Source organism: Maniola hyperantus, chromosome 7 (genome assembly GCF_902806685.2).
Source record: "Maniola hyperantus chromosome 7, iAphHyp1.2, whole genome shotgun sequence".
Lineage (NCBI taxonomy): Eukaryota > Metazoa > Arthropoda > Insecta > Lepidoptera > Nymphalidae > Maniola > Maniola hyperantus.
The window spans coordinates 9536272-9676589 of NC_048542.1; the positions used below are offsets into that span (position 1 = coordinate 9536272).

At 36.1% G+C, this 140318-nt stretch overlaps 4 protein-coding genes across 10 annotated transcripts; 1 reads left to right on the forward strand and 3 right to left on the reverse strand.

The window, feature by feature from the left end:
* The first annotated feature begins 61851 nt into the window (after nt 1-61851).
* LOC117983789 (chymotrypsin-C-like) lies at nt 61852-89583 on the forward strand. 7 transcript variants are annotated; one of them, XM_069499675.1, is made up of 10 exons: nt 65961-67235; nt 68005-68184; nt 68670-68898; nt 69683-69792; nt 70509-70676; nt 71402-71558; nt 72192-73932; nt 75452-75809; nt 86728-87258; nt 88777-89583. In XM_069499675.1, exons 1-7 carry the CDS (start codon nt 66981-66983, stop codon nt 72419-72421), a joined length of 1329 nt encoding a protein of 442 aa, XP_069355776.1. In that variant the 5' UTR covers nt 65961-66980; the 3' UTR covers nt 72422-73932; nt 75452-75809; nt 86728-87258; nt 88777-89583. The 7 variants fall into 7 exon arrangements, with proteins under 7 accessions (XP_034826299.1, XP_069355777.1, XP_069355776.1 ...); XM_069499672.1 differs by having other exon boundaries at nt 72192-72493; nt 73478-73932; nt 86728-89583; XM_069499674.1 differs by having other exon boundaries at nt 72192-72493; nt 73621-73932; nt 86728-89583.
* LOC117983534 (ovochymase-2-like) lies at nt 86173-93567 on the reverse strand. Its single transcript, XM_034970106.2, has 15 exons — nt 93286-93567; nt 92643-92816; nt 92276-92507; nt 91538-91647; nt 91179-91346; nt 90899-91058; nt 90545-90768; nt 89811-89870; nt 88718-89014; nt 88247-88420; nt 87879-88110; nt 87680-87789; nt 87386-87553; nt 86919-87108; nt 86173-86591 (listed from the first exon to the last, which is right to left on the reverse strand). The coding sequence occupies exons 1-15, from the start codon at nt 93532-93534 to the stop codon at nt 86368-86370; spliced, it is 2772 nt and encodes a 923-aa protein (XP_034825997.2). The 5' UTR covers nt 93535-93567; the 3' UTR covers nt 86173-86367.
* A 7356-nt stretch (nt 93568-100923) lies between these two features.
* LOC117984014 (chymotrypsin-C-like) lies at nt 100924-107482 on the reverse strand. The gene is made up of 8 exons (XM_069499678.1): nt 107323-107482; nt 106628-106938; nt 106035-106211; nt 105505-105736; nt 105320-105429; nt 103727-103897; nt 102274-102433; nt 100924-101225 (listed from the first exon to the last, which is right to left on the reverse strand). The coding sequence occupies exons 2-8, from the start codon at nt 106871-106873 to the stop codon at nt 100999-101001; spliced, it is 1323 nt and encodes a 440-aa protein (XP_069355779.1). The 5' UTR covers nt 106874-106938; nt 107323-107482; the 3' UTR covers nt 100924-100998.
* Nucleotides 107483-108575: 1093 nt separating this feature from the next.
* On the reverse strand, nt 108576-114889 carry LOC117983778 (chymotrypsin-like elastase family member 2A). Its single transcript, XM_069499677.1, has 7 exons — nt 114608-114889; nt 113466-113644; nt 111692-111905; nt 111242-111351; nt 110689-110856; nt 109308-109464; nt 108576-108921 (listed from the first exon to the last, which is right to left on the reverse strand). Exons 1-7 carry the CDS (start codon nt 114873-114875, stop codon nt 108689-108691), a joined length of 1329 nt encoding a protein of 442 aa, XP_069355778.1. The 5' UTR covers nt 114876-114889; the 3' UTR covers nt 108576-108688.
* Between the last annotated feature and the right edge of the window lie 25429 nt (nt 114890-140318).

A 140318-nucleotide genomic window follows, 5' to 3' on the forward strand; every position in this document is an offset into this window, starting at 1 on the left:
GATTTAGGCGATAAATTTTGGCAAAATTGTTCTGAGCCTTTATAAGTTATGGTAACTAGACTTGCAATAAATTATATCTGCCTTTTCTTTAATTGAGATCATGGCGGATTCCGATTTTGTCAGTTTAAATAAAATAAAACCATTTTGCTTCTGATGTAGGTAGATCAGCGACTAACTAATCAGTATGTTTAAATCAATTGTTTTATGGCACATTATTTTTGGATTAGACACGTGTTGGATCATGAGTTTAAAAATCAGGAAAATTTTCATAGATTTGTAGGAAATTTTCAGCTTCACTAATTACCGTCTGATTAGCATTGCAAGCACCATCCTACTGAGTCATCATCATTATCATCATCTCAATCCATCGTCGGCCCACTACTGAAAACGGGTCTCTTCTCAGAATGAGAAGGCCCCTAACTGTAATTGTTCTACATCACAATGCCTCAAGTAAAACGGTAGCTATAAGAAGGCATATAATATAGGCCTTTGTTGTCAACCTAGATTACGGCAAAATGTATATAAGCCACGATCAAGGGCTGCCATTTTGGGAATTCCTTAAAGTGGCCCATTTGAGAGCTTAGGCGAGGTTAAGATGTTATTCAATAACATGTTACAACTTTAAGCCCCTTGTTTCCCAGCATTACAGGGTTTATTTCCTGACATTACCCTCTTCTGGTTTAAGACATTTATTGTTCCATAAAGAAATTTCCACTTACATGGAACTTACAGGCTATTAAAAAGTGGGTTACAAAATTTCATCTTAAAGCGCACAGTGAATACATAGTAGGTACCGAATTAAAATAGGTTAAGTAGGTAATCATAGGTTATATACATTTCTAATTTCTAGTAGGTACATGTTAAGTATGATATTATTTAATAATAATTAGTATAATAATTATACTAGTAGGTAGTTTTAAAATTTTAAAGCACCATCATAACAAAATTATACCGACGCATCGCGGGTCGATCGACGGACGACGCGAGTCACGGCTGATTCACTGCAAAGATTACATAGATTCATTCAAAACTAGTTACTAGATGTGGCAACAAAAAATATTGTTTCTACTTGATAAGTTAACAATTAATTTCATAAGATTATTTATGTTTAAGTTTTACTGCTAAAATGGGCTTTGAGTAGTTTTTTAAAAATGTTTACACTTTTGCAATCTTTAATATTTTTAGGAAGTTTATAATACAATTGAGCACTTTCAAAAGTAATATTTCGTTTACCATAATTTGTCCTTGGTGGGCGTAAGATTATATTGTTGGCACTTCTTAATCGTTGTAATTGAGGATATTTATTTTTAATTGTGAAGGTTATATTTGAATGTATTTCTTTTGATAGTAGTTTTCGGATTAAGATACAAGTGTAATATTTGTAAGTATTAGTTATATTCATTAACTTAGTTTCTTTATATTATTCTCTTAAACTTTGGTTTCGTTTATTTATTAAGTATGAGTAAAATATCTTAGTAAATAGTTTAAATCCAGTTTCTTGAGGCTATATTATGTAATAGAATACTTACATTTTTATTTCAAAACAAAAATTTACATAATAAATTGATTTCTTGATACGCGTAAGCGCTTGACGGCTTGTCCGAGCATTACAAACCATAAACCCTTATTATAAATACGAAAGTGTGTTTGTTTGGTGTTTTATTGGTTTGTTGATTTGTCCTTCAATCACGTCGCAACGCTGCAACGGATTGGCGTGATTTTTTGCATGGGTATAGATAAAGACCTTTTTTTTAATCCGGAAAATTAAAGAGTTCCTAAGGGATTGTCAAAAACCTAAATCGACGTGGATGAAGTCGCGGGCATCGGCTATTGATAAATAATTAAAAAACAATTTCAAACTAAACTAAAATCTGCATTCATGATATAAAGGAGCTTATATAGAACTAACGGAACGGAATCACTGCAGAATTCACAAGTGCTTCGTCCCACGTACAAGTTCCCTCACTAACGACTTCCCAAACTTCAGACTTCAACAGATCAACGCGCTAATCGATGCACTTCAACTAACAGTGGGTGTTCGTGAATTCTGTGGATCTGAAACCGAGCATAGAACGTATGAATAGAAATTAATATACCTACTTTCTTATTAAAATCAAAATATCTGCCAGAGGTAAAAACAGCGTTTTTCCTAATTGACTACATAACTACCAATATTTCGACTAGCTGATTAGCCCGTCTTATTCGGGTGGAATTTCTGAAAAATTATTTTCTTAGTGGGAGTCTACGTTGTAACAGAGAAAACCTAATAACCTCTTTCTAGAATCAATATTTGCTGTGTGATAACTTCTAGATTATATTTTACTAATTATTATTAGTGTTATTAGTGGGAGGTCCCGGGTGCGATTCCCGGCGGGGGTTTGGAATCTTATAATTTCTAATTTACTAACCTGGTCTGGTGGGAGGTTTCAGCTGTGGCTAGTTACCACTAGTAGTGGTAAAGCCATGCGGCCAAGCGATTTAGCGTTCCGGGACGATGCCGTGTAGAAACCAAATAGGTTTAATATAAACTGCCATACTCCTTCCTGGTTAGCCCGCTTCCATGTTAGATTGCATCATCACTTACCACCAGGTGAGATTGCAATCAAGGGCTAACTTGAATCTGAATTAAAAAAAAAAGGTTAACATTATAGTAGTGGACTGACCCATCAACATGACGAAGGTTCCTGAAAATTTATTTCCTTCAGCCTTGGTTAACCCTGCCCTTACACATAGATACTAATCCAAGCTCGATCCCACCGTAAATGTTGCCCTAAGCCGAAATCCGGCTTCACTGAAGGCACCCTTGAGAATGTGTGCTTTGTTTTCAAGTTCTAAAGTTAGGTATCCTTGGTTTAAAGTCCTCGCTTAGTTAACTTGGCTTACAAAAACATGAAAGCCAACAACGACAGAAAACATCTAAAATCAGCTTGAGTTATTTTCATTTACGAATCAAAGCAGAAAAACTAATTTCATTAACACATCTACTACTACTACTATCTATATTTGTTTCTTCAAAAAAATCAGCAATAAATTTTTAATGGAATATCATAACTAAGAACTCGAAGTTTATAATAAATTAACTTCAGACCTTAACAATTCTGTGCACGTCAGGAAAATGTCCTTTGAAGACATAGGCTGCGGTACGGGTGTCGCATGTCAAACAGTACGAGAGTCGAGAGTCGAGACAAATAGCGCTCCCACAGGACTTAGGGAGAAGTAATAAATATACAAAAGAACACACGTGGCGGCGGCGAAAGATTTGTCGGGTTAAACAGCTTCCCGGATTGAATAAAACATAAATGGGTAGTGGTCGTTTAGTACAATGATAATTGTAAATATTTAATTACACCTTTGCCTTTTTGAACTTAAATTTGAGCAATCATCATCATCATGGCCGGCTCACTACGGAGCACAGGTCTCCCCTCATTATGAGAGGTAATGTTTAGTATTTGTTGTAATAGCGGCAATAGAAATATACATTCTGTGAACATTTTAGGTCTCTACTCTCTACCTATTATGGTTCACGAGATACAGCCTGCTGACAGACAGATGGATGGACGGATGGAAGGTGGACAGCGGAGTCTTAGTAACAGGATTCTGTTGGCACCCTTCGTATACGGTACCCTAAAAACGAAACCCTCGTACGTGCACATTTCTAGTAAACGCTTATTAAGATTTATGATGCATAAAAAATGTACTACATGAAACACTTTCTATAAGTGAAAACATTAATAAAATCTGTTTACCTCTTTTTGAGATCAGCGCTTTGAAATAGACGAATTATTTGAGGAAAGAATTTGAAACCCACGTGGAATTGTAAGTCAAATAGATACGGGCGGATATTCTTTCAACCGTCTAATATGAATAAAGGTAATCGCACTGTTTACCTGAAGGGATCTCGATTACTTAAGGCGAATTTATACGGGTAAGCTGCCTTTTTTATCATGCAAATTTGCATACCGTTTCTATCTTCATATTTCTTGGAGTTGCCTTCTTGGAATGTTGCTTTTATCAGCGGTTTTGTATTGTTGTAAAGAATCTTGAATTTATTGCTTCCTAGCTAATCTTCACCGACGCGCGACGTCACTTAGATATGGTTGCCCACAACCATATCTAAGTGACGTCGCGCGTCCCAAGTAACCAACTTCGTCCGGGTGGACTGCACAAAATATTTCGAACCCCTATTTTAACTCATTAGGGGTTGAATTTTTAAAAACGTGCATATGCTTTGCGGATGCCAAATTTCAGCTCGATCTGTCCAGTGGTTTGAGCTGTGCGTTGATAGATCAATCACTCAGTCAGTCAGCTTTTCCTTTTATATAAGTATATAGATCAGTCCTTTACAGTTTAAAAATCACTACATTACAAATTCAAATCCAGAGTGGCGCTGAGTTCGTGTTTGTTCAGGCTAATATCAGAAACTACTGCAGGTACGGATTTTCATACAGTTTTCACCAATACAAAGAGAGTTTATCTAAAAAGGTTAAAAGATATTACTTATATAAACATATTGCTAAAATAAGTTACCAGTATGATGATGAATGTAGTCGGAAAAAACCTAGGCCAGTGCGAGTCAGGCTCGCGCACCGAGGGTTCCATACTACAGTCGTATTTTTTCAACATTTTGCAAGATAATTCAATAATGCATAAAAATAAATAAAAATTTGTTGTAAAATGCACATGTAAAACCCTTTCATATGATACCCCACTTAATATAGTTATCTTACTTCGAAAATTTAAAATACTAATTATTACTTCATGACCACAATTTAATTTTTTTTGTGATGTACTAACCCTAAATTCACGGTTTTCAGATATTTTTTCCCCTTATGTCTGCTATAAGACCTACCTACCTGCCAAATTTCATGATTCTAAGTTAACGGGAAGTACCCTGTAGGTTTCTTGACAGACCGGCAGACAGACAAACAGACAGACAACAAAGTGATCCTATAAGGGTTCCATTTTTCCTTTTGAGTTACGGAACTCTAAAAATCGTCACACGTGCGAAGCCGGGGCGGGTCTATCTCTTATAGTAAACATTGAAATGAAACTCAAAAGTAATGCGTATCCAAAAATATAATCCCAACCTCTTTTTCAACTGTCTTATATGAATAAGGTAACGCTGTTTGCCTGGGGTCTTCATTATTTAAGTAGAGTGATATATTCGAGTCTTCAAGAGTCCTTTTACGTAGATACCTACTGTTCCTTATTTCCTTTTAGCAAACTGAAACCTTTTTGTCTTGGTTTACATCAAATCTATAAATATAAAAGGAAAAGCTGACTAACAGACTTACTGACTGACTGACTGATCTATCAACACACAGCTCAAACTACTGAACCGATCGGGCTGAAAGGCATATGGACAGCCATTATGACGTACGAGTAGACATCCGCTAAGTAAGGATTTTTGAAAATACAATCCCTATGGAGGTAAAACAGGGGTTCGAAATGTGTGTAGTCCACGCGATTGAAGTCGCGGGAATAAGCTTGTTGAGATCTATTTCATTTCTTCACTAGATAGCGAAGCATTTCAGAGTAGGTATCGTTTAAAGTGGTATAGTAATATGACCTAGTTGCGATGACGTATTTAAGTTGGTTGTGTAAGTTGAGCAACGCTAATCAAAGGCTTCTGGATGTGGGAACGAAAGAACTTTGAAGTTCTTTGGCATTTGAGCCTCAATAGCTCAACCGGTAAAGGAGTGGACTGAAAACCGAAAGGTCGACGGTTCAAACTCCGCCCGTTGCACTATTGTCGTACCTACTCCTAGCACAAGCCTGACGCTTAGTTGGAGAGGAAAGGGGAATATTAGTCATTAAACATGGCTAATATTCTTTTTTTTTTTAAATTACCTTATTTCCGTACCTCAGAGAGCATGTAAGGCCTTTGGTCCCGATTATGATCCCTAATATAATATAGGTATGATAGCTAGTTGATGCCCCAGACTTTATAAGCATGGATTTATGTTTTTAAAACACCCATAGAATTCTTTGATTTTTCCGGGATAAAAAGTACCTAAGTAACCTATGTTACTCTCTAGATCTTTAACTATATCCATGCCACAAATTTACGTCGATATTTTGCTCCGTTGCGGCGTGATGAAGGACAAACCAACAAAAACATAAGAGTTGAAATTATACTCTTACTAGTCCAGTGGATGATGTAGGATGCCAATAAAATTAGTACCAAGTTAGTTAGAACCAAGTAAGTTAATAGCTGCAATGATTCTTGCATTAATCTAAATAATATAAAAGGAAAATGTGACTGACTGACTGACTGATCTATCAACGCACAGCTCAAACTACTGGACGGATCGAGATGAAATTTGGCATGCAGATAGCTATTATGACGTAGGCATCCGCTAAGAAAGGATTTTTGGAAGTTCAACCCCTAAGGGGGTGAAAAAGGGGCTTGAAACGTGTGTAGTCCACGCGGATGAAGTCGCGAGCATAAGCTAGTCCATACTAATATTGTAAATGCGAAAGTGTGTCTGTCTGTCTGCTAGCTTTTCACGGCCTAAAAGTTTAACCGATTTTGATGAAATAATTTGATATAGAGTTAGCCTATATCCCGGGGAAGGACATAGGCTAATTTTTATCCCGGGAAATTAAAGAGTTCCCACGGGATTTTTAAAAAACCTAAATCCACGCGGACGAAGTCGCGGGCATCATCTAGTTACATATAACATAACGATAATAAAGTAACGATCTTCAGCAAAGAAGAATAGGATTCAGAGAGAGAAGGAGAATATTATAGGTAGGTATAATTCATTTCAATTATAATAGAAACAAGCTATTCAAAGTTGCCTAACTAATCCTAATCATCTCGTTTCAACCATGCCCATAAAACTAAGGCACGTAATAATATTACTGTCACAGATTTTTTATAATCGAAATACCTAAGTACCCGTCTAGACAGGTTTTTATGAGTGCAATTATTATATGAATTTCCCACATTTTCCCGATGCCAACATCATAAAAACACATATATTTTCCACATTGTGATTCGCGGTTTTCCACTGACCAACATTTGCAACTTTTTGCATAAAAGTGTTTTCGGTATTTTTGTTCACCTACATAATTTATTGTGTTTACGCCGCATTCGCGGTACTGCAACGATTACAGATACGGAACTCGCTGAATACGACAAACTCGTTGAAAACCACAGAATTCCTATTCTACACATCATACAAAGTTTTATCGGAAATTCATTGTAAGCTGCCCGCAAGCCTTGTTAAGGAAACGGGCTCAGATTTTCCACTGTAATGGAAAAGTGGAACATTTTTTCCTTAAAATTACCCTCGCGAACATTGAGGGAGGCCTGAGTAATGGTAGAGGTATATCACTCCACACTTTACTTTGTTTACACTCCAAACCGAAATGCCTGATCTTTTTCTCGAAAAAATAAAACATGAAAATCGTGTTATTGAATAATGTCATTCTCACCGCTCACTGCGATGATGTCATAATCCTGTTAAGACATTTTTTCCTTGTTGTTTTATGATAAACATTTACCTACTCTAATATTTTCAAAACCAATTTAAGTATTTTGATATTTTTAAACCAGAAACCCCCCTGATATTTGTATTTCTTGTACTTAAGTGTAAATTTATTTTGGGTTCATCTTTAAGATTCATTCCGATTACATTGATACTTATTTACCTTAAAAAATTTACATAACTGTATTCTAACAAAATAAGGGATTTATGATTTAAGATCGTAATTCTAATTAGGTTATATTTTTCAGTAGGTATTTGAAGTGAAGACTTCTTTAGGCGCGTTGGGCGATTTTAAAATGACTTTCAGTTCGCGTCACTGACATGCTCATTGATTCGAGTGCCGATGAATGTAAAAACTAAACTAAGTAATGGTTTTAATTTACAAATTATGAAATTTTAATTTTTGAAACTACAATTTGAAAATCCAAGAAAAACCACTGTTATTTTATAGTTTTGGGTTTTCACTCCTGTCGGCAGTTCTCACGGACTGTTATTTTTTAGTTCGAGAAAATAAATAATATCTTTTCTGTGCAAAGTCTAAATTAAATAACGAAATCAATTATTAATGACTTTGCAACCACAATGTTCCATTGGTGATTAACGATTTACAGGATCTCAATTCAAACGTATTATAACGCCTTACCAAAATGGATTGTTGATACTTACCCTGTTTCGTGAACAAAACTAATACGCCCTTACCAACTTCATTAATAAAGTTTTCCCAATATACCGCTAAATTATACAGTTTGCTTTATGTACACGACCAATTTATTATGTTCAGGTTTCACCCAGAGGATTAATTGGGGCTTTAAACAGAAAATGCGATGGTGTTTAAATGCTCAAAATTATCTTACATTTGGTGAAAATGCAGCTCAATTTAACGGATTAAAGTTAAAGCCTGCGTCCAATTAAGTATACTTTGTACTTAATTTACGAAAAGGGGATAAACTATAATGAGATGTCTGATAAAGATCATGTACCCTCATTTATATCTAGGTTTATTTTAATATAATATGTATATTCAATCTAATCTATATTTATTAGAGTAATATAAAGTTGTTAATACTATGCTTGCCATTATACATATAGCTCCTACAATATTATTTTTGAAAGAAATTCTTCACCAACAGGAATGCAAAATTATAATATTATGTAGTTCGAAGTGTTCGAAATCTATCTATCTGTAATCTTTTGATAAGTCACTTAGCAACGTTGCTATTTGTCAAAAAATACTGTAGTCCGTACAAAATGACTCATTACGTGCCATTTTCGCGCGTCAACTGTCATGTCAAAAGTACGGTTCACCTTTGAAATAAGGACTAACTGCCGCACTCAGATACGCTTAATCGTTACTTAGGTTTAGTTAAAACGGGACAGAGCTATAGGTATATCTCATATAAATCAGTCTCGTTTTAACTCAATCTTAAGTAAAGATTAGCGACTCTGAGTACGGCTGTAAGTACTTTTGACATGAAATTTGACTCAAAAAGTTAAAAGGCGCGTGAGTAGTTAAATTTTACCCGTTAACGATTTTTGATAAATGTTCCTATGTTTTCGACAGATTAAAGGTGGATTGATAGTAATTTTCGGCTGAGAAAAAAAGTTACGTTCTGTTAACCTGCACAGCTTTTACAACTATAAATATCGAAACAAAAGGCTGAACAATACTTAAGTCAAACAATCGCCGAGCTATAAGCATTAATCTCGAATCTCAAACAATGCAAGTCAGCCTCAAAGCAAGATTGAGAGCGGTAGGTAAATACCTAACTCAGTTTTATTAACTCCGTCAAATCAAACTTTCCTACAAGCATTATTTTCATAGGATCGAAGACGAACAATTATTGAAACGAAACATTGTATAAAACAAGACAGTACAAATTAATTCCAGTTTGTTTATTTGGATAAATTGACGATTTGATTGCTTTTCAGAAGATAAAAGCTGAGATAAAACTTCCGCCCGGATCCGATGATATACGAAGTTAGACGGCGTCTGCGCGTTTTACTCCACACACATATACGTGCACACCACATTTGCAGTACAATATCACGATCGAAGTCACCTCTGATTGGTTGACGCTCGCTCACTATTGGCTACAATACATTGTTGCAACAAGAATCGCACAAATTCAGCCAATCACAGAGATTGTAATAATGATTGATGCAGGTTTTACGAAATTGACCTGTATGCAACAATCGCTAAATCGTGCAGTATGCAACAATCGCTAAATCGTGCAATGTCCAAGCTGTGGTCGATCAACTGTCAAAGATATACCAGATATGCAACTAGCGTGGCCCCCTCAATCCCTCTCGCTCAAGCAGAGGAGCTTACCTACTTGTGAAATGTTATTCCGTCTATTTTACGTTCGCTTGCCGAAGCAAAATAGCCGTATTGTAGCCTATAGTATACTGAAACCCACCATTGCACAATAACTTCAAAAACAGAAAACAACAAAACAAATTAATTATTTCTTTAAAACTTGAGTGAACATAACCTTTGTTTGTCAAGATCTCACGTACAAATACTTCTCGACAAACAAAAAAGTGGCCACGGTGATAAGTACAAAACATAATCATTTTGTCACGTTGTAATAAGAGCTTAAATGTATTTAGCTATCTGGCTTTAACAGTAAAAGTCACGATAGGGCTACTTCTAAAGGTATTTATTCTGAGACTGTCATAGTCTCTAAAACGCGATGGGACATTGATGTTGCCTTGTGCTTTGATCATTTAATACATCACCATCGTCATTATCATGATCAATCCATAGTTAGCCCACTATTGTCTACGGGTTTTCATCTCAGCATGAAAGCAGCTCGTGCGTATTGGCAGACTTCACACTCTTTTGAGAACATTATGATGAACTGTCAGGTATGTAGATTTCGACGACTGAACGAACTCTTAAGATCTTCCGAGACGGTCAAGTGGTTTGGCGTCAAGCATGTAATTTTGTTTTGCTTGATCAAGCAAACGGCACTTTTCTCATATCTCGAACACTGTCCGAACGTCGCGTCAAGCAAAAATAGAAAATCGCATCAATTACCGTCAAGCACGTATAGTACGCGGCCAAAAGTAATGTACATCGACCTTTATGACATTTCGGCTTTGTAGAGCGTTGTCTCTGTCACTCATACCTATATAGCGTTTTGTCGGTCTCAACGACAGTGACAGCGCTCTACAAATCTGCTACCTCCTTCTAAAGGTCGATGTACGTTTACTTTCGGCCGCGTACTGTAAATGACTCAGGCATGAAGCAGAAAACTTAAAACGGTATAGTAGAATTCTACAGATACCTTATAACACAACTGTTTCAATGAAGTATCGAATAAGTAGAAAGGGGGAATCTTATCTGCATACGTTCCCGACGTGTAACAAATGAGCCTGCTACGCCGTTGAGGTTAGACTAGTGTTGTACCTACATATTGAAAAAAAAGTCGATAATTTTTTACGTTTTTATCAGTAAATCCAAGAAATATGATTCGAAATTCAGTGATATAAAAACCTAATAACAATAGTATATTCATCATCTTCAACCCGTCGCTAGCCCACTATAGAGCACCTTTTTTTAAAAATTCCATTACAAGTTAGCGCTTGTCTGCGATCTTATTACGTGATAAGTGATGATGAAGTCTAAAACGGAAGCGGGCTAACTTGGAAGATGTGTGGCAGTTTTTTTATTAAAACTATACGCCTTATCGAACAGAATGAGAGGGGTTTATGTTATAGTCCACCACGCTTGCCAAGTGCGGATTAGTAGACTTCACACATCTTCGAGAACATTATGGAGACAGTAAATTCAGTAGTATTTAATAAAATTTATTAAGACGAAAACGACAAATATTCGTATTTGATAATGATTACATAAAACAATTTACTATCGGGCGTGCTTAATCTTGACCTTGTATTTTTCTGCGTATCAAATATTATGGCAGTTGGCAGTTTTCCAATAGGGTAAAAATGAATAAATTTCCATGGGTAATTCCCAGTGGCCTTCAATATGGGAATCTGTTCCGTTTATTTAGGATAAAAGTTATTGTCATCGAGCCTTTTTGTGAAAAACTTTTGGTAAGAACATGGCAGGGCAGTCGTAGTTTTTGTATTGTATTTGTATTGTATCTTATTTTCGTAATATTTTATCGAGCACTGCCAAACACTACGAGCGTGTACCGACCCACCTGTCACACGTGCTAACACAGTTTAACAGCTTCTTTGTTTCACCGCAAAAAAGGATTAATCTTGAAGATACTGATAATAGGATATATTTCAGCATTTCGCTCTCGGGTTAAACGAAAAATATGGTAGCATAAAAGAGCTTTGCGAAGATTTATTTCGAGATTTTTATAACTCCTCACACTTGTTTCAGAATGTTTACATGCATTGTGTGAAATGTTAGAAATGTTTATAATTAAGCCTTAGGATGCCGTTCCACTGAAGATAGGTCGAGCGGAGTGGATTATTGACAAATACAAATTATACAAGGACAGATTGTTCAAGGTACCTACTGCGAACCAAGACAGAGCTGATGTTGATTTGGGTCCAAAATGATTTGATAGGTACCTAGATAGAAGGACATACACAATTACAAAGTTGACATTACAATTGAGCATTGTGAAGTCTACATCTCCTGAGGATGCTCCAATGTCAGACTGAAACGTCAGTTGAGTGTCTTCTTGAAGATCTGTGTGGTGTTGTGTGTTGGTGGTGTGTATTGCTTGCTTTTCCTGCTTCTTTAGTAGCGGGAGGCCGTGCCATAAACATCGCATACCTATTCTACTTTGTACCATACAGATTTCTCTGTTTTGGCGGATTGTAGCGAATTAAGTTTGTAGTTCATTGTATATCATGGAATTCAGCAAAGTAACTGCCGCCTGCTTGTATCCAACAGATACGATAAAATTATTAATGCGTCATCGTTCAATTATCTAACTGAATACGTTTTCGCAACTCTCCGCTAGTCTTCGCTTCAGTGGAAAAACATACTAAGTACTCAAACGCGTTGTACCTACAAAATAGTATTAGACGTTTAAATTAGTATTAAACTTTGCAACCCGTATTTTTAAAACACATCTTAGAAATGCATACCTTTCCCGACCCAAGCTCATTAAGAAATGAGCAAAGAATTTCTTGTGGAACCCGCTTTATACGGGTCGCTGGTATGTCAATGACGTCAGGATGGTCTTCATAACGTGATAACTAGATCGGTTCCAGAGGGTTTAATCAAAATAATAAGGGTGGATTTCTATTACATCGGGATTGTGCTCGGACGGTAGAAGCCCAAATCTAAATATATAATAGGAAAAGGTGACTGACTGACTGACTGATCTATCAACGCACAGTTCAAACTACTGGACAGATCAAGCTGATATTTGGCATGCACATAGCTATTATGACGTAGGCATCCGCTAAGAAAAGGTTTTTGAAAATTCAACCACTAAGGGGGGTGAAATAGGTGTTTGAAATTTGTGTAGTCAACGCGGATGAAATCGCGGGCATAAGCTAGTTGTAGTATGATATTGTATGACAGCGTGTGATGTGAGAAAATACAGTTATTATTAGCTCTCTTGACCACATCATAGCAAGTCCCAAGTCTGAAACAGGAGAGTTCAACATTGTCCTAACCACTCGACATGCCTAAAAAGTCTACCTACTTAACTACTGGTTATGAATTCTGACACAATAATTTGTACCTGAATAAAAAAAAAAGTATCATTTAGTAATGTCTCATGTAGTATACATAAAATATATCGCTTTTTTCCCATTTCCCTTCATAATAAAATATGTTTTTAGGGTTCCGTACCTCAAAAGGAAAAACGGAACCCTTATAGGATCACTTTGTTGTCTGTCTGTCTGTCAAGAAACCTACAGGGTACTTCCCGTTGACCTAGAATCATGAAATTTGGCAGGTAGGTAGATCTTATAGCTGACATTTGGGGAAAAATCTGAAAACCATGAATTTAGGGTTAGATCACTAAAAAAAAATTAAATTGTGGTCATGAAGTAATAATTAGTATTTTCAATTTTCTAAGTAAGATAACAATATCAAGTGGGGTATCATATTATGAAAGGTCTTCACCTGTGCATTCTAAAACAGATTTTTATTTATTTTTATGTAGGTATCATAGTTTTTGAATTATTCCGCAAAATACGACTGTAGTACGGAACCCTCATTGCGCGAGCCTGACTCGCACTTGGCCGGTTTTTCTAAAAATAACAATGCTCTCAGACTCGTCATACCACTTACGTCAATTTTTAAATCAAAGGAAATAACGTGTGTCCCGTTTCCTCGAAATCACTTCCATGTCTCGACGACATAATGATGTTTGAAAATATTAAATTTTATTTCAATAACTAGCTGATTCCCGCGACTTTATTCGCATGCATATAGGTATATAGATCGCGTGGGAACTCTTTGATTTAAAGTAGGATTTCAAGAGTTTTATTTTTTGCGCAGTAACCTATTTTTTCTAAAATAAAAGCAACCTAAGTTACTCCTTATAACATAAGCTATCTGCCAGTAAACATCTCGTCAAAATCGATCCAGCCGTTTCAGAGATAAACTGGAACAAACGGACAGAAATTCCGTTCCAGCATCCCGCATAAATTTAATATTTTTGTAATGTAAATCCTCAGTGCGAATTAAATGAATCTATTAACAATAAAATAACAAAAACTGAAATCACCCATGTTATGAGAAATATTATACTAAAATATGGATTAGAGAGGAGACGTAGCTTTAGTTTTAAATTTGCGTAATAATTATCACCACTATATCTTAGAAATCCAACATCTGACCATCAAAAAGAGTTATTTATTACCTATTTTGATTAAATCATTTGACTTTGACTTTGACTTTGACTTTACCTTGTAACCAATTTTCAATTAAACTAGCTAATTTCGAATAAAGAAAACTGCATTAAAATTGGTTCATCCGATTCAAAGCTAAGATGTCACAGACAAACAAACAGACGCACCTCTCTCTCTCCCCCTCTCTTTACTCCGCCCGAGAGCTAAACATAAAATAGCAAACATATTACCTAGAATAATTATGTGTGAATTTACTCCGCTCTCTTTTAACTTCTAACACGCTTCATTACCCAAACCCGCGTGAACATTAACAACAAGCAGGAAAAGTTGTAAACTGCGAAATTAACTTTTTGAGTTCTATAACGTGTTATAGAAAGTATGAGATCAGGGTATAGGTACTGGCTGTGAATGTAGAAGCCATTAAAACTACACTTTTGAGACATTAAGTAGTTATTAATTACGAGTTACGGCGAAGCATAGGATGAGACGGTCTATGTACTATGTACCAATACTGTACGTGGTGTGTACCTATAGTGATGGTCAACTGTAAAGCAATCTCTTTGGGTAGATTATGGGAAACACACAAACATACTTCACAGATCTTTGAACGCTCTTTCACGGTTTAATGTGAATCCATCTGAAGAAATAAATCCATATCCATACTAAGGGCCTGTTTCAATATCTCCATATAAACAGTAATGACAGTTTTGGTGTTGGGAATCTGTCAAAATGTCAAATTTATCCGTTAGATAAAATTTATCTGGCGATTGTGAAACAGGCCCTAATATTACCTAGGTACTTATAGATGCGAAAATGTGTCTATCTTTGATTCACCGCCCATCCATCTAATTTTGACAAAAGGTATAGGGTTAGATACATCCCAAGGACAGACATAGGCTACTTTTTGTACTGTAAAACGAAAAAAAGGGATTTCAAAACACACGTGGATAAAGTCGCGGGCAATCCGTTTATCTGATTTTAACGAAATTTGGTACAGAGATAGCTTGCATCCCAAGGATGGACATATCATTAGGCTACTTTTTATCCCGAAAAATCAAACAGTTCCCACAGGATTTTCAGAAACCTAATTTCACGTGTACGGGCATCATCTATTTGGTACAGAGATAGCATGTGCCATGTATCCCGAAAAATCGAGAGAGAAGAAGAAAAACCTATGTCCCCCGCGGACGAAGTCGCGGGCATCATATTATAGTAGCTTATAAGTAAAAAGAAACTTTTCATTCCAAAATCTTGTATAAAGAAAAATCTTAAGTTAGAATTGATATATTTTATTGTTTCAAAAGTACAACTTTTGAAAACATCTTACAAAGTTTAAGATTTATGAATGAAGAAGATATATGGAAGACATTTGAATAAGCGTCAGCTTGGATTACAAAATCTCAAAATCTGTACCTTTGACACCTATAGGGCATAGCCAATGTTATTAATATCTAGGTTAGACGATACATTGATTAAAATGTTACTTGTATTATAAAAGTATTCACAGCCATAAACCACAAGTTCTAAAAGCTTTAGATTTTTCATGTTTTATCTCTCTATTACGTAGACCCACTATCTAATCGAAACTAAATTAGCCTGCACTGTCCCACGACTGGGCAGAGACCTCCATCAGATTTTTCACCACTCCCTATTCTGTACCTCTTCGGGTTATCTAACTGTAGAATCTAATTCATCACGTCATCTTCGCCTTAGCCTGCCACGCCGGCGTCGACCCATTAAACCAATAAAATAAAGAATTTTCACAAACTATCCGAATGAATGAGTCAGCAAGTAGGTATTCGTATAAACAATCGATGTCCCGCTGACTATGTGGATACCTGTTAAGTGATTTATAAAGTGTAGTTTTACTGAAGAATGCTACAGATACCACAGGACAACGATACTGAAACAGCATAGGACTATTTTCATAAGATTTTTGGATATTTTGGCCATGTCATTGCTAGAACAAAGCGAGCCAATCTTACAATGTGGAAGGAAAAAGCGCTCAAGAATGTATGTGACGTACAGTACGGATTTGATCAAAACCCTTATTTACGTATCTTGATCAAATCCGTACTGCTCCAATACCATCCTCCATGATATTATTATTATGGAAAGCCCTCAATATTAAGAAAAAAGGTCATTACCCTCAGATAGTACAGAAAGCGAGTATTTGTAAAAAACTTTGCAGTTACATCATCTACAAGATATAAGGATCAATAGAAGAGTTTTACAACCCTGTAAAATTGCACCGACAATAAACTTTGTTTTCCTTTACTATAAAGTAGAACAAGCATGAATTATTCCTGCACATGCTATTTGAAATGGTTCCGTGGATTTAGAAAGTTGTTCTCACATCGTACAAGAAAACGCTTCGAATTTCTTTATGTTAAAGTTAGACTTATCTCCTTAGAGATTTGTTTTTGTTTTTTTAGAGTTCAATAGAGGAAAAGCGATGCCAGCAATCTTTAAACTAATATGCTTAAGTATTACGTAGGTATTTCGTAGTTCGATATAAGAATAGCTTAAAAAGCTAGTATAATAATATTATGGTGGAATTAAAAAAAAACCTTTGAATAAAAGGATTAAAATATGATCCTATGCCCAACAAGGTAGCTTGATAACACCGTAGGAATTGGCCCTTTAATAACTCTGTATCCCAATTTTAAAGGTACTCCTTTGACGCGGGTTCTACAACAATTATGGTAGGTAGATGCAGGTAACGATTCAAAAACACTTACTAGAAGTTTAATTGAATAAAAATATTTATTATTTTTATAAAAAAATAGCTTATTCCCGCGACATCGTTCGCGTGGACTACACAAATTTCAAACCCCAATAATTCTACCCCTTCAGGGTTAAATTTTGGAAAATCCTTTCTTAGCGGATGCCTATTGCCTACGCCATAATAGCTATTTGCATGCCAAATTTCAGACCGATCCGTCCAGTAGTTTGAGCTGTGCCCCGATAGATCAGTCAGTCAGTCAGTCACCTTTTCCTTTTATATATTTAAACTGACGTCACGTTTTTAAAATACTTCTGAAAGATACTTTACAAAGAGGGCATCTCCGGTAAACCAGTTGCAGTTGAAATATAAAGGCTATTTGTAAATGCTTCTATTGTTCCGTACCTTTGAAATTTTTCATTGCAATGCACTTCTGTATGGAAGATTTATGCTATTCGTTTAATCTTGCTCAGTTGACCGTAATAATATTATGAACTTTACGTACTTAATATATTTATTTCTATAACATTTACATCTCGACTTGTCGCGTACTACAGGTCTGTACGTCTAGATTTCTCCACAATAAAAAGTGCTTTTATCAAGTATTCAAGGAAAATATCGGTCGGATTTTTCTTTTTGTTAAGTAGATACTAAGTATGCTGAGCTTTGAAATTTTATCATCCTATATCTAAACGTGCTTCGAATCGTTGGCGATTCCCGGAGACCACGAATCTATGCTCCGTTTCGGTTGGGGGAACTACGGTTTGTTTCACTTGGAACCAATCGTTAACTACTTATCTTTTATTTTAGGAACATTTCTTTTCATTATAATCTGGTTATAAGTTAGAGTTTCTCAGCTCTCCGGATTAATCAAATCAGGAATGAGGAGACATGGGGTTATTCAAGGGGCGGACCAACAAATTCCTAAAAGGCCGGCAACGCATCGGCGGCTCCTCTGGTGCTGCAAATGTTCATGGGCGGCGGTAATCACTTAACATCAGGTGACCCGCCTGCTCGTTTGCTCGCTATATCTATAAAAAAAAAACCCGTAGGAGAACCAGAGTAACCGACATAGCTAAACCGTTGCGAAGCTAAAATGGCAATGACCAGGCCACATAATTATTATTACGTTGGGGGTCCTTAGGTGCTAGAATGGCGACCACACGCCGGAAAGAGCAGCGTTCACCAGACAGACGACATCAAACGAGTCACAGGGAGCCACTGGATTCAGATGGCGCAAGATCGTGGCGTGTGTAAATGCAGGAGACTTATGTTGTTACGATGTCATCTGATGGTAAGTGACGATGCAGGCTAAGATGGAAGCGAGCTAACATGGAGGAGCGAGGAGCACAATATCCATACTATCCATACTTAATATTATAAATGCCAAAGTGTGTCTGTCTGTCTGTCTGCTAGCTTTTCACGGCCCAACCGTTCAACCGATTTGGATGAAATTTGGTACAGAGTTAGCTCATATCACAGGGAAGGACATAGGCTACTTTTTACCCCGGAAATTTGAAGAGTTCCCACGGGATTTTAAAAAACCTAAATCCACGCGGACGAAGTCGCGGGCATCATCTAGTATTCTATATATGGTAGTTTAATTGAACCCATATGCTTATATCGGTTGTAGTTAATGTCAGTTAAATACAGAATATTAAACCCACATTTATTCTACAACATAAATGCGATGATAAAGTAAACACAACCTTTCCATTTAAAAAAGTCAAAAGCTGTAAAATCCAGCCAGCCTTTTCATAGCGTCACTTAAACATGTCAATGGGAAAATTCCATGATTTTACTCATGATATTTTATTATGAAAAGGTAAAGCACTTTTAACTCCACTCACTTGCATCCAAGTAGTGCTCACAATTACTGTCCCGCTTTTGTTAGAACTTCGTGCGGATCGAGCTAATTGCAGGTAATCCTGTAAAATAAGGAAACCAGCGTGCGAGTAGGTCTCGCATAACGAGGGTTCCGTACCTTGGAAGGATATAATATGTAGATAGGTAGATAATTATTTTATTAGTTATTTCCAACTGAAAATGTAAGTATGTAATCGTTTTTTTTAAATTAACAATTTTCGAACTGTTTCCATTAATTGTGCTCTTAGACCTTGGTTTCTTGCCAAATTTCACGCGGGCTGTAAAAAGCTAGCACACAGACAGATCTACTTTTGCATTTATAAAATTATTATAACTAATGAATAACTTTACATCCCAAGACACAAGTGAAACGAACCATCTACCAGATAACTACTAATATTTACTGAGAACGAACCGCCATATTTATTAGTGAACCACTTCCGTTTCCGTTCGCTGCGTGATTTAAAAGCGCTTTCCGCTGCATCACTTGACTGCCTTCCGTTTTACGTTTATAACGTTAATATATTGCTATGGAGCCATTTTTATCTAAAAAAAGAGGAAACGGAGCGAATAATTCTTTGTTTTTCCAGTACCACTCGAGAGAATATAGATGCTGTGAAAATATTTTGTGCTCAACTTATTATATGAAGCTTTTGAAAAAACTGGAAGTTCAATAAGTATTATTTTTATTTCGATAACCAGTGCATCCCTGACTGCAATTTAGTACTAAGTGGCAATGTAATTATTGACTTTCATCATGATCAACCCACCTATAGTACGCGACAGGTCGAGATAGCAATCGGGGTGGGGACACCCCGCACATCCGTACGCTCCCTTGCTAACCCGGTCTGGGATAACGCGGGTGACATGCGAGGGTGCGGGCGTCTCCTACCCCGATTGCCATGTCGCGTACTTTACTTACTTGACACTGCAATGCTTTGCAATACAGTACTATGAGTGTATAGTTCTTCTTCTTCTTGATGTTTGGCGGCTGTGCAGGGCTATCCAGACCCTGTATCACGTTGGCCGTTGCCGATCTATTGTGATCGCCCCCATTTTACAGTTCTTGTCCAATACTGTTTGCCGCCAAGAACAGAAGCCGGGTGCAATATGTGTTTCCCTAGGTGAAGACTACGTTTATGCATTAGCACCTGACATTGCCAGGTAATATCTGGTTTTTTTTTAAATTCATTATAGGCAAACGCTTGACTGCAATCGCACCTGATGGTTAGTCTTTCCCCGCAGCCCGCTAAATATGTTTTGTGAACGATACCCTTAACGGTAGGTAATGTTCGATGTTTTTATCAAACCATGGGCTATAGAGAGATAAGACCTACAATACTTAGGTGAACGCTAACGGCCGCAGATCGTCATAACCTGCAGGAGAGAGAACAAGAGCTTTAAGAGTTGCTTGGCTTATTTCAAACAATCATGCACTGGGTTGCACGGGCGGTATAGTAACCTGGTGGCTTGGTTATACGCTCCATCAGTTGCCCTGCGGCATTTGTCGAGTCAGTTATTTTTTTACACCAATAGATTCCGTTTTGTGCCACCGCGACCGCCACAGCCGCCGGACTAACTTGTCAATACTAATCCGCCCGGCTGTGCTTTTTTGTCTAAACCTTTTCACCTATATTTTATCTTGTTTTGTGCCTTTCACGGCTTTAGCGGATTTTGCAGCTTTTGCGCCTCCAAGGAGTCTGGCAAATCGTCTCGTATACCTAAGTCAATCATAAATTAAACTCTTAATATTCTTTTGTTAATGGTAATGTAGTAGTTTTGTGAAATCTCTATATATAAAAATGAATCGCTAAATGTGTTGCTCATCGCAAATCTCGAGAACCGCTGAACTGATCTCGCTAATTCTTTTTTTATAATATTCCTTGAAGTACGAGGATGGTTCTTACGGAGAGAAAAATTTAAAAAATTTAAATCGACTATTAGGCGGTACGAAGTTCGCCGGGGCAGCTAGTTTTTTTTTAAATTGTAGTGGTATTGTAAGTATAGTGGCAAACTAAATTTACAGTAGGAAATTAGGTTTACTTTATTTCTTAAGCTGGCATAGTAGTATTATATTTTTCAAGAAGATGGCAATAAATAAAAGTAATGGGATATATATAGCGATCCCTATGTGGAAAGTTATGGCACGGCTATAAAATAGCTTTATCATGTCTGCCTTGTGTTGTTGAAAGTAGCCGGCACTTGTATACTAGTAACGGTGCTACAGTATTGAGCAATAGAAGCAAAATATTGCGCATGATGAATATTTGTAAAATCCTTTTTTCCTTAGTTTCTTTAAAAGATAAACTAATTGCAGAAATCTTCTCGGAGAAACGCGTAACCGACGCAATTTTCACGGCGGTAGTACGTTTTCATTGTCAGTTACCGCGAGGTAACAACTCGAGAAACTACTTGTTTACCTCATAACTAAACTAAAGTTTAATATTCATCATGCGACATATTAATGTTATCGGACTATTTAAATTTACTTCTGGTATGTTTATATTAAGTACCTACCTTTATAAAATAAGGCTAAAAATTAATATTACTGTCTCGAATAAAATATCTAATAACAATAAAGATGTCAGATATCACAAAAAGTATTCAAATTATACGTTTTCATTACATTAGAATTGAACTGTCGCGTACTATATTATGTAGTACCTATTGTAAATGAGAATTTTATATATCCTGCAGCTGTTGTAACTGTGCGTCTTAAAAATGTTTTTTAAATGCGCCCGATGATTCTGACTCTTGACACTTCACGCGCGTTTTTAATGTCTCTTTGCAACTTTTGTGGTTCATTAGTATTATATGGATCACTCAGCTTGGTCGAATAGGTTAGACTGATTCAGCCGCTAATAGCTAGTTGGTCATTATCCGTGAATAAACGCGTAATTACAGATTACACTAAATGACTGTAAACGCTGGTTTATAGTCCTACCTACCTAATGGTATAATAAGTATATTAATCTGTACAATACCTAATAGTGGCTCAGGAAGGTTGACTTGGCTAAGCTCTGGAGACAATACAACTGTAGTTTCAATATAGAAACTGAAGGGGATTGACTGTCAAAGCTTGTTTGTGAAGTCAAGAACAGGCAATGTGTGCTGTGACTGTGACTGTTCGAGCAGTCTCGTCTCGTGTGTGACAATGAAAGGAAGATTTTAGTTCGTTGTGTGGTCGCACAGCATAAAGTGGTCAGTCAAAACCGTTTCATACTACCCGTGCACTGCCGCTCCAGTGTAGTCCACTCCCAACTAAGACTGCATCGTTACGTAAGTACAACCGTAACAACGCAAACAAAGGCTAACTTAAAACGGCCAAAAAGGGTTACGCTTACCTCAGAACTCCACTTTTGCAAGGATGTCTTTAGGAGGCACTTGTCCAAATTGTAGCAACGAAAGTTAGATGTCGTCACTATACAGTTATTCAATTGCCCGTTCTTCTTTTAAAACAGGCCAAACTCGACAATGAGTGGAAGTTTACCAGAGAGAGGCGAGCTGCTGCAAGGTATAGTTTGCGACAGGTCGACATGGCTATTGGGGCAGGGACGCCCCGCACACCGCACAGCGCTCCACGTTAGCCCGGTGCGAGATAGGTCCCCCCCTCCACGACTCACCTCATACCCCGATTGCCATACCAACCTGTCGCGTACTATACTTAAGTCATCTAGTGGTGTATACGAGGTTATTGAAAGAAAAGGAGAATATTTTATATTCATGTTAATTAACTGTAAATTCTAAAAAACTCTAGCTACACTTAACTGTTCAATAACGTTTAGAAATACCCATAACTTATTTTTAACTGACAAAAAGTTTGAAAAATGTAGAGAAGAATGAAACTTCACAGTTCTCACAAACTAAGAATTAAAGCAAATAATTTTGCACTAAGCGTTAGAAAAGTCCAGCCATGAAATATTTTAGAACGAACTTGCAAGTGTAGGAAAGGAACTTGAGTAAAAAGGTCCGTGTGGTCATAGTGACAGCGATAGGAAACTGTATTGAAATAAAATGGAATGTTTATTTTTCATGTCGAACCACACGTGCCATTTATGATAATATGTCAAGACTCTACCACCAATCGGTTCGAAAAGCAAATTTTTCTAAGAAGAGGTGGCAGGAAACTTAGCAGTTACTCTTTTTTAAAAACAACATTTTTATGATTTTTACAGTATTTAGTGATATACACTGCAAGCAATTTACCTAACTATTACCACAGATTAATATGTAATAGTACCTACTAACGTTATTACACTATTTCCATGCAGCTTTATCATTAAGAAATTGATCATAGTGTTTTGTAAAATAGAATGGATCTTTTGGAACTAATACAATAAAGAAATAAGAACATTTGAAATAGAAGTTGTATACATGTTCCATGATTATCGTTATATTTATTGTTATGTAGAATGAATTGTTAGCATGTGATTTGGTTTGAATTTGAATGGATTTTTAAGGCTGTAATATAAAAAAATTATAAATAAAAGGATAAATCGACTGAATGGTATATCAACGCGCAGCTCAAATGAACAGATCGCGTTGAAATTTGGCATGAAGATAGCTATTATGACGTAAACATCCGCTAAGAAAGGGTTTTCGAAAATTCAATCCCTAAGTGGGTAAAATAGAGGATTGAAATTTGTGTAGGCTACGCGGACGAAGTTGCGGGATAAACTAGTTTATACTATAAAACAAGTGGGATTTGGACAACTTTTTACCATAAACGCTAAGAATAAAGCCGCACAGCATCACAAAGGAAATTCGGTGTCGCGTTAGTCAGAAGTGGGACAGTCACCTGATTACGCGCTTCGGTGGCTTTGTGTCCACTAGTGATGTAAGTATAGTTGAAATAGTCGATAAAAAGAAATATTACCTACCCCTCTGGCACAGTGGTGAGTAGGTACTGTAGTCAAGGGTGGAAGTACCTGGGTTCCATTCTCGGCTGTGATATAAAAAGCTATATATGTATGTCTAAATTAGCTTAGGAATAGTCTGGCGGGTGGATTTAAATTCATTTCAAATATTCTATCTGAATTCAAGCAAAGCAAAACCAACAATATCAAAACACCGCTCACAAACTACAAGGTCTGATAAACTAAAAGATTCCAATTTGTGCCAATTCTACAACACAGGGAAAATGGTCGCCAATAAAAACCTCGCTAGGACCTTATTTTTCAGCAATGAAGAAATGTTATCACACAATCGAAACTTTTAAAGTCCACTAACCACACCACACACCACACCAGGCACCGGTAAGTTTTCTTAAAATACAAAAAAACCGTAGTAAGTATCGACATTTTAGGTACGCGCATCCCTTTTTAAATTTGGCTGCTTTTAGTCAGGTCCAGTGCCTACACTTACATCTTCAATATGAGAACTAAAGTCCACGGTACTGGAAAAGGTATTTTTAACTGCCTTTTACTAAACTACGAACTTGAATCCTTTTATAGGAGCAGAAAAGGGTCATTGACAGAAAAAGTTCTACGGACTGCAACTGCGATTAACTTCAGGGTCTTAACCAAAGAACGTTGTTTCTTTTAGTCTTTTTGTAAGTATTCATACATGGATTCTATTGCAAAGTCTGCTTTGAGAGCTCTTCTCGTATAGCCTCAAAACCTGCTTAAAACTAGCAACGTTCTTTTGAAAAAGTGCACGGTTTATTTTCGTCGGAAATTATTGCACACCCAAATTTTTATTGAGTGCAACTGTACGCTCGAAATTGTATATTAACATACTTACAGCATTCCTGTAATGGTTAAATTACAAACACTAAGTACATTAATAAATTTTGCACGCCATGTTTGGCAGGATATGTGATCTAATTCTTAAGACCCCATGTAAATAATATACATGTACCATATTCGAGCAAAATAAATGATTATGATTATCATTATGATGGTTATATTGTACCTATAGTGAGAAATGTAAGGGTATGAAATTAATAATGCCTAGTATCGGAATACGTATTTCGTTACCCTTGCTGCCAAGCAAGCCCTTTTTAACCGACTTCAAAAAAAGGAGGAGGTTCTCAATTCGTCGGAATCTTTTTTTTTTTTTTTATGTATGTTCCCCGATTACTCGAAAACGCCTGGACCGATTTTGAAAATTCTTTTTTTGTTTGAAAGGGTATACTTCAAAGTTGGTCCCATTTCAATTTGGTGAAGATCTGATGAACATCTTCGAAGATAGATACTGGAACTCCTCAACGGATAAGAGTAAATTGCTCGCGATCAGTGTAATAGCTTAGTAAACAGTAGATTTTTAACCAGTCATAGCATAATTCCATGGGGCCACTAAAAATTGTGAAATAAAACATTTTTACAAAAAAAAAAAAAAACCGACTTCGTTACACAAACACTAAAAATTGAAAAATAATTTAATTTATTACCGATTATATTATGTATACAAGAGTTAATATAGTTCCATAACATTATTTTTTGGGGTCGGTGCCAATGAGGTGCCATTGTGGAGTCCCATAAAAATATGAAGTCTAGACGATTCGCGCAGCTAAAGCTAATTGGCACCGGCACCAAAAAGTATTATTATGGAACTATATTAACTCTTGTATACATAATATAATCGGTAATAAATTAAATTATTCTTCAATTTTTAGTGTTTGTGTAACGAAGTCGGTTTTTATTTTTTTGTAAAAATTTTTTATGGAAAAATCTAATTTGACCCACCCGAATATTGGACCCGGAAATTCTTGTCATATTATTTGAGGCACAGAAGGAGAGCAATAGTTTCGGGACCCAAAGATGCAAAATACTTCAAGTTTCGACCCTTTGCGGCGTACCAGAGAAATAGTTGAGAGATTTAACTATAAAGGTACGGCACGTAATTCTGGATTCTTCAGCCCTTGGCCTTAACCCTTAAGAAATGTGACGAATTTAATGGATAAGTGAGTTTTGAAGTGAAAACCTCTTTATGCACATTGGGCGATTTTGAGACGGGTAACTTCAAGGTCGCGTCACCGACATGCTGGAGTGCCGAGTGTATTCTGCTCTTATTGACGAGTATTATACGATTTATACGAGTAATTCAATTGAGTTACTCCTACTCTATTCCATCACAGTACTCGTTTCCTGCACGGCGTATTCCTAATTACTAAAGGCTGTGACCCCTTTCCATTAATCACATAATGGTAGGAGTTTTTATAGAATAGAATAGAATAGAATAGAATGTTTTTTTATTCATGTAAACTTTTTAAAAGTGCTTATGAATAGTCAGGTTTAATTTACCACTGGTTACTGGTTACTTATAGTAACTAGCTTATGGTCGCGACTTCGTCCGCGTGGACTACACAAATTTCAAACCCCTATTTCACCCCCTTAGAGGTTGAATTATCAAAAATCCTTTCTTAGCGGATGCCTACGTCATAATAGCTATCTGCATGTCAAATTTCAGCCGGATCCGTCCAGTAGTTTGATCTGTGCGTTGATAGATCAGTCAGTCATTCAGACAGTCAGTCAGTCAGTCAGTCAGTCAGTCAGTCAGTCACCTTTTCCTTTTATATATTTAGATGTGGTAAGTTCCCCAGATCTTTTCGCATACAACTCGAAGAAAGATTTCGATCCTCGATCAGATGTCACTGATAATAACCGGTACCAACGGCTTAACATGCTCTCTTAAGCACGGAGGAAACGAAAATGCCAAATTCAGGGGGCCTGCCAAATTTCATACAAAACTTGTATGAAAATGTCTAAACAATATTGAAACATTATAACTTTAAACGGTAGTAGTAGGGCCCCAGATCTTCAAAGTCGATCACCCATCCAATTACCTACCGACTTGGATCAACATTGCTTTACAATCTTAATCAATTGAAATGTTTTGGCATAACTAGGTCACGCGTCCCTAAAACCAGAAAACTAAAATATAATCGTAAACAAATCACGGAACTTAACAGTAACACTATATACAGTACGCGGCAGAAAATATTGGCGTTGAGACCAGCAAAACGTCACATAGGTATAAGTGACAGAGACAACGCTCTACAAAGCCGAAATCTACTACTACTATACTACTACATAACTTCTCTGTATTGCGTGTAGGCAAGTACTATCTAAAACACCTAGTTTCTCCTTTCACCAAAGGTTGCTTGGTAGAGATCGATCTGAGCAATAAGGCCGCCTTTGCGTACAATTGTTTTTTAGTTTTTAGTTTCTTTGTTTTTGTCATGTTTATCGAATATTTCGTATGCAATAAAGTATTTCTATCTATCTCAATCTAAAGGTCGATGTACAACATGTCTTGCCGGCTACTGTACGATATATTATAAGTTATAACAGAAACGTCGTAAGTATGACTTTCGCAGACACCGTAGTACAAATATGATAATATAATAGTATCTACGCTACATGAAACTTTCTGACGCATTCAATACCGTACTTACGAAGGTTCACATTTTAGTTCTGCTGAGTCAGAACCAGGGTCGTTGCCATGACGACCGTCGCAAAGGAGTAAATTTATAAATTGCTTCATCATTTTTAACGCTTGATCGATCTTACTTTCCTGAAACTTGCTTCGAACATGATATTGTATTGACATTTATCAAAATGAAAAACTAAAGTACCCGCAAAACCGTATTAAATCCAATTAATGTGAAAATATCAGTCCATAGATGATGCCCGCGACTTCGTCCGCGTGGATTTAGGTTTTAAAAAATCCCACGGGCAATCTTTAATTTTCCGTTATAAAACGTAGCCTATGTCCTTCCCCGGGATGTAAGCTAACTCTACACCAAATTTTATCAAAATCGGTTAACCTGTTGGGCCGTGAAAAGCTAGCAGACATACAGACAGACGGACACTTTCGCAATTTATAATATTAGTATAGTGTTTTTATTAATTGTGTGTGCGTTCATTGTAGTTTCGCGTCTCATGAAAGCGTTTATTGTAAGGCCACGGTTACACTAGTGAGGTTTACTAACGTAACTAGCTTACATGATTAACTTACGACGTAGCTTTACATTAGTAAATGTTGTGAAATAATAGGCTAGTTGACACTTTTTTTAAGTAGGTCTTAAATGGTTAATATTTGTCCTATTAGATCAAAAAAATTAACACTATATTTTTTTGCGCCCTAAAAACCGTAAAACATATATAATTTAAAAATATATTTTTCTTAGACAGGTGAAAACACTGTCGGCCATGTTTAGCCGATAGATTATCTGTGCTCTGACGTCATGCATTTGTAAACAACAGCATAACCTCCCAAAGTTTAATAAACATGACTTCTATACTAGTTTACTTGAAAAATATAGTAATTATCATTATTGTATCATCCGAGAATGTAAAAACGCATCGACAAAGACCACAGGAAAGTTGTGGATTAGAGTGCCCAGTGAAATAAATATACGTAACACGCGAAGACTTGCTTAAACGGATCCTATATGACTAACGACTTCAACCCAAATTTATTTTTGCAAAGATCACTTTGTTGTAAGTCTTACTTAATAACTTATTCAATTTATAAAGAGAAAACGATAATTTTTTACGTTTACTATGAGTTTTTAGAAATATATAAAAAACTAGCTTATGCTCGTGACTTCGCCCGCGTGGACTTCATAAATTTCAAACCCCCATTTAACCCACTCAGGGGTGGAATTTCAAAAAATGCTTTCCTAGTGGATACCTTCTCTTTACATACAAAGAACACACCCACCAAATTTCATGTATCTAGGACCAGCTGTTTAGATGTTTGATATATAAGTTAGTCAGGACTTGAAATTTTATATATATGGATACTACGTTAGCCAATAGGGATGACATTTCTTTGTTTACATATTTAATGACGTCATATCATGGCTGACAGCGTTTTCTGAGTTTCAAATAAAAATAAAAACTGTATTTTTTAAATTGGATTTATATATCCATCCTGCGTTTTTAATAATTGTTATTGATATATTTCGTTGTCTTAAGCAAAATACTATAATAAATAATCATTTATTGGACGAAATTAGATATGAGTCAAGTAGCCTATTACGTAAGCAAAAATTACAGGGGTAATCGCGGCCTTAGGTTTCCAAAATTATTAAAGGAATTTTTTAGGAAACTAACTGGTCTTCCGTGGTAATAGTTATTTTAAGTAGGTAGGTACCATACTTTTTTGGAGGAGAAGAAATTACTTACACACATAATAGATTATACACATAGTAGGTATGTAGATTGTAGGCAGACAAATTACTTTCATTATATAATGAATGTTGAATACCTACCTGTCTTCACTTTGAGCCATCATTTCATTACACGCGGTAAACCAGAGTTCAATATGCTCGTACAAACCACTATTATTGACCACTCACTATGCTACTGTCATTACGAAGATATTTTAATACTTTCGATAACATATGTAACCATTGCCTGTTACGCTAGAGACTTTCAGAACCTACGCTATATAAATCAGGAATGAATACAGTTTTTTCTAATAGTTACCTATTTGCTAAAACTATAATATAACCAGAAGATGCCCACAATTTCGCCAGATTGCAATTGATCGTCTGAAATACAACTAGAGCCTCTCGTTTCATAATTATTATTATTTTCAACCACATTAGTCTACTCATCTTCGTTATTGAACAAGGGCTAATAATATTAATAATAAAATTATTACTTAGAATATCTGACGGACCAAAGAATACTGATCACTTGGATACAGGGAGCAAAATTTGAGCACTCTTATAGACTTTGAAGAATTAAAAGAAAAGGATTTATAGAAAGAAAGAAATTTTAACTAAGTATTGAATTTTATTGAGAAAATTAAGTTTTCATAATTGCTTTTACTCATATTTTTAGGGTTCCGTACCTCAAAAGGAAAAACGGAACACTTTGTTGAATAGGATCACTTTGTTGTCTGTCTGTTTGTCTGTCGGTCTGTCAAGAAACCTACAGGGTACTTTCCGCTAACCTAGAATCATGAAATTTGGCAGGTAGGTAGGTCTTATAGCAGACATTCGGAGAAAAATCTGAAAACCGTGAATTTGTGGTTAAATCACACAAAAAAAAATTAAATTGTGGTCATGACTTAATAATTAGTATTTCCAATTTTCGAAGTAAGATAACTATAATATTAAGTTGGATATCATATGAGAAGTCTTCACCTGTGCATTCTAAAACAGATTTTTAATAATTTTTATGCATCATAGTTTTTGAATTATCGTGCAAAATGTCGAAAAAATACGACTGTAGTACGGAACCCTCGTTGCGCAAGCCTGACTCGCACTTGGCCAATTTTTTCACTTGAACTAAGTATTACCTATTTTTTATTTTTTTGAAGGCAAGGCAGCCATCTATTTGTAGTATGCCCCATGACTGTCCCATGGTGTTGCTCAGGTATAAAATACCTTAGTCTGGGCGTGTATTAGCTACTGTAGCCAGAGAAAAGCATCTTTCAAGTTAAAAATAAAATCAGTAATTGAAGAGGCTAGCTTTCAGCAGAGCAGCCGGCTTTGATCGAGACGTCTTAGCCTAGTATCACCTAGGAAGCCTTCTTTTAAAGATACTCAACAAATTCCTAAAAGGCCGGCAACGCATCGGCAGATCCTTTGCTGCAAATGTTCATGGGCGGCGGTAAGCAGTTAAAATCAGGTAAACTGCCTGCTTGTTTGCTCGCTAACTCTATTTTTTAAAAAAAACTATGACGTAGAAAACGTAGACAGTAAGCTAAAACAGCCATGAGCTAAATACTACTTCAAAGGGGGCTATAAATTTTTACCTCTTGGATAACACCATGAAAATATCATGATATAAATTGGATACGCCCCGTAGCGTTATATTGCCTCGGAAGCTATATTATGGGTTTCATACCCCACACTTTATTAACCGGTCTTTGATGTATGTGCAACATTTTTTTGCCATATTTTTCTTATTGATAACATTTTAAATGACTAAAAGAGGAGGTGTACATAATATGCATAGCTTTTTATTCGAAACGCGGCAGAAAATAATGTACGTCGAACATACGAAAAAGTAAGCGATTTTGAAAAGCATTGTTTCGTTGAGACCGACAAAACGTCACATAGGTATGAGTGACAGAGACAACGCTTTATAAAGTTGAAATCTCATACATTATTTATACATAATATACATTATTTTCTGCCGCGTCCTGTAGTTTCTTACGCCTTGGAAGTGGTTCCTTAATTTGGTAAAGACCTAATGAAGATCTTCAAATATGCAAGACGGTACTCCTTGACAGACAACAGCTACCTACTATACTCGTTATTAGAGTTACATCATTCGTAATAATATACCTACAGTTAAAACACATAAAAGTATTTTGTCAGCCTGGCTGTCCAGCGCCGAAATGCAGCCACTATTCATGGCACCATTCCACGCGGGCATGATATTTTGTACAGTAATTATATAAGGCTAGCTTTAAGTTTCACTGTAACATTTTAACAGAAAAAAAAACTATTTATTAATCTTATTTTATAGTTTATAAACTATACTTGGTAACAATTTTAAAAAATAATTTTGAGTGTCTGCTCAAAATAATGCTTTTTGAGGCTTCCAAAGAGATTCTAAGAATCAAATAAATACCTAATATACTAAAGGGTGGTTTTAATTACTTTATGCTTAGTTAGAAACTGTTTGTATTAATTAATGAAAGTTGTCTGTAGAGCTTTGGTAAAGCAAACAAGAGTGAAATTAAAATCACTTAAAAGTAAAACCCAAAAAGGAATATTTTGTAACGACGCGATACAAGAAGTGTGGAAGATGTTTGTTTAGTCTAGACAAGATAAATGGCGTCACTCATCGTCAAAGTATCTTTTTGGAGAATATCAGCACGCCACAGAGTCATTCATGTTCATCAATAGAGAGTTAATATTATTATTTGCTTAAAATATTATTTGCGTCGTTAATTTATACTAATGACTAGTTGATCCGCCCCCGCTTCAGTTGGGTGATTAAGTACCTATATAATATCACATTAAGATATCCATGGATTGTCCACCTGGGTGAAACCGGCGGGGTGATTACGTAAAACGTTGCAGTAGCGACAGCAACGCGACAGCAACGCGACAGCAGTAACAATCCGATAGTTCATTTGCTGTCTCTCTTCTTCTTCTTATTTTGCATTGTGGCTATTGCTGTATCTTTCTGGCCGGACGTTTGACAGCAATGATCGCGAGATTTACGCCTGTCGCAAGCCTGTCGCGAGATACGTAATCACCCCGCCGCGGGTCGGCTCAAGTACTAATGCATATTTGAAATGTGTTTACAACAAATAATTACTTTTAAAGTAAGATTGATATACCAAGTGGGGTGTTATAATAAGAAAGGGCTTTACATGTAGTGTAGGTACATTCCAAAACAGATTTTTATTTGTTTTTGTGCATAATAGTTTTTGATGTATCGTCCAAAATGTCAAAAAATACGACTGTAGAACGAAACCCTCGGTGCGCGAGTCTGACTCGCACTTGGCCGGTTTCTTATTATTATTAAACTTATATAAAGTACCTACACATTATTTTTCTACCTTCAGGTGCACAAAAAATTGTATAAAATGAATAAAGTAGGTACGTTTGTTGATGATGACTGCGGTAGTAGGTTGGCTAATTGAATAAGCCCTATTTTCGCTAAATCCGCAATAAATCCGCCGCGGAATACCGAGTGCGGATTAGTGCGCCACACGGATTAACGCTCTGAGTATCACACCGAAATATTGTTTTTGTAAAAAAAAAAGGATTTTAGTACCAAAACAAGATATTAGTCTGCAAAAGCAATAATTTGGGGATTTGTCCGCAATACTGTCGTCGTTTTTATTATCAACGAAGGTACATGCTTGTTTTTACCCGCGACTTTGTATACGTAAAATTAGGTTATTTTAAAATGGTGTAGACAAACAAAAAAGTATATTTATAATAAGACATTTTTCAGATAGACTTCACGCTTTGTGCAAATTTTGTTAAAATTGAGGTGTCAGGAAGTAACATGCAAACAAACAAAGACATCGACTTTAACTACCTAATATTTAAATGTTAATGTTTAGGATGCATACAATACTTCCACTATTGATGTTATGAATTATATTGTAATTATTTTGCAGTGCGTACCTAATGATATTTTTTTAAATGATATTACAATTTCTTAGAAAACAATCCTTGTTTCGCTTTGGTGTAAATGGCGGCCAATATTAGCGTTAAACACCGCTTTAAGTAAATTACGTTATAGTTTAGCGACGAATATAATTAGCATACATTACATAAACTTGATAAAACCTTAATTATTCTTTAAGAGGATTATGTACTTACAATTTTTACTACGAAAAGGGTAAAAGTTATCAAGGGTACAGATTTTATCGTAGATGTAGCGTAGTAGCTATGAATATTTTATAAAGTTGTTCTAACGAAGTTAATCGAATTCTGAATTTTGCCGCATGGTCTGTGTTTGAACGAGTATGTACACACGGTTACAAAATCCAACATTCCCTGAAACTAATATTGGATTCAAACTTCCGAACAGGTTTTATAGGTATCCACCAAAATATTGCAGTAGGCAGTACTTATTATGTCAATAGACACTTTGAGCTTAGATGTCGTACCGGAATGCTAAATAGCTTAGAGGCGCGTCTAAGTGGTAAAATTAGCGACGTTCAATGCTAGACCAGAGCAGTTATAATTTAGAAATGAAAAAATCCCAAATTGCCCATCCCAATTCATTGCCAAAGTGATGAGAGGATCAGGGCCGCAAGGCATGTGATAGTGATTGTCTGCCCCAGAAAGAGGAGATAGATACAAGGGAAAGGACAGAGAGAAAGAATTTGTAGAGACTAGAGAGTCAAGAATGCGCCTCTGGGAAACATGCCAAGAGCAAGCACATTTCCACGATTTGGGCTTTACTAGCCAGCCCATATAACCGAGAGGTTGATAGGGCCATGGTAAGTGTTAGGTTGCCCCTGTTAGGAATCCAACCTAGGACCTCCCATTAAAAAAAACACAACACAAAGAACACAGTGCTTTCCACTGTGCTAGGTTGGGCTTCAAAATCATCAGTTTCACTTGCATTTATTTGGTTCCTTACATAGTTACAGAACAGTCTTTTCATTCAAACAAATGGCCAAAGTCCAACTTAGCGAGTGGAATGGTGAGTGAACAAATGGGCTATTCATCTAGGATGTATGAGGACTCGTTCGTTCATCCCGCTCGTTTCCGGTTCCGTTTTAATTAATTACGACGTGCAACGCTTTGCGGTGGAAGGTTTTAACTTAGTCTGTTTTTGGTGAAGATATAAGAATGTTTAAATAGGGGATTATGCGGAAGAGTCTGGGAGCCCACCGCATTATTAACTCAACAAAACCTACCTTTGATTAATGTTAAAATTTAACAATTGTATATACTTACTTAATTTAAATTAAAACTGTTTATATTTTTTAATATAATACGTTTAATAGGTAATCCGTATTAAAAGGCCACTTTGAGCACTATTAAAATTAGCATGTTGGTGACCCGACCTAGAAGTTTTTACCCATCTCAAAATCGTCTAACCCACTTCATTTCATTTAAATATTTACTTATATCCCAAATAGCTATATATAATAGAAAACCACTATAAAGTCCCATATTTCATATGTATATCTTTTGAAATCTCAGTTCAAGTTAATTATGATTTTATTATCTTCTCATTCTGAGAGAAGTCCCGTGCTCTGTAGTGAGCTGGCTATGGGTTGATCATGCTGATTATTTTATTTTAAGCTAAGTACTACTTTCATCGCCATGTCTAGTACTATTCTCAGTTCACGTAGCATTAAATAACACGGGACGGGCGTATCCGGATCGAGTTCGGAGGCATAATTTTGGAGTCCATGACTTTGTAACAGAGTGTTTCAGCGCTAAAATTAGGTCCTTTGTACACTATACGATGCAATTATTAACACCGTGTGAAAATAGTTAGCCACCTTTAAGCTACTCGTGTTATTTCATGTTACAAACACTTACCTACTACTTAGCCTCTTGAATGTAGATCAAATCTATACTAATATTATAAAGAGGTAAAGTGTGTAAGTTTGTTTGTAGGAAGTAATCTCTGAAACTATTGAAACGATTTTGAAAATTCTTTCAACAGTGGAAAGCTACGTTATTCCTAAGTGAAATAGACTATATTTTATTTTTAAAAAATAGAGATCCCTATGAAAATTGTAATAAGCTACCCGTGCAAAGCCTGGGCGGTTCGCTAGTAGTAAAGAAGTAGTAGTATAATTTTAGTTAGGTACCATCATTATAATCAACCCATCGCCAGCTCACTATTGAGAACGGGTCTCCTCTCAGAAAGTTCAAAAGTAGAAGGAGTTGGTCCACCACCACGCTGGCAAACTGTAGATTGGCAAATTTCACACACGTTTGAAAACATTATCAAGAACTCTCAGGCATGCAGCTCTCTTCACAATGTTTTCCTTAACCGCTAAAGCAAATAATATATGCACACAACACGGAAAAGTTGAAAGTAAGTCCTCGAGATCGAAGTTATCATAGTTTATATAATTAGATTATAATATAACAAAGGCTTGCTATATTTAGGATACCTAAATCTCAATAAAATATATATTTTTAGCTACAAATATGATGCGTCTTATCTACTTACTTTTTATCCCGGAAAACAAACAGTTTTCACGGGATTTACACAAAACATAAATCCAAGTGGAAAGCGAGTGTCTCGATTTTTCCTTAATTGGGAACATAATGTGACTCTACCTTTAGAATCCAAAAGCTAGCAACTATGTCCAAGTATGTATCGTTTAATTGCTAGTAAGTTCTAACCCGCGGTACGACGAAGTTTGTCTTCAAAACTGCAGCATGAGCTAGTGTTAGCACTTCGATGGATAGTTTACAGTGTCACTTACGTAGCTCAGACGACTTCCGGAAATTAGGAACGACGTCTTCTACTTGAAGTAACTTGATTTGCGATGTTATGTAAAAACAAAAATGAGTATTACAAAGTTACATTTATTTTCTTAAAACATGGAAAATATCAATTGATTGTGATTGTTAAGCAACGTTGATCCAAGCCGGTAACTGGAGTCCCACTAGTTCAACGGTTGAACCAATCAGTTGAACTAGCGGGAACGAGCGAACTTTTTTCCATTCCTCATGATTACTATAAAGAGTAGAAATCTTGTTCTTTTTAATAAATGTATGCGTAAAGATATGGGGAGGTCGCATTATTATCCGAAGAAATCTCCTACCATCATACCTATTGAATAATCGAAAAAGGCCATGACATTCAGCAAGACAAGCTGCAGCTGTATCGCTCATTCATAATATGGGCAAGAGTTACGCACCGCCCACTCCATTAATTTCACTGTTTTCGAGTCAGGTTTTGCTCCAAATATTACGCTAAATAAATGTGGTACACCAAAACTACGCACCGGAAGCGCCCTGTAGACCACACTTCTCAAAACTTAATTTCATAATCAAGCTCCAACTGTTGCTTAATTTTTCACGCCTAGAACTTTGAAAAACAGCTTCTATGTAAGTTGCAATAATTATTTTATCACAAACTGAGCCACCCTGGCTTCGCTCGAGTGGGAATTTTTGTAATTCAGCGAAAGCACGAATTTCCATTGACTTACTTAAATTGAAAAATGGCGGGCTTTTTTACAAACTTTCATCCCCTATTGTGGTAGAATACCAATACCTCTTGGCCTTGGGGGTAGAATTTCTCGAAATCCTGAAACAAGATTTATTTATTTTTAACCAAACGGCCCAAATAGCAAAATTTATATTTTACTTGAAATACGACGGACTTTGGCGGACTCTTTTGTACACAGATGGTTTGTATCCCGGACTCGGATATAGGCTACTATTTTATCCCGAAAATCAAAGAATTTCCCACGAGATTTAAAAAACCTAAATTCACGCGTACGAAATCGCGGACATCATCTAGAACTTTTTTTTCTAAAAGCAATTATATAATTTTAGATATACTAAGAAATATTTTTTATATCTAAATTAAAAGCAACAAAACACTTCAAAAACCTATAGGTACGCATAAAAAGTTTTACATGCTAGCTGAAGATTTATTCAACATTCCTATAAGTATTAATTAAAGCATTAGGGACGCCCCTAATAAGGGAATGAATTTATTGACAAAAGTTTAACGAAATCCTCTTCGGAATACTAAGTAGAGCCTGGTTAAAATTCCGGTGAAGATACTAGGATAAAGAAAGTATAAACTATGCCAAAGTGTCGCTTAATAGTACAGAACTTGAAAGCCAAAGTTTATCCCGAACTGGTGGAAGTTAGACATCAGAAAGCTTACTTGCATTCTGATAGCGTTAAATTTCAAGTATACTGAACTGCGGTGCTTGAATTACAGTTTGCTACGAGTTATTGTTTTTTTTATTCTAAGTTCATTCACTTGATTGTGTTTTACTAACTCATTGGTGTAGTAGTTTTTATTCAGCAAATCATGAGGTCCCGGGTTAAAACCCCGGGTCGGTTCCAAAAAAAGTCGATGGGTTTTTCTGTTATAAAAAAGTGCCTATAGGAAAGTAGACCTGCGCTGCGCATGATCTCTCACCGGTCTTGTCAGATTGCCGACTCGGATTATGAGTGGGCCGGAGTAGACAATGAAACTGTACTTGCGCACACACTTGTGTATTATAATAGTCACATACGTAACTCAACAGGTGAGATGGCAGTCGGGGAGGGAACATCCCGCACAGCCGCACAGCTCCCGGTGCGGGTGAGCATGGGTGAGCGGGTGTGCGGGACGTCCCTCCACCTCATACCCCGATTGCCATCTCGACCTGTCGCGGACTATACCTAGTCAGCTCTCAGAGAAAGAATCAAGATGGACTGGACATCAAAATATGTCATACCTAACACCTACCTTGTTAGAACAAGCTAAGTGTATGGAAAAGCTCTGGAAGAGTGATAAAGACAAAAACACATTTTTTGTCTGTGTCATAGTTTAGCTTTTTTAATATCTATTAATTTATTAAATAAAAAAATAAACACACCAATTTAATAATGCGGTAGATATTACAATAAAGAGACGAGAAGTTACAAAGTTATTTAGCATTCAGACATTCCATCTTAAGAAGAATCCCCTCATTTGTCGTTTCCTTATTTTTCCTTAAAGCGTTGTAGGGAATGTAGGGTACTATTAAATAAATGTCTACAATGTCTGCATTTATATTAAGACGTTATGCAGACGGGATGAAAGACTGTCTGAAGATAATTCTTTTGTCCACTGGCCGACGGTATTTTTAATTTCATTGTTTGTCTTAACCTATGTCTTCAATGTTCCAAATTGTTGTTTTTTTATAAATAAAAATCAGTTCAGTAAAATTAATTAATCAAAAATAATAATTGTAAACAAAAGCAATATATCATAGTATTTTCTTGAAATTATATACTAATTATATATGTACAACTTAATTGGTAAAATTCTGAAATGTAACGCATACTTAGTTTTTCTTTATAAACTCCAAAAAATAAAACGATTATGGTCGCAAAAAGTAGTTACTATATTGAGTACCGAGCTTAGTTAAGGTTTTTTTCGGCAGGAGGGGCGGGGTACTCCGAACATTTCTTGGTTCATTTCAGCATTCGACTACAAAAGTTAATTTTAGAAAAAATGTCTTTGCTTATTCTAAATTGGCTGACCTGCGCGTCGTCGTGATAAGTGGAATAAAGCCATCATCATAATTATTATTTTGTTCCATATTTTCACATCATACTTTTATAAACCCTGTCTAACGTATGCGCTGTCACTAGTCGACCCACATTTTTCAGTTTCAAATGGCGGGGCAGGAAGCAATTAAGTTAATAGATGTTGCTTGTACTTTATTTGCCAACTTTACACTCTTTACAGAGCCATGTCAGGTGGGCACAATGAGCTACGAAAACACTTGATCTATGTTGTCTGGCATGGGATTAACATTTAATTAATATCGCGTGATATCTTTTTGCATGAAATTCGACTCTATTTGTATTTTTAGTGATAAAATAAAGGAATAATTTAATAATTTTTATTTGTTAAAAAACTTGTTGATTTAAAAGAGAACGCCCATTCGTCAAAGGGTTTTTGGCCAAAGTACATCCATCAATGAAATTAACGAAAGGCATTAATTAGGACTGCGATCACAGATCAAGAAACAAGCACTATTTCGGACATAGAACTCGGAGGAACTCTTATAAACCTTTTTGCTTATTTGTTTTCTCAGTAAGAATTATTGCAATACCTACATTGCCAAGATTGTCATAACAAGCGGAATTAGTCGAGTGTCTTTTAATTACACCGCAGTGTTAGGTACGCACAAACCATTACGAGCAATATTTCAGTTATTAAATAAGTTTTTTTTTGTATTCCTAACATTGATGGATGAATTTTGGCCAAGACTAGGTGTTTCCTTTTACGTCAGACCCATAAGTCTGACTCGTTTTAACTCTGAGCAAAGTCAAAGTATACACGCTGTATCTCAGCCTTAAGGCCGTTTCACAATACCTACTTGCGGTGCGATGTCGCATCATAAAATTTTACGACAAAGCGTAACGCACCGTTGGAATTAACATGGAAATCACATCGAGGTGCAATTTCGTTCTTGCGATGTGACGTCAAATCGCAAATGAAAGAGCCCTTTGACAGAGTGAACTATACCTTTGGCGTATCGAAGTATAGGTCTTACAAAGTTAAAGTTAAATTATTTTAAAAATTAAGTCGCAAGCGTAAATTCATGTCTGTCAGCGCCATCCTCCTGTCCCTTTTATTGTTCACAACTTGTTGTTTATTCGGAGTTTTACGGGGCTTTTATAAATTAGAGGCTCATTTAAAAGTTTATTATGAATGAGGCAAGCCTTCCGACGAAAGTTTTAGTTGTTATTTAGCCCGCGTGTCCGTGGACATTCAGTAACGATTCGTAGATTAGTTGTAACATTAACTAAACTGTAACATCAGAACAATTTCTGAGAGTTACCTAAACTAAATTTAACAAAAAGTTTGAACAATATTTTTAGGGGGAGCGTTTTTTAAGTTTTTAATTCTAGCTTTAATATATTAATTGCACATTACATCCGACCCAAAAGACATGACATGGGGGTGCTGAACTAAACAATCCCATACCTAATTCGAAATTCAAATTCATCTACACTCATGTGTTATCGAATCAAGGATCTCCCACTAAGACACAAAGCGAGCGCTAACGATTTAAGAGTTCAGCGGTAATATTTTTAGGCTTATCTTCTACCTATAATATAAAAATGAATCACTAAATGTATTGCTCATCGCAAATCTCGAGAACCACCGATTTCGCTAATTCTTTTTTTATAATATTCCTTGAAGTACGAGGATGGTTCTTACGGAGAGAAAAATTTAATTCAACCTCCCCCTCAATTTTCTTAACTCCACCCGAGCGAAGCCGGGGCGTGTCAGCTAGTATATCTATAAATACGTCATTTGTATTATATTTTCTTCTTATATAACTAACAGATTTCTGACGGTGAGCTAGCGAAAATGTATTGAAAGAAGGCCTTTCTTTTATTCTATTCAGTTTATCTACTAACTAACAAATCTCGTCATTTTCTCTCACAAAATGATGTTTCTTTCTTATCGAACAAACAAGACAACAAAACAAAAGAAACAACAGCTTCCTTTGAAAACGTAAGACGCTTCGTACCTATGTTTTTTACTAACAAAACATCGGAAGGAAGGAAAGGTAAAAGTCTTCATTTTCTTCACCGGTCTTTTAAAGCGAATACCTTTTGGCCTGCATTATTTAGTGGCTTCCTATTACACCGGTTCGTAACTTTTTATGTAGATTCAACATCAGTTGTCATGGAAGAGACACCCAGTGGGGTGATTCGCTAACTCAGTGTTCAACACTGAATGATAGAAACTGAGCTCATTTAATATTGGCTGTTTCTTAGTTTTCTAGTTATTAAACCGAATTTTCTTAAAAAACCTTCAATGAATTAATATAAATGTCAAATGAGCTCGGTGGCTATCATTCATAATTGAACACCTGTTGAGCACTGAGTTAGCAAGTCAACCCGCAGGTCGATAAAAAATGTGTTCCCCAACCCAACACAAAATAATAAATTAATTTATGATTAACTAGCTGTTGATCGCTGGGCTTCGCTCGGCAGATATTTTATATAGGTATGTTAACATATTGTATAGTCTGTGTTATCAACTTCTGGATAAAGTAGTAGTTTTAATGGTAAAAAGTATTATTAAAATCGGTTCAGAAGTAGTTCAGAGTTTATCGATTACAAACCGACAAAGCAACAAATCTTTCCTCTTTATAATCATCATCATGAAGATGAGTGGTGACGGGAATTAGAAAGTACCATATACCTAAATCGGACGACATCAGACGAGTCGCAGGGAGCCACTGGATTCAGGCGGCGCAAGACCGTGGCATCTTTTCTCTTTATAATTATCATCATGCTGCTGATGAGTGGTGACGGGAATTAGAAAGTACCATATACCTAAATCGGACGACATCAGACGAGTCGCAGGGAGCCACTAGATTCAGGCGGTGCAAGACCGTGGCATCTTTCCTCTTTATAATTATCATCATGCTGCTGATGAGTGGTGACGGGAATTAGAAAGTACCATATACCTAAATCGGACGACATCAGACGAGTCGCAGGGCGCAAGGCCGTGGCGTGTGGAAGTCCCTACAAGAGACCTATGTCCAGCAGTGGACGTCTATCGGTTGATAATGATGATGATGATATACCTAAATGCATGCGTATTGTACCTATCATTGCCCGCTCTCGCCGCCGCTACCGCCCCGTCCACCGCTATCGTCAAGACCGTGACCACCGCAGTTCCTGTATTAATTGTAAAGGATTACCCAAATCCCATTGAACATTGTACTGGTAAGCCATAAATCATTGTCAATAATCGGAGCTCGATATTAAGCAGTGCCCAAGACGAAGCGCCGTGTTCACGTCAACACTTGATGGATTAATTGTCGTCTTAACTTAACTCCTATAGGCCCGCGCGCTGGCACAGAGGAATAATACTTTATTTAGGTGATATTTTTTATTCAATTTGACAAAATTAGCCTATAAGGACTGCGATCTCACCCAATGATGTCATTATGGAAGCGGGATAACGTGGGAAGCTTAATGGCAGTTTTATTGTACGCATACTATTTATTGGTTATACTTAGGTAAAGATTGTGTATAGTACGCGACAGGAAATCGGGGTGAAGACGCCCCGCACAGCCCCTGCGCTAACCCGGTGTGAGCGAGCGCGGGTGACGTGCGGATTACCATCTCGACCTGCCGCGTAGGTATTACAGGTAGGTACTTATATATCTCTCTCCAGTCGTTCCTTCATTGCTGAAGATCGTGGTCCTGGCAAACTGCCCTCGAATGGTATATCTGTTTCCATCGGCTTCTGTCGGTGGCCATTTTTCCAATGTGATAAAATCCACACCTGCTGGACTCCTTTAGCTGGTCGGACCACCTAGTTGGTGAGCGGCCTCTCGGTCTTTTGCCCTCAGTGTGGCCCGTCACTATGAGCTTTTCTAAGCTGTCGTCCCCCCGCCGTATGATGTGGCCGAAATATGAGAGTAATCGTTGGTAACATAATATGGAGGAGAGTCGAGCAGGTACTTATATACAGAATATTAAATCCTAAACCCGCATTCACTTTACAACATAAATGCGGTGCTAAAGCAAAGAGCCTTTCCATTCAAAAAAGTCAAAAGCTGGAAAATACAGCCAGCCTTTTCATAACATCATTTTAAAATGCCAATGAGAAAATTCCATAATTTCACCGATTTTAATACGACATCATCACGTCTTTACTGGTAGGATAGCCGAAGTCTCTTAGTAGAAAAAAACCAGCCAAGTGCGTGTCAGACTCGCGCACCGAGGGTTCATTACTACAGTCGTATTTTTTCGACAAACCAATTATATGTAAAACTAAATAAAAATCTTTTTTAGAATCTACAGGTAAAGTTCTTTCATATTATGACACCCCACTTGAAAAGGAACTTCTCATTCTGAGAGGAGACCCGTGACCAGTAGTCAGCCAACGATGGGTTGTAGATGATGATGATAAAGATCCTAAGTGTGGTGTTCTATCCATATAGGTGTGGTATTTACATCGCCGAGATGTACCTAGATACTATGCAAACAACATTATTTATTATTTATTTATTTTACACTTTATTGCACACAACACAAAGCAAACATTGAAAAAACACAATACAGGATCTTAATCTAATAGCTGTAGCATGCAAAGGCGGCCTTATCGCTAAAGCGATCTCTTCCAGGCAACCTTTGACGAAAGGAATCACGAAAGCACGGGTTGGTGCGGCAGCCGAAAATGGCCCTAGGTATATTATATTATTATAAATTAGACTACATACACAGTACATTCTAATAATACACAAATATATATAAATATATATACCTATATACATATCTCTAAAATATACTACATAATTCTGTTTACATAGATAAATAATAGTTCTTCAAACGATTTTTGAAGGAGTTTAAGGATTTCGCCTGACGTATTTCAGCTGGGAGTGAATTCCAGAGTTTGACACTGTTACTGGTGAAAGAGTTACCATAGTATACCGTGCAGCTATGTGGAGTCATAAGCTTATTGTCGGTGCTGGAGCGGAGGGAGAACTGATTGTTCTCACCAAGATAGGAAAACCGTTTTTTTAAGTATGATGGTGTTTGAGGGTAGTACAGAATACGATATAGGACATTAAGTACCTACTGAACAAAATTTTCCACCAAGTGAGGTCGCTATCAAGGAATTAATTGTCATCGTATAGGAAAGGGTGGGTAGGTCATCGTCATCAGCATTATCAACCCATCGCCAGCTCACTAAAGAGCACGGGTTTCCTCTCAGAGTGGGAATACTTTTGGCCATAGTCTACCACGCCTGGACAAGTGCGGATTGGCAGACTTCATAGACTTTTGAGAACATTGTGGAGAACTCTCAGGCATGCAGGTTTCCTCGCGATGTTTTCCTTCACCGTTACAGCAAGTGATATTTAATTTCTTAAACCTATCTACATAGGTAGGTTTAAGTAATTAAATAGGTAGGTACATAATATACATTATACATGTTTAAACAAAACTTACCCTTACCAAAATATTAAGAAAGTCTTTGAACATTTCCGCGTTGAATTCAGATCATAAATTGTTAGTTATGCAGTATTCAAAATGTATTCGCCTCAAAGCCTAAAACGAGGCCGGCGTAGAGCTTGATCCGATAGTAAACAAGATAAACGGGGATGCTGCACAAAAGAAATCAAGATTACATGCCACCAACAGCTAGAACTCTATCCAAGTTTTGCTTATGCAAAATAACTATTTATTGATAAGCAGGTCTTGTGATGGCATAACCGAGCTTGCGGGAAAAACTTGGAAGAGACTGGTCCAACATTGGAAAGAATGGTGGGCACATGAGGAGGCCTCGGAGCTCGCATCTTATGGAAAGCAGAACAGTAGCTTTTATCACGAACTGGTTAAAGTTTTTGGGTACTCTGTATAAAACTAAACCACCAACCTTAGTTCTCCACCTGCTGGAGAAAAAACATGGAAGTTACAATATCTATTTTTTATTCACGACATGTAACATTTTTAGCTCTGATATATCGGACAGTTGCAAAAGTGAAGCATCCATTCAGTAGAGAGACATACATGTCTGTCGCTTGCTAGCTTGAAACTGTGACAATCGAGTGACTTTGAAATATTAACGACTGTACAGTTAGCTTGTAAAGTCCGTTTACACGTGTCGTAGAAGACAGATTACAATCCACGATACAAAAACTTTTTTAAACAGAGACGTTCCACTGGGTTCTACCTGATCCAATTTTCGGCGAGCATATAACATGTCGTCAGTGACCAAATGCCAATATAAATAACAGTACGTGAAAACCTTGGGAGAGACTCTTTCGACACCGGAAAGAATGGCGTGCAGATGAGGAGTTTTTTGTCCAGCAATTGATAAATAAAGGCTGTAAAGAAGTAGAAAGAGGACTCTCATAAAGTTAATTTGTTATATTTTAATCTGCACCTATTCCTTCTAATAATAAGGTTTGTAAGATTGATATCAAACGTACCTACGTTTAACGATATAATGTAAACCGGGTAAAGTAGAATACATAAGTGATGTACAGTAGGTCAGTCAACTCCTCAAATAGAATACATTCTCAAAATAGAAATAGAACGTTTTAAAAATTCATGACATATTGATGAAATTTTACTTTACTTTTATTAAATTATTTTTATCAAGCTACATTTTTCTGAAGGTGTATACTTTAGTGATTGTAATTGTCTTGTTTTAAACTTTCTACCTTACTATATATTATTCTCTGATAATAATTAAGGGAACTTAATTAACCCAGCTAGGAAATAAATTCAGGGTTTGCCTAATTTTGACATTTTTTTAGATGAAAATGTGTTCAAGGCACATCAAGACATTGCTAAAGGAAAGCAACGCGTTTATAATTTTGTTTCAAAATAAACAACTCCACTAATTGCACGTCGCAAAATATCTTTACGACTGAGTTGACGTCGATCAACACGAGCACTTTTCAAATAAGCGCATTTATTTCACACAAATTTGTACTTCTAGTAGTAGAGATGAAATAATTAAAAACAGATGCATCGCTTTGCTTAAACTGGCGTAATGTGCCTTGCCACTACGTTATGCGTTTACTTTTATACGCTTAAGAAATTTTTGACCATCCTTGATGTAGGTATATTACAACAAATAAATTGAAATAGGTAGCTAAGCGATATTCGAACGATCAGTTGCAACTAGTTTTAAATTCCTTTACAGAACTACACGGAGTGAATTTTCAAGTACTTGTTAAGTATTCTCTTTGCGTCCCTTTCTTAGATTCGAGTTTGGACATCTTCTTTGATGGAGAGCTATTTTTGTAAGAATCTTTAAATGAAACACGTTTATTTGTCTACTAGTTTATGCTCGCGACTTTTCACACAAAGAATTTTCAAAAATCCTTTCTTAGCGGATGTTTACGTCATAATAGCTATCTGCATGCCAACTTTCAGCCCAATCCCTACTTACTTAATTAATTAATTATCGTAATAATTTACATCATACTTTAACTACATATTATAATATTAATTCATCTGTATCAGTTGATCTGGTCGTCTACCTGCGTGGGTCGTGGAGCATTTTATTTTATCTCACATTTTGTATGTAAATGGGTCATAGGGCCTAACACGCACAAAGTCGTGGAGCCTTATTTTCACAAAAGTTCTTAAATTATTATCGCCTCATAACTCAAACGGGGAACTTCTATTATTACAGAGTTGATTGGCGCCGAAACTCCCGCAAGTTACTTTTCTCGTATACCTACACGTCCTACTTAAGTACTTAGAGTAAATAAAATGGATTAATTTGTTCGGCAACTTCTGCAAGCTATTGTTGCTTTGAGCTTTCCATTGAGTTTCAGACAATCAGGTGTAAGTCCCGCAAATTGCTGTTGCGCTGGAACCATGTCTCATTAACATCGAAATGACACCATTTTGACGTCAGCCGAAATAAAAATATACCATCAGCTCGATACTTCCGTCTAGTGCTGACGTCATAAAAATGGCGGCCACGCGCATTAGCAACTTGTTGACAAAATTTTACTTGTACCTACCTTTGTAAAAATAGTAGGTATATACTACATAGTAAATACCTAATTATTATTCAACATGGGGTTATTCAAGGGGCCAATCAACAAGTTACTGAAAAGCCGGCAACGCATTGGCCCTCCCTCTGAGAGGACTCCTCTGGTGCTGCCATTGATGTTGGGGAATCTACAGATGCATGGGCAACGGTAATCACTTAACATCAGACGATCCACCTACCCGTTTTCTCGCTATAAATTAAAAATATATTAAATAAACTACGAGTATCTATAGCGTTTGGATCAATCTTGCTATCATGACTGAGACAGGGTATAAGCTCGTATATAAAATGCGAAAGAAGCTTCGCTTTTGTCAGATGTCCCACGATATCTCACGCATTACTTAGGTAGGTAAATGATGATAACTGCAGTTTCAAAAAACTTTAGTTACAGAAATATATTTTACTTCATTGTGTAGAGAACTAAGCATTATTTCAACGTAGAGTTGTAAACTACTAAATAAACTTAAAACTACGAAATATTGCTCTCTGAGTTCTGACCCGTTCTGGCACCCGGTGGCAGTTAACTGCGAACCAGTTGGGAATAAGTTAAATTCAGGATCAAATATTTTATTTAAATATGAATTCACTGCCCTCACAATCCATACTAATCCATACATGTAATCCATACTAATATTATAAATTTGCAAGTGTTTGTCTCTGTTATCTTTTGATGGCCCATCCGTTTATCCAGTTTTGGCAAAAGGTACAGTATCTAATAGCTTGCATCCCGGAGACGAACATAAGATATTTTTAATCCGGGAAAATAAACTCTGTGTGCCCTTCGTCATACAGAGGCTAGGGCCTAGGGCAGTTTAATGCAAGCATGACCTAAGACCCTACCTGTATTTAGAATTTTGGTCAATAGGTATAATATAATTAGCATAATCTAAATATATAAAAGGAAAAGGTGACTGACTGACTGACTGACTGATTGACTGACTGACTGATCTATCAACGCACAGCTCAAACTACTGGACGGATCGGGCTGAAATTTGGCATGCCGATAGCTATTATGACGGATGTAGACATCCGCTAAGAAAGGATTTTTGAAAATTCAACCCTTGAGGGTGAAATAGGCGTTTGAAATTTGTGTAGTCCACGCGAACGAAGTCGCGAGCATAAGCTAGTTGAAACTAAGTCTATGTCATATTTTATTTAAATAGAGTAGATACCTATAACAAGATACAGTTTTACAACATCAAATTATTGTAACAATCTACGCTTAAGTTATTTTTATGGCGCTATTCCCGAAACGTAGCCTTAAAAGCGATAAAAATGGTGTAATATAATTTTCATTTCGACGGATTCTGAAGGATGTTTATGGTTCTAATAAAATTGGTAATACCTATTATTAAAAATATATTGAATGTCATGTAAAATACAAAACTGATTGCGGCCACTGCTGTAATGTGTTCACTTCAACCACACCTTAAATTACCTATTACTATTACCGGAATACCGGCATGACCGCACATGATTTGCGGTAGGGCTGAGGACTGATGGAAACCAATCGAGCAGGACAAGGACTACGCTATACTTATGTAAGAAAGATCCGTGTTTCTCGCATGCGTGATATCAAACTGAGACCCATCTGAGACCTGAGACCCGAGTAACCCCAACGCGGCACTGACAGTAGCCGTGCCATCACGTTGTGGGCGACGATAAATAAAAACAATACCCAGCCGAGTTTGTTGTGTGGGCTCTTCTGACCTGGGCGTGTTTGGAACCCACGTAGTTTTAGTTTTGAATCCAACAACTGACTATCAAAAGGAGTAACAACAGTAGGTACTTACTTTGAATAAATGATTTTGATTTTTTGATTTTGGTTGTGGTAGTCGCATTTTTACGTGGTGTTCTGAGCTTCAACCTCCACTTGGTTCTAGTTTTTTGACTTATGGTATCCTAATGTTGGGCAGAGACCTCCCTCATATTCTTCCATTTAGCTCGGTCTATTGATAGTTAGGGTAAATATCTTCTCTACATAGTATAAAATAAAGTCGCTTCCCGCGTCTGTATGTATGTATGTATGTATGTATGTATGAACGCGTAGATCTTTTAAACTGCGCAACGGATTTTAATGTGGTTTTCACCAATAGATAGAGTGATTCAAGAGGAAGGTTTATAGCTATAGTTTAATTCTCAAAAAATTAGAGATCCCCAGAGAAATTGAAGTAATGTGAATTTGGTCGGAAAAAAATTTCTCATTTGAGAGTTTCCGAGGCAATGACACCTCTGACGCACCCATGCAAAGCCGGGGCGGGTCGCTAGTATCATTATAAATATGAAATTGCGTCAGTCTGTCTGAGCTTTCACGGCTCCACCGACTGATCGTATAACGATATTTGGCCAAGAGATAACTTTCATCATGATACAGACTACTTACAGAGGTATATTTTATTCCCGACTAAATCTGCGCGGACAAAGTCGCCACCATTGGCAAATAAAAAATTGTAAAGATAAATTAATAAACAACGTCTGTTCGTAACGATGCAGATGATATTGCGCCATCTTCTTTAGAAGTGGACAAAGCAAAAAGCACTCGAAATTCTCACATAAACCCCTTTTTATTGGTCAGATTGGCATGAAGGTCAACTATAACCAAATGTAGTTGGCTTAAGTTACAAGAAAAAGCTACTAAGAAAAAGAGATGACTTACTCTCAATTCAACGTAGTTAGTACTATTGTCAGAAAGTCAGAATTTAAAAAATACTGTTTTGGACTCTTTAGCCATAGTACCTAATGCTTCGTCCAAAATTGAATGTACATAGTTTTCGAGCAGTTGAATTTTATCGTTAGTAAATTTTTTAACATTTAATGATAATTATTTTATATGTAAAACGAATTAGATATGTTACATACGTATCTAAAGTGATGACTTAAAACAAGGACACTTTATTAATATTTGGTAGAGCTCTATTTTTTTTACTCTCATACGTTTTTATCTTCCAGTTCTATCATTATTGATTTCTATATTCTATCTTCTGTCGTACTTATCACTGAGCACGAATTATATACACCACGATTTGAACATAATGAGTATGTAGTATTTATTTGTCATTGCTAAAAGGATTATCCCGAAAAAAGCTAATAAAGGTCTACGAGATGACATCACCACCCATATTATAAATGCGAAAGTGTGATTATTTGCATGTCTATATGTATAACTAAAGATTTTTAGAGTTACTATTGTGTACTGTGATGTACTGAGTGACTACTTTTATCCCGGAAAATGAAAGAGAAACTCTTTCATTTTTGAGGGATTTTTAAAAAACTAAATCCACGTGGGCAAAGTAGCGGGCATAAGCTAGTAACAAAATAAAAGCAAAATGTTTGTATAGGTACGTATAACGTGGCGGAAATATCTAGACACCTCGCTGGAATGCGCTTCCCCTCGCGCTTCCCCGCGACGCGCCTGTTTTCGTCTATCCAGTACCGGAGCCAACAACGCGAGCGCGCTGCATGACGTCACTAAGCCATGTTCGCAGATATTTCGGCCGGCTTATAGTCGAGTTTGCAGGTAGGCAAAGCATTTTAGCTTATGTCTTGGGACACACACCAAGGCGGGACTCACTGGCTCATAAAACGCAAGACTGCTGATGGCAGTAAAGTTCAGATTTGGAGGCTCCACACCACTGATGAACTTGTGCCGTCTTTTATTTCCTTCATTATATACCAGTAAAAGCCCGCGCCTATGCTTGAATAGCTGTACATAACGCCAGTTGTTGCGGTTTTGTGCTATTTCCACTTGTTTCTCCAAAAACCACACCATTACGCCCAAATGCTAATCTTCTAAATATATTTAAAAGGAAAGGGTGACTAACTGACTGATTGACTGATCTATCAACGCACAACTCAAACTACTAGACGGATCGGGCTGACATTTGACATGCAGATAGCTATTATGACGTAGGCATCCGCTAAGAAAGGATTTCAACCCCTAAGGGGCTGAAATAGGGGGTTAAAATTTGTAAGCATAAGCTAGTAATTTAATATAGAATGCTCATGACAAATCCTGCTAGTGAAGTTAGCACATGAAAACCATCTTAGTAACTAAGTTACTAAAGAAACTTTATTCTTATTAAAAATTTAAGAATTCACTTACATGATAAATAACAATAGGTAAGTTTAAACATTAGGTATCTTATCCACAAGGTACCTACTGTACTCCAACCTACACCTACTGTAATTATTTTATGTACAAAAATAAAGTGGATAGAAATGAAATAATTATAAAGTAAACAGAGTAGTCGAGTGCGCCGATATAGTGCGGACTGCGGACAAAACATGACGAAAGTTGAAGGTATCATAATAATTATTATGTATTAGTTTTATGGTTAACTTCTCGGTTAAATATGGAGATGAGCTAGACTTTAATAATTTCAACAGCACCCCAAAAATTCAGACCAATAAAATTTTATAGCCTATTATGCCGGGTCACAGGGTCAGACAGGTAGGTATACAATTAAATAGGTACTTTTGCTGTTTACGTACATTTTATTTGTCAGAAAAACTAATTCTAGAAGAAATATATTTCAAAATAAACGGGGCACATTGATTAACGTCTGCAAGATATTGCGTTACGCGAAAAATAATATTTTCTTCGTAAACTTTCGCGTTTCGAGACGAAATTAGCCGTCGACGCGAAAAAACAACTTTTCTTCCTCTTTAGGGTTCTATCGTACATGGGCAGATAAAATATGGGCAAGTATTCTTATTTTACTGTTGCTGTAAACCAGGGAAGTTTTGTAACTAAGATCTATAATAATGATTTGGAGAGGACAGGAAATATTAGCGTAGGTAAAAGTATCAAAGTTGAATCTACAGCTACTTACTACAATTTTTTCAGTACTTCTTACCTACTAGTATAACTAGTAGATATACTTATATACCTACCTATATCTTTTTTACATTTAGATAAACTTCTCCATAATATTGTTCTGATATTAGATATTAGAGATTAGAAGCTGTCATAGCCTAGTGGTTAGGACGTCCGCCTTCTAATCGGAGGTCGGGGGTTCGATCCCGGGCACGCACCTCTGACTTTTCGGAGTTATGTGCGTTTTAATTAATTTAATATTACTTGATTTAACGGTGAAGGAAAACATCGTGAGGAAACCTTCATGCCTGAGAGTTCTCCATAATGTTTTCAAAGGTGTGTGAAGTCTACCAATGCGCACATGGCCAGCATGGTAGACTATGGCCAAAACCCTTCTCACTCTGAGAGGAGATCCGTGCTCTGTAGTGAGCCGACGATGGGTTTATCATGATGATGATGATGATGATTAGAGATTATAGAAAACTACAACAAATAAATAATAATCTATCAAAGGTCATTCAATACTAATAATATGGTTCGTAGTTCACACTAGGTTCATATCAATAAAATAAATATGTGCAGAACCACAACAAAATACAAAAACATAGTGACTTGGACCTTTTCATCTGAGTTTTGTTTATTGAATTTATTTCTCATCTGACATTGAATAAATTATTTTGTAATCCTATTTTTTGACTTTTTCATGCGACCGTATTGAAAGTCTATATTATTGTATGGTTGGTTGTTATTTTTTACGATATCCATATATAATATGAACGCATTACCTTGTAAGAGAGGATAGTCTTTTGACTCAGTTGCTGTTCAGGCATTAAGAAGTTATGGTTATCCCGGAAAATCAAACCCACAGAATTTAAAAAATCTCGCGCGGACGAAGACGCGGGTATCAGCTAGTAATGCAATTTGTGATTATATTTTTATTTCGAGCAGTGGTACTCAAGTGTTTCACAAGCGGCTTTATGACTGCTTTTACTTTTGTTAAGGGGAGATACCGTTTTATGGCCATCTGTTTGTTTGTCCACATTTAATGACATACTAATTTGTTGTTCTAAATGAACTGGACATTATTGTAATACTAAATTGTATCTATGAATAACAAATGCTAATGTGCATTATACTTACCTGCTAAGACTAAGAGATTAATTAAAAAATCAGTAATGATTGCAAGCTTGTAATAGATACTCTTGGCAATAAAGAAAAAGGGTGTTTAGATATTCACAACCATTCTCTTACTTTTATTTCAAAGTAAGTAAAAAGCATTGTGCACTTTGCTGTTTAAATTAAATAATTCAGCTTTGTGCATTTTAAATTAAATAAAATTACCTCATCGTGTTAGTCTGTACGTGGAGGACAGTGGACTAATAAAAGCCACCATGACCACATAAGTACTTTCCTTGCCTTCCACATCCAGACCCCTTTCCACCAATTGTCATTTTATCGTGCTCTGGCAACCCTCACTAATGGAATTTTATAATTTCTAAAATGTCTGGTCTGGTGGGAGGCTTCGGCCATGGCTAGTTACCATCCTACCGACAAAGCCTTGCCGCCAAGCGATTTAGAGTTCCGGTACGATGCCGTGTAGAAACCAAAGGGGCATGGGTTTAATAAAAACTGCCATACCCTTTTCCAGGTTAGCTCGCTTCCATCTTAGACTGCATCATCACTTACCACCAGGTGATTGCAGTCAAGGGCTAACTTGTATCTGAATAATTTAACAAAAGTCTCTAACTTAGAACTTTTTGGCTCCAAGGGTACCGTTCCTTTTTTTTAGTGGGGAAATCCTCATGGGTACCACCACACCTGGGGAAGCAAGGAGCTTATGTCGGACTCATGCCGACAAAAACCCCACGTATCACCTGGTGGCTGAGCTACGGGGCCAAACACGTTCGCGCAACCTAGCCAGCCGTGCCTGCTAAAGACTCTCCTCCGGGGACCAATACAGTCCCTACACACTGAGGCGCACAAGGAACTTCCTTCGACAAGCATGGCAAGCCTAATGCCACATTAGCTTGCTGATCGTTTATGCTATTGGAGATCTTGGTTCTCCTGCGGATTTTTCAAGTTTGCAACTTAAGCTGGCATCTATTGAGTGCACTTTTACTTTGCTCAGATTTAAGACACATTAAGGAGACAGATCTTTGACATAAATATGACTTTTAGATCTTAGTCATAAGACTCGAACATGAGACATTTCGTGAAGAATAATCTTCAAGAAATGTCTCAGAGCCTTACCTATAGCTTGGTTAGTGACTTTGAATCGCCAATTTTAGAAATCTCCAGTACCCAAGTGTTTTCTCCATCGACCAATAAAAATGAGCTTTTATAACGTAGTTACTAAGTACTCATTCCTTACACCTAATTAAGTTTTACATTACGAACAAAACACTCAGTTCTACGCGTAAGGTTCTATACTTCTAAGATATCTACCTACTAAAACCTACTAGACTGTGCGATATAAAAGAGAATATCTGCATTTACGCTCTTCGTTGTAGCATTAGAAACAAAGTAAGTAGGTAGGTTGTAAGATGTGATTAAGTTGTAAACGCTCAGGTTGTTTTATAGCTGCTATAAATTCATTTTAACTAGCCTGGAATACTCGTACCTACTTACTACAAATAAGGCAATGAATCTAATATTATGAAACTTTTTTAAACGGTTCCGACTTCCGGATTTCTATGTAGGTATTTAATGCCATTTTATGTCTGTGTGGTTAGTGTGGTGTGTAGTTAAGTTAGACTATGGCCTAAACCCTTTTTATTCTGAGAGGAGACCTGCAGCTCGATTGCGGTAGAATGACAGCTGCAATGACACGATCGCAATCACCTCTGACTGGCTGACGCTCACTCACTATTGACCACAATACATTGTGGCAACATGAATCGCACAAATTCAGACAATTATAACAATTTGAGATTGTAATAATGATGCAGGTTGTACGAAATCGACCTACTGTACTCAGCAGTGGGTCGGCGATAGGTCACGATGAATACAATTTTTGTATGAGGGTGCATTGCCAGACGTTCTGTTCACGACATCAGTTATATCACTGAGGCTCAACTGTCAAAAAGGCCTTGGAAGCGTCGAAAAATACGAAGTAGGTACTGCTAAGTGCTAGACATTCAAGAGTGCCAGTGTTTGGCATGAGGAGCAAATATCCTCTTTGGGCGCTTGGCTGTCAAAATAAGTATTTTTTGTAATACTGGTTTTTTTCAAGTTTTCCTATATTTTAAACTAATTAAGATTGAAACAAACACAACGTCAGCGCGGCGTGATTACAACTGCATGGTAACGTATCACAGCAGAGGCTGAGATCTATAGAGCGTACTTTGATTTTGCTCTGACTTAAGTTTCAGTTAAAACGAAACCGATTTATTTAAAACGCTGACCATCTATTAATAACTAATACCCTTAGATTTGTAGTCTCGCCATCAACCAGGCGTCAACCTAATGTAAAAGCGGATCAGCTGCAGCTCCGGTACGTCGACTCAGCTGCGGCTAGACGCCGCGCTTAAGCTCGCTGACCGCTCGTGAGGCAAGCGTGGACAAAGAAACGTAAGCGCAGGAACGACGAGCCGTAGGCTCGGGAACTGCAGGTTGACCACGCACCGCACCGTGGTTCGTAGGCTTGACCCGAGGCGAGGCGATTACGCTACAATTCCGATTAGTGTGCGTTTCAGTAAGGAGTTTCATACAAAGGATCGGACGGCTCGAGTTGATACGGTGACGATCTCTTTCCGAGTATGTTGTGCTATGACCTTTGGATACGCTGCCGTCGCGCGCTGTGTGTGTTTCAGACTTTGTAGTTTTCTAAGATTAAGATCAATACAGACAGTCGAGGAAGACGCTGTTTTATTGAAGCCATACGTTTTACTGCACGCTAAATAGACGCTTTTCTTTGCTCCCTGCAGTTTCATAAGCAGCACGCACACTTGTTTACTGTAGACATAAAAACTATAAAGGTTCTGTCTATCTTTTCACAGCTGAACTGGTAATAATATTATAGGTAATAATATTAGGTAGGCGGCGCAAGACCGTGGCGTGTGGAAGTCCCTACAAGAGACCTATTTCCAGCAGTGGACGTCTATTGGTTGATGATGATGAGGTAATAATATTACCCGATCGGAACACGCTATCCATTTTAAAAAGCTGATTTTATTGTAAACGGTGTTTTTGAAAAAGCATAGGTAAAAAAATAGTTATTCAATGAAGTCCCAGTCAAGGGGGTATGCAAATTTTTTTCGACTTTTCTTTTTCTTGTAACTTTTCATTTTCGGGAGATACTTATCCTGAATTTATATTTTTGTATTTACCTAACTATTCTAAATTTTAACATTCTACATTAATTATGACATGACTTTGTGGCAAGTATAGTATATTAATTATTGCAAATATTATGTGACTTACGCTTAATTAAATTTGAATTGTAAGCAAATATATTATGATGTTAATAATAAGAAATTATTGTCTAACAAACATGTAAGAAATAGTAAAAACTGTTTTATTTATTTATTCTGACGATTTATTTATTACGAACACCGAGACAGAGACCATCTTCTTCTTCTTCCTTACCTTATCCCACGCTACGTGGGGTCGGCACAACATGTCTTCTTCTTCCACTCATTCCTGTCATTCGTCAACGTATTATCCACTTCTTTTTCACGCATATCCTCTTTCACGCAATACATCCACCTTTTCTTTGGTCGTCCTCTCCTCTTTTTTCCTTCCACATGCATACTTAACATTCTTCTAGTGACATGGCTTTCTTCCCTCCGCATTATATGCCCATACCATGCCAGCCTATTACCCCTCATCTTTTCTACCACTGGCGCTACTTTCAAACTACCCCTTATATATTCATTTCTTATCTTATCCGAGACAGAGACCATGTTGCGTTTTTTTATCTTTCAGTCATCATCATCATCATCATCGTCGTCGGCGTCACCAACCCATCGCCGGCCCATTATTGAGCACGGGTTTCCTCTCAGAATGAGAAGAGATTACTTTGACAATAATATGTATTATGGAGAACTCTCAGGTATGCAGGTTTCCTCACTGTTTTCCTTCACTTTTGATTACTTGAAACGCATATATCTAACTCTGAATAGTTGGACATGCGTACCTGGGATTGAATCCCGGACTCTTCAAATAGGACGCCGACGTCTTACCTACTACGCTATCAGCACTTGATTACATTTGAGTACGGAACACTAATAAACTCTACAATCAGACAGTGTATAAGGTATCTTATAGTTACACAACACTTTGCTTTCTTGCTAGGAAATGCCTTTTTACTGCGCTTCTAAATTGGTAGTAACTCTTGCACACTCGCCTTAAGACTAAGTAAACTATAGTACGCGACAGGTTGAGATGGCAATCGGGTTTTGAGGCGGAGGGACGCCCGGCGCACTGGCACGTCCCCCGCGCTTGCCCGCACCGCGTTAGTGTGGGGGCAGTGCGGGTGTACGGGGCGTACCCTCGCCGATTGCCATGTCGACCTGTCGCGTACTTTCGGGATAGAGATGATACATCAAAGTGAGCGCTCGGGCTTAAACCTTACTCTGGCGTTTTTTCTCATCTTTAACATTAATTCATAGCTTAAGTTTCTTAACAAACACAAACAATTTATTTCCTGTGTGTAGCTTTATTAAGTGATGTTTACCTATTTTATTTTTCCCTAGCGGATACCATGCGTGTGCTACTACGCTAAATAAGGATGTGCCTTATACATTGTTTTAGTGGTCTAAAACCATCTTCGCATTATTGCCTTTCTAATGAACAACGGGCGGAACGGAAGGAATAACGGACGTATTATTCACGGCAGGGACAATTTTGAAATTTATAATTTCTGAAAATTATTTCTGATCTGGTCTGGTGGGAGGCTAGGGCCGTCGCTAGTTACCACCCTTCCAGCAAAGCCGTCTCGCCAAGCGATTTCTGCCTCTCTGTCTCAACTTCTACCTCCACTAAACTAACTCCTAACTCTATGTCTATCTCTACTCTTCGTCTTCACTCTCTATAATTCGTTTACTGCACACGTGGTATCTACAGTTATCTAGTAGGTAGGATATAAAGAGTTATCTAATCCATTCTTTGTAAGATGATAGAGACGGACATAATTAAAATCGCAGTCCAAAATACAAACAGACAGACAGACAGACAAAAACTTATAACAAGATTTTAACTTGAACATTTCCTTTCTTCTAAATAAAAATTAATATTTAACAACTACTTTCTACAAGTTCTAAAAACAACTTTATACCTCGGAAAGAATAGCTAAGTAGTAAGTAAGTAAGTGAGTAATGTCAGCTTCCTAAGTAAAGGCAAATACATAGTATATTTGAGTGGTTTTATGTATACTAAAGGTGATCGCATACGGCATACCTGCTACAAAACGCAGCCGAGCGCGCCAAATGACATGTTTCATGCGATATAAACAGGTACCAGCATATTATGCACCGATAGATACCTACTGATAGAAAAATATAACATTATCTGCCCCGCATCTATTAGGGCGGTTTCAGACTAGCGTTTTATACGCGCGTATGAGTTCGTTTTTGGAAGCGCATGTAGGCGCGTATAGGCGCGCCTTTTGGCACACGCTCAACTCGTACGAGCGTTGACGCGCTTCTAATCTCGTATAAGCGCGAGCCGCGAGAAACAGATCCATGTTGATACTGACAACACCACCGGTTCGAGTGAACACGCCGAAATATGCCCGTATACGCGAGGCCGGTTTATTCAAGCGCGTAATGTAGCGCGCGTGTAAGCGCGTATGCTGAAACGACCGTATACGCGCAAAAAAATACGCTAGTCTGAAACCGCCCTAAGACGCCTCCAGCACATTTTACGTGTTCTACATGTTCTACTAATGACATCATTTAGATTTTCAGTTATCAAAATGCTAAAGCCACGCAAAGTCTACGGCACGTGCGGTGACTTCTGGTTAGTGTCAGTGTGCGATCAACATTAGATACATAACTTTATAATCTGCATTGTACGGCAAAGCCGGACATCAAAGCTATTGAGTACACTGTCTAAGCCCGTGTGCGAAGGCTTATAGGGGTTATATTACTGTGGCTTTAAAGGCTTAGTAAAGTTTTCACTATCGGTTAAAGTGTATACGAAATTGTAGTTTTCGAATAACGTCTATACATATATCTGCCGATAATAGATGTCTGAATTAGAGTAAAGTCGTACCTAATCTTTTTACGGCGCGGCGGTTGCCCTTTTTAAATATTTGATATATTATGCTATATATAAAAAAGTTAATTGCAGTCCCGCGCATTGCTGGAACAAGCTGCAGGTCAAAATCTACGCTCTTTTATCATTTACATAATCTTCGATTGTGTAATATGCTTGTTTCAGGAGCATACATTTAATAGATTTTTTAAACTTGTATACAGGCAAGACTAAAATATTATATTGCAGAATTTCGTAATAAAATTAAAAAAAAAAATTAAAAAAAAATATGTGCCTACTGAGGAGCCTTAGGGTACTTTAGTCACATCGCAAAGAAAACTCCAGCAGTAGGTACTAACACTTATAATGAACTAGTGAAATCGGAGGAACGAGACCCCGTGGAAGTGGTCAGTGACGTTGCGCGTTGAACCGACCAGAAAAGATCAACACATTTCTAACGATATTTTTGTGGTTCTGGAGGTGAGGAAAACTTAAGTGTAATAGAAAGTTGTTGAGAGAGTTAAAGGAAAGCCACAAAACGAAAGCTCACTTAAAGTTGAGGGAACGATGCAGGACGAAAGTCTGAATTCTTCATCCTGTCATAGCTGTTTATGGTGCACTTCAAGGTTTTATTTTCATAGCTAGATTAGATTCGTTGAATGGGTGGTCAAAAGTTATCAAAATATTCGTAGATATTATTGCGGGGTGAGGAAAACTTTGTTGTAACTGAAAGTAGTTGTGAGAGTTGTTTTGCATCCGACAGTATTGAAGTGATCGTAGTCTTTGCAAAAGTTGAATGGAACTCGAACCAATTCTGGTTGCAACTGAAGAAGCAGGACCTACTCTTTCTACTCAAATGCGGTGAAGGCTAATAGGAGAGATAGATATGTGTTTGACCTGTATGTATAGTATGCGACAGGTTGAGATGGCAATGAGGCGGGGGACGCCCCACACACCCGCACCAGTCCCGCGCTCTCCCGCACTGGTTTCGCGCGGGGGCTGTTCGGGGCGTTCCCTCTCCGATTGCCATCTCGACTTGTCGCGTACTTATATTATGTGTCTGTGTGCGTTCCTATGTCTGCTCGTAACGATTTAACGGCTTAACCTGGCAAAAATCAAAATGGCAGGTTTTATGCGCTTTAAATGTACGGACTGAAAACGATGTAAGAAAAGATAAAATGCAAACTGTCTGGTGGGAGGCTTCGGCCGTGGCTAGTTACCACCCTACCGGCAAAGCCGTACCGCCAAGCGATTTCTAGCGTTCCGGTAACGATGCCGCGTAGAAACCAAAGGGGTATGGGTTTAATAAAAACTGCCATACCCCTTCCAGGTTAGCCCGCTATCATCTTAGACTGCATCATCACGTCTTATCACCAGGTGAGATTGCACATTTTGTGAAAACTTTTAAAATTACTTGTTGCCTACCCTATTAACCCTTGAAATACCAGACATTCACTTAGACTATATTATGACACCTATATTGTGCTTAGTAACGATTTTAAAATGAGTAAGATTAATGGTTTCACTGCTAGAAGATTGAAATTTAAAACGTACAGGTACATATGTAGGTACATTTATATTCTAACGTATACATATTACTGTTACAGATCCCACTTCAATTGCTGATATCAGCTCACAGCTATGGAATGACTAACATAATGCCGATAAAGTCGATAAGGCATAAAAATATTTGTACAATATTGATCGATGTCTGACAGACGTGCAGACGAACATAATATGGACAGATAAACAGATTGGCAGATGGACAGACTAATGGATAATTGCAGCAGCAGACTCGAAGACCTTGTTTCGATCTAACTGTAACTTCAACCAATGATAACTGCAATAATTATTGTGTATGCTATTTGTATTCGTTCAAGATATTTCGAACACAACATGTCCTTTGAGACTTCGAATATACCGGAAAATAGATACAGCTAAATTCGGAAACAAGCTGGCTCGTAATAAAGTTTGCTATCGTGCAAAACACTTCCCATATTCAGTTATGACTTATAAAGTTATGATAATACCTACTAAAGCTGTGCGCTCTATGGGATTTCCCATCATTTAAGCCCGGGAAGTTGGCGCACCCCCGTGCCTAAGAGAGCATTTAATACTGACGGTCCTGTGTTTGATCTGACTTCGTGTCGGATTGCCATGCCATGAATTATGACAGGGAGAGAATCATCATCATCGTTACCACCAATCCATCGACGGCGCACTACTGAGTACGGATCTCCTCTCAGAATGAGAGTCAGAGTCAGGGCAATTATATCTTCTGTGGTCAGGGTTTCGTCATTGTCCAGGCCAAGTGCGGATTGGCAGACTTATTACACGTTTGAGAATACTTAATTCTCTCTTTCTAAATCAGTGTTTTCTAATAATACATTTGATTAAAAGTACCTATAGTACGCGACAGGTTGAAATAGCAATCGGGGAGAGAAAGCCTCGCGCACCCGCACAACCCCCGCGCTAACCCGGTGCGGTCGAACGTGGGTGACGTGCGGGCATTTTGGTTTTAACAAAATGAGCAACTCTTTTTCACCTGCGTCATCTTTTGCGTACTGTAAGAAACAACATCAACCCTCCAAACCAGTAGGTACCAGAGTGAAATACTAGTACTTTACAAGCTCCAGTGTTTGAGTACTTTCTTGTAGTAGTGTTGGTGCCATATAACAGATGGCGCTGTGATAAAACAAGCGTGATGCTTTATCAATATTAAAATATGTACTGATCTCTATGTATAAAAAAACCGGCCAAGTGCGAATCAGACTCGCGCACTGAGGGTTCCGTAGTACAATCGTATTTTAACGACATTTTGCACGATAAATCAAAAACTACTTCCTAGATCTCGTTCAAACCAATTTTCGGTGGAAGTGTGCATGGTAATGTACATCATAATTTTTTTTTTAGATTTTAGAAGTTACAGGGGGGGGGGGGGGCACACATTTTACCACTTTGGAATTGTCTCTCGCGCAAACTATTCAGTTTAGAAAAAAAAAATATTATAAACCACAATAATATCATTTTTGAAGACCTATCCATAGATACCCCACACGCCCCATACGTGTGGGGTATCTATGGATAGGTTTGATGAAACAAAAATTTTGAGTTTCAGTTCTAAGTATGGGGAACCCGGAAAATGCGCGGATTATCTAGTCTTGCTTGACTACTCTAAAAGAATCTTTCTTTCAAAAACATAAATCTACGCCAATGAAGTCCGGAAATAAACTATATAGTTTATTTATATAGCGAATTATCTGTTATTTTTACCTAATTATTCATACCTAATTACGTACTATTAACTGCGAAAGTTATACTTATTAAAAACTTGAACAACAAGAGATAACCCGAAATGTAACATAATATTATTATATTGTGATAAAACAGTAGTGAATCAATCTTACAACTTGAATGACGCTAAAGGTTTTCAATTTATTATGAAGTTACGAGTGTTACAATTACTCATCATTGTCACGATCACTTCGGAAGTTTATAATACTCCATCACATGGGGCGCCAAGATTTGTGGAATATTTTTGTAAAGGCAACGAATATATATCTTCGGTCTTCGGTTACTATTCGTCCGAAGGCTATAGTGTCTATATAAACAAACCTTTGCTTACCATGACTGACATAAAATTGCAACTTGATTCTGGATCTGCTATACAATTTTTGGTAGGTTCTAAACAATAATTTAAGTCTTTCAATCATACATAGATCAAATTCAATCAAAAATAATACAATCTCTTTATTTAAACTAATTTATACGTTTTAAATTATATAGGTATATTGCATTGGTTTGACATATTATTGTTGTTATTTTTTGTTACAGGATAATAGCACAAGGTTTTCAGCTGATACGGATACCATCAATAATATTTTTACTTTCGTTCTAGTCAAAGATGTTGATAACTTAATGTTTGTTGTAAGAGGTCGATCTGCTCCAAATCATTCACCTTATGTGATAAGTTTGAAAATCAACGGTATAGAAAATTGTAGGGAACCTAATCGGGTATGATTTCTTTCCTTCTACAATTTTATTTGCTAAATGCAATTCCACACCTAAATACTTGGTTTTGTACGTATTTATAAATACTATAAATTTGTAATAATTAACCTATTTTAGACATATTTCCAAAAATACACAGGAGTTGCAAAGTTATTTGAAAAAGCACCGGATAAATTTTGTGGTAGACGAAGAATCAATAGACGATATACCGAACTATTAGTCAGTGGATCTGCAACCAAAGCTGGAGATTGGCCTTGGCATGCCGCTTTAATGCGACTTCAAAAATCAAGTATGAAGTATATAGGAGGAGGGACACTCATTTCCAAATATGTAGTTTTAACTGGTAAGAACACAGAAGAATTGTGATACTGATAATAGGTGGCACCACTAGGTGGATAAGTCGCGTAAACAGTTTTTAAACGACTTCAAAAAAGGAGGAGGTTCTCAATTCGTTAGAATCTTTGTTTTTTTTATGTTTGTTCCCCGATTACTCAAAGATGCCTGGCCCAGGTTTGAAAATTCTTTTTTGTTTGAAAGGGTATACTTCCAAATTGGTCTCATATAAATTTGGTGAAGATTTTCGAAGATTGATAATGGAACTCCTCAGCGGATATGAGTAAATAGCTCAAGAGTCATCGGGAAGTACCCTCTAGGTTTATTGACAGACAGACAACAAAGTGATCCTATTAGGGTTACGTTTTCCTTTTGAAGTACGGAACCCTAAAAATTGCTAAAAAAGAAAATAAAAACAAAATTAAAAATAGTAATAAGTCAGAATATTAATAAAATCGTGTAGCTAAAAAAACTTAATTTATATTAAGTAATCTCTACAGAAACACGTCATCAGTATGAAACTGTGCAATTTCCATTACAGTCCTTTTAGAAATTGCTGGCGTGCGGCCAGTAAAGACCTGATAACAGTCATGTCATGTAATGAAATCCTTTCTTCAATGAAGTAGCCAATTCCGAGTAAGTGGGAGAAAAAAAATACTGTGTATACAATACCACCTAATCGTAACGGAATTATAAATATTATATCTTTTAGGTTTTGTAAAAACTCTTTCGATATGAATAACAAGATATGCCCAAGCGAACAAAATTTTTCACGGTTTTGGAACCAAATAAATCAGCGCCACCTGTTATATACTAATGAACGACCCGTTTGAAATCCAGATGTCACTGAGGTTGCATTGGTGCTAAATAAACATTTTAGGACCCTGTCCTTACCAAGTAATATATAAGTCAATGTTAGAAACCCAAAATCTATTCTACTGTAAAAAATATTCTACTGTTCTTTTCTATAGCCGCCCATTGCGCGACAGTAAATGGTATACCAGTGAATCCCGAAATTATGAATGTTATATTGGGAAAATATACCTTAGTAGCAAGAGATATAGCTCTGCAAGAAAAAGAAGTTGGTAATTTTTATATCTTTTGTTACTTATTTCTATTAATTTGGTCATGACATATCTTAAAATGCTTTAAATTTTAGACCGAAACGTTATTCACTTTGGTTGAACCACATTTGGTACGTACATAATAATGCTTTAAACAACTAGGTACCTACCTAAATTTTTTAACAATTTTTTTTTAATTTTTTTTATTAGGTATATTTTTTAAATTATATTTTTGAAACAATATTTTTAAAATTAGTTAAGTAAATAAAAACAAATATTTTTTATATTATTTTATAAATTACAAATACGACAAATTTTCAGGTATTCAGAGTGATAGTTCACGATGAATTCAATCACCGAACTCTCAACAATGATATCGCGTTGTTGAAACTAACAACTGAAGCAATCTACAACAATTACGTCCAACCTGCATGCATATGGTTTGATGGTATCTATGATCATCTTGGTTCTTACGATATAAAAGGAACGGTAAGGAAAAGGATTCTTATCACTATCCTCACGGCTTAGGAGTTCAGTACTTTGCAGCATCAGGATTGCAGAGTTGGGACTTGGAATTTAATAACAAAATCTATGCTCGCATTTACAATATAATTTCACCAAGAACAGTTCCAGAATCTCTATGGTTTAGGAGTGATGTACCATGCATCATCAGGTTTGAGGAGTTCGAACTTGGAGTGTAATCATGAAGCCAATTGCTTGATATAAAAAAAAATTACAAAAACTAACTTCCAAAAACACTTCAACGTAAAAAAATAACTTTTGTTTCTACACGTGTATGTATGTATGAAGTCGGGCGAGCATTAACTAGAAATCAAAGCGTGAAGCTCGCCCGACTTCAACATACATACACGTGTAGAAACAATATTTTTTAGTTTGTAGTGTTTTTGGAAGTTGGTTTTTTTATTATGTACTAGCTGATGCCCGCGACTTCGTCCGCGTGGATTTACGTTTTTCAAAATCCCGCGGGAACTCTTTGATTTCCCGGGATAAAAAGTAGCCTATGTGTTAATCCAAGGTATAATCTATCTTCATTCTAAATTTCAGCCAAAACCGTCCAGTAGTTTTTGCGTGAAGGAGTAACAAACATACACACACACACAAACACACACACACATACAAACTTTCGCCTTTATAATATTAGTCGGATGACATTTCCCAAAGCCCATCCTCAAGATTTTGGTTTGCTTGGTTTATTAAGTGTAATATTTCCTAATATATTATCTACTTTTCACAGGTAGTTGGTTGGGGCTTTGACAACACAGATACATTATCAACCAAGTTAAAATCTGCTGCCATGCCTCTATTACCAGATGTAACATGCATACGATTTGATCCCGTTTTCTACTCCAATTTTTTAAATGGAAAAAGATTTTGTGCAGGAAACGGAAATGGTACGTAGGATATTCCAATTTGCAATGAAATTAATCTTTATTCAATTTTAAACGGTTTTTATTTTATTTTTCGAATATAAACAGCGATATCATGACATATATTATATAAGATTTTGTCCACAATTGCCCCGTGCATTGGTTATTATAGCTGTTAATTGTTATATTATGGCGGTGCATGTCCACTGAAGCGGAGTGGAGTGGAGATGTGTTGAGCAGACCAATCATATTTTCGGTAAATAACATGATAATTTGATTCCGTCATTTGACAAAACTCTGATTGGTCAACTTTACACACCTCAGCTCCGCTCCGCTTCATTGGACAAACAGCCTAAAAGCTTTTGTGTTATTTCTTTTATCCTGTAGGAACAGCAGCATGTAATGGGGATAGTGGCGGAGGCTTCATGGTTTTTGTCCAAGATGACCTGAGTCATAGTTATTATCTAGAAGATTATATTGATGGTGCATGGTATGTGAAGGGGATTGTGTCAGTGAGCTTGGCAAGATCTGACGCGTCCATCTGCGATCCTAATGCATACACAATTTTCACTGATGTGGCCGTATACAGAGACTGGATATTAAATAATATATAGGCTAAATTACATGGTGTTACTGTAAAAAAGTCTCAATTAAACTCAACTATTGTTCTAATTAATAAACAGCAGCAGTAAACAAGATCCAGTTAGCCTTAATGATTGCCAACCTTCGGTAGGAGATGGCACTTGAAGAAGAAGAAGATTGTTCTAATTATATTATCATAAAACATCATACTGTATGCCTTTACAAGATTAAAATGCGTGTTTTATAATAATAATATAACAATCTTTATTTTGTCAGACAACAAACAAGACTAAACAAGACAGTGATGTTGATGATGATGATGATGATGAGGATTGATATTTTTAATATCAATATATTATTTAGATATTGATAATGCATACCTCCATACTTACTAATATTATAAATGCAAACAAAAGTATGTCTGCTAGCTTTTCACGAACCCATTTTGACAAAATTTGGTACCTATAGGGATAGTTTGCATCCCGGGCAAGAACACAAGCTATTTTTTGTCCCGGGAAATCAAAGAGCTACCACGGGATATTTAAAAACTCAATCAACATCGAAAAAGTCGCGAGCGTCATATATTTGATGTATAGATAAATTGCGTGCCGGAGACAGATATAGGCTATTTTTTATCCCGTAAAATCAAAAGTATTCCCACAGGTTTTTAAATTACCAAAATTAACAAGGATGAAATTATGGGTTCATCTAGTACTAGATATAAAATTATACATATTATTTTATGTAGCTATACATTCAAAGCTTTAATTAATCCACACAGAACCGGTCGGATATCTAGGTTTTTTACCCATAATATGACGAAAGCAAAATGTGGATAACCTTTAACATCATTTGAGATAATGTTATGTTGATTCAGTTGAGTTGTTACGTCTTGCAATAAATAATAGTGTCGAGCAAAGTTGTATTAGTAAACTAATCAATACCTAACTGTAAAACATATTTGTCTTGTTTATCTTTTGAGTGCCAAAGCAGTGTTCTTTAAATGTATCTTCTGAGTGTTAATAATCAAAAACACAAAACCCAAAAGTAACAAAAGGATGTGAAAATGAATACGTCACAGATTTACGATAAAATATTTTTAATAATATTAGTATTTTTGAATTGTATCATATTTAAAGTGCAAAACACGCCTTCACATAGTGTTCCAAGCTATGGAAATCAATTCTGTAAAGGAAATAAAGAAATACGATCAATCTTCAGTCCATATTTAAGTTTAGGATATGACGTAATTTTAAGCAAAAAATTGCCGGCCTTCACAGAAATAAAAGTGACTTTTGATTCTGGATGTACTATAAATCTTGTAAGTATATTTAAATCATATTATCATAAAATATATAAATAAGGTATCAGAAATGGTTATAAGAAAAAAATGAAAATCTACTAATTATTACATTGTTCAAAATCCATATACCTATAAAATAAAAGGAAAAGCTGACTGACTGACTGACTGACTGATTGACTGACTGACTGACTGACTGATCTATTACCGCAGAGTTCAAACTACTGGATGGATCGGGCTGAAATTTGGCATGCAGATAGCTATTATGACGTAGACATCCCCTATGAAGGGGTTTGACCATAATAGAGTCTACCACGATGGCCAAGTGCGGATTGGCAGACTTCACACACCTTTGAAAATATTATAAAGAACTCTCAGGTGTGCAGGTTTTCTCAAGATGTTTTCCTTCACCGTTAAAGCAAGTGATATTTATAATATTACTTAAAACGCACATAACTCCGAAAAGTTAGAAGTGCGTGCCCGAGATCGAACCCCCGACCTCCGAATAGGAGGCGGACGTCTTAACCACTAAGCTATCACAACAGCTAATAATTTATTAGTCTATACTAACATTATAAAGATGAATTTGTTTGTTTGTAATTGATAACCTCTGAAACTTGGTAAAAAACAATCTCCCATAATATGATAACTAAGCGAGCGTTTTGACGTTTGATAGAAAGTCACTGATTTGACTAGTAGTGGTCATCTCTATTACACAGTGAATAAAGCACCCACCGTTTTAAATTCTATCTAATGCTTTTATAATATTTTTATATGATATTTTTTACAGAATAATGACACTAGGTTTTCAGCTGATAAGGATACGATCAATAATATTTTTACATTCATATTAGTCGAAGACGTCGAAGAGTTAAGGTTTGAAGTAAAGGGTAGATCTGCGCCAAATCACCCTCCTTATGTAATAAGTTTAAAAATCAATGGTGTAGAAAATTGCAGAGAACCTAATCGAGTAAGATTTTAAAAACTTTAATTTTATTATCTCAAAAGGTTAAAACTAAAACCCGACTACGGTTGTCTTAACAAAGCTGAAATATTATAGGAAAATTGGGTTTCTGTCGTATTCTGGTATATTTTAATAGTACTTATACTGTATTAATTTTTATGAATGGCATAGTATACTGTATGTATTCTTTCTCTTTCATTTGACATCCCACTCGATAAATAGCAAAAAAAAATTTAAAGACCGCCACTTTTTTGGATGTTTTTGGACCGATTTTGTTCGTATCATAGAGATGTTCGTATAAAACATAAAATGTAATCACCAGGACAATAATAACGAATTAATTGACACCTCATTCATCAAAATCAGCGAAGTACTTAGTTAATAGATGGGCCGTGAAAAGCTAGCAGACAGACAAACACACTTTCGAATTAATAGTATTGTATGGATGGTACCTACTCGTAAGATAAATAATAAAATTTCACATATTTTAGACGTACTTCCAAGACTACGATCTAGCAGTCGTGAAATTATTTGAAAATGCACCGGATAAATTTTGTGGTAGACGAAGAATCAATAGACGATATACAGAGCTAGTAGTCAGTGGATCTGCAACTAAAGCTGGAGATTGGCCTTGGCATGCCGCCTTAATGCGACTTCAAAAATCTACTATGAAGTACATAGGAGGCGGGACCCTGATTTCCAAATACGTAGTGTTAACCGGTAAGAATATGGTACAAAATAATTTTTTTTTATGTAGGAAAATAACTGTAACGCGTGAATTTGAGTTTATAAAAATCGTGCAAAAGGCTTTATTTTCCGGGTTAATAATAACTTTGGTTCATATCCAGGATTTTAGCTAAGTACATTTTGTCAGTCTGATTACCATTGGTTCACAGCGGGGCGATTGTCTAAAACCTGCATCAATCATTATTACAATCTCAATTGTTCTGATTGGCTGAATTTGTGCGATTCTTGTTGCAACAATGAGCAACAATGCATTGTGGCCAATAATAGTGAGCGAGCATTAACCAATCAGAGATGATTACGATCGTGACATTGTAGCTGTCAAACAACCGCGGTAGGGCCACTGGTTAACTGTAAAAAAGCCACAAATAAAAAGACACCCTTTTCCAGAGAATATGATTATCTCTACTATAATAAGTCTATGCCCTTTTCCTCATTTTAATGTTTGTAGTATAAGTACGAATTATGGATAACATATACATATAAGAATTCGAATGCAATATCAGTACCCTTGTATAAATGCGAAAGTGTGTTTGTTGTTGGTTTGTTGGTTTGTCCTTCAATCACGTCGCAACGGTGCTACGGATTGACGTGATTTTTGCATGGGTATAGATAAAGACCCGGAGAGTGACATAGGCTACTTTTTATCCCTGAAAATCAAAGAGTTCCCACGGGATTTTTAAAAACCTAATTCCACGCGGACGAAGTCGCGGGCATCAGCTAGTTAATAATAAGTTAAACATGCTACTATTTTGTTTAGCTGCCCACTGTGCTGCAATAAATGGTGTACCAGTAAATCCAGAAATTTTGAGTGTTGTACTGGGAAAATATACATTGGTGGCAAGGGATATAGCTCTACAAGAAAAAGAAGTTGGTAACTATTTTTTCTTTTTCCATTAGTAACTAAAAAGTATCCTAAAACAATAATTAATGTAAATAAGTTAATGATCACTCAGTCATCATCATCGTCAACCGATGTCTACAGCTGGACATAGGTTTGTGGTGTAGGTTGAGTGGGCACAGAGAATTCAACCCCAAGAGTACGCATAATATACAAGGTTTTGCATGAAAAAATCCTAAAATTTTGGCGGGGGACGGGGGAGAATGTTTTGTTGTGATTGGTGAACTCAAAAGTCACGTAAACAAGACAATGTGCGGAATGAGGATACCTACTACACGGGCGTGGGCCGTCTTTTATGCTAGCAACTGCCTAAGCTTGGCAATCGGGGTGTCCGGCTATTAGGCATCTATACTCTAGTTTTTATAAGTTTAGGTTAATATAATATTGCTTATTAGCCTCTTACATAGGCTAGATTGTAATGGTAGTAAAGTACTGGTGTCAGTGCTTTACGACAAAAAAAAAAATCTATACTCTAGTGGTGGTCGGTGTTGTCAGGGGCTTCCATACGGTAAAGTCTTGCGCCGCCTGTATCCAGTGGCTGCCTGTGAATCGTTTGGTGACGTTTGATCTCTTAGTAATTAATCTTTATAATAACTCTTTTAATCGTTTTTAGCTTTACTAGATGAGAAGTAAAAGTAAAAGTCCGATATTCGTCGGTTACAAATTATAATATCAAAATTTTCAGGTATTCAAGGTGATTGTTCACGAAGGATTCGACCACAGAACTCTCAATAATGATATCGCTCTGTTGAAGCTATCGACTGAAGCGATTTTCAATAATTACGTTCAACCGGCTTGTTTGTGGTTTGATAGAATCTATGACCATCTTGGCTCTTATGATATCCAAGGCACGGTAAGAATAGTTCTTATTAAACTACATAATAAATCTTATTTTAAACTACGGAATATTATCCGGTCAATATTTACCGGACTATAATAAAATTTATATCCCGTAGTTTGAAATAAGCGTAAGGAGTGATTGAGAGTGCAAAATTTTCTAGGTTTATACTTTTAAAGGTTCCGTAGGCATATCCGAATGCAAAAGACGGAATTCTTATGAGATGAGAGTGTACGTCTGTATTTCCGTCTATCACAGCGAATTAGTTTCAAAGTATGTAATAGATCGATTAAGTTGAAATTGATTAACTTGAAATTTTGGTACCTACACGTAATAAATTGCTGTGGCCCAAAAATGGGCGTGTAACGTTTATGATATGGATGATGACTACTAGTCAAATCAGCGACTTTTTATCAAACGTCAAAACGCTTGCTTAGTAAGGGAGCTTGAATGAAATGCACATATGAGGCGTCATACACATTTGACGTAAATTGGTGTACTTTTTTAGTTAAATAGATAATTTAAAACGGATGGCAAACTTAAAACTAGCAGCGAATGTAGATTTTACGACTTTTGGAAGAACCTAATTTAATAATTGTTAGGAAATAATTTATTTTTGATACAAGCATCATTCCCATTGGGGGAAAATAAGAAAATTAAAAAAAAAGTTTTGAGAACTCTGATTTTTGTTATAGTGTTTGACAAAATTTATTTTAAGGTTTTTAAAATTGTATTTTTAGGTAGTGGGGTGGGGTTTTGACAATACGGACACTTTATCAACGAAACTAAAATCTGCTGCTATGCCCAAAGTGGCAGATGTTATTTGCATACAATTTGACCCAATTTTCTACTCCAATATCTTAAATGGAAAAAGATTTTGTGCAGGAACTCAAAACGGTATGTTGTGTTGTTTACTAACTTCATCCGCGTGGATTTAGATTTTCTGAAATCCCGTGGGACCTGTTTGATTTTCTAGAAGCCTGTGTCACTCTCCAGGTTTTCAACTATACCCATGTAAAAAAGCCGGCCAAGTGCGAGTCAGGCTCGCGCAATGAGGGTTCCGTACAACAGTTGTATTTTTTCGACATTTTGCAGGATAATTCAAAAACTATGATACATAAAAATTAATAAAAATCTATTTTAGAATGCACAGCTGAAGACCTTTCATATGATACCCCACTTGATATAGTTATTTTACTTAGAAAATTGATAATACTAATTATTAGTTCATGACCACAATTTAATTTTTTTTGTCTGATGTAACCACAAACTCACGGTTTTCCCCAAATTTCAGCTATAAGATCTACCTACCTGCCAAATTTCATGATTCTAGGTCAACGGGAAGTACCCTGTAGGTTTCTTGACAGACAGATAGACAGACAACAAAGTGCTATAAGGGTTCCGGTTTTCCTTTTGAGGTACGGAACCCTCGTCGTCGAAAAATCAGGTCAATCCGTCGTCAGTCAGTCAACTTTTCCTTTTATGAATTTAGACCATATGAGAGAACAATAAACCTATTTTTTCCTATAGGAACAGCTGCTTGCAATGGTGATAGTGGCGGAGGCTTCATGGTATTTGTTGAAGATGAACCGAATACAAGTTATTTTGGAACAGATTACAAAGATGGCGCGTGGTATGTGAAAGGAATCGTGTCAGTCAGCTTAGCAAGACATGATGCATCCATTTGTGATCCTAATGCATATACTGTCTTTACTGATGTAGCTATGTACAAGGACTGGATATTGAATCAAATGAACTAAATTTTTAAAGATATTCTTCAGGGAAAAATTCCAGGGGACATCTATAACATGATTATTTTAGAATAATCATAGGTAGGTACACTTTATAGCTTTAATTACTATAATGTAAAATTTGTTTTCATGCAATGTTTGTGCCATTATAATATAATGTAAAAGTGTTTAGTTTTTATTGGGTTTGATGAAGATCGTCTGTATAATATACCTAAATAAATAAATAAATTCATTAACCGACTTCAAAAAAAGGAGGAGGTTCTCAATTCGTCGGAATCTTTTTTTTTTAGAAGTACAGTAGGCCTCGCTAATCCGGACCCCCGCTAATTTCGGTGATCTCTGTAATCCGGACTTCACCCCTGTAGGGGTAAAATTTTTAGTTTAAAATTTCTAAAATCCTTTCGTAATGGATGCTTACGTGTATGAAAGGAACCTACCTACTGTCAAAACTTCAAGTCTTAAATCCTAGCGGTTTATACTGGGCGTTGATAGATCAGTAGAACAAGCATTTTTTACATGGGTAGACTTTGTACTACACTCCTAAAACTAGAGATAAATCTATATAACTACCGTATCATATTAACTTGTTACCGCATTTTATCTGACCTCAAGGTCCTTACCACCAGATATAAATATTATAATCAATCGAAAACCTGTTATCGAAAAAAATACATAGCCAGTCAGAAAAAAACTAATACAAGGTTTTAAAACTTCGATTGTGAGAAATGAAGATGGTTAAGTAAAAAAAAGCGTAAATAATCCATCCAATGATTTAAGCTTATTTCGTGGTTTAACGACATATTTTAATGTACATAACGGGTACATACCACGATTAATTTTTGTTTTTATTTGTCGATATTTAGCAACAGGTTCAATTTCATTAAAAAAATGGCAGTTCTGCTGCCATTTTTTCTCAGTGCAGTTCAATACTGGCTTCATTAATTATTATTTATCGTTCCGAACGTTACATGAGAAAGGTGTGTTTGCATTATACAAACTTTTCTCATGCATTGTTTGTACGTATTGTATGTAGTACTTACCTATAAAATACATTCAATTTCCAAGTATCCGCCCGAGGTCATCCAAATCAACCGCCATCCATCATTAGTATAAAAATAAATGGTATAAAAAGATATTAGGATCTTGATCAGACCATCGTCGTCATCGTCATCAATAAACGTCTACTGCTGGCCATGGGTCTTTTGTAGAAACTTCCACACGCTGCGGTCTTGCACCATATGAATCTAGCAGCTCGCCGCGATGCTTTTGATGTCGTCTGTTCACCTAAATCATGGTCACTGGGAAGATCGAAGGAAAGAGATGCCGCGGACGTAGCCCGAGACGTTGGTCAGACCAAATAAAAGGGGCGGTCGACACACCTATCTGCAATGCATTCCACGCGGCGCGAAACAGGAAAATAGAAAAACATCGTAGCAAAGATTATATCAAAAGGGAGCCACGATCCTCGAAATTGAGGGAGCGACGCAGGAAGGAAGGTTCACCTAAATATTCGTGATCAGGTAAGAGACTTATTAAGAGGTAAAAGAAGGTAAATTTGTTTTGAGCTCAAATGTTAATTGAAAGCTTTTTTCTTTATGCTTAAAAGAGCATAAAGAAAAAAGCCAATAATTTCTCCTCACCAACTACTACTTACTACGTACCAACCACCGATTTTTTAATCTAATTCTATAGCAGATAGACTAGCAAGTAAATCAGTAGATACCTAGATACTTATAAGAATATTAAAATCCGAATATAAAATGAAGATAAATATTAATTAAATATCGCATATTTCAGGTACCTACTGAAGGACAACAAACATGATTCATGAACGAAACATCTAAACTCAAATTCAAAATCGGTACTATTGTACTCTTTTTGACTGTAATCTATGTTTAAATGTTGTTGGATTTGTAAGATAATTACAAATTAGATAATTACATAAACTTAAAACTCAAGCTAGGAGTTATACAAAATCTTTGAGCCCATTTAACTTTAAAACTATAGAATATATTTTTATTCAAGTTAACTTTTGCAAGTTCTTTTGAATCGTCAACTAGTTTAATTTACCACTGGTTCGGAATGCCGTTCCTACCAAGAAGAACCAGCAAGAAACTCGGCTATACATTTTTACAGAAATTTGGAAACCACAGACATTATTCGTTTATTCGTTTCTACAACCAACGTGTCTAAATATATTTCATTGAATTTTATTGGTATATATTCAAATAAGAAAAAACTACTACGTTTGTGTGGGAAGCGCTGGGGTGTGAGCTAGAGTCACTTCTCTGAAGCTAACGGTTGTATCGCTGATTTATTAGAGCAAAAAAATCGTTTCTTGTAGTGTTAGATTTTTCTTTATTTATTGCTTAAATATTATAATCGAGATGTAATTGACCTTTGAAAAATGTTTATAACGAGCAGTCGTGCCATTTAAGACCATAAAATATATTGTAAAAATAAGTAATTTTATAAAAATTTAAAAAAAACTTATTTTAATTTATTAATAGTTTGCTAATCTTGGACACATATTTTTTAAGCTTTTTAAAATAATGGTATTCTAAAGGAGGAATAAGATTGAAGCCAGTGCAAGGATTTTTAATGGCACATTTTTAGGGTTCCGTACCAGAAGGGTGCCAACGGGACCCTATTACTAAGACTCCGCTGTCCGTCCGTACATCTGTCTGTCAGCGGGCTGTATCTTGTAAACCGTAATAGGTAGAAATCCGAAATTTTCACAGAATGTGTATTTCTATTGCCGCTATTACAACAAACACTAAAAATGTCAAAGTTGCCGCTATGAAAATATAAAAAAGTGTTATTTCTTGTGCGATGGTACGGAACCCTTCCTGTGCGAGTCTGACTCGCACTTTTGACCGATTTTAGTTCTCAGAGCAGAGAATTCCAAAGGTGGAATTTTTGGCATGTGAGGGTGTGTTTGTTTTATTGTTGTTGATGTTACCTTATGTGATGTGAATTAGGATATTATATTTTTATTGATATAATGTTTTATCGACATCTCATTTTTGCTTGTTACAGGAACAACAGCGTACAATCGTGATAGTGGCTGAGAATTTTCAGTATTTGTGCAATATACTTAATCTAAACACAAAATTGCACTGATCTTGATTAGGTATATCGAATATCGATATAGAGTATCTAATCCTACCCAAGTAAAGAGGATCGTATCTATAACTTGGCAAGATACGACACTTCTATCTATGATCCAAATGATTATGAAGTTTTCATAAGGTTGCTATCATTATTAGGTACAAGGATTGGATAGCAAATCGTACGAAATATAAGAAACATAGACAATAAAGGGAAATATTAAGAGACGAGAAATGTGACATTAAGTCAAATTTTATACATACCGAAACATCATATTTTATACTAAGTAAGTAATGTCTATTATTAATTTACTAAACAAAAATGTTCTGTATTTTTAATAATCATCAGCTAGATTTAATATTTACTTAACAAGTAATACGTATTTTTAAAAGCGATATGATTCCAAGAAAACTTGAAATCTTCCTCATACCAGGAAAATATTGTTCATTACTAAAAGTTTAATGGAACTACCGTGTAATACAAGGCTATCTTCGAGTTCAAGACTTTTGTGACGTGTATATTGTATTATTATTAAAATAGGCATATTAAATTGGGAAAACCTGTAGACGTAAAAAACAGTAGGTATCACGCACTCTTAAGTTTTCCTGACAATACTTTTTCATTGCAAGAATTGGGTATTTGACTACACCAAAAAAATAAATTATTTCTCAGTCATTATTAAATAGTGGGTCTTCCAAAATACGTAAAATCCACGTCCTTTGTTCGTTTTATTAAGAGTAATAAAATAACCATTTTAAATTATCGATTAAACGAAAAAGTACGTCATTATGATGTGACGTCACATTCCAATATTTCAAAGAATATTGATTTGACTAGTGGTCAAATACCGTATTATGACCATCATATATACCTACCTGTCCTACTTGCAAAAAAATCAGAAATGTTATCAATTTATTCAAATTATAAAGTCAGACATCTATATTCTTCCACGAGAGATGACAGGCTGACATTAGGCTGTAATTACACCTGTAAGTTTTACTCATGTAACTTACGACTTTACTAATGTAAACATTCTTATACGTGTCATTCTCACCTTAGTGTATTTGTTGTCAATAATTAATTACGTAAGCTACTTACGTAAGTAAAACTTACAGGTGTATTAGCGGCCTAATGCGTACTAAGATAAATATTTTTTTGAGTACGAAAACAATAAACTCTGTGTTAGATAGAAAAGAATTGTGACGTTGTAAATTTTGAACTACTAATTAGCGTTTCGCTTTTAATTAAAATCTATTTTGTTCAAAGTATGTTGGTGCCACCTAGCATCAAGGTGCAGAACTACGCGTGGGTCGATGTTCAGAGTTCATTCGAGCCACAATAGATGGCGTTTGCTTCGTTGTCAATTGTCGTAAAAATAAAACAAAATAATTAAATAAAACCATAATATCATTTGTTTATTGTTAAGTCATTAACAAAACGGTTCTTATAATATATCCTTAGGTTCCGCAAATATTCAAAAATGAATGGGCTTTATGATCAAACTAAATGAGAGCGGCGACACTCGGGTTGCGTCAGGCAACACCGATAGGTGAGATTTAGAATTTTCCTGGAGTCAACATGTGAAGACGAATTTTTTTCGTTCCAGGAAAATCTCACTCTTTTCGCCCATGGCTTCGCCCGGGAAAATACAATAGTGATAATTTTAGTCATCCTAACGTATTTCAATGTTTCATCAATTATGGTGAGTGAAAAATCAAGTAATGTGGATTCGACAAAATGGCGGTTTGGTTAGAGAAAATCCTAATTTTATGATTTCATTCCAGTTCCAGTTATTTTATCTTCCCAAATAAATGAGGATAATGGGTTGTGGGTGGACTTCTGAAAACCATTGGTGGCCAGGAGTTCAATAGGTGAGTTGTGTTTGATCGGGAAAATTCCACGTGTCGAAATTTTCACACAGCACAAATTATAATATTGTTTTTTCTTTGTTACAGGGTTTCCGTTTTTTTACGTTTTTCGTATTTACGTTTTACGTTTAGCTTCAGTTTTACGTTTTAGTTTTCCGTTTGCGTTTTCGGTTTTCGTATTTATTTCTTTTGCACATTCACGTTGACAACTTAATTGCTATGGATAAGACTTGGTGAAAATCTTTGTAATGAAACTTTTCGGTTGTGAAGAATCAAATAAATCGAGTTTTGGATCTTGGCCGACGCCGTCCAGCTACCTTGCCGTCTTCGCACCTACAAGTAAGAGTTTAGTGAACCTTCTTAGTGTATGTGTACAGTAAGAACCCTGTCTTTGCTACTGAGCTTTTATTTTGAAACAATTTTATGAATTTTACTGTGTCATTGTCTATTCCATGCCAATGGCATCTTAAATTTAAAACATAGATCTTATGTACTATCTACCTAAGTCATTCTAATGTATCTAAATTAAGTCTTGGCATTAAGCTAGAATAACTAAGCATTATTAGCCATCATTCTGTATTAAGCGACCCCGGTAAAAGTTACATTAAAAACAATTTTGCCTAACATCTAGCAAATTTCATTTATAACACCTCATATGCATTACAAGGGAGTCGACGGCTAGCTTCTATTCTTTACTAGGTAGATAGATCAAGTAAAGTAAATTAAAATTATTTTTTTTCCTCTAATCTTTGTAAGGTGGTAGATTATTCCGTATCCGGGTATATTTCTATTCCGCCCGATTTGCCACCCTTACAAATGGCGCCCGAACGTTTTTTTTATATAGTTATTTCAGTATATTTTGAGAAATTTTGTGAATTTTATGAAATGTACTCCGCTGATTGTACAATTTTCTAAGTAGTGACACATTGCAAAGAGCACTAAGCTGTTTTTTTATGGTTAACTAACTAAATAATAACTAATAGTTAGAAATTTTGTCTGATAGGTTAAGTAATTTTCTGAGTATAGTCCAACATTGGTTTTTTCTTATTTAATTAACACATTATAAATGGTGTTTATGCCGTTCAATTATGTTATTTGACTTACCTTGGAGGTGTATAAGTGAATGTTTGCCTTCAGTTAGTAATAAACATTGCTTAACTGAGTTGTTGTTGGGTATTGCTTTCAATAGTAAGTACATCTTATGTTTGAAAATTCCGGTAACTTAGTATAATTAAAGTTTTGAAACGCTATGTGCTGTTAACTAGTTACACACATACATTTATAAATACTAAGAGTTACAACTTGTGAAACTAAATATATAAACTATATTCAGAGATTACATTAAGTTCAAGTATGAAGTTATGAACAATTTTTTTTTCAGTGACTTGATACTTCATTATTTTGTTGAAATTTTGTTTAGAGCTGTGTTAAGGTTATGATAAAAGCTACTTCACACACAAAACATGTTAAGTTTAATTGAATGCTGGTAGTTTAAAGTGACATTTAGAAACAGATTTTGTTGTATTTTAGGTTATGTGTTAAAAGTGTAAAGTAACAGCCATCAAACCATTGCACAATCTCTTTGTTTTTTTTTAAAGATAATATGCTAGTCAGAGTTCATTGCAACTTTGTTGCCTGTTTACTTTTGTAATTGTAAAGGTTGTAACACACTGTGTACTCATAAAGGTGATACTGCACCTTACAATCATTTATTCAATTTTGGGAAGTTTTATTTTGTTATATTTTGTTTACTATAGTAATAATATGTGCTTGTATTATTAACAATATTTTTGAAATGGGAACATAATTGATAAAATAGTTAGGATAGACTTAAGAATATTGTTTTTGTTGTGTATTTTGCTTGTGTATATTTAATAGTTTAAATAACTTCTTTTGTGTTTGTGTTTAACCAATTTGTATAAGGCTAAACATAGACAGTTACACAAGCTCGATATTTTGTTAAATGTGTTTTGACTTAACACAATGGAACAGACTTTTGCCCAGTTTCATTCACTTTTGAAGGACGAATTGTGTTATGAGGTATCCATTCGTTCCGAAACTCCAGCACCTACAGTGCTAGGTTTAAAGAAACAGTTAAAACAATTAATTCAGGAAATTCCTTCTGAATCAATTTTAGAGACAGATTTCTCTTCTGAAAGTGAGTTAGGGGTTATTACTAAAAAACTTCAAGACTTAGAAGATTTATTAAAAAAGTGTTCTGACACTAAAGATAGACATGCCCTCTGTAGGTCTAAAGCTTTAGCTTCACATTTGTACTTTAGAATTTTGAGAATACAGTGTTCCGAACTCAGCTTAATAAGTAGGAAGAGTGAATTACATACAAAGTTGCAGAGTTTGATTTCCAGATTAGATGCTGACAATGAGTCGTCTCACGACGAATCACTGGATTCCGAGAGTACCGCCGTTGACTGCACTGGTGATAAAAATGTTGCCAAGTGGAAGTTACATTTCAACGGACAGGGTGATCCGCGCAGTTTCATCGAACGCGTTGAGGAATATAAAAGATCTTATGGCGTTTCAGATGGAAAATTATTTGTTTCTGCATTTCATCTTTTTACAGGCCGAGCATTGTTATGGTACAGAGGCAACAAATGTCAAGTTTCGTCTTGGTCAGAATTGAGAACTTTATTTTTAGAGGAATTTGATGCAGTAGATTATGACTACAGGTTGCTAGGTGAAATTCGAGCAAGAACACAAGGCTCTGAAGAACCTGTGTCTATCTATTTCGCTATAATGTTTTGCATGTTTTCAAGGTTGTCAACACCACTTTCCGAAGAACAAAAGTTACAAATTTTATTACATAATATTCGCCCTTTTTACTCAGAACAATTAGCTCTTGTTGACATTAAGTCTGTCGCAATGTTGAAGGAAAAGTGTCGCAAACTAGAGGCTGCGAGGCAGCGTTCCGCCTTATTTTCTGAGCCTACTAACAGTAAGGCAACTTTAAGTTCAGAGTTTGCTTACAAACAAGTGACAAAACAGATAAACACACTTTCAGTCACACCTGCACCTAAGGTTGATACAAGTAAAGGCACTGATTTTACGAAAACAAATAAACAACTATGTTACAAGTGCGGCAAGGGTAACCATTCCTTTAAATTTTGCAGGACAGTTCCGAAATTTATTAGATGTTTTTCGTGTGGACGTCAGAACTTTACAGTAAAGACATGTCCAAGTTGTAGTAAAAAGGCGATTAGTAAACCCGCTCCGGACAAAAATTCAAAAAACTAATTAGTAAGAACTGTGCAGAGACACAAGTAAAGAACTTGGTCATTAACAACAAAACATCCCTTTTACCTGACACAGTTCTGTATTCAGTGGATAAACGAGACTTTAGGCCACATTTAAAGGTTTTTGTTGACGGTTTTGAGATTACAGGTTTACTAGATTCCGGTGCTTGCGCGTCAATTTTGGGTAACCAGGCGCACAAGGTTTTTTTGAGATTCGGTTATAAACTGCATAGCAGTATTGATACCACATTTTCAGTGGCAAATGGAGACAAACTTGATTGCATGGGTTATATGTTTATTCCGATTACTTATAATTCCGTAACTCACATAATAAAATTTTTTGTAGTACCCTCTATAATAGCGGATGTTATTTTTGGCTGTGACTTTTGGAAAACATTTCAGTTAGCCCCTGGCATTTTTGATAATTTAGAATTAATTAAGGCACCTTCTCAATTTTACAATATTTGTGCGATTGATAATAAACAAATTCATACCATCACTTCTTTTGAAAACTTATCATCTCAACAGAAAGAATTAGCCCAGTCTGTAGTAAATAAATTTTTAGATATTTCTTCAGAGAAAATTGGATTGGGTAGAACAAAATTAATTGAACATGTTATTGACACCGGTGATGCCTTGCCAATAAAAATAAAACAATATCCACTTTCTCCCGAAAAGAAGGAAGCTTTAAGTAAAGAGTTAGATAGGATGCTGGAAATGGACGTAGTTACTCCGAGTGAAAGCCCTTGGAATAACCCAGCAATTTTAGTGAAAAAGGCAAATGGAGACTGGAGATTTTGCCTAGATTGCAGGAAATTAAATTCAGTGACAAAGGGGGATTCATACTCAATACCGTACATTCCACAAATTCTAGATAGCTTGAAAGAGGCAAGGTTTTTATCATCGATTGATTTAAGTTCAAGTTTCTGGCAAATTCCGTTAGCTAACGACTCTCAGGAAAAAACCAGTTTTACAGTTCCTGGTAGAGGGTTATTCAAATTTAAAGTCATGCCGTTTGGCCTATGCGGTGCACCAGCACGACAGCAGAGGTTAATGGACCAGTTATTTAATCAAAATTTTTGTAGTGATATTGAAAATGGAATAGTATTTTGTTATATAGATGATATTGTTATTTGTTCTGCTGATTTTGAAACCCATTTAATTTTATTAAACAGAGTTCTGGATAAACTAAAAATGGCTCAACTATCCATAAATTTTGAAAAATGTAATTTTTTTAGAAACTCTTTGAAATATTTAGGGTATATAGTGGATGAATTTGGTTTACGCACAGATCCTGGAAAAGTTGCCGCAGTTTTGAACTTTCCGACCCCAAAAACTGCACAGGAGGTAAAGATTTTCCTAGGCACTTGTTCTTGGTACAGGCGCTTTATTAGGAATTTTTCAACCATCGCTGCACCACTCAATAGACTAACGAGTAAAGGAAAGAACGCACCTAAATTTGAGTGGAGCGAACAGGCAGAGGTAGCATTTAATACATTGAAGAATGCGTTGGTAACCGCACCTGTTCTTGCGGTACCGAATTTTGAAAAACCATTCAAAATACATTGTGATGCTTCTGCATATGGTGTTGGCGGTATGCTAACGCAAGAAACCGATGGTTGCGATCATCCCATTGCGTATGTCAGTAGGAGCCTAAATAAAAACGAAAGGAATTACAGCGCGACGGAACGCGAGGCTCTAGCTGTGATTTTTGCAGTGGAGAAATTTCAGGCTTATTTTGGTTCCAAGCCAGTCACAATTATCACAGACCATGCATCCCTAAAGTGGTTCTTAAATTTAGAAAATCCCTCAGGACGACTCGCCAGATGGGGTTGTAGATTATCACAGTATAATTTTGTTATCGAACATAGGAAGGGTTGTGATAATGTAGTTCCGGATACCTTGTCGAGACTCATACACGTAGATGTAGTTGGTGATCGTAATGATAACTCTAGTCAACAAGTTTTGGTAGATGACTGGTATGACAAAACATTTAATGGCTGTAAAATCAATCCAGCAAACTTCCCGAATTTTAGTATTTTGAACGATAAACTATATCGTTACAGTAAATGTAAATACCAGCTTCTCAGTGAGTTCGACTGGAAAGAGGTAGTCCACAAGAACGACATCCTTAGAATTATGCAACAAAACCATGCAGATGCAACTGCAGGTCATTTTGGTGTGTTCAAAACTCATCGCAGATTATCCCTCAGATATTTTTGGCGTGGTATGTATAAGGACGTGGTTGAGTACGTTAAGAATTGTGATACTTGCTCTGCGTATAAACACACGACATCAGCCACTCCAGGTCTGCTAGGGAAGCCTAAAGTCTGCGAGAGACCTTTTCAGGTCATTTCGGCTGATTTAGTCGGACCTTTGCCTAGGTCTAAATCAGGATTTACATTTCTTTTTGTGGTGACGTGTTGTTTTTCGAAATATACAATGTTGTTTCCGTTACGGCGTGCCACAGGTGCCGCTGTTGTTAAAGCGCTAGAGAATTTTGTATTTTTGAACCATAGTGTTCCAGAGACTGTGATTGTGGACAATGGGTCCCAATTTACAGGATCTGAATTCCGTAATCTCATTAAGCGTTATAATATTCCGAAATTACACTACACACCACTGTACACTCCGCAAGTTAACCTTGTTGAGAGGTACAATAAGGTTGTTATGACTGCTGTAGCCGCTTTTGTGAAAGATAACCACAGGTCCTGGGACGAAAACCTGTACAAGGTCCAGTTCGCCATAAACAGTGCGGTTAATGAATCCACTGGATTCTCCCCGTTCTTCCTTGTCCACGCTAGAGAACCGGTCTTAAATGGTTCCTTCTATAAGGACACGGATAAGGAGTACGAGGCCGGAATTCCAAGGGAGGAATACGCAGGTAAGTTTGGATCTTTGGAGGACATATTTGGTCAGGTTAGGAGAAATTTGTTTCAGGCTCATGCAGAGTATGCAACGCATTACAACTTAAGGCGTAGGTCTGCAAGCTATTCTGTTGGGGATATAGTGTGGAAAAAGACCTATCCACAAAGCGACGCTACAAATTTTTTCACAGCTAAGCTGGCACCTAAGTATGAAAAGTGCAGGGTTGTCAAGGTTTTGTCACCTTTGGTTTATGAACTAGTTAGAGTAGCTGACAACCACCCAATAGGCACTTGGCATATTAAGGATATTAAGAAGTAGATATTTGCCATTACTTAGTTTGGTCTAAACTGTTTGAATATTTAAGTTATCAATATTCAATTAGGAATTTGTATGAGTGTAGTGATGTTCTGAGTTAACAGTTACATTACCATGGTTCAGTTGAGGAGGAATGTAGTGGATGTATGTAGGGATGAATATGTGATGATTGGAATGCTTGTGGTAGACCAACCGGTTGAGAAAGTAAAAATGCAAATATCGTACTTTGGGGATAACGAAAAGGGGGGGGTTTTGTGTTTTGTTTTCGTTTTCCTTCTAGATAATGGATCATTTCTGTTATTTTTCCGATTCTGTTCCGAGATCTATTTTCTAGGAGAGTTATTTCGTTTTTTTTTCTCATATTCCGATTTTGATTCGGTTTTATTTTTCCGAATGGGATAGAGAACGGTTGCCATATCAGATGGACCCGTTCACAACCAGTTTTTTCCGTATTTGTTGAGTAACAAATATTAAGATGGTAGTTTAAAAGAGTGAACCACCGTAGGCCTAGACGCATTCTATCAGTCAGCTGAAGAATGATGCCAAGATGTTTCCACTCAAGTGTCTTAGACACCATGAAGTTTTTTTGTATATATTCTTTTTAGAAGTTAGGGTTGTGTAGTTAAGTATAATGTATAAAACCTTACACTGTTTTCAGTATATTTATTTTGTTAGACAATTTTCCTTGTTAGTAGTAGATGTGCGTTCACGCGTAACTTCTGTGTTTTTTTGTTTGTTTCAGGCAAATTGTTAGTAGTTGTTGGATGACGCTGAGGGCAGCGCGGTTCAACCTGTTGAACCTTTTCGTAGGAGGGGAAGTATTGTGACGTTGTAAATTTTGAACTACTAATTAGCGTTTCGCTTTTAATTAAAATCTATTTTGTTCAAAGTATGTTGGTGCCACCTAGCATCAAGGTGCAGAACTACGCGTGGGTCGATGTTCAGAGTTCATTCGAGCCACAATAGATGGCGTTTGCTTCGTTGTCAATTGTCGTAAAAATAAAACAAAATAATTAAATAAAACCATAATATCATTTGTTTATTGTTAAGTCATTAACAAAACGGTTCTTATAATATATCCTTAGGTTCCGCAAATATTCAAAAATGAATGGGCTTTATGATCAAACTAAATGAGAGCGGCGACACTCGGGTTGCGTCAGGCAACACCGATAGGTGAGATTTAGAATTTTCCTGGAGTCAACATGTGAAGACGAATTTTTTTCGTTCCAGGAAAATCTCACTCTTTTCGCCCATGGCTTCGCCCGGGAAAATACAATAGTGATAATTTTAGTCATCCTAACGTATTTCAATGTTTCATCAATTATGGTGAGTGAAAAATCAAGTAATGTGGATTCGACAAAATGGCGGTTTGGTTAGAGAAAATCCTAATTTTATGATTTCATTCCAGTTCCAGTTATTTTATCTTCCCAAATAAATGAGGATAATGGGTTGTGGGTGGACTTCTGAAAACCATTGGTGGCCAGGAGTTCAATAGGTGAGTTGTGTTTGATCGGGAAAATTCCACGTGTCGAAATTTTCACACAGCACAAATTATAATATTGTTTTTTCTTTGTTACAGGGTTTCCGTTTTTTTACGTTTTTCGTATTTACGTTTTACGTTTAGCTTCAGTTTTACGTTTTAGTTTTCCGTTTGCGTTTTCGGTTTTCGTATTTATTTCTTTTGCACATTCACGTTGACAACTTAATTGCTATGGATAAGACTTGGTGAAAATCTTTGTAATGAAACTTTTCGGTTGTGAAGAATCAAATAAATCGAGTTTTGGATCTTGGCCGACGCCGTCCAGCTACCTTGCCGTCTTCGCACCTACAAGTAAGAGTTTAGTGAACCTTCTTAGTGTATGTGTACAGTAAGAACCCTGTCTTTGCTACTGAGCTTTTATTTTGAAACAATTTTATGAATTTTACTGTGTCATTGTCTATTCCATGCCAATGGCATCTTAAATTTAAAACATAGATCTTATGTACTATCTACCTAAGTCATTCTAATGTATCTAAATTAAGTCTTGGCATTAAGCTAGAATAACTAAGCATTATTAGCCATCATTCTGTATTAAGCGACCCCGGTAAAAGTTACATTAAAAACAATTTTGCCTAACATCTAGCAAATTTCATTTATAACACCTCATATGCATTACAAGGGAGTCGACGGCTAGCTTCTATTCTTTACTAGGTAGATAGATCAAGTAAAGTAAATTAAAATTATTTTTTTTCCTCTAATCTTTGTAAGGTGGTAGATTATTCCGTATCCGGGTATATTTCTATTCCGCCCGATTTGCCACCCTTACAGAATAAAATATTTGCAAATGTAAAAAAAATACAAAATGAATCAGTTTAAAATAATTTATTTTAATGTAAATGCACACAAGTCTTTGCAAAAATTACAATTAGAAATACTTAAGAATATGATCTAACAATAATAATTGACCTCGATCATATAAATTATCCTTAAATTAAAACGCAGTTGTCTTAGACGATAATAATGGTAAAAGATATTGCTCTTGGTTCCAATAATAATTTATTCTTAATATTTTAAATGCAAATCTATCCAGTCTCCATACTTCGCCACGTCTGTGAACACGACGTACTGCTGTGGGTCACACGATGGTGAGTCAGGTCGAGAAACACTTAAAGAAACGATGCCTCTGACGTACCATGCACCAGCAGCGTCAGTAGCTTTATCTCTTGCATTATCCGGGATGAAGATTTGGAAGGCACTGCCGCTGTCGCCATTGCAGTTCGGTGTTTCTGTAATAATATAAAAGAGTAAATCTACGCAAAAGTGGTGATGACCTAGTGGTTAAGATGTCAGCCTCCTAGTCGAGGGTGAGGAGAACGATCCCGGACACACATCTCTAACTTTCCGGTGTTGTTTGAATTGTAGGAACCGCGGTGCTGATGGTGCTGATGTCGGGCAGCGCAACGCGATGTGTCATAGTTTATAAGAAGCTCAATGTTTCAGACATAAATTCTGCCTTGCTGCTAACGTCGCGCTTTGTGTCTTTCTAGAACTTTATTTCATTACTGACTAAGCATCAAAATCGAGACTGTGTGTTTGGCAACTACTGTACATACCTCGCCCCGGAAAGCCGCGTGTCTTTTCGTCCCTCACTCCATAACCAGCGCAAAACTTATTATTGTTAAGATAAGTGGAGTATACTAGAGGGTTGCTCTGCAGACATTTGCCTTCAGGTACCATGGGTATCTGAATTTGTTGGAGATGCGGTGACCAAGAATCAGTAGTATCGAAGCCCCATCCCACTACCTGAAAGAATAAAAATTTACATTTATATTAATAAAAGAATCCATAACAACAATAAGTAATTTTGACAGGCTAACTGGTAAATAAGGACATAAGATTGCTAAAAAGAGTCATAATGCATCGAAATTAGAATATTTCTCACGAGTTAGTAAGGTTAGCTTTATCAAGGTATCAAGTTACTTGAGAGACAAAAAGAATGTAAATAGGTTCTATATAATATATTATACAGGTTCTAGACAGGTTCAGATACATAAGAGACACTAAAGGTAAAAAAACTTACTGTTCCAAAAACTTCACCTCTCGACAGAATATTAAGTGCTTTATTGTGCCATAGGCACGCAGGTTGTACAAAATCACTAAAAACTACATCAGTCTTCAGTTTAAGTAATGATATATCGTTGTCTAAATTCTGGTATCGGAAGTTTTCGTGCATAATTATTTGTTTCACCTGTAAAGTAAAGGTTTTGTTAATTGCTTTGTAAAATGGCAAAATATAAACAATATGCTATCAAAAATTTTGTTTTAAGAGATTTTTAGATAAATACACATAATTTTGTAATGATAACAAACTTACTACTCTTTGTTGTGATCCTTCGTCTCCTCCTATTAAATTAAATTTTCCAAGGAATACACTCAGAGTTTCTGGCACAAGCGTTGTACCTTCCAAAGACGTGCATTGAGCAGCTGTACAAAAAAAGAAATGTTAAGTAAATAGGTGCATTGAATCTGAATAATACCTATTCATTTAGGATCGCCTAAAAATTCAAGCTTACCAGTTAATACAAATTTATTTGAAATCAGGGTTCCACCACAGATGTACTTAATTTCTGTGTTATCATGTTTATATACCGCCGTATGCCATGGAAAGTCGCCTGGCTTTGTAGAAGCAGCATTGTATGAGAACTTAGTCTTTGGTACTTTTCGCCTTCCACAAGTTGTTCTAGACTCCTTAATTACACTTTCAGAATAATCTTTGTTTTCCCAAGAAGTACCATCAAGGTATCTCTGCAATCGATACGTATGTATATTTGAAAATAATCACATACGAAGAACTTAAAAAATTAAAGAGAATCTTGGAGACAAAGAGTCGCTATTTTAACTAAGTATTTATTTTTAAAAAATATTAAAGAAACAAACTTACCGGTTTTGGTTGCTTGCAAAATTCTTTTGTGTTCATAACTAGACTTTTTATTTGTGGTACTGTTTTCGGGTCTTGTCCTTTTACAATGAATTCAATCCCATTATTTAATTTGAAAACCCTTACATCAAAAGTATTCTTTTTCCTTGGAAAAATCCTTGCAAAGCTTTTGTCCTTCTGCAAAATATTTTCAAAATTTTACTAAGTTGTTAGTCAAAGAGTTTATTTAACTAACCCGAGTAATAAAATCTAAATAATACTTGACAATATAAACGATAAAACTATATATTATCTCAATATTATTTTAAATTAATTTAAAAACATAATCAAATTTTAATAATGATTAAATTAACGCTACTTTACTTACTTGTTATCACGATATTCCTTAACATTTTTAGTAAGCAACTGTAATAATAACATGCATTCGTTTATTCGAAATAAGATATAATTATATTCATTATATATTTTACTCACCAAAGTAACGATGCAGTCAGAATCAAAAGTAAGAATCATTTTCATGTTCTTTGTTACAGTTTTGTTTACTGTTAGAAGATATTGGTTCCCTTCTTCCAGAGCTACATCAGAGTCATAGGAAACCTTGATATCATCGGAATCATCACAGGGCTCAGTATTATATGTGGGAACAATAATTTTAGATTCTTTTACACATTTAACCTCTATGTAACATAGGAACAGTAAAGTTAATATCACTTTCTTCATTATGGTTATTTTTTTCACAAATTTTAAATGATATATCCTTGTTTTTTTACGTCCACAAATGATTTAAATATTCACTTATTTTTTTTTATATATCAAAAAACAATATTTTTTAAATAATCACTTTAAAATTTTGCTGGACACCTATACCAAATCTTGTTCCTTTTGAAACCCAATGCCATCTAAGCGATTTGTACGTGATTCGCCTAATGTACCTCAATCCTGTTTGACCAAAAATTTTAACTTGTATAAAAAATATGGAGATCAGAAAACATATATAGCATTTATAATTGCTTATCCCATACCAACGACGGATGTCTTTTTTATTTAATGGGTGTTACCAGCCAATAAAAGAATACTAATCGTTATTTAAAACCTGTTCCAACCTTAATATCACGATAAGAACTAAGTTATGAACTTCTCCGAGATATATCTAGAGGTAATAAAACCGTCATTAGTTATTTAGGTACAAGTGTATAGTTACGAGTATATTATGTTGTTTTGATAGACTTAATTTATCTTTATAAAGGTCGTCGTCCTTTAAAGGAATATTATAAATAAATATTTAATTTTATTTAAAGGATTGTCTTAAAAGCTTTTTTTAGTAAATGAATGTATATGTACTTACCTAAGTTTTATTTCTCACTTATGTCTTTGAATATTTTATTAATAATATTGTCATTTTTCCTCCTAATACTAACTAGCCTGTAGTTTTTTGTATACTTATCGTATATGGGTCTCTATCCAAGTTTTGTACTATTCAACGTCTGTGAAAACTACGTATTCTTCTGGATCGTATATGGCTACTTCAACTCTTGACAATGAGATAGACACGATTCCCCGTACATACCAAGCACCGACAGCGTAATGGATTATCATCCTTTGCCTTATCTGGAAGGAACACTTGGTTCTAGGAAAATAGATTGACCAACGAAAATAATGAAATAAAACCGGTCAAGTCCTGAACCAAATATGTATTTGATGTAATGAATAAACATACATTAATAGACACACTAAGTTATACCGAAATTACAAAAATATTACCTAATGAAAGAAAAAAAACATTATAATGTTTCTTATTGATTTTTTATATATAAGTTCTAATAACTTTAAAATAACTTTAACGATTTACTTACTATTCAAAAAATTTCGGTACCCGGCAGTCTGTCAACAGCTTTCGGATACCATAAGCTCACTGGTTGTATGTAATTTTTAATTACTGATTCAGATTTCAATTTAACTATCACTCCGTATTTTTTTTCTTATTTTTTATTTCTTATAATCACTCTGTATTTTTTTTTCTACTCAGACCAGGTTGGTAGGAAAGAGACATATCCTTTAACTCATTGCAAGGATGAGCAGCAAGTAGAGTTCCAACTGCTTTCCATCCGCTAAGCACTTTTACTATAAAAATTATAAAGAAAATCACTTGCTTCTATTGATTTATATATTACTTCACTATTTTATTTGCTAATAAAATTCAAAACAAATGTAACGACAAAATAAAATATTTATTATAAAGAGTAATACAAAATATTATTATATAAATTGTAAAAACCTAATTTTAAAAAGTAATCATTATCACTTATTTTTAATATGGTTCTCGATCCAAGTTTTGTACTTTTCAACGTCAGTGAAAACTACGTATTCTTCTGGATTGCATATGGCTACATCAACTCTTGACAATGTGACAGACACGATTCCTCGTACATACCAAGCACCGACCGCATCAGGATTGTCATCCTTTGCGTTATCTGGAAGGAACACTTGGAACGCGCTTCCACTGTCGCCATTGCATGCTGAGGTTCCTGGAAAATTGATAAAAGGAAAATTTTGGAAAAATAGTAAATTACAAAAACTATTAATAATTATTGATTAATTTGTATTACCACTTGATCTATAAATTAGAGTCTATTATTTCAGATAAATTGATATTACCATTACGATAGCCAGCACAGAATTTGTTGCTATTTTTTAGAAGCTTTGAGTAGAAAATAGGGTTACTCTTTATACATGTGCTCTCTGATACTATGGGCATTTTAGCTTTTCGAAGCTGAGGTGCTAAGGCGTCTGTATTTTCAAATCCCCATCCTACAATCTGAAAATGAATATACATTATTATGAAATAGACAGTTTGAATTGTAACAGAAATTACAAAACACATTCCTAATGCTTATTGTTTTATAACTGTAATTCTAATGACTAACGGTTCACTTACCGTACCAAAAATCTCGTTACCCGGCAGTCTGTCAATAGCTTTCGGATACCATAAGCACGCTGGTTGTATGTAATCGTTAAATACTGCTTTAGATTTCAGTTTAAGTATAGCTATATCATTCTCTAAACGTCGGTGATCAAACTGATCGTGAACAATTATGCTGTGTACCTAAAAATTATCATAAATCATTTCTTTAAGTTCATAAATAGTAAAGAAAAATATTCCTTATTTACTAAATTAATAGGGTTTTTCTTCTTAATGCTTGTTATAGCACTAATATGCAAGCTGGTGCTCATAACAACTGGTGTCTGGTGTTAAACGTGATTCTCAAATATGTAATTTTAGTGATCTTAACTTACTTCTCTTTCTTGGGATTCAGTATCTCCTCCAATCAAATTGAATTTCCCAAGAACAACACTTACTGTTTCTGGCAGCACAGAGACACCTCTTATTGTAGTACAGTGTGCAGCTGTAAAAATATACTTCCTTATTTGGGAATGATGATATGAATTTGTGCTAAGCCCGAGGCACCATGACCACGGGCGAGGGTATCGCAACGAGTCCGACCTACTATCGTCAGCGATAGTATCGTCTGGTGGAGATTGGTCTATAAGAGTTGCATCGAATTTGGCGACACGGCGACTGTCGCCGCGATTCTTTCGTCCATGGAGATGGCGCCTGACTATACCATGAAGCACCTTTCAGAATAGCAAGTTTTATCTTCCGCAACAGGTACTGGTTATCGTCCGCGTCGATTTAGGTTTTTTTAAATCCCGTGGGAACTCTTTAATTTTCTGGAATCAAAAGTAGCCCATGTCCTTCCCCGGGATGTAAGCTAAATCTGTACCAAATTTCATTAAAATCGATTGAACTGTTGGGCCGTGAAAAGCTAGCAGACAGACAGACAGACGGACAGACAGACAGACAGACAGACACACTTTCGCATTTATAATATTAGTATGGAAGTATGGATTGTCAACCAAGAATACTTAAGCAATCATATGAAATTCTATGATAAAATATCTTTGAAAGTAAGGAAATTCATTTTAGAAGTAACGAATCTCTTAATAAGTTTCAAAGATGTTATTAATACAGACCTGTTAACACATGGTACTTAGAAATAAGTGTTCCACCACAGATATATTTAATAATTGAATGGTCAATTCTGTATAATGCAACATGCCAAGGCCAATCTCCTGGCTTTGTCGAGGCTCCATTGACAATCAACTCTGTGTGCGTTACTTGACGTCTACCACAATTCTTTTTTGGCTTTCTATCTGGACTTTCTGCTGTATCTTGAAACCCTTGTATGTATGGGTCAAGAACTCCCTGAAATTTAATTTCTCATTTACTGATTTACATTTTGTTAATCTTATAGTTCTATACAGCTAACAAATTTACAGCTCAAGCTTTTTCAATTTTTTCACAAATGTGTAATTGTGTAAAATATTAAATTTCACTTACCACCCACGGCTTGCTGCAATATTCCTGTGTATTAATTACGACGCTTGTTAAATAAGGAACAATTCCTGGTAAAAGTCCCTTCACAGTAAATGCGGTACCATCGTGTGCTTTAAAAAAGCGAATAGTAAATGAGTTATCTGAGTTGACAGAAACTCTTGCATAACTTCGATCATTCTGGAACAAAAATATATCGATTTCGGAAAATGTGATTTTTTAATTTTATCCTCTAATTCAAGTTAAATCAATTTAATTGGAGATAATAAGTGAGATTATGATCCACAATAAAATAAATCGGGAGGATAGAATAAATAGGTAGTTTAGTTGAAATTAAATTGTGTGTGAATATTCGAATACCTACTGTTTTCCTCAAAACTGCAGTTTGAGATAGATCTTCTCTCTCGAACTGAATACTAATCACGGTTTAGATTGCACATACATAAAATGACTAATACATAGGTACGTTATGATAAGCTCTGTTTTTGTGAAAGCTAAGGTGTAATACAATGTTTTATTATTGCATTTGTGGGAACATACGTATGGTATTAAAGACGAAGTCTCTAAACCGCCCAAATGCAATACCTAAGCTTTCACAAAACATAGATCTTAATATAATAATTATTATAATTTTATTGAAGTTTTTTACCAGTGCAATATTGGCATCGGTGTCGAATTTCAATGTTATTTTAGTATGTATAGGAAATTGTTTTCTTATAAACACTCCATATTTATTTTCCTCCTCCGGAGGTAGACCAGGTGCGTACGAAAGAGATATATCCGTTGAGTCATTGCAAGGATAAGCAGCAAGTAGAGGAAGTCCAACTAAGCTCCATGTGCTATCATTATCACTCAACACTTTTACTATAAAAATGGCTAAGAAAATCACTTGCTTCATTTTCGTCAGTACATTGGTATACTTTTCTAATAACATTTTTAAATTACTCATATCAGCATATTAAAATATACAGGATGTAACCAGAACGCCAGCAAAAACTTAGCGTTATTGTTATACTGTAGAGGTGCAACCTCTACCGTTACTTGGCTGGCAGCTATTAGGAAAACTTCGCAGCTGCCACACAACAATATTCAAATTTGGAACGCAGTGGGGAATCCTCCTGGTCACGCACGTTACAAGATTCCACATTCCCTATCATCCGCTCGTCACGTCAACATCTTCTACCATTGTATTATATAAAGCTCGCGAGCCCGGCTGTATTGTACATAACATATCAATTGTAAAGTGTAAAATAAACATCATGATATGTAGCTGGTTCTTCATTGCACCAACCCTTCAGCTACAATACTACCTAAACACAATCCAATACCAATAACCATTTGCCTCATTTTGTAGTTTTAGTGATTTAGTATTTTTCAAACCCGCAATGTATAGCGTACAAAACTCTGGTCAAAGTCCCGCCTACGATGCGGCATTGACTCCGAGTGGCCTACTTACGGAACGTTCGTTGACTTCTAGCGTCAGTCAGATGTTTATTTGCAATATATCGTGAAATTTTACAAAATACAGCAATTTTTTTCGTGATTTTTACGTTTTTTTGTGGTATCATATTACTGATCATCAGTATTATCACCTGTCTTCGTTTTTGCTAACGTTCTGGTTACACCCTGTATATAAAAGGAAAAACTGATTGACTGACTGATCTCTGTCAACGCACAGTTTAAACTAGGTACTGGACGGATCGGGCTGAAATTTGGCATGAAGATAACTATTATGACGTAGACACTAGACATCCGCTAAAAAAGGATTTTTGAAAATTCTCCCTAAGGGGTTCGAAATGTGTGTAGTCCACGCGGACGAAGTTGCGGGAATGAGCTAGTTCTTCTATAAAACACCGTAAAATCTTATCCAAAAGTTAACTTTAAAATATCACCGTTTAAATTTCCCTTCGTGAAATTCTAGAAATCAGACACGAAAATCTTTTTCAATATCAAAACCAACTATCAAATAATATTATTTCAATTTATTTATTTCAATAAAAACTCTGTATATTCTTTCAATTCACCTAAACTTTATTAATACTTAACTATAGTTAATGTGAAATTAATGTTAATCAAGCAATAAATTTTAGTGAAATTGCCAAGTATTGCAATCGAAAACTAGGTAACTTTTAAAACAACTTAGCTGCTTTTCACTCTAAAGTCACCAAAATCTTCGACTATTTCTATTTCGAAATATTTTTTCAAGAAAACCTTATTCCTACAAGTATTATTTAACGAAGTTTCCTATTGATCACTAATTCTCAAACACTTCACTTAAAAACTTCAAAAAACTTTGCATACAAAACTAAAAATGTAGGTTGATGGCACTAAAGCATCAAGTGGATGTTAATAAATCGAAACTTAAAAACAAATAGGTACTAGGTACGGATTGAATAACCTGCACGACCTCTGAACAAGGACTAAAGGCAAAAATACACTGTGTTGCTGCAAAACTAAACAGAAATGGAAAAAGCCTTTTTTTGTAATTACTAAGTGGGTAACCTTTAACATTATATTATTTTTAAATAATGTGTTTATGACTTAAGACCATTTTTATATGTAGTATGTAATTGGTCCTTTTTCACATTTTGTTATATTAATGATTAGCTTATCCCCGCGACATCGTCCGTATGGACTACACAAATTTCAAACCCCTATTTCGCCCCCTTAGGCGTTGAATGTTCAAAAATCCTTTCTTAGCGGATGCCTACGTCATAATAGCTATCTGCATGCCAAATTTCACCCCGAGCCAGTAGTTTGAGCTGTGCGTTGATAGATCAGTCAGTCAGCCAGTCACCTTTTCCTTTTATATATTTAGATTTAGATACCTAGTACATAAATTGATATAACCAGTAAGCAGGTGACAGGTTGAGATGGCAATCGGGATATGAGGCGGGGGGACGCCCCACACACCCGCATGTCAACCGTGCTCGCCCGCACCGGGTTAGTGCGGGGTCTGTGCGGGTGTGTTACATTCCCGATTGCCATTTCAATATTTGGCTCAATATATTTGGCTTCAATATTTATAAATATTTGGCTGTAAATATGACAAACATGCAAAGTGCATTATTTTTATCTGTGATCTATAGGTTTGATGATCAGCTTGAATTTTGCTAAAAATTAAGCTTACCAAAGTAATACTTGCATCAGAGTCAAATTTCACTATAATATTAGTATGTATTGGAAAGTGTTTGCCTATAGTAATGTTGTATTTATTTTCTTCATCCGGAGGAAGATCAGGTTCATATTCAATGAAAATATTACTATTACTATCATTACAGGCATTAAATCCGACTAGGGGATTTATTAAAACTGACCACCCTTCTTCCTGACTGGTCACTTTTACTATAGAAATCGCTAAAAGGATTATTATAAATTGCATCATTGCTATTACTTTTGCAGATACTTGCTATTCTCTCAGAACTTGCTTGCAACACTTCTTTGTAGCAAACTTATCCACAATCACAAAGTACTATAAAGTACTTACGCTTACTTCAATTTTGAAATACACACTTAACTCATGAGTATTCTGTTGCGATTGAATAAATCATATAAAAACATACAAGAAAATGGAAAGAGCACTAACTTTTGTGATAACCTTCTGGACATTATTTCTATATTTAACTGAACTATATGTATAAATAATTATAGGTACTTAGCTATATATACTAAAATTGAATGAATGAATATGAAACTATTCGTATTTATTAAACAATGCGAAAGTTTTTAGGGTTCCGTATCTCAAAAGGAAAAACGGAACCCTTATAGGATCACTTTGTTGTCTGTCTGTCTGTCTGTCGGTCTGTCAAAAAACCTACAGGGTACTTCCCGTTAACCTAGAATCATGAAATTTGGCAGGTAGGTAGGTCTTATAACAGACATATGGGAAAAAACCGTGAATTTAGGGTTACATCACACAAAAAAATTAAATTCTGGTCATTAACTAATAATTAGTATATTCGATTTTCGAAGTAAGATAACTGTAGTACCTGTGCATTTTAAAACAGATTTTTATTTATTTTTATGCGTCATAGTTTTTGAATTAGGGTGCAAAATATCGAAAAAATACGACTGTAGTACGGAACCCTCGTTGTCGAGCCTGACTCGCACTAGGCCGGTTTTTTCTATTTACCTATGTGGATCTGCATGTGCTTATTGGAGAGCAAAAAGAAACATATATTCTAGTAAAAAAATGTGTACCTATGTGTGTAACATGTATTCTAGTAATAAAGCATATTTTTGAGTAAATTAGGTAAATTTTTTGGCAGCTGACATAAAAGCGGACCGGTGCGGATGCAGTACAGAAAATTAGTATTGGAAAGTATCTTCTTCTTCTTCTTCCGTCCAGAGTTTTTTCCGCGCTTAGACGTAGCCGTCCACTGACGCATTGATGTTGAAGGAATCTACCCTTTTATATCTATCTCTGTGGCTGTACGTATCAACTGATCATATTATATCATTGCGACGCCACTTTTGACTAACTTTACCACCACCAATAAGTTTGAATTCTACTGTACTAGTAGGTCGGTAGTCAAGATAAAAGCTATATAATAGTCCGTACAAAACAATTTCTCACGCGCCATTTTGACTCTATGAGTCAACTGTCAAGTCAAAGTACGGTTCACCTTTAAAATAAGGACTAAAATCTTAAATCGTATTTTTCAAATGACAATTTACACATAAAGTTAAAATGGCAGGTGAGAAGTCATTTTGTTCGCATAATAGATACAACGATTTTATAGTGTATCTACTCGGTACGCATAGTAATTTAAAATCAGATAACATTGTAAGCCATGTAGATACATAGATTACATTTTTACATGGTACTCGTACCTAACCTACCTATAACCTAAATGAATAGGATAATAAAAAAGTATGCGATATGTACTGTGCTAAATCGAATTGAATGATGTTATAAAGATTAATTCAGACAGACAGACAGATAGACTGACAGACGAACAGACGGACAGACAGACATACACACTTTCACATTTATAATATTAGTATGGAAGTATGGATTGCTTCAATGCTATTTATTTTTACTGGTATTGTTATCTTTTATATTGTCAGTAGTTCACGATTTTAAAATTCTATTTTTTTAGGTACTTAATTGCTTTTGTTTCTTGGTGTTCAATAAAGTTGATTGCATTTGATTTCGTCCTTATTTCCAGTTAAACACTAACTGCATTAACATGAATCTATATCTACTGTAAAAAATTAACTCACGCATTTATTATGCTAATTATGCAAATTCATAAATATAATTTTATAAAATGTAATGACAAAATGATGTGTCGATGACGTGCTTGGAATAGTACTAATTGGTATTAGTTCTAGAACAGACTGAATTCGTTAGTATTGTAGTTCGGTAGTATGTACCTATATGTATACAGTTATTACACTAACTCAAAAGTTGTAGATATGTTATTGTAAAACTATAGAAAAACTAATGATTAACAGAACTAGAAAAAATCTAATTAATCATTTCCATTCTATAAACATTAAATAATATACATTAGACTAAAAAACAACGCTTAGTTCAAACCAGCGGACTGAAATCTTGAAATTTTGCATTTCTCTTCATAATGCTATCCAAGGAAAGACGTTATTATAATTTTCTCTATTTCGTAATCCAATACAAATGACGTCGACAAAAATTTCATTGAGCGCTATTTTGTCACCACCAAGAAAAAAAAAATTCAAAAGTATGCTTATATTTTGTATATTTGCACTCACATTAAGCATAATTTCATTAATGCATTCATTTTTGGAAAATCTTCGATTAAAAAAATTGCACCCGTGTAAAGCCGGATGGGTTGCTAGTCAATAATACTTAACAAATATAATATTTCGTGTTTAAAATAGAAACGATGATAAAAGCAAGACTTAAGACAAAATGCCATATAAATTTATTCACTACGACACGAATAACTAGACGGTGAACAAGAAAGACCGGTTTTAAAATACAAAATGAGGCTGTGAAGAGGATACCTAAGTAATCAAGTTCATTGAATCGTACCAAATATATACAGGAATGTCTGGTATCTACAGGAATGTCTAGTATCTACCGAAAAGTATCATCTAAGTTTTAATATTTGGTATGATTATTTTTAATTAGTTTTGTCTGTGGCTTTATTTTATGTATTATAATCACAGGTAGGTATTTTATATTTAATTTCTTAGGTTTTGTATTAGTTTCGTGCAGTTTATTCGTATGTTTAGTGATAACATTAGAAAAAGTATCACGGTTGAAATCACCGATACATAATAATAATACTATTTACATAGTAAGCTGGATCTGAGATTGATGACGTGTTTTGAAGCAACTTGATTATCGCCATTTTGGCGCTGCTAGCAACAGTGCTCGTCATGTGAGCGTATTTGGAACTAAATGTTAGTGGTGAGACATCTATTAACACGACGACGACTTGACATGAAGTCTTCTTCTTCCTAACCTTATCCCACGCTACGTGGGATCGGCACAACATGTCTTCTTCGACTTGACATGAAGTATCAGTTCTAATTCCCAGTTCGCTCGGTTAGCGCTTCGAATCAGCACAAAAAATAACTTTAATTGTATATGGCACAGCATATCTAGCGTATTTACTATGTAAATAGTATAGTATTATATATCTATGGTTGAAACAGATTGAAAACCAGGATCTGAACCATAATAATCAGATTCAGTCCCCTAAACGTAGGTATGGACCTTGGTATGGACAGTTAAAATTGTACTAGTAGGTCAGCCTAAAAGGAACTTTTTGCAAGTTTTCCTTGAGGTGAGACATACATCTATAGCTCTAAAAAGGTTGAAATTTGTCTTTTCAAGAAGCTAAATTCATCCAAGAGCTAAACTGATTCAAAATAATCAGCATTATTACCTAACATCAGTTGATTAAATAATAGATAAAATGAATAGTAGTTAAGCAGCTGATTTGCACTTTGAAACTAAAAACATAATAATAAAAACAAAGAAAATGCTTACCAATCTAACGCTTGCATCAGAGTCAAATTTTAATTCTATGTTAGTGGATTTTGGAAATTTTTTCGTTATGTGTACTTGGTACTTGTTTTCTTCTTCAGGTGGAAGGCCAGGTTCATACGATATCGATATGAATTGGGTCTTATTACAAGGAAATACGTTGAGTAGTGGATTTCCAACAAAGGCCCAGCCATCATCCCTGGCCGTATTCATTTTAATCATAAACACCACAAAGAGAATCACTTGCACTGTGTGCTTCATTATATTTATATTATTTTTGTGTCTTTTACCAAATCCGACTTGGTGCACTCAAAAACTCATAATAGGTATAACTCTACTGATAAATTATTCTTTCTGAAAACCAACAACAAAAGTCCTCAGTTACTTATATTGCGCGATATAGGTACTAATAAGATCACCTAACAAGTGCGCCCAAACCCATGACTAATTTACAAATGAAACAGAAAAGAAAAAAATGCAAATACAAAAGTACTATGTAGGTCACTGCAAGTCTACACAGCAAAAATATTGTTGGTTATGTTATTGAAATGGATGATTGTTGTTTCTTGATAACCTAATTTAACCTTCAGTACACGGAATTAACTGGTAAGTACAGTTATATTGAAACTATTGGAAAAAGCTTTTGCTTGCCACGTCTTCCCTGTTATGGTAATTATTGATACCCAAAACTTTACTTTATTTGATAAAGAAAACATCGAGAAATAATAAACTATTCTAATAAGTGTTTCAATTTCAAAAGATGTATTATATTTTATAAAAATTAAAAAACAATTTAAAACTGAATTTAATTGAAACTAGTTGAAATTCTAGTCATAACAATTACTATTATTTTCTATTCTAATCCTAGTATTAGAAAAAATGTGAAAATTTTAATGTGTGTTATCCCATCACGTCACAATAATTAAACAGATTTGACCGAAATTTTGAATGCAGATAAGTTTATAACATATAGGCTACTTACCTACATTTTATACTAAGACTAGCTTATGCTCGCCACTTCGTCCGCGTGGAGTACACAAATTTCAAATCCCTATTTCACCCCCTTAGGGGTTGAATTTTCAAAACTCCTTTCTTAACGGATGCCTACGTCATAATAGCCATCGTCATGGCAAATTTCAGCCCGATCCGTCCAGTAGTTTGAGCTGCGCTTTGATAGACCAGTCAGTCAGTCAGTCACCTTTTCTTTTTATATAATATTTAGATTGTGGGATTTTCAAAAAAAACCACGCAGACGAAGTCGTGGGCATAGTGGGTCTAGTTTTATAATGAAATTAAAAATAAGTGTAACAAAATATTTAATAGAAAAAATGGAACACAAAAATGTAAATTGTAAAAAACCTGCAAAACATTATCAGAGTATCACATATCGTTAATATTATTGTCGATCCAGGTTTTGTACTTTTCAATGTCTGTGAAAACTACGTATTCATTAGGATTGCATATGGCTTCATCAACTCTTGACAATGTGACAGATACGATTCCTCGTATGTACCAAGCACCGACGGCATCTGGATTGTCATCACGTTCTTTATCTGGAAGGAACACTTGGAATCCGCTTCCACTGTCACCATTGCATGCTGAGGTTCCTGCAAAATTATCATTCACATTATTCACATTACTCGCGATATTGAAATAACCGCAAAAATAAAAAACCGGCCAAGTGCGAGTTAGGCTCGCTCAACGAGGATTCCGTACAACAGTCGTATTTTTTCGACATTTTGCACGATAATTCAAAAACTGTGATACATAAAAATAAATAAAAATCTATTTTAGAATGTACAAGTGAAGACCTTTGATATAATAACCCCATTTGATATAGTTATCTTACTTCGAAATATGAAAATACTAATTATTAGTTCATGACCACAATTTAATTTTTTTTTGTGTGATATAATCACAAATTCACGGTTTTTAGATTTTTCCCCTAACACCAGCTATAAGACCCACCTACCTACCAAATTTCATGATTCTAGGTCAACGGGAAGTACCCTGTAGGTTTCTCGACAGACAGACAGACAGACAGACAACAAAGTGATCCTATAAGGGTTCCGTTTTTCCTTTTGAGGTACGGAACCCTAAAAAGAGAAGATGTTCACACAAAAAGTCGTTGCTGCTAAACCAAGAATTTAAAATTAAATAGCTCCCATTAATAATTGGTTTAACGAAGTAGATAATATGGTCTTTGTTTCCAAAAAGAAAATGTATATATAGTCCGACAAGGGTGTTTTGGCGCGTGGCTAATGTTCCGCTACATTGCTGCCGCGACATTGCTGCCTAGCTCGGAATGTAATCTCATATAAGCTTATAGAGATTGTATGGGGACCAGTAGTGCCGCGACAGGACTGTGACAGCTGGTGACAGCACTGATGCGGCAGCGCTGCTGCGTGCAGCGTGGTTCAGAATCATACCTTTAGCCTCAATAGCTCAACGGTTAAGGATCGGGCTGAAATCTGATGGTGCGCACGTCTCGGTTCAAACCCTACGCATGGAACTGTTACCAAACCTACTCCTAGCACAAGCTTTTCAGGAAATCGGTACGTAAAAATAGTTTTCGGTGGAAAGGGTGAATTTAACAGTGACGTTTTTTTCTCGGCTTATTCCTCAGTAGTAATAAATAATTTAATGAAAAATTACCATTGTGGTATCCAGCACAGAACTTTTTGTTGTCTGTGAGAAGTTTGGCGTAGAAGAGAGGGTTACTCTTTAAACAATTACTCTCTGATATTATGGGCATTTTGGCTTGGCGAAGTTGCGGTGCTAGAGCATCTGTATTCTCGAATCCCCATCCCACAATCTGAAAAATTATAATAGAAGCTTAATAACCAGAAATAACCAGATTTAATTATAATAGAAGCTTAATAACCAGAAATAACCAGATTTATCCCTGTTTTTGTAAAATACCATAAAATTATATATAGCATACGCCGGAAGACGCAGCGTTGGAAGACCCCCACTAGGTAGAGGGACGACATCAGACGAGACGCAGGGAGCCGCTGGATCCAGGCGGCGGAAGACCGTGGCAGACAAGAGACCTATGTCCAGCAGTGGACGTCTATTGGTTGATGATGATATATAGCATAACCATGTAACATGCTACAAAACTATTTTTTAGTAGATCTATATGTTACAACTTACTTACATGGTCTTAAAACATTTTTAGTTTTATTCGATGAAAAGTAAGTAAAGCCCTTGACTGCGCTAGAAGCGACCTACCAATTTTTTAATAGTGTGCACAAGTGCTATTTATTATTTTTTTAAAAATAAGTGCCTATGTAGGTACTTTGCTATAAAAGTTTTATAACATTTTACATGATTAGACACACTTTTGTACATAATATTTTGTCTCAGTAAACAAATATTTCAGGAATTCTTGAGTTAATTTGAAATTTCTCAAAAAATTGCATTACATATTTAATTATAATACTGTGTAGATACGGCTAGCGTCATTATTGCCTGTGATTTTGTTTTTTCTACTCAACTGAAAGGAACTAACTAACTATTAATAACTAATAACTAACTATTATTGATATGTCATCAACCCATCGCCGGCTCACTACAGAGGGTCTCCTCTCAGAGTGAGAAGGATTTTGGCCATAGTCTACCACGCTGGCCATGTGCGGATTGGTAGACTTCACACACCTTTGAGAATATTAAGGAGAACTCTCAGGCATGCAGGTTTCCTCACGATGTTTTCCTTCAACGTTAAAGGAAGTGATATTTATTAATTTAATTAATTAAAACGCACTAACTCCGAAAGTTAGAGGTGCGTGCCCGGGTCGAACCCCCGACCTCCGATTAGAAGGCGGACGTCCTAACCACTAGGCTATCACAGCTTTTATAGATTACTGGCTGGTGCCCGCGACTTCCTTCGCGTGGCATTAGGTTTTTTAAAATCCCGTGGGAACTCTTTGATTTTCCGGGATAAAAAGTAGCCTATGTCACTCTCCAGGTCTTTATCTACACCCATGCAAAAAATCACGTCAATCCATTGCACCATTGCGACGTGATTGAAGGACAAACCAACAAACCAACAAACAAACACACTTTCGCATTTATATAAGGGTACGGATTGATACACATAACTTACCGTTCCGTAAATATCAGAAGAGCTTGGTAGTCTGTCAACAGCTTTCGGGTACCATATGCACGCAGGTTGTATGTAATCATTAAACACTGCTTCAGATTTCAGTTTTAGGAGAGCGATATCACTATCTAAACGCTTGTGATTAAAATCTTGATGAACAGTCAAACTATACACCTGAAACATTTATAGAATAGTTTTATAATCTTTCCAGTAGTTTGATGCATTGATGTAAGTAATTACTCTTCACTGTTAATAGAAAATTGTTAAAATTGGTCTGATATTCTGTTTGTATGTAGCTTATGAAACCATACTACATAGTAAACAAAAGATAAGTTTAGGTAACGTAACGTGAATGATAAGATTAATCTCTCATATTATGGTCGGGTCGTGGTACGGGTAAATGTCGTGCTTGAACATCTTTATTAAGACGTACTTCTTCATGACGCCCACGACTTTGTACGCGTGGATTTAGGTTTTTGAAAATCCCGAGGGAACTCTTTGCTTTTTCGGGATAAAAATTAGCCTATGTCCTTCCCCGGGATGCAAGTGCTATCTCTGTACCAAATATCAATTAAAACGGTTGAATGGATGATCCGTGAAAAGATCACAATACTGATCCAATTTATCAAAATTGGACCAATAGTAGGTAGGTACTCGAATGCACCTCATTTCAAACGTGGATGAAGGCGAAGGCAAGGGCTTGTAACAATCATTATATCCGAGTAGTACCTTATTAAATAGTTCACTCTGTTATCAATAAGTTTGTTGAATAGATGCTGAGTGGTGAGCCTCGTAGTTTTTCTATACCTGGCAGTACGAGTAGAGTGAATGCACCGCTGCAACAACTTCAACTGAGGAATTTTAAGTCTCAGTCCACATCATTTTGTGCTGACGCGTTTAGTCTAGATCAGTGTTTCCCAAACATTGCTCTGCCATGGCCCGGTAATTTTCACATTGCCCCTTCGTGACCCACTTAACATTTTTTGACCCAAGCTGGTTCCATTAGGTAAAATAATACACATTTATTAATAGTAATAATATTATCGATAGTTGGTAATATTTTTAAAACAATGCAGCCCGTACCGGCCCGGGTTGCGACCCGGCAAATGGGAAACGCTAGTCTAGATCATTATTTACATGTTTTTAGGGTTCCGTACCTCAAAAGGAAAAACGGAACCCTTATAGGATCACTTTGTTGTCTGTCTGTCTGTCTGTCTGTCGGTCTGTCAAGAAACCTACAGGTCACTTCCCGTTGACCTAGAATCATGAAATTTGGCAGGTAGGTAGGTCTTATAGCAGACATTCGGGAAACAATCTGAAAACCGTGAATTTGTGGTTACCTACATCACTCAAAAAAAAATTGTCGTCATGAACTAATAATTAGGATTTTCAATTTTCAAAGTAAAATAACTATAATATCAAGTGGGCTATCAATGAAAGGTTCACCTGTGCATTCTAAAACAGATTTTTATTTATTTTTATGCATCATAGTTTTTGAATTATCGTGCAAAATATCGAAAAAATACGACTGTAGTACGGAACCTTCGATGCGCGAGCCTGACTCGCACTTGGCCGGTTTTTTTAAAAATAACTTACTTCTCTTTCTTGGGATTCGGTGTCTCCTCCAATCAAGTTGAATTTCCCGAGGACCACACTGATAGTTTCTGGCAATACAGGTACACTTCTTAATGTAACACAATGTGCAGCTGTGCAAAAAGACGATTGTTTATTCATTTTCACCTTTTTGTTTTATATATTTAGATTTGTTATTAACTACAGACCTGTTAATACATGATTCTTGGAAATCAGTGTTCCACCGCAGATGTATTTTATATTGGCATGATCAATTTTATACAAAGCTACATGCCAAGGCCAGTCTCCTGGCTTGGTGGTGGCTCCATTGACAATCAACTCCGTGTGCGTCACTTGACGTCTACCACAGTTCCCCTTTGGTGTCCTATCTGGACTCTCGGCCGTATCTTGAAATCCTTGTATGTAGTAGTCTAGATGTCCCTGAAAAAAGTTATGTCCATATTTTATTTTTAGGGTGCCGTACCCAAAGCTAAGCCTCCGTCCCTTCGGATGCGAAACCCTAAAATTTTAACCCTAATAGATTGAGTTAGGGAACAATAATGTTAACATTATTGTTCCCTAACTAGCTAACTATGTAAGCTAATAAAATTAGCATGTCGGTGACGCGACCTTGAAGTGTTTACCCATCCAAAAATTGTTCAACACGCCAAAAGAAGTTTTCACTTCAGTAAGCAAACTCTAATTAAAATCAGGAACATGTAAGGACGAAGCTACTTACCAGATCATAAGGTTTAGCGCAATATTCCTTACTATTAATCACAAGACTTGTTATATAAGGAACAACTCCCGGTGTGAGTCCCTTCACAGTAAATTTAATTCCATCGTGTGGTTTAAAAAATCGTATGGTGAATGAATTGTAATAGTTGAGAGACACTCTTGCATAACTTTTGTCCTCCTGAAACGAAAATTTAAAAAAAAAATTAAGATTAAGTCATGAAAATTTTTTTTTTTGATAAGTTTTTATTAATCCCGTGCCCCTTTGGTTTCTACACTGCATCGTACCGGAACGCTAAATCGCTTGGCGGCACGGCTTTGCCGGTAGGATGGTAACTAGCCACGGCTGAAGCCTCCCACCAGTCGCAAGCATAAGCTAGTTAAATCATGCAATTCAAGGGATAGTTTCGAAATCAGTGCAATTACCTACAAGAGTAACAGCCGCACGCAGAGTCGCATAGTAAATCGTTACTTAAGTTTAGTTAAAACGATACAGAGCTAAATCTCTCACATAAATCTGTCTCGTTTTAAGTCAATCTTAAGTAACGATTAGCGACTCTAAGTGCGGCTGTAAGTGCCATAAAATATTATGCTTACCAACGTAATGCTTGCATCAGAGTCGAACGTTATTATTATATTAGTATGCAACGGAAAATTTTTGCTTATACTGAGATTGTATTTATTTTCTTCCTCAGGAGGTAGCCCAGGTTCATAATTTATGTAAATATCATAGTCATCAGTACATGGTGCATATCCGACCGCTGGATTTATCAAAATTGACTCTTGCTGTATGCTGACTTCCACTATAGCAATCGCTAGCAGTATTATTATCAGTTGCTTCATTGCTATTACTTTCAATATTATTTTGTATCAAACAATTATTATTAATTAATACAATGTATTTAAATCTAAAAAAAACAACATAAAATGAATTTAAACAATTGAACGTAAAAAATTACAGATCGAAAATATCATCTAAACCACCGTGACGAGGCAGGGTGCCCAGAACGCTGGCAGCGTTAGGTACCTCGTTGAATGGCCAGACTAATATGCTGACCGAAGTAACTGCTAGCCCTCCGATCCCCCGTGGATTCCGCGAGATGGGATGAAAGGTCCTTAAAAAAGGATCTAGTATCCTCACCCCACGAACCCATGGTCTCCACCCCAAAAGGCACAAATATGAAACTATTTTCTATATTCTAATATTTGCGCCTCTTGGCCCTTTCTGCCTTAGTATTTATTTAATATAAAATTAAATTGTAAATATTTATTATGTATTTCTCGATACTTACTTGCGGTTTATATTCACCAAAACACTCAACTATACTGTGTAGGTCTTGACTCTTGACAAATGAAGATACCTACCAACTGGTTTTGGATTTCAATATCAACAGGTATTGAAATGACGCAAATTAAACATTTTTGCATAAAAAATTGATCTTTTGATGTATTTTCCTCATCCTCAGCAGTCTAAAGAACCTGTTAGACGTGCATACTAGCTTAAAGACTCGCGTGGTATGCGATGTAGGTACCTACCGTCTGCTCTTCACTTCTCCACGCGTGATCTAGTTTTGTACAGCGAGCAATGCTGTAGAATGTACCTACTGAAACTTCAGTACATTTATTAGTAGTTCTTTTGACCAGTAGAGCTTATCCATACTAATATTATAAATGCGAAAGTGTGTCCGTCTGTCTGCTAGCTTTTCACGGCCCATCCGTTCAACCGATTTTGTCGAAATTTGGTACAGACATAGCTTGCATTCCGGGGAAAGACATAGGCTGCTTTTTATCCCGGAAAATCAAAGAGTTCCCACAGGATTTTAAATCCATGCGTACGAAGTCGCGGGCATCATCTAGTAATGTATAAATGGTTACGGATTTTGAGCCCCTAGTAATGTTAACAATCTGTGAAAACGGAGATATCAAAGCCCTCCATAATAAAATGAGCAGATTTTCTTCACAAAAGGAATTTTCTTCGCTAAATCCTGGGACATTGAAAACTGATGTTTCTTAAAAATCTAAAATCAATATCGGGATTAGAGGAAATAAGCTGAATTTTGGAATACTTCATTTTGGCGTTCTAAATGTTGGCTCAAAAGTCACAGAAAATTTCATCCATGTTTCATAAGTTATTCAAGGTTCGCTAATTTGACTTGACTAGAAGGAGTTAAGACTAACCAAAACCTTAGGTATTTCTTCTGGCATTATTTTTTAGAAACATAAATTTTTGCAAATTCTCACATTTTTTGGCTATTACTCAAAACTACTTTTGCTTTTTAACTGCTTTTTAGAAGCAGGACGACATAACATGAAAAACTAATTAATGATGCTTGCGACTTCGTCCGCGTGGATTTTAGGACTTTTCTAGATCCCTTTGGAACCCCGCTGATTTTCCGGGATAAAAGAAGAATATGTTTCTCTCCAGGTCTTTAACTACCTTTACCTACTTAGTATACATATAAAAATCAAATCGATCCGTTGCGTTGCTCCGTTGCGGCGGGGTTATAGGACAAACCAAGAAACAAACACCCTTTTATTTCACGTTTAATAACGTCTGTCGCGTTTCACCGTTACTATTCCAAATTATATCAGTAGAAAAAATGTGATATTCTAGTCGGTATATAAAAGTCACCCAAATCGGCACCAGTACCTATAGGTCTATTCGTAATCCAAAACATAATTTTTTATCCAAGTGAGATACTTGGCAACATCTGTGAACACCACATACTGGTCTGGGTCACATATAGCGGCGTCTTCCCGGGAAACTGTAAGTGATACTATGCCTCTAACAAGCCATGTCCCTGGATTGCGTGTGTCTACGTTTCGTTGCACCATGTCTGGAATGAAGACTTGGAAAGCGCTGCCACTATCTCCATTACAGGCCGAAGTATCTGTCAAATATAATTGATTAAATTATACCTGGTCTGGTGAGTGGTTTCATCCGTGGCTAGTTACTTACCGGCAAAGCCGTGCCACCAAGCGATTTAGTGTTCCGGTATGATGCCAAGTAGAAAAGTATGGGTTTGATGAAACCACCATACCCCTTCCAAGTTAGCCCTGTTTCATCTTGGACTGCATCATCACTTACCACTAGGGGGATTGCAGTCAAGGATAGAGCAATTAAAGAATATATAAATATAGAAGATGCCGCAGACCTTAGTGGAAAAACACTAAATCAAGAATAAAAACCTATACCTATTAAGTAGTGGTATTTTAAGCCATAAGATGAAAAATTCTTGATAGTACCAGGAAATGGAATATGTAATGAAAATCTTACGATTGCGGTAACCAGCGCAGAATTTCATATCGGTAAGAATGGAAGTGTAAAAGTTCGGGTTACTTGTCATGCAAACACTATCTGCTACTATGGGCATTTGCGCTTGTCGGATGGTGCGTGATAGGTGGTCAGTGCTGTCGAAACCCCAGCCTACAACCTGTAACAAAACCAACATGTGTATTATCATTTCAAAATCTTTTTTTATTAATTTGACTTATTCGTATGCCGTCATTCCGTTGAAATTGGTAAAAAGTCTTATTTTCCTATTTACTTAGTGTAATGTGCATTGTAGCCCAAACCAGATGGTTTGAATTACAATAAGTAGATGATTATTGTTAGGTACCATTAAGCGTCTCTGATGATGCATCTCTGTGGGCATTGGAATTCTCGAATGGCTATAGCAGAATCGTTGAGTTTGGACTCACCTGTTTTGTTTTTATTGGTGCTTTTCAAAAAACACATACCACATACGAACATATCGTCCAATCTCAACTTTGGACAGTGCATCGAATCCAAAGCAAAAACTGTAGGCAAGAAACTTGGCATCCTCAACAAAGTCAAACGGTACTTCACGCCGAAACAGCTTCTTACCCTGTACCAAGCACAAGTTCGATCGTGCATGGAGTACTGCAGCCATTTATAGGATGGCTCTGCCCAGTATCAGCTTGATGCATTGGATTCGGTGGACCGTCGCGCCAGACGAATCATTGGTGACGAAGCGCTGGTCAATTCTAAACTGCAAGGTTTGGAACATCGGCGCAAAGTAGCATGTCTTTCGGTATTTTACAGGATATATTTCGGAGAGTGTACTGAAGAACTTTTCAACCTCATTCCTCCTTCATCTTTCTACTATCGTACCGCAAGGTATCGCCAAGGTCTGCACCCGTACGTAGTCGAAATTCCCCGGATACGTAAGAAGCAATTTGCCTCCTCATTTCTGATTCGAACCGCCAAGATTTGGAACACCCTTCCAGCATCAGTTTTCCCACCGAATTATAATATGGCTACCTTCAAGACAAGAGTGAATAGGCATCTTCTAGGCAAGCGCGCTCCATCTTAGGCTGCATCATCACTTGCTACCCAGGTCTGATTGCAGCCAAGCGCTAGTCTATAAATTAAAAAAAAACGAGATAAGCTTGATTTCTATCAGGTATGAGCAGTTTTATCAGTATAGATAAATTATAATTAAGTACATCAGTTTACATTACAATCATCTCTAATAGACAGCAAGGTTGGGACATATTGTTGGGCTTGCTAAAAAGACGCCTCTTCCTTTTGAGATTAGGGTAGGTAGGTAGGCTCAAGTTAGACACAGCAGGAACACCGTTGCAAGAAGGGCATTGTATAGCTATTACTATATTAGCTATTAATATTAGCTTACCGTTCCTGATATTTCATCAGTCAGCAATTTTTCGCTAGCTTTGTTGTACCAAAGACAAGCCGGTTGAATGTAGTCTGTAAATACAACTTCAGTCTTCAACTTCAGAAGAGCAATGTCATTATGCACAAACCGATATTGAAATTCTTCGTGCATGATTATTCTGTGAACCTAATAAGGGAAAAAAAATTGTGATGTTTCAGTTCTCATACTATTACTCATTCTTAAGGGTTGTCATCCCTTTCTAGATCCTCCCACGTACAAGTTAATCAAGGGTAAGGGATTTAACTCTTTAGTTTAACAGTTATTATTATTACCAGATGTAAGTCTAATCTTTTGTTTATATTTATCTGTTTGAGGCACAGGGGAGGCAAAAAGGTTGAATTCAGATTTTCCAAATTCGGTTACACGTCCAGTTATCGATTTAAGACAACGCTGCTAACCTAGCACAATGACTGGTTTGACATGATATTATAAGTACCTATATACGCTATCGCAACTATTCCACACGTCCCTTAATCAACGAGAAAGTGAAGAGATTAAAAAACATACGTACTTCTCTTTCTTGAGATCCGACATCGCCTCCATACAAATTGTATTTCCCAAGAACAACGCTCAAAATATCTGGCGAAAGTGAGACTCCCCTCACACTAGCGCAGTGAGCAGCTGTAGGTATAAAATAAAAGGAAAAGTTGACTGACTGACTGACTGACTGATCTATCAAAGCACAACTCAAACTACTGGATTAATCGAGCTGCAATTTCGCATGCAGATAGCTATTATGTGGTAGACATCGGCTTAGAAAGGATTTTTGAAATTTCAATCCCTAAAGGGGTAAAGTAGGTAAAAAAGTATAGTACAGCACATAAAATTAATGTAGAGAAACTTAAAAGTTTTTAAAAGGAACTAAATGATGATAGTTGTATTATAATAATATTCTGTGATGATGACAAGTTTAAATAAATGCCTGTCTATTTTGTGACCAAGGAATTTGTAACTTCTTTACCTGTTAAAACAAAATGTTTAGAGAGAAGAGTTCCACCACAGATATATTTAATAGACGGATAGTCAAATCTATATACTGCCGCATGCCACGGCCAATCCCCTGGTTTTGTTTGGGCGCCATTAACAATCAGCTCGACATGTCCAATTTTGCGTCTACCGCAATTTTGCTGGGTCTCATCATCGACGGTGTTCGCAGCGTATGCATCAAGAAAGTGCTGAAATGTGAGGAATAGGTAGAATAAAATATTTTAGCGTTTAAACTCTCGTGAGTGATTTCCATTATATATAATATCTGTCAACGGCTGTACTCACGTATTTAGTAGACGTCGGCGCGCAGTCTCAACCGCGACGCGTGCGCGAACTGAACTCTTGAAAAAGGACCCCGGATGGGTTTGAAACTAGTCGGGCTAACGTCGACTAAATACGTGAGTACAGCCATTGACAGATGTTATTATGAATTGAATTATATTAAACTAGCTTATGCTCGCGACTTCGTCCGCGTGGACTACACAAATTTCAAACCCCCATTTCACCCCCTTGGGGTTGAATTTCCATAAATCCTTTCTTAGCGGATGCCTATGTCTTAATAGCTATCGGCTTGCCAAATTTCAGCCCGATCCGTCCAGTAGTTTGAGCTGTGCGTCGATAGATCAGTCAGTCAGTCAGTCAGTCAGTCACCTTTTCATTTTATATATTTAGATAATTATGTTATTATTGACAACGTTATAGGTACTTTTACGCTCGGTTTTTCTTTTTATTAATGTATTAATTAGTTAATACTATTTACAAAACCATACACCTAAGATACACTTAAACAGATCCGTATGTTTTAAATTTATTTTTTAATAATTTCTACCAAGTTTCCAAACGAAAAAAAAAAATCTCAATGAAACGTGGACATAGACAATTATTGGTCTTGTCCACAAATGCAGGGATGCTCAGCGTGATACGGAGTGAGCTATGTTGAGTGTCTCTCTGAGGGACAAAATCCGTTACGAAAGAAGAATCCGTGGGAAAACCAATTTAACCAACATAGCTCAACAAATTAGTAAGCTGAAGTGGCAGTGGGCAGGCCATGTCTATACTCTCGCAGATCCGATTACTGCTAGAGCAGACGTGTTCTGGAGTCGAGACCACGTACCAGCAAGCACAATTAGTGATGACCTCCAACCCGCTGGGCTGAAGACATTAAGACATTAAGAAGCTAGCTGGCAGTGGGTTGATGAGGAAAGCGGAGGACCGTGTCAATTGTGTCCAGCAGTGAACGAGGTTAATTGTGGGGGTGATTGATTGAATGAAACTTTATAAGCAACTACAGGTATTCAATCTGTAGATAGACTCTAACGGATTAAGAGTCCGTGAGGTCCAGACCTTCGCTATTTTATGAAAACTGAAAGTTTCTATGCTATGGAGGAACAATCAGCTACTATAAAGTTTTGATCATGGTTGCTTTGGCAGATAACACGAAACAAAGACATATAAAATCTTTTTTTATAGTATTAAAAATAACGTCATGCATGGCCAGACACTTAGTATCATGGCAACCGAACCCCCTGCCAGACACCCAAGAAGTCTGTTTGTTATCTGCCAAACCCACCTTGATCGAAACTTCATAGTCGCTGAACGTTCCTCTCTGAGTTGGGGGCAATGCGCAGAGAAACTTTCAACTTTTATAAAATAACGAATGTCTGGCCCACACAGGCTCTTTCTCTACAATGTTTGTCAGTCAAACGCAGTACACAAAAACTGAAAATTATTTTACCGAGGTGTCTTACCACATTTGGTTGATTGCAGTATTCCACATTATTAATTTTGAAGCTGGTTACATAAGGGATCCTTCCGGGAGCAGTTCCCTTCACCTTGTAGCCGTAGAAAATGTGATGCGGGTCAGACGTTCTATATTGTTGCGTTACCGCTGTACCATTCCTCATGGAATATGGCGTGAACGTGTTATCTGCCTTAAATAAATAAACTAAAATTATGATAGAACATTATCCATGATTTCATACTATCACTTGCCATAATAAAATCACGTCAACCTGTTGCACTGTTGCGACTTGATTGAAGGACAAACCAACAAACCAATAAATGAACTAACCAACAAACAACACACACTTTCGCATTTATAATAAGGGTACTGATAAGGGTAGTGATTCTGAATATTATACCAGTAAGTAGGGTTTTACTCAAAATTTATACTTTTCTTTTCGAAACCAATCTACTTACAAATTGCTAAAACTGAAATCACGTCTTCTTCGGCCGAACTCATTTTGACGGTGATTGTTTTTGAAAACACGAAAACATTACCTGAGCATGGAAACGCCAAACGAAATGTTTTGTGTAAACGTTTTTAGGGTTCCGTACCTCAAAAAGAAAAACGGAACCCTTATAGGATCACTTTGTTGTCTGTCTGTCTGTCTGTCTGTCTGTCTGTCTGTCTGTCTGTCTGTCTGTCTGTCTGTCTGTCTGTCTGTCAAGAAACCTACAGGGTACTTCCCGTTGACCTAGAATCATGAAATTAGGCAGGTAGGTGGGTCTTATAGCTGGCTTTAGGGGATAAATCTGAAAACCGTGAATTTAGGGTTAGATCACACAAAAAAATTAAATTGTGGTCATGAATTAATAATTAGTATTTTCAATACTCGAAGTAAGATAACTATATCAAGTGGGATATCATATGAAAGGGCTTTACCTGTACATTCTAAAACAGATTTTTATTTATTTTTATGCATCATAGTTTTTAAATTATCGTGAAAAATGTCGAAAAAATACGACTGTAGTACGGAACACTGAGTGTGCGAGCCTGACTCGCACTTGGCCGGTTTTTTGTATGTGTGTGTGTAGAGAAAAACACTACGCGCAGGAGACTCGGTTTGATAGAATCCTTCGATCAGTCCAGACTAATAATTTAATCAACTTACCGTTCTAATTTGCATAATAACATTCACATCGGCATTGAACTTAACTTCGATAGCAGCGCGTAAAGGTAATGCTTTGTTCGCGTACAAGTAGTACTGGTTCCTTTCTTTCGGGGGTAGTGTAGTATCATACCAAACAACAATGTCTCTCGAGTCATTACAAGGATACACAGCTACAATTGGGTTCCCATAAGGCATGCCATTTGGGATACTGTTACCGTTGATGACTTTTAAAAGAGACGTAAAGATTAGTAAGACTCGCTTCATCTTCTGGTAGGAACCTAGAAATTTCCCATATTAGTAGATATTATACTTAATTTAATAGGTAGCCTTTAGTCTTATTAAAAGACTTCCAAAAAGGAGGTGGTTCTCAATTCGGCCCGTTTTATTTTTAATGTTTGTACAACGATTTTTTCGAGGTTACTGGACCGATTTGCAAATATATTTTTTTAATCATCAGAAGAAGTTTCCAGGATGGATTCAGAATTTTTATGGGACTACCACGGAAGCTTTTGCTGTTGATTAAAAAAAATTTTATTAATCGTTCAAGAAACCTCGAAAAAATCGGTGTACATACTACATAGTACGTTAAAAAAACTCGGCTGAATTGAGAACCACATCCATTTTGGAAGTCGGTTAAAAAAAGCAACTGCCCAGTTTCTTGCTGGTTCTTCTCGGTAGGAAAGGCATTCCGAATTAGTGGTAAATGCTTTAGAAGTTTAGACGATTCAAAAGTACCTAGTCGTAAAAGTTTAATTGAATTTTAAAAAATGATTTTGATTTTGATTATGCATAGGTACCTATTCTCCACTTATAAGACTCTATCACTAGAATACACTCTAGTTCACAACCACTGTCTTCAAATAAAGAAAATTATAGATACTATTGTAGGCATATAAGTCACTTGGAGATCATTAATCAAAAACTCGCAGTCTCAGTCTTTCAAGTTTTTTTCTCTATATTTGTCTCACGCTTGCTCTGTGACGTAATTCAACTGAGGTAGTAAAGCTGATAATGAGTTAACATTATAGGTAACTTGATGATGCCCGCGACTTCGTCCACGTGGATTTAGGTTTTAAAAAATCACATAGGAACTCTTTGAATTTTCCGGGATAAAGAGAAGCCTATGTCCTTCCCCGCGATCCAAGCTGTACCAAATTTCATCAAAATCGGTTGAACGGATGGGCCGTGAAAGGCTAGCAGACAGACAGACACACTTTCGCATTTATAATATTAGTATGGATAATATTATATGTTGATAACCTGTGACTCTTAACATTGTATGATATCAATCCTCCTAACGTTTCAATAGCTAGGTAAACATGCCAAACAAAGTTTCAATCAACATTTCCTGCGAAGTGCGAACTATTCCTGCGCGACAGGTCGAGATAGCGATCGGGGTATGAGGCGGGGGGCACGCCCCGAACACCCGCACCCGAAAACACTAAAACCACAGTTTAACGAAATACTACCAGTTGTTCGACGCCTTTAAAGTCGAGCGATGCCGCCGCTCGTGTAGGTATATACGTGTTCCTACGCAAATATGCAAGGGTTGTCACAAAATTGGGATTAAAATCGCGGGGAAATCGATGAAATTTTAGACCCTTGTTCTGTTTAGAATTCGTATAGCATCCGTAGACAGAACAGTAATGCACCATTTTATGATAGAACTTACTAAACGACACTTAAAATATTTAAAACCACGCTCACGTAAACCCCACCATTGCTCTGTACAAGTACATTCGTAATTATTGGACTGTATATTTCAAGGCTGTGCTAAAACCCAAGACACTAACCCACTTTTTAATACAAAAATAAAAAACCGGTCAAGTGAGAGTTAGACTCACAAACGACCATCATACTTTATAGTTATACCATCGTACAAGAAATCTCAAACCAGTATAGTAAAAAATCGCTCCAACAGCTGTTAATGACGGACAGCGCCATCTTGATTTAGAAACTAAGAATCTGATGCCCGCGACTTCATCCGCGTCATATTTTTTTTAGGAGGCCATGCCTCGAGGCCTGTACCCCCGCTTGGCCGTTCCGGCCAAATGGAGAAGACCCGCTCATCATCATCCGCGTGGTTTTCACTTTTCAAAAATCTCTTTGATTTTCGGGGATAATAAGTAGCCTATGTCACTATCCAGGTTTTTAACTATACCCATGTAAATTATCAAAAAACCAACAAACCAACACACTTTCATATTTATAATACGGGTAATGTGGGTCATCATACCTGATAGAATCTACCTACATTAGTACTTAGTAATACCTAATACAGTGAAACCAGTAGGTATTGAATTGCACTGAGAAAAGGCGCATACCAATTTTTTTACCGGAATCAAACCTGTAACTAATAGGGAAGAAATGAAAATGTATTGTATGCTATGTATTATGGTTGAGAGTCTATTCTTAATAAAATTCTTTGGGACCACAAAACTTGCCGGCAACATCAAAGAGGTCAAATCGCAAATTATTTTGCTAACGAAATTCCCGTCTATAGGTACTTTTCACCATGATCCAAACTTAGTCGCTGATCGTGCCTCCCTGTGTTGGGGACAATACGTAGAGAAACTTTTAGCTTTTATAAAATAACCAAGGTCTGGCCCTTGCGGGCTCTTAGTCCATAAGCGAATTGACTGATAAATAAAAAGTGCAAATTTTCTTCAGTTTTCTTCACGAAGTGCTGCGCCACCTACCCAAAACTGCAGGGACTGAAAAACAAAAGAGGTTAGAGGAGAGAGGTTGATGCAAAGTACGTTCACGTAATGATATTGTACTTGTCTCAGAGATGGCGCTGTACAATACTAAATTAAATTTTTATTTTTATTTCTATTTTGTTTATGATCTTATGGTATAGGTGTAATCTATGTAATATATCGGTAATCGGTCCGTTTGTCACCCCTGCATATATTCTGCACATCTTTCACCCGACTAGGTTGAAATTTTGAACAGTTACTGTCGGCACTTGCGTGAAGGTTTCCGCATAGTACCTATTTTAGGTAGGTAGGTACCTATCGTCAAGGTAGCACCTGAGTAGCATTACAACATAATATAACGGGCAATAAGCCAGTAGGTACCTATATACCCATGTAATACTTAGTAGCATTGCCAGCAAGCACTAAATTAAAATGGTAGGTTTAACCTACGTCTGAACATGTAAAGACAGTGCCAGAATTTTTTTGATATTTTACCTTCTCGAGTTGTTACCTCTTGAATTGGTATTTGTATTTGAAAATATCTATGAGGTTTCTTAGACAGTTTTAGCTGAATAACTACTGTTTACGAAATAATTACTGTCAAAGTTATATTAAACTAGCATGACAACGGAACCATACCTACTTACGCGAGATCTGATACATACTTGACCAATTTTTCATATTACAAGTCTCTCAAATAATACAAGTAAAATAAATTTATCTTTTAGCTTCGCCGCAACCGGGAGAAAAAGCAATAAATTTCTAATTAATCCCATTCAGAATGCCCTAAAGTCACGAATAGTTAACTTCCGTGTGAGATTCGAAGATTACCAGGACCTTAACAGTTAGGGTTATATTGATATCGGGGGTGAATGACCACGCCCTCTGTCAATTGGACATAGAAAAACCTGGAATAGTTTTCAACCTAAATGATTAGTAAGTTAGTAGTAGTAGATAAAGTTTTAAAATGGTAGATTACTGTTAGTACTGTTAATAATTTATTTATCTTTTTTAATTTAATTTTTAATGTAAGTAGATCTACACCACGTTATGAAATGAAATTTAAAATATTATGTTAAATTATATGGAGTGAAATATATTTCTGCCGGGTTTTGCAAAGCCCCCTCACTACTTATTTTAAGAATAATATTAACCTGTCAAACAATTCCAGGAAGAATCTAGCTTATGCTAGCAGTACGACAACAGTGCTACCAGGGTGGGGTATTTTGGTAGGTAATCAAATAATTAAGATGTTAAGATCGTTTGAAAGATCAGATTTTTTTTGTGTTCGTAGGTATATGTATTGGTATATTGGTATATTATTATGTCATTGTTTGGTGATGATTATAGATTTTTGTAGAGTCAAACTAAAGCTTTAGTTTTAGTTTGTTAAAATTTATTGAGCTTTAGCTATGCGCCCGGTCTTTTTGTTTGTTTTAATTTCGACTCTACAGTGTTTATGTTCGCACGAATATCCTCACAAGGTTTACGAATGCTCATTACTGTGTCCATATTGGTTCCGTAGTTATCTCAGTTGGTACACGACTTCTAGCCTTAGAAGTTGGACCTAGATTCCTAAGAAAATATAATTTAAGGAAACGTGCTAGCGAACTTGGCTATTATTTTTAACTGCCTTTAAAAATAAGAAAATGTTTGTATAAGTTTCGCTATTCCTTTCAAATCAACTGAATAGGTAGGTAGGTAGGTAGGTACCTAAAATGTAAAGACTTTTTAAATTGCGTAACGTTTACTTATTCAATTTTACACAAAATTAAAATATTAGGTAATTCTAATTACCTACCTATCTTGAATATTAGTAATATATTTTCAACGCATATTTCGCTAAACCGTCTAGTTATAATAATTGATACCTATTTGCTATGCTGAGAAAAAGGAATCCTTTAAGTTACCTAAATGAGTTTTATTGTTTCCAACCTCCAGATAAACGTTGGTACTGATTCTGAGCACAACCAAATTTTAGAGTATGCGCATCCTCTTCTTACTTATGTAATATGAAAAGGACAGATGCAGTTTGACAGTTTCTGTCAAACCTCGTGAATTGCCAGTCGCGAACATATTGTTTGAAGTAGCGCGCACTAAAATTTAGTCTTTGAATGTATAATTCATGTTCTGACCTTTTTTAGCAATATTAAAAAGAAAAAGATGTAGATACTCTGAATTTCGTTCAGAGAAAGACAACAGAATCGGCGCCGTTATCTAACGGATAAATTTGACGTTATGACCGTTTTTTATTGGGAATCTGTCAAAATGTGTATAGCTGGATAAAGTTTATCTGGAGGTTGTGAGACAGGCCCTTAGGCTGTGATCTAAACGCACCTACTTTTATTTTGCTCAGACTTATTGTTATAAATCTAATTAAAAAATACGGCCTTAGCATCCACATACCCGAACGACTGATCCGTTGCAAAGCAAAATAATTAAAGTTTGTTCAAACCGATTTCTGTCGATCGCTCATATCGCGTATAATCCCTTTCTCGTCTCGCCCCTCTCGTGACTTCGCAGGATTGCGATGTTGCCAACCAACTGTATGAAATACCGGCTGTAATATGACCATGGAGTAAACAACCTACACTGACAGAGTAAACTCAGACCCAACGACAAAAAGCACGTTGTACACCAGTCAGGTAGAGTTCATTTTACAGAACATTGCTAGTTGCTACTCTAGGAATATGATAACTCTATATGGAAAAATAATAGAGTCCACTTCCTTATGTCCAAATAGAAACAATTAATTCAATCCACGTATTCGCCTAACGGTTGACGATAACCGCACACGAAGCCTAATGAATACTTTTCAATTTATCTATAGGAAGAAGGTATCTACAGTATAATAAATGCATAAAATATGAATCACCCGGCTTCGCAGGAGTAGGGCTTACTTTTGCCCTACGACCCCAGAATTCTAAGTAAGAGAAATGTTATATGCTGTTCTACATGGGACAGCATGGGTGTCGCCGATTTCAGCAACTCACTCATACAAAGTAGTTCTAAATTCCTTTCCTCTAGCATACAAAGCAACTGTAACGTGATGCAAATTGGTATGTAAGTAGGTAAAAAGGAACAACAAGGTTAATTTATCCGCCAAAACAGCCAAATATTGTACGTCCAGCATGCGATATGCACCACCCGCCCTCTTGTTGTTAAACATGTAGGGAAAGCAAGCCACCAAGCAAACAAGACGCACTACCACCACCACCAAATCTTTCAAAACACACTCAACGTAGGTACGTTTAATTTCGACACTAGAGCATCCGCAAGAGGGCCTAGACTTTACAATGCACAATAACAAAATCCCGCAAAGTAACACCTGCTTCTATCCAGAAAATAGGTAAGTATGTTTTTACAATAATAAGCACTGATGTTCCACTAGACATCTGCGCGATGGCAAGCTCGCGTTTCTTTACCATTTCTATACCTATTCTGAATTCTGATCATTGCGCGGTTAGCGAAGTGATCAAAGCTCCTTTAAAATTGAAGGTTAATCTAACAAGAATCAGATCGATATAAGTCAGTTCATTCACACTATCAAGGGCAATTTCATCACAAATTGATCAGTCTATTTCCTTATTGCCTTCACGTCACTGATAACAACAGCTTTTGCGAGTTATGGTGACGGCATACTTACGACAATAATGTATAAAGAATAAAAAATGTAATTAGAGCCTGGAATGTAAGAATTTTAAACCACTAATAGAGCTTTGCCAACAAGTTTTCAAGTCCGAAATTATTCCAAAGAACTTTAAGCCCTAGCAGACGATTTAATACAGTCCGGGCGGATGATTTGGTGGACACCATTTTATTGATAAGATCCAAATTAAGAGATCATCGTAGGTCACTGCCATATCACAAACGATCAACATGAAGGCAATGAGCAGACCATCCTTATCGTAGGAATGATAGCCGTTGGTGCTAGCAAATTCTACCGCGGAAGCGTAGTGTGGAGTACATTGGATCAACGATATGAAGAGGTGAGGGTAAGTGGCTGGAGAGAAAGGTGAGATATGTGTAGCAGTGCTGTTGAGAAACGTCTGTGTTCAGCAATGGACGTACGCAAGCAGAAATGAAGAGCCTGTGGACGTTCATTGCTAAACTGCTTCCTTTCCCAACACTTAAAACACTGTTAGAACAAGACAACATTAAAACTTAATTAAGAAACTTAAATGTCTGCTCAAAGTTCTATAGATCGAAGCCTGTCCTCAGTATTTCTAAGCAGTATTTAAGTAAGCTTATGATTAAGAGAGTCTTGTCGCAATCGCAAGTTTACCATGACTCTACAAACAGCGCAAAGTAATCAGGTGCTTACGTATTTGAAGATACGCCTCTGAAGATTTGAATTCGAACTTAGAAATTATTTACCCATCTGTTTCTCCTTAAACTACTAATGTCTTCCTAGTGTGCGTCTATGCCATTATTACGAGTATGGCAATTTTAACCTACTTTATGATACACCAATCGAAAAAGCAGTTAAGGTGGGATCTGAAGAACGCACTTTAACTTTTCTCAACTCCAGTTGCATGAAAGGTAGTTAAAGTTAGTTTCGGTTACGGTTAAATAACCACTAATAAAAACCGGCCAAGTGCGAGTCAGGCTCGCGCAATGAGGGCTCCGTACTACAGTCGTATTTTTTCGACATTTTGCACGATAATTCAAAAACTATGATGCATAAAAATACTTAAATAAAAATCTGTTTTAGAATGTACAGGTGAAGACCTTTCATATGATACCACTTGATATAGTCACTCACTTGGAAAGTTGAAAATACTAATTATTAGTTCATGACCACAATTTAATTTTTTTTGTGTGATCTAACCCTAAATTCGCGGTTTCCAGATTTTTCCCCAAATGTCAGCTATAAAATCTACCTACCTGCCAAATTTCATGATTCTAGGTCAACGGGAAGTACCCTGTAGGTTTCTTGACAGACAGACGAACAGACAGACAGACAGACAACAAAGTGATCCTATAAGGGGAACCCTTTTTCCTTTTGAGGTACGGAACCCTAAAAAGCAAACTGGGTTACACAAATCAGTCATTAGTCAATTAAATTCAAACCTGGCATGATTTTTGATTAAAGTTAAAGGTAAAATTTTGGGCTAAAGTTAATAAACCCTGACTTGTACAATCCATTTTCCTTTTAACAAAATCAAACGTCATAAGTCAAAATTTAACCGTAACTTTAACCCCTCGTTCCCACTTGTCGGCTGTTGGGTCCGGATTTCAATCGGATGTTCCAGTGGCAGAACATTTTTAACCGACTTCAAAAAAAGGAAGGGGTTCTCAACTCGTCAGAATCTTTTTTTTTATATGATGTTATTCACACTTGTCGGAAACCGATTACCGACAAGTCTGTCTGAACTGTCCGAACCGAAATCTGTCTGAGCCAATTCTATAACAATCTATAGGTAGATTTCTCTTAATTATTTTGGTACTAGCTGATGCCCGCGACTTCGTCTGCGTGGAATTAGGTTGTTTAAAAATCCCGTGGGAACTCTTTCATGTCACTCTGCACGTCTTTATCTATACCCATGCAAAAAATCACGTCAATCCGTTGCACCGTTGCGATGTGATTGAAGGACAAACCAACAAACCAATAAACCAACAAACAAACACACATTCGCATTTATAATAAGGGTACCTACTGATTAAGTTCCTTTAACGACATACACAAACATATTTTTTGTTTTTTTAATAACACCTTGTATTTTCGCAGTAGTCATGCAAAGCCCTTTTACTTTTAGGTAGGTATTTGTTCTTAAGGCTACCTAACTGTTTTTGAAAGGAATCATCCCGGGAAGACCCAGTATTAAGGAAAATTCTTGAAAATTATTTTCCAAAGTACCTACCTTCTTACTTAGTAACGTACCTAAAGAACTTTATGAATGTGATACTTACTTCCTTATTCTGCACTTTCTCAGAACAAACAATTAAATGTTTTAAGTTCATCGCACATTATGAAAGAAGCCGCAGTGAACGCTTTTTTCATTAAATAAATAGATTCGAGATTTGCGTATTCATTGATGTCGTAGTTCACTCTGTTGATGCCCTCTGCATTTTTTCGACGCATTCAAATATCGAATTTTGTAAGAAAACTTCGCCACGTCAATCTTGACTCAGCAAGCTTATTTTAAACTACGGAATATAAATTATTCAATATTGGTGTTTCCAACATTCGTATCAATTTTTAGAGCAAAAATTAGTATTAGTAATTTGAACAGTGGCCTGACTATAGTATAATTTATATCCCGTAGTTTGAAAAAGCTATAATGTGCGATAGTTCTAGGTACAACAGAGATATAATAATATAGTATTTATATTATATCAAGATCTGCATGATAAGTAGGTAGGTTAGTCGCGAAGTTATTGGCAAAAGATTATTTCATTAGGCTACAGATAGAATAACTAGGTAGGTAAGGTAAATAGGTAAGCATGTTGACTTATTTATACTTATTTTCAACCAATTTCAACCGACTAAATACAACATTGCAGTCTCATAACATCCAGCAACACAAAATTGCTTAGTCAAGTTATTATAGTACATACTTATATAATAAGTTTATAGGTATAAAATGTTTGAGTATTGTTCATAATATATGAACAAAACTTATGTAGGTAAGTACCTAGGTATTAAAATTTATGGTTCATAATCAATCCTAAAAGCGATTCATTTTAAAAACGTTCCTTTTTGCAAGGAATTTTAAAGGACAGGCAACAAAATAATAAAATAAAACGGATTCCACACCTACTTATTAAAATCATTAAGGTAGGGTTACATGCACGGAATTTGTTCTAGAGGTTTGGCATGTTCAATACAGAAAGATCTATAGAGAGAGAGAAGAGAGATATGTATGCTTAAAGGTATTTGCTTGTATTGCTAAAATTTAACCCATTATGGCTATTTATTATACACATTCTCCAAATTGACAGATCTAAATCTTATCCTTTTCCGAATGGATCATTTTGAAAGGGGCAATAATAGACCTGTTATTTTAATTTAGTTTGGAGATTGTGTAACTAGCACAGAATTTTAACCACATTGTCATGTAATCCAAAGCTATATTTTGATCTCCGAATGTCTGTCAGGATCTGTTCTGCCCCAAACTTTCGAGACGTAAAATTATTATTAGCGCTTGTTTTTTTGTTCAAAGATTTATAGCTTTGTGGTATTCTTATTCGAGGAAGCCATACCTTACTAATAATTTTGTTGTAAAATACATCAACGTAGGTACCTACGTACATACGACAAATATAGGTAAATGCTTCCGGCTGTACTCACGAGGATAGTTGACGTAAGACCGGCTAGTTTTGAACCCATCCGAGGTCCTTTTTCATAGGGACTCAGTTCGCAAACGGAGCATTTATATTGTATAATAATAAAAATTACTCACGATAGTTTAAACGCTAAAATATACGACATTAAAAACAAATAAAGTAATGTATCCGTAGTCAATACAATTATCAAAAAGTAGAGTTAAATGTTCATGGATACAGATCATAATTATGATTATACTTGCGTAGATTATAAATTAATATTATTAGCACCCTAATAATAATAATCTACACTAATATTATAAAGAGGAAAACTTTGTTTGTTTGTTTGTTTGTTTGTTTGTACTGAATAGGCTCAAAAACTACTGGACCGATTTTAAAAATTCTTTCACCATTCGAAAGCTACATTATCCACGAGTAACATAGGCTATATTTTATTTTGGAAAAAAATAGGGTTCCGTAAGATATTTGGGTTTTTCGGACACAAGGTGTAAAAAATCAACCAGAAAAGTTACTTATTTTGCGTACGCTGCCTAAACTATAAAAGATAGAACCATAAAATGTTCTAATTAATTGTAGATCTTATAAATATCTACAAAAAAGTCCGCGACACACTATACCCATCTATGTCGAGTGAGGCACAGCAACCATTTTTTTATTTAAAAATCTTGAATTTTTTTTGGACTACATTTAAACGCGTTTATTTTACTCATGCTATTAATCCTTATCAAAATAAATGATTTCATCACTAAGAACAGTTTATGGAGATAATATTTGGTCTTTGAATGATTAAAATTGGACGTTTGGTTTTGAAGTTATGTCTACACTAATATTATAAAGAGGAAAACTTTGTTTGTTTGTTTGTTTGTTTGTTTGTTTGTTTGTTTGTTTGTTTGTACTGAATAGGCTCAAAAACTACTGGACCGATTTTAAAAATTCTTTTACCATTCGAAAGCTACATTATCCACGAGTAACATAGGCTATATTTTATTTTGGAAAAAAATAGGGTTCCGTAAGATATTTGGGTTTTTCGGACACAAGGTGTAAAAAATCAACCAGAAAAGTTACTTATTTTGCGTACGCTGCCTAAACTATAAAAGATAGAACCATAAAATGTTCTAATTAATTGTAGATCTTATAAATATCTACAAAAAAGTCCGCGACACACTATACCCATCTATGTCGAGTGAGGCACAGCAACCATTTTTTTATTTAAAAATCTTGAATTTTTTTTGGACTACATTTAAACGCGTTTATTTTACTCATGCTATTAATCCTTATCAAAATATCTACACTAATATTATAAAGAGGAAAACTTTGTTTGTTTGTTTGTTTGTTTGTTTGTTTGTTTGTTTGTTTGTTTGTTTGTTTGTACTGAATAGGCTCAAAAACTACTGGACCGATTTTAAAAATTCTTTTACCATTCGAAAGCTACATTATCCACGAGTAACATAGGCTATATTTTATTTTGGAAAAAAATAGGGTTCCGTAAGATATTTGGGTTTTTCGGACACAAGGTGTAAAAAATCAACCAGAAAAGTTACTTATTTTGCGTACGCTGCCTAAACTATAAAAGATAGAACCATAAAATGTTCTAATTAATTGTAGATCTTATAAATATCTACAAAAAAGTCCGCGACACACTATACCCATCTATGTCGAGTGAGGCACAGCAACCATTTTTTTATTTAAAAATCTTGAATTTTTTTTGGACTACATTTAAACGCGTTTATTTTACTCATGCTATTAATCCTTATCAAAATAAATGATTTCATCACTAAGAACAGTTTATGGAGATAATATTTGGTCTTTGAATGATTAAAATTGGACGTTTGGTTTTGAAGTTATGTCTACACTAATATTATAAAGAGGAAAACTTTGTTTGTTTGTTTGTTTGTTTGTTTGTTTGTTTGTACTGAATAGGCTCAAAAACTACTGGACCGATTTTAAAAATTCTTTTACCATTCGAAAGCTACATTATCCACGAGTAACATAGGCTATATTTTATTTTGGAAAAAATAGGGTTCCGTAAGATATTTGGGTTTTTCGGACACAAGGTGTAAAAAATCAACCAGAAAAGTTACTTATTTTGCGTACGCTGCCTAAACTATAAAAGATAGAACCATAAAATGTTCTAATTAATTGTAGATCTTATAAATATCTACAAAAAAGTCCGCGACACACTATACCCATCTATGTCGAGTGAGGCACAGCAACCATTTTTTTATTTAAAAATCTTGAATTTTTTTTGGACTACATTTAAACGCGTTTATTTTACTCATGCTATTAATCCTTATCAAAATAAATGATTTCATCACTAAGAACAGTTTATGGAGATAATATTTGGTCTTTGAATGATTAAAATTGGACGTTTGGTTTTGAAGTTATGGCGAAATTAAAATATTACGATTTCTGCTGCACGGCCCGAAAGAGGTAATGTCGTTAAGTTTGTTTGTAGGGGGTAATCTTTAGAACTACTGAACCGATTTTAAAAATTCTTTCACCAGCTGTAGAAAGCTACATTATTCCTGAGTGACATAGGCTATACGGGATCTTTAAAAACCTAAATCTACGCGGGCGAAGCCGCGGGGATCAGCTAGTAATTTATAATCTAGGCAAGTATTATTTATTTATTTATTTATTTATTATACAAGTAAAGTTTCGCCTCTACAGTGCTCATTGTTGACTAGCCGTCAGGCTACAAAAGTTGTGTACCTGACTTGCGCACCACTGTACGTTGATAGTACCTACTATGTCAGAAACGTTCAGTTAAGTGCCAACAACAACTGTACAAAGTTTCACCTCAAACAGATGAAAGATGCGCAAATGTATTACACGAACAAAAATAAATTTTCATATTACATGCTAGATTGTGTTATCACCTGATATTGTGACAATTTCAATTTATAAACTTTAAATAGAATTTTCTCTAACCCTACAAAAAAAAGCGGCTTTCCTTACAGCATGAAATAGGAATAATGCTAAATTCTAAAACGCTGAAACCAGCAAAAAGACACCTCAAACAAACCTTGAAAAAGTAAATGCGGATGTGTACATAGATAACAACATCATTACCAAGTGGAATCGCGTGTTTCATGGGGGTTTGACATTATACAATGTCACGGTGAAAATGTAATGCAAAAGTTCCGCCTTTGAATACAGTTTATTCTAATTAGTGTACCTTTAATTCTATATCTTTCCTGGCCAACTAAGCAGATTTTAAAGTGCATTTGTGTGTGCATAATCACAGGTGCATTCTGTACTCCCTCACTGATTGTCAAATGTGCAGGTGCCAGGATTGAAATCATGATCATGTAGACCAACGATTAGTCTTTCAACTTCTTAGTGAAGAAGGAGAAGAAATACTAGTAACCTGTAAAATAAATAAAAAATGTGCCAATGGCTCGGAATAATAACTTGCTTTCTCTTAATAGAATCTGCTTTTCTAATTGGCTTTTGAAGATTTTGAAATATTTTGTCTTTTACTAGCTTATGCTCGCGACTTCGTCTGCGTGGACAACACAAATTTCAATCCCTGTTTCACCCCCTTAGGGGTTGAATTTTCAAAAACCCTTTCTTAGCGAATGCCTGCGTCATAATAGCTATCTGCATGCCAAATTTCAGCCCGATCCGTCCAATAGTTTGAGCTGTGCGTTGATAGATCAGTCAGTCAGTCAGTCAGTAAGTCACCTTTTCCTTTTATATATTTAGATTTAAACTGCAGACTGTAGTTGAATACCGGGTGCATGCTAGGTAAGGGAAGGTAATATTTAATGGAATAACTTGCCTTCTCTTAGTAGAATCTGCTTTTGAAGATTTATATATATTTTACCTTTTATTTAACCTGCAGACTGTAGTTAAATATCGAGAACATGCTAGGTAGGGGAAGCTAATATTTAGGAAGGTATCTATTAGGTAAATGCAATGTGGGTATAGCGCGACCTTAATCGATTCAGCAATTATACGGTTCACATTGCTTACCATAACTAAGTAATTTGCGTTGTGGAAATTGGACAAGTTTAAAATGTGATAGAAACTTGGTAATTGCGCTGAAAGTTTCAGGATTTATTTCAGTTAGAATGTTAATTAGGTTATTTCGTGTTGAGGCGCGATTACGTTCTGAAACTCACCGGCTATATTTAGAACTTGACATTTCGCCGGGAAATGGAAATAATTGGTATTGTTGTGGTGTTGATCATTATTTACCAACATTTTACTGCAACTTTGACGGTTTGTTGCAACTTGGGTGATTTGTTAGTTTTAAAAGAATATCAAAAATAAATAATTATGAGTAGTTTATTTTTGTAGTTGCATGCTATAAGCTGTGATAGCCTAGTAGTTAGGACGTCCGCCTTCTAATCAGAGGTCGGGGGTTCGATCCCGGGCACGCACCTCTAACTTTTCGGAGTAATGTGCGTTTTAAGTAATTAAATATCACTTGCTTTAACGGTGAAGGAAAACATCGTGAGGAAACCTGCATACCTCTGAGTTCTCCATAATGATCTCAAGGGTGTGTGAAGTCTACCAATCCGTACATGGCCAGCGTGGTAGACTATGTCCAAAACCCTTCTCACTCTGAGAGGAGACCCGTGCTCTGTAGTGAGCCGGCGATGATGATGATGATGATGCTATAGACGTACTATAGACGTAGACTATTTCTTTGCTAAATAGAACTCTAATATACCTACGTGTATCTACTCGCCCGCACCTGGTTAGTGCGGGGGCTGTGCGGATGTGCGGGGCGTTCGCTCCACGATTGCCATTTCAACCTGTCGCGTACTTTAATTGGCTCGCTCGAATCCCGGATTATTCTCACAGCCATATTCTCTATTACGTGATATTATGTTTTATTTGAAATCTGAAAATTCAAAAATATTGATCATACCATCGTACCATGCATGTGTTGTGGCCAGCTCTCGAATCGCATCTATGTACCTATTCTGAGCTTTAGAATAAATACCATCATATAAGTAGCTGACAAAAATGAAATAAAGAAAGGGAAAAAATAAGATTTAGAGGTCTCAGAGGTTTACCCATACAGTAATACTGAACAGGTAATCCTGTAAGGTATAGGCTACTTCGAAACCAAGAATACTGATTTTCAAAATTATATCATCCGTTGTTCCCATGCCATGAATTCTTCGTCCGTTATCATCACAGACGCATAGATTCGTAATAAGAAGAATTCAAGGGCAAAGTCACTGACATTTGCTAGTAATTAAAACAAACATAAGCAAGTAGGTGTAGTATAGGTGCCTAGTAGAGATAGTAACAAAGCATCTCATTTGGCGTTAAAGCTGGCACTTTACCTCGCTAATTAGCTACCGGCTCAGATAATACTTTTCCATAGACTTAAGAATCACCCCTACCCATTGACTTATATATTGCTTCGTATGGACAGGGTTATTGAACAAACAAAATGGCACCGATTCATTGGTGCTTATGCACCAATGCAACCTCATTGACGTCTGGATTTCAATCGGGTCGTTCATTACTATCTAAGAGGTGGCGCTGGTTTATTTGGTTTCTAAACCGTTAAAAACTTCTTGTCATTTATATCAATGCCTCTACCTAAGAATTTAGGAGTAAATAAATTTTATTTACAAAAAATAATATCCACATTACAAGACAACAGCATAATCACAAATTAACATAGGTTTCATGAAATTAGATAATCAGAGACATACTTACCTACCTACATAAAAGTAACGTTTTCGTTTTAAAAAAGTAGCTGTTGAGTTATACTTACCTGCTCTTTTCAGTAGAATCTGGTTTCCAAACCGACGGTTGAGGCTTGACTTATAAGATAAATAATATGGGCCTTTGAAAGTAGTTTCGATAGCTGCAAAGTGTCGCTACTAGATGGCATTAACAGTCGCTTCAGTAGTCAGTACTGAGTGAACATACATGTACCACAAATTTCGTCACTGGCAGCAAGCGAACCTTAGCTTAGCAGTCAGAGCATCGGGTGCGATCCCAGGAGTTGCGGGTTCCTATCCTACCGGTCCGCAATTTTTGATATATATTTAAAATTATTTAGAAACTAGCTGACCCGGCGAACTTCATACCGCCTAACAGTCGATTCTTTAAAAGAAAAGTGTTGTTTTTAGACTTTTTCAGGCAATTTTTTTAATTTTTCTCTCCATAAGAACCATCCTTGTACTTCAAGGAATATTATAAAAAAGAATTAGCGAAATCAGTTCAGCTGTTCTCGAGATTTGCGCTTAACAACACATTCAGCAATTCATTTTTATATATAGAGATTTCCTTGAATTGTAGGTAAAACACTAAGTATAAAAATTATAAAAATAAATATAGTGCATATATAAACTCTACCGCACTTCAATCCAATTATTGCAACTCCGTAACTCTTACTTTAATTCGGACACAATGGGGCTAATTCTCTGGTACACAATTTCTAAACTAAACTAAATTAACAGGTCTAAATGTAGTGCTGTCCTTTTCCGCAAGCAACATTATGAAAGGGATAGCAATAGATTTAGACGTGCCATTTTAGTTTAGTTTAGAGATTGTGTACAACTGAATAAGCCACAATGGGGCCGATTCTCTAGTACACAATCTCTAAACTAAACTAAATTAACAGGTCTAAATCTAGTGCTTTCCTTTTCCGCAAGCAACATTATGAAAGGGATAGCAATAGATTTAGACGTGCCATTTTAGTTTAGTTTAGAGATTGTGTACAAAGGAATTAGCCCCATTGTCACACAATACAAACCAATCATTTTTGCGATTTACGCTAATTTAATTAGTTGCAGTTCCGTGAATTTATGGCCTTTTAAATTTTATGATAATATCTGTGAACAACGCATCTTCTATGTTTTATCCTTCGCTGCTTGTATGCAACGTAAGATGTATCTATGTTAATAAGTATAGTTAATCTCTCTGGTATGATTCTATTGTTTTCTATTTCATACTCTCTCAAATAATTAATTTAAAAGGTTAATAATTTAAAAAAAACTCAGCTACTCTACTCGATTCTATGGCATGTGCTTTAATATTGTTTTACTCTTGGTTTCTAAAGACTGCGTTTGCATATTGTACCTACCTACTAAGGAATCTCAAAAGTGGGTGGTACACCTAGCATATTACGTTTTCCATAAGTACGACAGTCGATACCTGATTGTTATCTATCTTTTTTTAGTATTTGTAATAGGTACCTAGCTTTCAAACACATAATTATTATTATGAGATTGTAATATTATGGATGTGTCTTTTAATAATAATATTGATAACTTTTGAGACTTTGAAAACAGTACAAATAACACTTAATTAATATTTTTTTAGCAGAATTTTAATTAAAGTTGTTTGTAAGTCGGTTTCAAAATCTTTTCTCTCTCTTTACCCCTATATAGTTCGCCGTCGCTGACGATTCAATGGGGCCAATTCTCTTGTACACAATCTCTAAACTAAACTAAATTAACAGGTCTAAATCTAGTGCTATCCTTTTCCGCAAGCAACATTATGAAAGGGATAGCAATAGATTTAGACTTGTCATTTTAGTTTAGTTTAGAGATTGTGTACAAATGAATTAGCCACAATATCGTCCTAACTATGATTAAACGTCCTAACTATGATTAAACGTCCTAACTATGATTAAATTAACTTACACCTACAGTAGGTACTTACACATACACATTTCAAAATGAAAATTGGACTAACATCGTCATTTGGGCGACATTATTATTTTGTAGATCGGTGTGCAACTGCCTTTATTATGCAAAGTCTCTGACTTAACAATGTAGTGTAAGTTGCTAATGCATTTAAGATTCGTTTACTTTCCAAGTTCACTCCGCACGCTTTGGAATACACTAAGGAATTCCCTAGATCAGGAAGATACCAGTTCAAAGTAGTGAGGTGAGCAATCGATACGCAGAATCGATTGTTTGCACAAACAAAACAATTTTAGTCGATACAAAAAATGGTGAAATAATCACAATGCAATTATTAATTCTTAAAAATTAACTTTAAAAAAATTAAGCGACACAAATAACAATGAATGAAATAGAATAATACACAAATCATTTAATTTTTATTACAAAGATTTTTAACAAGAGAGAACCTATCAATATCAACGCCATCATAATAATTCAATTTCAGCCACGCATAATATGGATGGACTGAAATGGACCTATACAAGTACGCTGGAAGAGGTGTGCCATAGAAAAGACAGTTAAGGTATTTTTGGTACCGATTCGATGCGGCCACCGAGTATCGTATACCGTGCTGATCATCTAGATTCTAGATGAAGAAGAGTTTTAATGAGAAGTTGAGGAACTCCTCAACCGGCTCCTCATTCGGCCTTCATCATGAGACCACCTCCATGACACCATGTTATTGCAGTATCATCTGTGCATCTAATTTACCTATATTTGTTCCAAATTTCAGCTCCATCGGTTGGCGGGAACTGGTCTAAAATTCAGTTGGAAGATTTTACAACACAATAATAGGGCAAGTTAACTAAAAGCTTCTAAATAAAAGAACATACCTGATAGCCTAGTGGCTTTAGTTAGACATCCGCCTCATATTCGCCAAGTCGGGGGTTCAATCCGGGCTCGCACCTCTAACGTTTCGGAACTATGTGCGTTTTAAGCATTCAAATATCACTTGCTCTAATGGTGAAGGAAAACATCTTGAGAAAACCTGTAATCTGCATGCCTAAGAGTTCTCCATGACGTTCTCAAATTATAGAGGTTCCATGAGACATCCCTATATTCTAGGTTATCATTATGCAAACACACGCCTAGCAAGGTGACGTGACATAAAAAAATCTGTCTTTTAAGCACGCGAACCCAACATAAATGTCCCGAGATCCCCATTGCATGTACATTGTACACATGTGATCACATTTTAACTGAGTATAAACTACGTAAGTAGTAGGATTATTTTCTAAGTAGATACGTTTTAAAGATATTTACCAACATTTAAACGTTCATGGTTCAGAGTAACCACAATAACTAAACTTCTTTAAGTAGGTACCTTCAGAAAAGAAATATCTCTTACCGGATTTCTGAAGCAGAATCATAAATATTCTGTAGCAAAACTAGCAAAGTAATTTTAATTCTGAACTTCATAATTGATTGATTGCCTTGATTCTTAAACTTCCTAACCGACTTCAAAAAAAGAGATTATGTATTCGATCCGTATGTAGGTAGGTATGAAATTTTCACCGTTATCTCAAACACCAATGAACCGATTTTGATATTTTTTTTTCAGTATAGTAATTTGTACATTAGGTATAGTACGTGACAGATCGAGATAGCAATCGGGGAGGAAACGCCCCGCACACCCGCACACCCGCACACCCGCACAGCCTTGCGCTAACCCGGTGCGGGCAAGCGTGGGTGAGGTGCGTGGGTTGGGTGTGCGGGGCGCCTCACCACACCCCGATTACCATCTCTACCTGTGGCGGACTATAGGCACCTATTTTCAGGACTTTTTGTGCCAATCGTTACTGTAGGGCGATCATCTCTCAGTTGTGAATTGATTGTAGGTAAGTAGGTAATAATCACACCATGAATCGACAGCGACTGATTTGTTAATAGTTAAACGAGTCAAACAAAGTAGAAAGCTCCATATTCTCGTATGGGGCCCAAAACAAAACATGGAGCTTACGGACAAAGTCTAAGAACTCTGCTAGTTAAAATAAAGTTTCAAATTACCCACACACAATGGCTAGCAAGATAGCAGGTATTAGTGAAATAATCGCTTAGAGCGAGTTCAAAAACCTAACGCGAAACCTTCCTTTAAAAGTGCAAATTTATTCAAATTTCAGAAAAAAACAACCCGCACGCCCGCTTCCTTTCAGTGCGGTTAAACTATAGAGATGAATATACTCTAGGGGTATATGTGTAAAAGAGACACCTAGCGTTCACTTGCCCCTACTTGGAACTCGTTTAACAATAGGTGAAGTGTGCACGCGCATAGTAAAAAGAAAAGCTTTTTAATAGCAATGTTTGTATGGATTTTTATTTTCTTTTCAGTGACAGGTTAACGACTGACTACGGTCTCACCTGACGGCAAATTATGATGCTGTTTCACATGGCTGCAAAGCAAGATCCGCAAAAGCCGCCAGAGCCGCAAGAAGCGTTGCTCTCTGCCGTAGCGATGAACACTTTGGTTTTATAAGCAGGAAATTCTGGGTTTTCCTGGAGGAAGCAGCTTAAGAATGTTAAGGTCTCTGATCTGGTCTGGTCGCTAGTGAAAAAGATATGCCAACCGGCGAAATGCCGGTATGACATCACGTAGTGTTTTCGTTGGTTCTGGCTTTATTCTGCTCACCGATAATACCGCATCATTCAATTCTGAGTAAAGTCTAATTTTTCAACCGTTAGATCACCTAACTTGAAAATAAGTTTGGTAGATTTTTCATACCGTAACAAAGTCAAACTTATTCCTCACTTTAAGGATTTATCTGACAGTTGATAAATGGAATAATTTCACAGGATGTTTATTAGTAGGTACCTACAAGCTTACATCTAATTATGAGAAGGAAGTCCTTTTTTGACCCATGATGTAAGTATGAGGTATGTTGGTCCATGGGTATTTGAGCTACATAATTTTACCCTAGATAGCTCAAAGGTGAACACACCTTACTTTGATCCAGTCGACAAGTTAGTGACATCAGTGAGAATATCCTGTAAGGATATATCATTATAATTCATTTGCTCGTCTTAGAACCGGATATTTATGAGTATGCATCCGTCAGCGCATCCGATGTGAGAAACGCATTTGTAATACTGATGACAACTTTGCTTGCTAGACCTTTACTTGTTATAAAAAAAAACAAAAGTTGCTGAACCGTTTCGACCACCCACATTTCTCTGGTTTCGAGCATAATATTTTACTGCTCTAACTTTGATTAAAATCGGCCATCTCAACTTTAGATAGAGTAAGATCCGAATTTAATGCGAGAGCAGATAGCTCTCAATTAAAACATTAGACTTTCATTGTATAAGTATGCGTAGTTTACGACCCACAATACAAAATATTGTCGCAATGATACTCGCAACTCAAAAAACATGCCCAGAAAAAAAAACATAAGAAGATATACTTCTTATTTCTTTCTTTCTGGGCGGTATCTAGGTAGCAAACTTCTGTTTTGCTTTTCGGTATTTGCTTTGGTGGTAGAAGGGCAACTAGTCATGGCTGAACTCTGTACTATCATGGTATTCTGTGGCTGAACCACCCAACATGAACCAATTTGGAGAAATCTCCTTAGGTATGACACAGCGAAATTTGCGTACATAGAGCTCTTGTTTGCAAGATGGCAACGCTACAGAGACTAAATAGTGAGGGTGTCAAATTTTTACTAAGACTTAGGTAGACTAGGTAAATAGGTAAGGTTTAACAATCGAACCAGCGGACAACCGCTAAGGGAAAACAAATAAATCTGCAAAAAAAATGTTTCTCTAAATATCAAAACGTAACCCGGACTCGGGAATTATTTTTCGTTCCTTTTTCATTTATTGGATTTCTCAGAAGCGGCGAGGTCCAAACTTTGAAATTGGGAATTTATGTACCTACCCACTAATTGTTCTTTTTATTTAAATGCTCAGGTTCAGGGGAATGCTCGATTGTTAACTCTGTAAGTTATTGTCACGCTATTCAGGAATCCTTCGTGACAGTTGTGAGATGTTTGTTCGATCGTGATTACAGAACTGGTAGTATTTCACTTTAACGGTGTTTTAGTGCTAAGTAGACAGAACCCGTTTTTTGTGCTAACCTGAAAAAATGAAGAACAGAGACACTTGATTATAAAAACACTATCGAATTTTGGATAAGGTTCCAAGGCCTAATTATAGAAGATTATAGACTGGTTGATCCTACTTTTTAGGTTTTCAGAATGAGAAAGGAATGCAATGTAAAAAATTATAAAAAATGTGAATATAATTGACAAATGCCTTTTTTTTATGGGTGGTATATCGGTCTTATAAGAAATAAGAACTACATAAGAAAGCTCAGAGTCACTCAGAGGGCGATGGTAAGAGCTATATGCTTGGAGTTTCTCTTAAGTGACCAGGTCAAATCAGAAATTAGAAGATCCATAGGAGATCTAGAGCAACCAAGAAGCTGAAGTGGCAATGGGCAGAGCATAGGTATACTTCGAAAAATCGATAGATATTGGGAGTCCCAAGGTGCTAAAATGGCAACCTCACACCGGAAAGTGCAGCGTTGTTAGAGCTCCCGCTAAAGGAACAGACGGTATCAAACGAGTCGAAGCCACTGGATTCAGATTTCAGGCAGCTCAAGACCAGGGCAAGAGATTATATCCAGCAGTGGATGTCTATCGGTTGACAATGATATTGGTGGTGAATATTTGTTTGTTACTTAAGCCATACCATATATTAATATTACCAGCTTATGCTTGCGACTTCGTCCGCGTGGACTACACAATTATGAAACCCCTATTTTAGCCTCTTAGGGGTTGAATTTTCAAAAATCCTTTCTTAGCGGATGCCTATGTCATAATAGCTATCTGCCAAATTTCAGCTCGATCCGTCCAGTAGTTTGAGCTGTGTACCTTTTCCTTTTGTATATTTAGAAGATTCTGTGCCTAAACGTATAACGCCTAAAATTTTATTCTCTGCCTAAGCGTATAGGTAATGCCTAAAATTTTAACTCCTTACGGGCCATTTTAACTTTTTGTGTCAAACTTCATGTCAAACTCAAAAGTACGATATTTTCAAAGCGAACCGTACTTTTGATATGACAGTTGACCCATAGAGTTATATAGGTACCTTTTGTGTTACTTTTAAACTGTCAATTTTATTACTTTGCATAACAGAGCACAAATTATTTTAACTTTGATAAATAAAGTAGACCGGCTCCTTTTATGGGCTTGGTTATAAGAAAGATCGCAGACTCGCAGATGAACAAAACTCCTTAAGATTATACAAAAGCAAAAGGACTTATACGATACATTGCTTACACTATACTAAATCAATTTGATGGGCGTATCCCTCTACCATGATGTTATTTTACTTTCTTTTTTATTTATTCTTCGTTAAATTTTAATTGAATTATAATGACCTTTAAAATGTTTCAATTTGGTTTAGTTTATACTAAATGATGCCTACAATTTCATCCACCTGAATTTATATTTTAATAATCTCGTGGCCTGGGAAATCTTTGGTTATTGGGATAAAAGTATTCATTTCCGGGATGCAGCTTATTTCTGTACCAAAATTTGTCAAAATTTGTTTACCGGACGGACTTTAAAAAGTCAGCTGATTGGCAGACGTCAGACAGACGGACACACTTTCCCATTTATGAGGCGAATTATTTGGTAGATTTGGAACATTATTAATATACCACGAAAAGTTTCTACCAATACTTATATAATGTGGTCCAAAGAGAGATCACAAAAGCCTCAACTTATATTCTATTAACCGTATTTTTATGTGGTTTCTCTTTTTATCAATTCTAAGCACATTTTTTAGGGTTTTGTACCCAACGGGTAAAAACGAAGCCTCGAGAATGAAGAACAATTTTCATATTTGGTGTAGAACGTTGACCTAAAACCGAATATTGAATTATTAGGGCTCCGTACCTCAAAATGTCGGGAAAATGCTCGAGTACGGAACCCTCGGTGCGCGACACTGACTTTCACTTGGCCGGTTTTTTTATTGAACAATCTCGCTTCCGGCGCTGGCCTGCGATGCATAAACAAACTCCAGCCTTGCAACAGTACGGTTTAAATCTATTTTACTGTGACGATTCGATACTCGATATCTATCACCCTTCTCGAGATGATCAAATTCGCTCTAACCGTTCTAGCCCTACTGAACTCACGCTCTAAATCGTGGAGGTATTACATGTTAACGAGGTTGGCTTTGGCTACTTCACTGAAATTTGAGATACCGGCCCCCCAGTAGCATTAGTGCAACGAGCTGAAAATTAACTTGCATCAAGTTTTACAACATTTACCATTTTAGTCGTATTACAAAGCTACCGCACTACATTAATGGTTGTTTACTTATGGCTCTGAAACTTGCTAGAATTTTAATGTAAGTGATTAATTATCGCGAGTACTTCGATAGGAATTTGTGTTTTCAAAATTTCAAAATTATTGTAACAACAAAAATATTGTAATAAATACCAAATGTACCTAACTTCTACAAATATTATGTTTTTTTGGAGTCAACCACAGTAATTACAAACTCACACTTAAAAGTTTTAGTACGTATACTATAACTTTTCTAATTTACATTAATTGTGCGTAAAAAGAAGCAGTGATAGCCTAGTGGTTAGAATAGAACGTCCGCCTTCTAATCGGAGGTCGGGGGTTCGATCCCCGGCACGCACCTCTAACTTTTCGGAATTATGTGCGATTTAATTAATTAAATATCACTTGCTTTAACGGTGAAGGAAAACATCAGGGGTAAACCTGCATGCCTGAGAGTTCTCCATAATATTCTCAAAGGTGTGTGAAGTCTACCAATCCGCACATGGCTAGCGTGGTAGACTATGGCCAAAAACCCTTCTCACTCTGACAGGAGACCCGCGCTCTTTAGTGAGCCGGTGATGGGTTGATCATGATGATGATGGTGCATAAATTTTTCATTTAGGACCAGTTGCACGTCAAGTGATTAATTTGTAAATTTACCTTGAAGTTAAACCTTTTCTTCCAAAAAAAGCAGTAGGATGCACGGATTAGTATTTCTACAGCCATGGTGAAGCTGAAGAAAGATGGTCAAGGACCAACGTTCGGTAAATTAAGTTAAATATCCAAAGTGGTTTTTTAGTGGTCAAATTTAACTTTAACTGTAGGTACTTAACATTAATTTAACCGCCTAATGTGCAACACTGGTGCCCAGTATGGGCAGGAAAACATCGTGATTTGTGACCTCCATATACAATTTTGGCAGATTTACGTTATTCTGGCAGAGTCACGATTTTTAATATGTAACAGGACTCCGGGTGAATGCTCGAAGTGTACTCTAAAATGCTAAAGATTGACTGAATACTTGCAATATATTATTTTTACATAGGTAAATAGGCAGGTACAGTGTTTTATAAGCCATAGTACCAGAAAAACTATCCCCATCTGTATCTACCTTTCCATTTAGATAGGTACTTCAAAAACATTTTACTATCTTTATAGGTAGGTAGGTATATCAATCATCAGCTCCAGCCTCAAGCAATTGAAAGGCTTCGAGCACTCATGTGCTTCAGCTAAGGCTTACCGTCATACTGGCAATGTTGTATCGCATTTTGGTGCAATTCCGTAAGAAACGGCAGATCAGAAGCAGTTTTGTATATCTCTCAGCATATCCAACCATATTCAGGTACCTAATGGACATTGAATACGGATATTTATATTCTATGTCCATGTATCATATAAATGATTGTGTTTTTTACCTATTATGTATATTAAGTCTAAAATACTTTTTAATGTATAGTAAGTTTAAAATAACCCACATTTAGCTTAATGTTGTTAGTTTATATTAAGTAATTGTTAGTTAGCTGTTAAGTATTAAGTATAACAATAAATTAATGTTACGTGTAGGTACCTATCGACTGTCGACGGCACTGGTGTACGGAAAAACTTATTTAAAGTTTATGAATGCACCAAACTTGTTGTAACCTGCAAATATTCTTCTTTAATAAATAAATAAATAAATAAATAAATAAATGTGCGTTTTAAACAAACAAATGATATTTTTAAATATTCGGTGAAGGAATACATCAGGAGGCAACC

What these genes read in the sequence shown, in the direction of transcription:
- LOC117983789 (XM_069499671.1), top strand. Translation starts at nt 66,981, where the DNA reads ATGAATACGTCACAGATTTACGATAAAATATTTTTAATAATATTAGTA. An exon ending in CTGGATGTACTATAAATCTT is followed by an intron (nt 67,236 to 68,004) that starts GTAAGTATATTT and finishes TATTTTTTACAG; the next exon opens with AATAATGACACTAGGTTTTC. An exon ending in TTGTGCAGGAACTCAAAACG is followed by an intron (nt 71,559 to 72,191) that starts GTATGTTGTGTT and finishes TTTTTCCTATAG; the next exon opens with GAACAGCTGCTTGCAATGGT.
- LOC117983534 (XM_034970106.2), bottom strand. Translation starts at nt 93,534, where the DNA reads ATGAAGCAAGTGATTTTCTTAGCCATTTTTATAGTAAAAGTGTTGAGT. An exon ending in CCGATGCCAATATTGCACTG is followed by an intron (nt 92,817 to 93,285) that starts GTAAAAAACTTC and finishes TTTTTGTTCCAG; the next exon opens with AATGATCGAAGTTATGCAAG. An exon ending in ATTGCAGCAAGCCGTGGGTG is followed by an intron (nt 92,508 to 92,642) that starts GTAAGTGAAATT and finishes ATTAAATTTCAG; the next exon opens with GGAGTTCTTGACCCATACAT.
- LOC117984014 (XM_069499678.1), bottom strand. Translation starts at nt 106,873, where the DNA reads ATGAAGCAACTGATAATAATACTGCTAGCGATTGCTATAGTGGAAGTC. An exon ending in CAAGAATCATGTATTAACAG is followed by an intron (nt 105,430 to 105,504) that starts GTCTGTAGTTAA and finishes CTTTTTGCACAG; the next exon opens with CTGCACATTGTGTTACATTA. An exon ending in CTGTGCTGGATACCACAATG is followed by an intron (nt 101,226 to 102,273) that starts GTAATTTTTCAT and finishes ATAATTTTGCAG; the next exon opens with GAACCTCAGCATGCAATGGT.
- LOC117983778 (XM_069499677.1), bottom strand. Translation starts at nt 114,875, where the DNA reads ATGAAGCGAGTCTTACTAATCTTTACGTCTCTTTTAAAAGTCATCAAC. An exon ending in ACTGCAATCAACCAAATGTG is followed by an intron (nt 111,906 to 113,465) that starts GTAAGACACCTC and finishes CTCACATTTCAG; the next exon opens with CACTTTCTTGATGCATACGC. An exon ending in TAAACATTTTGTTTTAACAG is followed by an intron (nt 111,352 to 111,691) that starts GTAAAGAAGTTA and finishes TTATACCTACAG; the next exon opens with CTGCTCACTGCGCTAGTGTG.